This window comes from Danio rerio, chromosome 6 (genome assembly GCF_049306965.1).
Source record: "Danio rerio strain Tuebingen ecotype United States chromosome 6, GRCz12tu, whole genome shotgun sequence".
NCBI lineage: Eukaryota > Metazoa > Chordata > Actinopteri > Cypriniformes > Danionidae > Danio > Danio rerio.
The window spans coordinates 41173413-41317591 of record NC_133181.1 but is presented as its reverse complement, the minus strand read 5'-3'; the positions used below and the strand labels follow the sequence as shown (position 1 = coordinate 41317591).

The 144179-nt window shown below is 35.2% G+C and overlaps 1 protein-coding gene across 1 annotated transcript; it reads right to left on the bottom strand.

The window, feature by feature from the left end:
• Positions 1 to 31595: 31595 nt before the first annotated feature.
• atp10a (ATPase phospholipid transporting 10A) lies at positions 31596 to 138429 on the bottom strand. Its single transcript, XM_690464.8, has 21 exons — positions 137730 to 138429; positions 111624 to 111828; positions 107222 to 107307; positions 95224 to 95330; positions 92803 to 92934; positions 91538 to 91668; positions 89299 to 89551; positions 87467 to 87684; positions 86931 to 87125; positions 84361 to 84922; positions 72815 to 72918; positions 69749 to 69875; positions 67539 to 67723; positions 62828 to 63179; positions 55142 to 55218; positions 48381 to 48506; positions 45821 to 46021; positions 45246 to 45326; positions 43701 to 43805; positions 40581 to 40768; positions 31596 to 38201 (listed from the first exon to the last, which is right to left on the bottom strand). The coding sequence occupies exons 1-21, from the start codon at positions 138155 to 138157 to the stop codon at positions 37490 to 37492; spliced, it is 4575 nt and encodes a 1524-aa protein (XP_695556.3). The 5' UTR covers positions 138158 to 138429; the 3' UTR covers positions 31596 to 37489.
• Between the last annotated feature and the right edge of the window lie 5750 nt (positions 138430 to 144179).

The window sequence follows — 144179 nt, the reverse complement described above, 5'->3', positions numbered from 1 at the left end:
GTAGCAACTGTGTGATGCTATCATGTCAATATGGACCAAAATCTCAGAGGAATATTTCCAGAATCTTGTTGAATCTATGCCACAAAGGATTTAGGCAATTCTAAAGGCAAAAAGGGTCCAACCCAGTGCTAGTAATGTGTACCTAATAAAGTGGCCGTTAAGTGTATGTGTAATTTATCAAAAACAAGTTTTCTTCAAGACCATCTTAGCAAAATTTTTAAAAGACAAGTGACAATAAAGTTATTATGCACATGCATGTAAATATCCCAAGAATAAATAAAGTTTTTAAATATGAATTTATTTGCTGAGCATAAGAGACTTTTTCCAAAACATTTGAACAAAAATAAGATAAAAAAAAATAATTAAATCAAATTTATTTATATTAACACAGCACATTTTCTTAGAGTGCCATATTGAAAACTTTTGAACTGCCTAACTGTGAATATATATTTCTGAAATTTAGTAACTTTATGGCTTTGACTAGACTTGGCCAGGTTCAACAGAGGAGGCAGTTTTTCACTCTCGGCCAGGTTGGCCACATCAAGCCAAAGCCCATGGGAGAAAGATGGAGGCCCAGAAAACTTCAGGCCTTTTGTGAGATTAGAAAAGTGCCAAAGCCTTGGGAGACTCACAACACAACATAAACAAGCTCCCAGTGAAAGAGATGGTCATTATTTGACTCACAAAAATCCATTTCATGTGTTATATAAGGGTCCAGTTCAGCTGAGAGTAAAAATAAAAACACACGCAAGCTTATCACACCTCTGTTCTTGACTGTTTGCACCACAACAGCTCACAGTTTACATCATGGTCTAGGAAAAAAGTTGCGTGAAGTAGAAGTGAGTTAATCATGTTCTAACTTTATTTTATAAGTTACCCAAGCTGTTTTAAGTCAGTTTAACATGATATAAGTTCAATGGACTAATAAGGTTAATTTGATTCAGCTTAAAAATTTAAGGCAATTAGGATTTTTCACAATGTAGTCATGCATTATAAAACATTAGTATTTAATTATTGTTGGTTCAGAGCTAATTACTTGCATAATAAACCAATACAAAACAACAGTTTCACATCTCATTTTTAATGAAACACTGAATGCCATGTTGATGTGTTGATCATAAATCTTTTTTTAAGTAATTAAAACACTGCAGTAAACACTAAAGCAGAGGAAAAGCATAAAAACATTTTCACGTTTGGTCCATATGCATTTTGAATGTTATAAGATTCAATGTTTAAGATCATCAGCTTTCACAACAGCATCACAATCCACATTTAAGAGCACTGTAACATATTTTTCCAACATCAAAATATTTCTAAGTTTGTTAAAATGTACTGAATATGTTTTTTTTTTTTGCCACTTGAAGATTATGAATGACAAATAAGTTTTCATTGCATTTTGTGTGAATGCAACAAACAAAAATTCAGTTTGATCTTAATTTTTTTTTGCTTCAAAATCATGGCTTTAGTAATGCACATATCTTATTCATTCATTCATTTTCTTTTCGGCTCAGTCCCTTTTCCCTCCCTAGGTTCTGCAGGTTGCAATGTCCTGAATTTTGATTGCCAATCTTACGCCAATTGTAATCGATTGTTTTGGTTTGATTTGGAATTTTCCTAACCAGTGCAGAGCCTGGGGGACCAGAGTGAGTGCTCCGACTTGGTCCCCCCTGGTCCGGTTTAGTCCTTTTTTTAATCAGGGGTCGCCACAGTAGAATGAACCGCCAAATTATCCAGCATATGTTTTTATGCAGCGGATGCCCTTACAGCTGCAACCCATCACAGGGAACGACCCATACACTCTAATTCAAACACACACTCATACACTGTGGCCAATTTAACTTATTTAACTCACCTATAGTGCGTGTCTTTGGACTGGCGGGAAAATGGGAGCACCCGGAGGTAACCTACACGAACACAGGGAAGACATGCAAACTCAACACAGAAATGCCAACGGACCCAGCTAATGCTTGAACCAGCGACCTTTTTGCTGTGAGGTGATCATGCTACCCACTGAGCCACGTTGATGCCCATGCACTATACATAAAAAACTAGACTCATAAAGCGCACCATGTACTACTTTACATTTTAATAAGCGCTTTATGAAAAACAATCTCAACAGAATGATTCATCTTCACACTGAAGAGAAAAATAAATAAGTGAAGCACTATCCTTTATCCATTCATTTAATTTTCATTCCTGCAGCCTTTTCAAATACCAGAGGTCTAAAAAATTCATGACTCTCTACGCCTTTCAGAATTAGATTTTTTCAAGCAATTTATAACAGAATGTTGGGGTAAAATTCCGATGATGTGGAGACAAAAACACAAAGAATCCTAAAGGACTCCACACAATGAATGGCTCCATACCTTGAATGATTTCATTTGAAGGCGATAGAGACATTATAGCTCCCACAAACCAATAAACAAGCAGTAAGTGAATTGTCAGTGCGTGCGGGCTGCTCTCCTTTACCTCTCCACGTGTGCAAACAGCATCAATCTTCCGCGCTGTACCCTTGAGCCACACATATAAAACACTGAGAGCAAACTGGATTTGCAGCAAGTGTGATGGCCGAACAAATGGAAGTAAACACTGTGGTAGGAGACGAGGTGTTTTTCTATCGGTGTGTCAATAGATAAGATTTCTTATATCATGAAATGGAAGAGCACATCATTTTTCCACACAATTATGTATGCTGTAAAAAATCTTGCTGCCTTCATTTTTTAATCAAATGAACTTTTTTAGTCATCTCAGCTTACATCAATTAAACTGACTATTAAGTCAAACTTTGTATAAATTATTAAATTATTAGTTAAAGCGGTCACACTTTACAATAAGGTTCATTAGTTAATGTTAAGTAATGCATTTACTAACATGAACAAACAATGAACAATACATTTACCACAGTATTTATTCATGTTAATAAAAGTTAATGAAAATACAGTAGTTCATTGTTAGTTCATGTTAACTCATGGTGCATTAACTAATGTTAACAAGCATGGACTTGAATGTTAATAATGCATTAGTAAAAGTTAAATTATGATTAATAAATGCTGTACATGTGTTGTTCATGATTAGTTCATGTTAGTAAATGCATTAATGAACCTTATTTTAAAGTGTTACCCTTAAAGCAACATGAAAAAAATTGATTGGTTGTCTTGACTTTTTCTCATTAATCTTTTTAGTGTATATTATTTAAAATTATCATTATTATTAGTACTACTATTGTTATTATCAATATAATATAATATAATATAATATAATATAATATAATATAATATAATATAATATAATATAATATAATATAATATAAAAAATAAAATAAAATAAAATAAAATAAAATAAAAATAAAATATAATATAATAACATTAACACATTTCAATAAGATTGCGAGAAACTCAAGTACTCATAACTTAAATATTCTGTCTCATAACTAAATTTTAAAAGTTACTGCAACTCAATTTGTCTACTTCTCATAATCACCAACTTATCCAGCATATGTTTTTACACAGCAGATGCCCTTCCAACTGCAACCCATCACTGGGAAACACTCATACACTCATTTACATACATACACTACGGACAATTTAGCCTACCCAATTTATCCATGGCGCATGTCTTTGGACTTGTGGAGGAAACCTAAGCACATGGGGGAAATCCACGCAAACATGGGGAGAACATGCTAACTCCACAGAAATGCCAACTGACCCAGAGACCTTCTTGCTGTGAGGCGATAGCACTACCCACTTTATGACAAATATTAATAGTATTATTGTGAAAAATTGCAAAGGAAAAAGATGTGTAGACTTATGATATTTCAACTATGCGGCATTATAAAATAACACACTCATATAATCATATATTGCCCAAGCTTCTAATTCGATCAGCTGTGTAGGACAGGATGGCATGTAAGAGGCACAATATTACACTTTTAACGGTGCATTCGAAGTTTCTAACTGGAAAACAGCCCAGTCTCGCTGACCGCTCCAGAAATCTCCCTCAGGACTCAATCTTCCTCCCTTCGCCATCCTAACAATGCATAAAGAATATGTTTTCATTGACCTTTGGAAGAGCAAGAGGGTCTGGTTATATTTGTCATATAGCTGTCCCGTCTGCGCCTCGCTCCCTCTGACCTTTTCAGCAGGCCTGTTTAACAGGGTGATAAACTGCAGCATTACGAGCAATGCTGGACGCGGAAATCATTTTTAAATGATAAAGAGCAGATAGAAAGGGTGCTGGAGAATATTTTCTTTGCTTTCATAAAGACACTGCAGGTGAATGAGGGTAAGATGTTTACTAATTATTTTCACCATATTTCCTGAGTTGATTGATTATACTGCAAACACTTTTGAATCAGAAGTTTTCTAAAATTGTATGTTTAAATATGTAAGTGATCCATTATTTTATAAAAATTCTCATTTGCATACATTTCTATAATAATAATGATTAACAATAATAATAATAATAATAATAATAATAATAATAATAATAATAATAATAATAATAATAGGGTGGCAGCGAGGTGGTGCAGTGGGTAGGGCTGTCGCCTCACAGTAAGAAGGTTACTGGTTTGTGCCTCAGCTAGGTCAGTTGGCATTTCTGTGTGGAGTTTGCATGTTCTCCCCATGTTGGCGTGGGTTTTCTTCGGGTGCTCCGGTTTCCCCCACAGTCCAAAGATATGCTGTACAGGTGAATTGGTAAGCTAAATTGTATGTGAGTGAATGAGAATTAATGAGTTTAAAACAAATGCTGGATAAGTTGGTGATTCATTCCACTGTGGGGACCTCTGACTAACAAAGGGGCTAAGCTGAAAACAAATGAATGAATAACAATAGGGCAGCATGGTTGTTCTGTGGTTAGCACTTTCGCCTCACACCAAGAAGGTTGCTGGTTCGAGACCTGGCTGGGTCAGTTGACGTTTCTGTGTTTGGACTTATCATGTTCTCCCCATATTCACGTAGGTTTCTTCCGGGTGCTTCGGTTTCCCTCACCGTCCAAAGACATGCACTATAGACGAATTACCATATTTGTAATTGTTCAGGATACACACACAGCGAGGTGGCAAAAAAAAGGGAGTTCTAGCATTTACAGCGAGGGAATGACATCCGATGCGGTACAGAGTTTGTTGTTGTCTTAAAAAGGAGTTATATTGATTACATATTATATATATTATTTACATAATGCTTTCAGCGTATTTTAACAGCTTGTCACCCAGTGATAAGCACAGTGATTCAGCAAAATTAACGTGAAAGTGAGTGGCATTTGTCTGACAGGTCCATTTGCGATAGCACCTCCCCCAATGGATATTGGATAAGACGAAATGGCCAAGCATCCAGCGTACACATTACTCGTTTTTGATTGCAGCAATGATTTCAGCAAAAACAGTTAAATATGGTTAATTAAACTGTAGACACTGAATGCTCAGAATGAAACGTAAAAGGGTAAGATCACATACTCAGCCGTACAGGTTTAATTAGCGGTCAGAATGCAGTTGTTTTGCTTGTTGATGATTACCCAGGCCTTGTACAGTTCCCTCTTCTTTCCTTGTCTTTGGCAAGGTAGAATCTCGCACATGACCACAAAGAACAAAACTGTTGGCATCCAAAGACTTGTAGGCCTTTAACGTCTCTCTTGTTAAAACACTTGGAGCTTCAATGAAATTGTACGATTTTTATAAAGGAGGCGTGGCATCTAACCCCACCCCTAAACCCAACCGTCATTGGGGAATGAGCAAATCGTACTAAATTGTACAAATTAGATCAAACAAATTCATACGAATTAGCCACTAAATCAAAGAGTTACAAATTGCTGTGAGATTGTGTTGCAGAAAAAGCACAAAAAATATTTTTTTTTCCCCAAACTTTTTGTAGAATAACATGTAGTAATCAGGAAAAATTTGTATGAACACACCCTTTCTGTAAAAATCTTGAGAATAAAGGGCTGCTGAAGTAGAGAATCAGGTCTCATAAAAAAAACTCATGGCGGCAACTCATGGTTAGCACTGTCGCCTAACAGCAAGAAGGTCGATGGTTCAAGTCCTGGCTGGGTCAGTTGGCATTTCTGTGTTGAGTTTGCAATTCTACTCTAAACTGCAACTCTAAATGTCAAAAGAAGGTGTTTAAAAGTGCCAGAGATTTATTTATTGCCATCCAGCAACTAGAGTAAGCATGCATCAACAGTAAAGACTACTTGTCCCTTTTTGAGAGAGAGCAAACACATCTCTTCAGGTTTACTGTTTTAAATCACCCAATGCTTTTACTATAATTTAAATAGATTTCGTCCTCCACATATTCCTGCTTAGGTTATAAATGCTCCTTTAAAAATGACCAGTGGAAAGCATTCGCTTGAGTGATTGCAGCAAAAAGACATTTTCTCCAGTCTCAGAACAGATAAACTCGTAGGCATAGTCATAATTCATTTGGGGAGATAATAAAATGTGCTTTATGGTGTTCTCAGCATCACTTAATTGATATTAGATACCTGAACATGACAAATTATGCATGAAGACTTAAAGCGACATCTGTCCTCACTTCATCTGTCGAGGCCTCATAACTAAAGCACCGAGAGTTAAGAAAGTTCTGGAAAGGTTGATTCAAAGTTATAAGCAAGAAGGAATGTTAACAGAATGTTTTATGCAATATATATATATATATATATATATATATATATATATATATATATATATATATATATATATATATATATATATATATATATATATATATATATATATATATATATATTTATTTATATATATATTTATTTATATATATTTTTTTTTCTAAAATGATTTTTGGAACATAATCACTTGTTTCAGTAAGTATAAAGAACATTTAAAATTGATGTTTCCATAATGTTTGCAAAATTATATCATACCCTCAGTGTTTACACAATTAAAACATATTCAAATCATATTCAGACAATCTCCAAATGTTCACATTTAAATTACAGTAAATTACATTTACATTTCAACGCAAAAAGCATCACTCACATTTATTTTGCAATTCCAAGTTGATTTCTCTCCATTCTTTTGTCTCAGAATTTACTGAGTTTTATTATTATTATTATTGTTATTATTATCATGATGATGATGATGCAGACAAATATGCAATTTACAGGTGACAAATTAAATACAAAAACAGTCAACAAAACATAGCCTACAATTCAGATAGCCAACAATATTTGTGTATGTGAGTGTGTGTAATTGTAACTGGTTGTGGGAGTGGAAATGATCAATTCAATTCATGTATATTTCTAGAGAACTTTTACGATGTAGATTGTGTCAAAGCAGCTTAACAAAGACATTCTAGTAAATTGAAACTGTCAGTTTTCAGAGATCAATTCAGTGTGGTTTAATTTTCACTGTTGAAAGTCCAAACACCGAAGAGCAAATCCATTAAAGCGCAGCTCCACAACCAAGCAAACTAGTGGTGACAGTAATAAGGAACAATACTTCACCAATTGACGAAAGTGAAAAAAAAAAAAAAAAAAAAACCTTGAGAAAAAACCAGGCTCAGTTGGGGACGACCACTTCTCCTCTGGCCAAACTTCTTGTGTAGAGCTGCAGTCTAGGCGCCAGCGGCTGGAGAACACTGGACGTACATCATGGAGAAGCTGCAGGTGGGAGTAGGTCCGGCTGGGCCTGGGCCATATCTTAGCTCAAACTTTTATTCAGTATTGTGAGTTTATATCTTTTATTTAAAAGTTTATTTCTTCCAAATCTAACTCTTCATCTCAAATTTGTATCTCAAAATCTTGAATCAAACAATTCCGACTCTTCTCATTGATTTTTTTACAAATTCCCTATCTTCTTTGAAATGTATGTTGATATGTTACATTTCAGACATTTTACAGTTTATATCTCAAGGTTTTAATATTTATTATGCCTACATTTAAGTTCAATTCCAATTTTTCTATCTGCACTGTGGGATTATTTCTCACAATTACACTTTTATTTCCTGCAGTTGAAGTTTTTTCATATCTTGCAGTTAGACTTATGAGATACAAATTCACAATTATGAATTTCGATAGTCAGAATTATAAACTCTTCCTTCTTTTAATTTTATTTCGCAGTATGACTTTATACCAAGCAAATCTAAGTTTGTTCTTCAAATGTTTATAATAAAAAAGGCTTTTCATACTCTGCTTTTTTTTATTTTTTTTTTATTTTTTTTATTTTTTATTTTTTTATTTTAGAACATCTTAATATAATGTGATCTCAGGCCACAAAACTCAAAGGATAATAGTTTTTTTTTTTAATGATTGGAGATGAAGATTTGCAGTTGATTTTAACTTTTTTCATCTTACCCCCTTTTGAAATATTATCCACAGTCCAGCTCCCAAAAACAGGACCCTCTTTCTTCCCCACCACACCACACGAAAATCTCAAAATATTAAGCTAATTCTGGGTGTGCCTTAACACGGGGCATCAGCGTCAACGCTTCCCATTCACTTTGAATAGGTGACGTTAGGGGTTGCCGAACTGCATTGTGCATCTGTCGGTGCCGCTTCAGAGGCGTTGCTCGCTGCAAAAGTTGGGACTAGCTTAACTTTTCAAGCGCCGACGGAAGCATCAGCCAATCAGATCGCTGTGTGCAAATACACCAGCTAGATAGTGGCCTATTGCTGACTGAATTTCATTGGCTGACGCTTCTATGATGATCGCTTCAGCCCCAACTTCAGACACGCCTTCAGTCAAGTGTTGACGCTGAAGCCCTGTGTGAATTGGGCCTTACACAGGTGAGTGGACTTGACAAACCACCTGTAGAAACACTCTTTCTCCATTCCCTTGTTTTGTTATTGGAATAGTGTTTCTGGGTCCAAGCCGCTACTCATTTATATTTGAGAAAATATTCGTTTATGACCACTTTATAGTCATATCACACATTAAAATGAATTTTATATAAAATCATGGTGTACAAAACAGTGGAGTTGCTGCCTCACAGACACCAATATTTGAACAATTTATAAAAAATTAATCACTTTCTGGCCATCGGATATTAGACTTGGATATATATAAATATACACACACACACACACACACACACACACACACACACACACACACACATATATATATATATATATATATATATATATATATATATATATATATATATATATATATATATATATATATATATATATATATATATATATATATAAACAATGTTTAACTGTGAATGTACCATAAATCCTGTTTCAGCTCTTGTTTTCAACAACATTAAATACCTTCTTTGCACAATATTGTTATGTCTATGAAAACTTGTATAGAATATCTAACATTGTGTATGGTTAGTATATTACATATACAGTTGAAGTCAGAATTATTAACCCACCTTTTATTTTTTTTATTTTTAAAACATTTCCCAAACAATTTTTAACAGAGAAAGAAAATTTCCCAGAATGTCTGATAATATTTTTTCTTCCAAAAGAAGTCTTATTTGTTTTATTTCGGCTAGAATGAAAACAGTTTTTAATTTTTTAAAACCCATTTTAAGGTCAAAATTATTAGCCCCTTTAAGCTATATATTTTTTGATAGTCTACAGAACAAATCATCGTTATATAATAACTTGCCTAATTACCCTGACTTGCCTAGTTAACCTAATTAACCTAGTTAAGCCTTTTAATGTCACTTTAAGCTGTATAGAAGTGTCTTGAAAAATATCTAGTAAAATAATATTTACTGTCATCACGACAAAGATAAAATAAATCAGTTATTAGAAATGAGTTATTAAAACTATTATGCTTAGAAATGTGTTGAAAAAATCTTCTCTCCATTAAACAGAAATTGGGAAAAAAAATAAACGTGGTTAAAAAATTCAGTGGGGCTAATAATTCTGACTTCAACTGTATATAATAGTGTATAGATGGTTTTCTGTCACTGAATGTTAGATATAGTTTAAAACAACTTTTACGTCTATTGATGTATTCATATAAAATGACTGAAAAAACTACCTTTAATTAGCCTCATTAGTTATGCATAGCTATTATTATTAATGTTCTAATGATTTTTTGACCTAAAACATTGGAGCAAAAGTGCTGTCTGAAATTTTCATAAGAGATTAGCATTTTTTTCAGCCTTTTATGTTTATTATTAAGTTATATCACTTTAAAAACCACAGAAATAACATGAGTCTACACACAGAACCCTGATAGAAATGCTCATTTTAGAAGAAATATTTAGACGGCATTTGGAAGTTTTTGCATCTGAAGTCTTCAATTGATAATTTTGAACCATACAATGTCATGTAGGCTTTTCCTACAAATATGTCCAATACAAGTATAGTTTTGTGGTCCAGGGTTTCACACTCACACAGCTGTAATTTTGGTGTGAATTTAGTAATTTAGTGTCTTAGTAAGTTCATTTCTTCATTCATTCATTCATTCATTCATTCATTCATTCATTCATTCATTCATTCATTCAAACATGGCATCATGGGTCTGAGTGTTCAGTAGGCATACAGTATGAGTGCTCATTGCTGGCTGCTTTCCCTTTCATCAGCTGTAGAATCTGGTTAAACGGCACTGATGAAGAAACGCTCATCAATCAGCCTGAGCCTTTCTGTCTTAACAACTCATTTTAATCTTGGACCGAAGCCATCAAAGTCACTCTCTCAAAGGCCTAATGTGCAAACAACTTTGCTAAGATCAGCACAAGGCAGAATCAGACTCCATGGGAGTTGATTCTTTATGTTTCCCTCGTCTGGGTGAATAAAGAGGAGAATCGGGCAAGAAGAGACACTATTCTAAAGTTGTCCTCTAGGCAAGGAGAAATGAGGTAAAACTAATGCATTTAATTATGTTGCAGGATGCCTGATATCAAATGAAATATGAAGATGTCGCCTATAAAACAAGCCCACGGGGTAAACTGTGCCAAGTGAAGGAGTTGGGAATACACAGAAAAAAGTTATTTTTAGTGTTTTCTGCATATGCTTTTTTCCTTCAATATCTCAACTTTATTTTACTTACAATTTGTTTGTGAGTTTTACTAGCAAACTCTGGGTGAAAATATATGTATATTTTTTTTCTGTGAAGTTGTTTATTACATTAAAATGCATTAATGGACATGAATAATGCTTAAGAAAATACAATTTATTAATATTAGCCATGCTGTGAAAATGTAATTCTTTTTCAAAGTGGTGTTTGGTGGAGATATTTTTTTTCAACACATCTTTAAATATAATAGTTTATGTAATTTTTTTTCCATAATACATGTGTTTCTAGTTATTTTGCAAGATAGTACTAGTATTCTGATGAAAGTGCAATTTGAAGACTTAACTAGGTTAATTAGGCAAGTCATTGGACAACAGTTGTTTGTTTTGTAGCCAATCATAAAATAATTTTGACCCCAGCAGTTTTTACATATTTAGTTTCATTTACTTCCAGCCAAACAAACAGAAACATAAAAAGGATGACAAATATAATAGGACATATTATGAAAAATGTCCTGTTAAACATCACTTGTGATATACACTCACCTATGCACATTTTCACATACAACCATCTCTAAGGTTAACAGAGAATGGTTTAAAAAGTGAGCAGCAGTTCTGTCGGCGCCTTGATGCCAGAGGTCATAGGAGAATGGCCAGACTGGTTCCAGCTGAAAAAAAGGCAACAGTAACTCAAATAACCACTCGTTACAACTGAGGTATGCAAAAGAGCATCTCTGAAGGCACAACATGTTGAACCTTGAGGCAGATGGGCTACAGCAGCAGAAGACCACACATGGTGCCACTTCTGTCAGCTAAGAACTAAAAACTGAGGCTACAATTCACTCAGGCTCACCAAAATTGGACGATAGAAGATCGGGACAACGTTGCCTGGTCTGATGAGTCTCGATTTCTGCTGGTCAAAATTTAGCATCAACAACATGAAAGCATGGATCCAGCCTGCCATGTATCAATGGTGTAATGGTGTGGTGGATATTTTCTTGGCACACTTTGTGCCCATTAGTACCAATTGAGCATTGTGTCAACGTGTGTGCCTACCTGAGTATTGTTGCTGAACAAGTCTATCTCTTTATGACAACAGTACCCATCTTCTGATGGCTCATTCCAGCAGGATAACGTGCCATGTCATAAAGCACAAACATGATAATAAGTTCACTGTACTCAAATAACAGTCACCAGATCTCAATCCAATAGAGCAACTTTGGAATGTGGTGGAACAGGAGATTCACATCATGGATGTGCAACCGACAAATCTGCAGCAACTGCGTGATACTATCATGTCAATATGGCCACCATCTCTGAGGAATATTTTCAGTACTTCGTTGAATCTATGCCATAAAGGATTAAGGCAGCTCTGAAGGCAAGATGTGTCTTATAAAGTGGCCGGTAAGTGTGTTTGATAAAGAATTAAACATTCACAATAATTTTATATATATATATATATATATATATATATATATATATATATATATATATATATATATATATATATATATATATATATATATATATATATATTAAAAAAATTGCAGTTTGGTGATATATATTTTTTAATAGTATATATATATATTTTTTAATAGTTATTGTACTATTTATTGCATTTTACACAACTGCACACTTTACCCCATGAATATGAAATGAATAATAATTTTATTAATTAATGTTTAAGCAAATAATTCACACTGGAGTCATTGTATGTCAACTCAAATTAAATCATAAATTACTCAATCATACATTCTACATATCTGTTTTAACAGAAACAAGTTTATTTGTTCATTGGACATTATTTAAACATTCGCCACATTTGGTTTTCAACCCTTAAAAATTTGTAAAATTCAACATTTTGTAAATGGAATTAAATTGTGGTTCCTATATATCTGGGATTATACTAGAAAAATCCTTTTATCCAAAGTGATTTACAAGCGAGAATAAAAAAGGCTCTTGAAATCATCAGAGGGCAGCAGTATATTAAAGCTTTGACAAGTCTAAATTTGTTTCATTTGTCATTTTTAATTATTAAAAAAAAATTAGAAAAATAAAGCATATTAAAAATAAACACTCAAAAGGATATTTAGATCTTTAATACTTCCAGAGGACATAAATTTTGTGGGGGAAGAAATATTTTAGCCTTTTTAAAGCATGATTTGTTCTTCAAATATTGTTCATTGTTCATCTTCATAGAAAGCTGTATGCAAAGTGACCAACATTCAGAGCCAGACAAGTCAATATATTTGTCATGTTTACGATGATAACTTCAAGAAAATTCTAAATCAATCATTCAATTAATTGATTAGATTGTCAATCAATCAATCAATCAATCAATCAATCAATCAATCAATCAATCAATCAATCAATCAATCAATCAATCAATCAATAAATCAATCAATCAATCAATCAATCAATTAATCAATTAATCAATTAATCAATTAATCAATCAATCAATTAATCAATCAATCAATCAATCAATCAATCAATTAATCAATCATTGATGGTCAGTCAGTCAGTAGATCAATCAATCAGTCTCCATCTCTCAGATGAAAATTGTCATTTTAACGTCACTCATAGGGGCAGCATGGTGGTTAGCACTGTCAGCTGAGCTCACAGCAAGTAGGATGCTGGTTCAAGTCCCAGTTGGCTCAGTTGGCTTTTCTGTGTGGAGTTTGCATGTTCTCCCCATTTTGGCATGGGATTTCCTCTGGGTACTCTGGTTTCACCCACAGTCCAAAGACAAAGGTGAATTAAATTAACTAAATTGGCCAAAGTGTATGAGCGTGTGTAAATGAATGGGTGTTTCCCAGTACTGGGCAGTGGTCAGAAGGGCATCTGTTTCATTTCTAAAACATATTCACTGTGGTGACTCCTGATAAATAAAGCACTAAGCCGAAGGAAAATGAATAAATGAACTTATGTCTAAATAAAGTTAAAATTTACATTTATGACATTTAGGCCTTTATAGTTATTTCCTTCCCCTAAAAAGCAAAAGCAAAGCAAGACAAAATAAAACAATACAAATTTGCAGCAAATTTCTGAAACTTTTGACAGTGACTTATCCATGGCATTTCAAGAAGATTTTTTATTTTTAGAGCTGAATATATTGTGAATGCGCCAACACAAAATTTCACTTTCAAAAACAAAACCTACCCTGACTGACATTCCCTGATATTCATGAGCTGCAATATTTGTGCAGAAATACACCTGCTGTATCCAAACCGTATACCACCAACGCCATAGATAATTCATATTCATTTAATGTGTTATACAATCCGAATTTTGTTTATCATCTAACAACACAAGCACTCCGACGAGGACATAACTGACTTGCATCTGACTCTAAAATAAATTTGATGTATTTATTTATTCGATAACGTATGGTGTCGTCTCACTGATGTACGCAGTTCCCATGTGGCCTTGAGAGTGTCATTATTCTGTAATTGTGTTGAATTGGAAATGGAGGCGTACATTCACTGCGCCGTTTGCTTTCAGACTGCTGTCATTTGTATTTGCGGCCGAAAGACTGTAGACTCTAAATCAAAGGCAGAAATCATAAGATTTGAGTTATATATGGCAGAAGCAGGGAACTGCTGAACCCTGATGCGAGCTTCAGCTCATACACATGCTCAAAGACAGATATCGGCATCAAAAAAGAAGCAGACTAACAGCATGCTGTATTAAATCACACACAGATGAATTATTACTGACCACTGCTGTGATCTATGACCACGGCTGAATTTATAGAGAACAAAATGAATAGATATGGAGCGCTCAGTTGAATGCGGAGTGCTTGAAGAGTGAAGCGATGCCTTTGCATATTTGATCAAACTGCAGATGGCTGGACTTTCTGCTATTACTCGGATGAACACTGGGAGTCTCTGTAAACTCACTGATGCATCGGAAGGCATATATTATTTTACTCGGAGTCCCTTATTGTGTTCCCTGAAAATTACATTTGTTTTCGGAAAAATTCATTTGCGTAATTAAATTTAGCTGTACTTATTTGTTCCGTTCTAGCTTATATATTCTTAGGGGTAAATATTAAGAGCCTACTGCGTCTTTGCATATTGCTAGCATTATGTAGCCTTTATGTATGAATGTGACTGGTAAAGTAAATAAAGATACAGGAATATAATTATTTATCATTAATTAAATGTTAACACTTTAAAAAATTGGTCAATGTTAGTTTGGTTATCTATTCATCTTTGTGTATGGAAACAAATTTGTTCTTTGTAAGTTGTTGTTAAGCTCACGGTGCATTACTAATGCTAACAACAACTTTGGACTTTCTTAACGCATTAGTAAATGTTGAACTATGATTAATGAATGCTGTCAATAATTGTTTATACATAGTTAATGTTAGTAAATATAACTAGACCATCCTTTTAGTGTTACCACTTTATAAATAAAGAACTTGGTAACACTTTAGAATAATGGTCCATTAATGTTACCTAATGTAGGCTATTTATTAACATTAACTAAGTATGAATACATTTTAAAGCATTTAGTTCAACAATAACTAATGCATTATTAAAATCCAAAGTTGGGCTTGTTAATGCATCATGAGTTAATATGAACTAACATGAACTAATGTTTTTATTTATTTATTTATTTTTATCTTAAATAGTTATAGTATTGTTAGTAAATACATTAACTGACATTAACTAATGGACCATTATTTTGGTGTTACCACAAACTTATATAATAATAATAACATTTAATAAAATATAATTTATTAATAAATAAAATAAGCAAAAAATACAATGTATGTATCTAAATACATAAACTATATACAGATGCTTAAAATGAATAAATTCTTGAATTAAAGTGAAAATATTTAAAAATACATAAAATAAATATAGATTTTTTAAAATACACTACCTGAGAAAAATGTTGTCACCTATCCAAGTTTTAGGAACAGCAAACAATAACTTGACTTCTGTTGATCATTTGGTGTCAGAAGTAGCTTACATGAAAGGCAAAGGCCTCTAGATTACGCTTATTTTACTAAAATAAAATATGATCATGTATTGATTTTTAATTATTTAATTAGGACGGTAAGGTCTGACTTTGCTTAGACAAAAGTCTTGTCACTTAACAGAAATAATGTACAGTATAGAATATAAAGTCATGGTGCAGTGGAAAAAAATCAGCATTGTGTATGACTCCCATGAGCTTGGAGGACTGCATCCATACACCTCTGCAATGACTCAAATAACTTATTAATAAAGTCATCTGGAATGGCAAAGAAAGCATTCTTGCAGGACTCATAGAGTTCATCAAGATTTTTTGGATTCATATTCAATGTCTCCTCCTTCATCTTACACCAGACATGCTCAATAATGTTCATGTCTGGTGACTGGGCTGGCCAATACTGGAGCATCTTGACCTTCATTGCTTTCAGGAACTTTGATATGGAGGCTGAGAAGGAGTGCTATCCGGCTGAAAAATGTGCCCTCTCCTTTGGTTTGTAATGTAATGGGCAGAACAAATTTCTTGTTACCTCAGGCTGTTGATTGGGATGCAGTTCAACAGATGATTCATTGGAAAAGTCTACCTTCTAACACTTTTACAAATGATCAACTAGAAGTCAAGTTATTATTTGTTGCTCTAACAAATGGGATCAACGACAAGATTTTTGTCAGATAGTGTAAATAAATAAATAAAGATAAAAAGAAAGAAAGAAAGAAAGAAAGAAAAGAAAAGAAAGAAAGAAAGAAATGATATAATACAGTATTAAATACCATCTAAATTAGACATGAAATATTAACAGTCTGGTCATTTAAGTGAGCCATCTAATATAAAATTAGGGAAAAAATGATGGCATAGTCTGTAAACAGCAAAAAAACTCAAGGGTCTTGAGGTGGGGGAAAAAAAGCAGATACTAACCTGAAGTCAAACTGCCAGCAAATGCACCGGTACATTTTATACACCGTTAGTACATGATCTGTCCTTGAAAACATTGATTCAAACAGCATATTAGGAATGCAGTGTGCAATGAATGTGAAGCATTCTCAGCGCTGTTTTACGAAACAATAAATATTTGATAGATAAAGCATGTACAGGCAGCAGGCTCCAAGTTGAAAATTAAACGTTTTTTTGACAAATGTGACAAAACAGGATACAGTCCATGGTCCAATGGTGAGAAATTTAAGCACACTCTATAACTTTACAGATAAAAACCAGCACCCACATATGCATAGTCCTTATTACAGTTGACAAACAACTTCAGATCAGCACTTCCATGCTCACCAGCCATAAACCTGTTTAATTGTTTGTTTTATTTGTTGTTTATTTTAATCAGTGACATGGACCGTGTCCCCTTGTTGATGGCATCATAAACCATCAATGTCTAGTTTGGTTTTTATAGGAAACAGGATAACACCAAAGACACTTAAATATATTGTGTGTTTTATCACACAGCACAAAGCAGAATTATAGCAACCCTAAAATGTATTTAGTATGATAAAATAGTGCTGCTTCTTCAGTGTGATCACAATTGGAAGAACCAATAGTGGTGGACTGTGACATAATAAAAGCTCTACATCTTTGCTGCTGCATCGGGGTTATTTTGCTTTCGACAGCTTTCAGACTTATACTTTGTTTCATACTAACATAATAATTGCTGTATAACAATCAATAATAATGAAGATGATAACTCCCATGATTCCACACTTAGTCACAGAGTCATCATGCTTTTGTTTGTTGTGAATATGTGCCCTCTTGTGGCAAAACTGACATACTGTGCGCCTTTAAGAGCTTTGGAATTAACTGTTGTCCTTACCAAGGTGTTTTTAACAACTGTCTGACTGAGTCCTGTGCTTGCTTTAGTTGTGGCATCTTGGAGTAAACAAAATGTAAAAATCTTCAAAAGCAAAAGGTGTTGTTTTTTCTTTGGCACAATAAGATATTTGCTTTAAAAATAAGATGTTACTGTATTTATTCTGGCGACGCAGGGGCGCAGTAGGTAATGCTGTCGCCTCACAGCAAGAAAATCGCTGGTTCAAGCCTCGGCTGGGTCAGTTGGTGTTTCTGTGTGGAGTTTGCATGTTCTCCCTGAGTTCGTGAGGGTTTCCTCCGGGTGCTCCGGTTTCCCTCACAGTCCAAAGACATGCGGTACAGGTGAATTGGGTAAGCTAAATTGTCCGTAGTGTATGTGTGTGAATGAGTGTGTATGGATGTTTCCCAGAAATGGGTTGCAGCAAGGGCATCCACTGCGTAAAAAACATACTCTGGATGGGTTGGCGATTCATTCTGTTGTAGCGACCTTAGATTAATAAAGGGACTAATCTTAAAAGAAAATGAATGAATGAATGCATTTATTCTGAGTTTAAGTTGACTCAAGGTACATGTCTTGATCCCTTATTTATTAAGCTGAAATAGATGCTATATTGTGTACATCAGTCGCACATAACGTGCATTTGATTATGGAGCCAGATCAGCCTTAAAAATAATACATTTACAAAATCCAATTAGTAAATTCAAAACACGATTCCAAAATACACAAATCCAATTCAAAAATTCAAAACAGATTTCATAAATATACAAATCCAATTAAAAAAATTAAAAATAGATTCAAGAATAGACAAATTCAATTCGTAAGTATAAAACATGATTCCAAAATACACAAATCCAATTTTTAAATTCAAAACACGATTAAAAAATACACAAATTCCAATTCAAAACTTCAAAACATGATTCTAAAGTAGACAAATCCAACTAGTAAATTCAAAACACAATTTAAATTTACACAAATTAAACTCTAATTCAAAACACGTTTTAAAATTAAGTGAAGTTTATTCATAAACTAATTTCGAGAGGATCACATGCTTATGATTGACACGGCTGGCCCCGAGTCAAGCTAATGAACGAACCACCAATCAGGCTATTCCTAACCCAGTATAAATAACCAAACGCCCTACCTTTAGTCATCTTCGTTTTGAAGAATCCCCCCTTCCACCCCTTCTCCTCCTCTTTTCTACAGGGCAGCACGGCGGCCCAGTGGCTAGCACTGCGGCCTCACAGCAAAAAATGCCTCCAACTTGAGTATCCACCCAACCGGTCAGCATTTTTGTGCAGAGTTCATGTTCTCCCTGTGCTTGTGTGGATTTTCCCCGGGTCCTCCGGTTTCCTCCCACACTCCCCAAAACATGAGACTAAGTAATTTGACTAAACCAAATTAGCACCAAATTCAATTCTGTCTGCAACACATCACCTTAGCAATCCTTACGCAGCAGGAAGGGGGGGGTTCTCGAGATCTACCCGAGTCAAACTCCCCTCTTGCCCTGCAACGGGAGGGAGCTCAGGGCTTGAGGATCTTTTGAGCTCGGGGCTCTCTCCCGGGACAGCATGCCAAGCTAGCTTATTATCAATCATCAGCTAAGTGTGAACTCTTGAAACAAATTAAACTCGAAAATTCAAAATACGATTCAAAAACAGACAAATCCAGTTCTTAAAATCAAAACACAATTCAAAACTACACAAATCCAATTTGTAAATTCAAAACACGATTAAAAAATTCAAAACACAATTAAAAATACACAAATACAGATAATTTGGCAACAATATTTAGGATTTTTATTTCACAAATTGTGTGTTGTATTTAAGGATTGTGCTCAAAAATTTGATTTTGTAAATGTGAACTGTGCTGTGCATGTATGAATTTTATTTTGTAAATGTATTATTTTTGAGACTGATCTGGCTCCAAATTGAACAGCCGCTGGAATTTAGTAATTGACGTTTATAATTTAACAACTTTTCATAAAACATAAGTTAACTCAGCGGTGTGGGTTAGTTTAACAATAAATTCATGTGCTTTTTGGAAACTTTGATATAAAAGTCATCATCCAGCACCATTATCCAGCAGGATAACTAATCTTGAGGGTGTGTAAATTTTCATTTTTGGGTGAACTATTCCTCTTTAAGTGCTTTCATTCAAGCGAGACAGATCTCAATCCAGCAGAGCACCTTTGGGATGTGCTAGAATGGGACATTCGCATCATTGATATGCAGATGACAAATCCACTGCAAATGTGTTATAGTGTAATGTAAAATCATGAACCAGAATCTCTAAAAATGTTTACATCCTCTTGTTGAACCTGTGCCATAGAAAAGGAGTTCATCCCAGGACTAGCCATGGACTAAAACCTGCTCTTTAATCAAAGTTTTGTCTTTAGTGGTAAAATATTGTACACTTAGGTCTGTTACTCATTTATACAATAAGCTGATGTGACAGGTTTTAATGGATGTCTGTACTGGAGACACACACTGATGCATCTTGGCTGATTTAGTGTATGAGGACACACACATAGCACAAACCTTTCAAAATACTGCTTTCATATATTATTTACTGAGAATGTCCAACACCCGTCACACAACCTGACGTTCTGACCGAACACACTCAGAATGCACATTAAACACTAAAAAGCCGACTGCCTCTCATTAATATTCATGAGGCTGCCCATCACGCCCTACCCCCAGTGTTAATAAAGGTTGCTGAACAGGGTGCGGAAATATGAGCAGCACTTCTGATAATCAAGTGAATTACAGAAACGTGCCACAGTAACAGTGACTGCATATGTGTGTGTGTGGGGGGTGAGGAACAAACAGGTAATTAAGTGAGTGTCAGTGTGTGTCATGATCTTATTAAGACCTTGCCTTCCACATACCTGAAGCAGGCTGTCACTCAGCGAGTGTCCGGTCTCGTTTATTTAATTGCCATCTCATTTTAAGCTTAAAAACATAGCCATTGTCACGTTCCAAGAAAGGTCTTTAAGGATATGAACTCTCACACACTGAAGTGACTAGTCTTCAGTAGACAGAACATTAAAGTGCCTTTATTAGGCGATTTTAAAAGATTCAGATGATGTCAGAATATATGTTCACGTGCATTTGAGGTTAGAATACAGGGATTTTCTCATAATATACAGCTGAAGACAAAATTATTAGCATTATTTTTCCAGCTGGCTACAAAACAAACCGCTGTTGTCCATTGACTTCCCTAATTAATCTTGCTTAGCTAACTTAATTAACCTTTAGTTAAGGGTTTAAATTGCACTTTAAGCTGAATACTAGCATCTTGCAAAATAACTAGTAAAATGGCACAGTGCCCTTTAACGTGATGTCACAATATGTTAACATGCATTTAAGATTACACTTTACCTGACAAAAGTCTTGTCGTCGATCCCAGTTTTAAGAGCAACAAATAATAACTTGACTAGTAGTTGATCATTTTGATCATCAAGTGGCAAAAGGTAGATTTTTTAGATGAATCATCTGTGCAACTGCATCCCAATCATCAGAAATAATGCAGAATACCTATTGGAACCTGCATGTAGCCAAGATTCTCACAGAAATAAGTCTAGTTTGGTGAAGGAAAAATCATGGTTTGGGGTTACATTCCATATGGGAGTGTGCGAGAGATCTGCAGAGTGGATGGCAACATCAACAGACTGAGTTATCAAGACATTTGTGCTGCCAATTTTATTACAAACGACTGGAGTAAGCAAATTCTTTAGCAGGATCACGCTCCTTCTTGTACTTCAGCCTCCACTTCAAGGTCCCTGAAAGCAAAGAAGGTCAAGGTGCTCCAGGATTGGCCTTCCTAGTCACAAGACATGAACATTATTGAGCTGGGATATGATGGAGGAGGAGGCATTGAAGATGAATGCAAAGGATCTTGATGAACTCTGGGAGTCCTGCAAGAACGCTTCATTTGCCATTCTAGATGACTTTATTAATACGTTATTTGAGTCATTGCAGAGATGTATGGATGCAGTCCTCCAAGCTCATGGGAGTCATACACAATATTAATTCTGTTTCCACTGCAGCATGACTTTATATTCTATACTCTACATGATTTCTATTAAGTGACAAGACTTTTATCTAAGCAAAGTCAGACCTTACTGCTCTAATTAAATAATTAAATATCAATACATGTTAATATTTTATTTTGGTAAAATAAGCGTAATCTAGAGGCCTTTGCCTTTCATATAAGCCATTTCTGACACCAAATGATCAACTAGAAGTCAAGTTATTATTTGCTGTTCCTAAAACTTGGATAGGCGACAAGATTCACAATTGTTCTCATAATATACTGTTGAGGGGAAAATGATTAGCATTTCTATAAAATTAGTATTTTTCCTTTCTCCTATATGTGCTGTTTAACAGAGTAAATAAATGTTCATGGTATTTCTGGTTATATTATTAGCCCCAATTTTTCCAATTGGCTACATAACAACAATGTGGTCTAATGCCTTGCCAAATTAAGCTGAATGTATATTGCAAAATAACTAAAATAAAATGTACAGCCATCATGGCAAAGACAAACTGAATTAGTTGTTAGAATTTTTTTATTAAAACAATTATGTTTATAAATGTGGTGAAATAAAGTCTCTCATTAAACAGCCCTTAGAAAACATTAGAAAAAGAATTCAGATTTTACAGGGCTAATAATTTAGATTATAATATCTAAAATACATCAACCTACTAATTTTTAAACCTACTTGTCTCTAAGCTTTGAAGGCATTTGTGTATCTGTAAATTCTGACAGTATGCACATTTGTGTGAGATCATACTGAACTATTTAACTGTACAGTTTATCCTGTGCTTGAGACGGTATTGGTCTGTGCTTTGATTCAGCAAAGATAGCAGACTAGCTTTAGTAGGTTTTACTAATTAACTAATAATGACATCAATAAATCTAATCATCATGAAATGCTGAGAAACTTTTCTAGAGTTGTACCTGGTTAATAAAGTGAAACTGTTGCCCCACATGAGCTCTTTCTACAGGCAGCCTGAAGGGAAAGTGTGAAGACAGAGACACACACACACACACACTGCGGCACTGGCTTGTTTTACAGGGCTGCATAAAAAAGTGAAGATTCACACCTGTAAAAGAGATGAAGAATGAATCACACTGCATTCAAATCTCACACTTCATCATTCCAGAACAGAGGAACTTAAACTCTGCTCCTGTTTTCTGACAGACAAAATACATCTAAATTAATATATATATATATATATATATATATATATATATATATATATATATATATATATATATATATATATATAATTGACATTTTGTTTCTGAATGCACATTCATTTATATGTATTTTGTCTGTCAGAAAACAGGAGCAGAGTTTAAGTTCCTTATAAATAATATTCTAAATATTCAGAAGTGAATGGCATAAATAATTTACATTTTAAATACTTAAAAACAAGCTAAAATGATTTATTTAATTAATTATTTGTTTAAATAAATGCACCTTGTTGAATACACTTACTTTAAAAACATTTCAAAAATATTTCCGAACCTCTTATTATGCCCCCCCCATTCTTCTGTTGTAATTTTTACTGAAATTAATATTTCATCTTCATTTAATTATGCCTGTTTGGCAAGTAATGAAATAAAAGCATTATTGTACAGTCAGCCATTCATTACTGCAAAACAAACCCCTAAGAGAGGATAAAAGACACCTGCACTTCACACTGAGACCCTGATCGGCCTGTTGGGGTTTATTTAGCAATAACAACCAGCTGACTGAACATTATGCCATAAAGGCAAGACACTGCTGGTGAATAGAATATAACAAACACCACACTTCCCCAGATGATTGATTAAATTAAGATGCTGAGACTTTTATTTCAGGATATTTTGGTAGTTCCAACTGAAACGGAATATTGAGTAGGGGCGGGGGTTTATTTTCGCACATTAGTCCCTTATTGAAAACTAACGGTAAGAAGGGGGTGATTAATACAGTGGCCAGAGAGAGCTTAACAAGCTGCAGAAAAGAGAAAAACACACACAACTGCAAAAAACGCCAGCAAATTGACATGTTCTGCAAATCCAACACAAAAAGACAGAGCACAATGGAAATGTTTCAAGGAAACCCAAAAACATGATGGATGCCGTTGTACCATGACTATTGCTCAGGGAAGCTGTAGGTGATCTTCGAAAGGTGAATTTTTTGTTTGTTTATTTTTATATCCCATTTCCTGTGTCAGGGCGTCGTGGTGGCGAAGTAGGTTGTGCTGTCACCTAACAGCAAAAAGGTCGCTGGTTCAAGCCTCGGCAGGGTTAGTTGGCATTTCTTTGTGGAGTTTGCATGTTCTCCCTGCGTTCACGTGGGTTTCCTCCGGGTGCTCCGGTTTCCCCTACAGTCCAAAGACATGCGGTACAGGTGAATTGGGTAAGCTAAATTGTCCACAGTGCATGAGTGTGAATGAGTGCGTAAAACGTGCTGGATAAGTTGGCGGTTCTTTCCGCTGTGGTGACCCCAGATTAATAAAGGGACTAAGCCGAAAATGAATGAATGATTCCTTTGTCTTTAGTATTTATTAGCCAAAAACTTAAATGCCAGGTCCGTCACATTTTAGGGTCTCCATGAAACATTTGCATTGTGTTGTGTGAAAATGCAGCACGTTTTTTAAAATTATGCTTTTGTTGTGAAGATTTGCAGCGCATGTGCTGTCAGATTGATTAAGATCTTTTCTTCATTTCTGGTGGTGTTTTCTTAAATTGCAGCAGGTTAGGCTATCTCGGACACTGTAGATTAAGGATGTTGTGGCAGACGTCATCAAGCTGACATCCATATAAGAAGCACCAAATGATGCAAATGCTCAGATTTTGATTGAAGATTCCCAAAACAGAACCTTTTTTTCCTCAGTGGTTTAACTTGCATGGATTCTAAAAAATAACAATGTGTGCTAGCAAAATAAACATTGTATATTTTCATTTCACACAGACTTGAAGTACTGGAAATTATATAACAAGTTTTTTTTAAATGTTTCATTTAAAAATTAAATTTGTTAATTTAAATATGCACATTATTTGTAGTTATTGGTTCAGAAATATTATTCTTTGTTTGCCATTTTTTTTTTTTTTTGCATATTGAAAAATGCTTTTAGGGAGTATCTATTTTTATCTGTTTAACAAATTTAGGAAAACCTGCAAACTATATAAAAAATGTTGAATAAAATGCTGTAAATTAGCTATTTGTGTTTCATTTTTTAAGATTTTATTTCCCGTTTATTTATGCTTTTGATTTGCATTATAGGACCTTGATGTTTCTTACAACAACTTATAACTTTAAAAAGTTTGTAAAAAGTGACTTTTATTAACAAATCCATTCATTCATTTTCTTTTCAGCTTAGTCCCTTTATTAATCTGGGGTCACTACAGTGGAATAAACCAGCTACTTATCCAGCATATGTTTACGCAGTGGATTTCCTTCCAGCTGCAACCCATCTCCGGAAAACATCCATACACACTCATACATCCTCATACACTACGGACAATTTAGCCAACCCAATTCACCTGTACCGCATGTCCTTGGACTGTGGGGGAAACCGAAGCACCCGGAGGAAACCCATGCGAAAGCAGGGAGAACATGCAAACTCCACACAGAAACGCCAACTGACCCAGCTAAGGCTCGAACAAGCGACCTTCTTGCTGTGTGGCGACAGCACTACTTACTGCGCCACTATGTCACCTATTAACAAATTTAATAGTGTAAAGTGATGTATTGCCTGTGATGGTGTTGCACAGTACAAAAGCCTTGTAATAAACTGCCTGTACATTTTCTGTTATTTTAGAGACTTATTTCTCTAAATATTATTTATTTGACATTACATTATTACAAACTACAAAAACGTCAATAAAAGTCACTTTGTGAAACTGCAGGGTTGAATTTTCAACATCAAAAGTCAACAGAGCAGAGATAAAAGTCCCACAATGCAGTTATGGGAGTGTAAATAAATGGAAAACAGTTGAATAAATGGAATCACAAAATGCGGAAACTGTTCATTTACAGATATTTTAACGGTGTGTATAATCAGGGATATTATATATGAATTATAAAAACCAAATACATATATGAAAAAAAGGTGCATGTAAGTGCTGCTGAGATTTATGATGAGGGATTTTTTTTGAGAAACAGCCTGTAAAAATAAGTATTCTACTTCAAATTTAGACCTAATTTGAGAGTTTTCTTTGCGTTATACTAAAAGCCAAAAAGAAACAAACTAAAATACTTTGCAAAACCCTCAAAACTGTAAAACTGACAGGTGCATGACAAAAACATTTTTTTTTTTAGTCTGCAGTGTCTCACCTAATGGTTTAATGGGCATTCAGGACAAACTGTCTGACCCTCTGCTTTCCTCCATCTCACCACAGGTCTCTGAGGGCCAAATAACACTGGTGCAAAGGCAAAACAAACTTCATCACGGCAGACAGACAGTCACAGGAGAGAATGAAGAGAAAAGAAAAACACTGAGGTAAGATCTCCAGTGTGCTGCGCTAAAACCTCAGGAAACAGACAACGCTCGCAACTAAAGGAAGATCATTATCTGCTCATCTGGATGACGGAAGCGGCTTTTGAAAAGTGCAAAGGCTGCGTCCAGGAGCCGCAGGGAAGCTCAGCATCAGCACAAGCTCCTGCTTTAAAGCTAATTCATTCATATCTTCATTCCTGCCTCCTGAAGACAAACCACCCAAAACAGCAGCGCACTTCATCCATCTTCAGATCCACAGGCCTTGCCAACTCCTGCTCAGGAGAAAACTCTACAGCGGAGTGGTTTTCTTCTCTCTCAAGAAAATACATACTTTGTGACATGAGAGAAAAGTCGGTTCAGCAAAAATTCGAGAATATGAAGTTGTTGTTTTGGACCGTTGGGACTTTTGTAAACAGTGGGAAAGTGAAGTCTAATGTTGAAGATGATTTGTATGATTTTATAGTAGAAGAGAAGAAACAGTATGAGGAGAGAATTTATGAAAAGAGAAGAGAAGAGACTAGAAGAGACGAGATGAGAGACAAGACGAGGCAAGAGAAGAAAAGAAGAAGAAATGAGAAGAGATTAAAAAAAAAACAAGAAGAAAAGAAGAAGAGACAGTATAAGAGGGAGAGAGAATACATAAAGGAAAAGACAGTATGAGAAGAGGAGAGAATAAATGAAAAGAGAAGAGACTCGAAGAGATGAGAGAAAAGATGACGCAAGAAAAGAAGAGAAGAAAAGAGACTAGATGAGAAGAAAAGCAAAGAAAAGAGAATAGACTAGAAGAGACGAAAGACTAGATGAAGCAAGAAGAGAGAAGAAAAGAGAAGAGAGAAGAAATGAGAATAGACTAGATGAGAAGAAAAGGAAAAAGAGAATAGACCAGAAGAGACGAGAGACAAGATGAAGCAAGAAGAGAGAAGAAATGAGAATAGACTAGATGAGAAGAAAAGCGAAGAAAAGAGAAGATAAAAAATGCTAAAAGAAGAGAATAAATGAAAAGAGGAGAGAATATATGAGAAGTGAAGAGATGAGAAAAGACAGTATTAGAGGGGGAGAGAATATAGAAGGGAAGGAAAGAGACGAGACAGCATGAGAAGAGAAGAGACTAGAAGAGACGAGGTGAGAGAAAAGATGAGGCAAGAAGAGAGGAAAAGAGAAGAGGGAAGAAAGAAGAAGAAACAAGAGACTAGATGAGAAGAAAAGCAGAGAATATAAAAGAAGCTAAAAGAAGTGAAGAGAAGAGACAGTATGAGAGGAGGAGAAAATATATTAGAAGGGAAGGGAAGAGACGAGACAGTATGAGAAGAAAATAAATGAGATGATAAATGAAATGATAAATGAGAGATGAGACTAGAAGAGACGAGATACAAGATGAGGCAAGAAGAGAAGAAAAGAAAAGAGACTAGATGAGAAGAAAAGCGAAGAAAGGAGAAGATAAAAAAGCCAAAAGAAGAGAAGAGAGAGTATGAGAGGAGGAGAGAACATAGAAGAAGGGAAGGAAAGGGAAAGCAAGAGACGAGACGAGACAGTATGAGAAGAGAATAAATGAAAAGAGAAGAGACTAGAAGAGATGAAAGAAAAGATGAGGCAAGAAAAAAAGAAAAGATAAAAGAAGCTAAAAGAAGAGAAGAGAAAAAATTTGGCAAAAAGAGAAGAGACTGGATGAGAAGAAAAGCAAAGAAAAGAAAAGATAAGAGAAGCCAAAAGAAGAGAAGAGAGTATGAGAGAACATAGGAGAAGGGAAAGAAAGAGACGAGGAGAGACAAGACAGTATGAGAAGAGAATAAATGAAAAGAGAAGAGACTAGATGAGGCAAGAGAGAAAAAAGAAGAAACAAGAAGAGACTAGATGAGAAGAAAAGCAAATAAAATAGAAGCTAAAAGAAGAGAACAGAAGAGACAGGAGAGAATATATGAAAAAGGAAGGGAAAAACAGGGACTTGGTTAAAGCGACTTTTGTAAACAGCGGGAAAGTGAAGTTTAACGTTGAAGCCAATTTTTTTTATGGTTTCTGAGAAGAGAAGAGAAGAGTAGAGAAGAGATGAGAAGAGAGGATATGAAGAGGCGAGAAATGAGAAACGGGGCAAGGTCAAGAAAACAAAACCAGGTAAGAGCAGAGAAAGAAAAAAGAAGAGCTTGATGAACCGAGGCATAAAGAGACGATACGATACGAGATGAGACAAGACTCAATGAAATCAGGAGATGAGATATGGTGAAAGGGCATGTCTTTAAACCACCTCAGCATATTAATACATGGGTCATACCTATGTAATTATAAAAAGTGTGTCCTCTTAAACCACCTTCCCACTCACACACAAACAAAGGTACATCTTGTCTACTGTACAGTTTTACTTAATTATAATAACACTTATTTACAAAATCATAACACATTTGCAAAGTCAATTTGCAATGGCATTCATTTGAAAGAAATATACAATTTTTAACACCAAAATGAGCAAATAAAACATCCCACCCCTAAAAAAAGAAAATCAAAACCTAAAGAAAAAGCAGTACAGCACTTATCACTGGGTATATTTCTGTCTCTCCTCTGAGACGTATTCTAAAAATATCACTTTAAAACACACACACATAAGATATTATTGGGTGTTTTCCGTCAAGTAAATGTCATAACTCAGCCACTGTGTAACACCAGTTAAAGGCCATTAAAAAAAATAAATAAAAAATCACCAAACACCATCGTGCCGCTGGGTGACCTAGCATTTCTTGAGCTGACAGATGTTTCCAGCCACTGCTAGTAGTGTATATCATTCCCAGAGGGAAAAGTGTCCGGCTGCGGCCTGAGGTGAGCACATCCACACAGCAATTACATCGTGCTGAAGACCACTGAGAGAAACAACAGCCGCTGAGGTGTGTGTTAGTACAAGAACAGCTCAAGCACAAATCATCAAACACCTGTCATCATTTACTCACCCGCATGTGCTTGCAAACGTGTATGATGCACTTCAGAGAATGTTGAGGCAACAGAAGAAAATGAGCGAGAAGGACACTGACTATGAAGCCTGCATTGATAATGCATTAAAAAACCTTCTTATTCTGTTATAATGCATGCACAATGCCTCAATAAACTGTTGTAACGTGTCATACCATAGATCACTATTATGACAGTAATAATGCAAACTAAATATACTGTAATATTATACATCTGAATGCTATGCAGAGGTGTGATCTGAATTCTAATTATAGTATACAGGGATGTGAAAAAAGCCAAAAGAATGGCTGAAGAAAAAAAAAAAAAATGAAGATTTTGGTGTGCCTTGTCAAAGTCCTGACCTGACTTCTATTAAGATGCTGTAGCATGACCTTAAAAAGGTGGTTGAAATTAATATTAAATATTATTAACTAATATTTAAATTTGTTTAATTATCTGAGATATTTGTATGACAAAAAAAAGCTGTTTTCTAAATTGTCAACATTGTTTATGCCAACATTGTTCTTTTACAGCTTAAAGTGACCAAATATGTCTTGTAAACATGTTAAACGACATTCTTGTTCTGTTATAATGCATGCATAATACCTTATAAACTGCGTTAAAATGTGTTGTACTATGAATCACTGTAATGAAAATAAGAAAAAGCCAAAAGAATGGCTGAAAAAAATCCTAATGAAAAATTTGGAATGGCCTAGTCAAAGTCCTGACCTGAATCCTATTGAGCTGCTGTATGACCTTAAAGAGTTGGTTCATATTGTGTTGTCTTTGACTAATATTTAAATTTATTTGATGATGATGAGATGTTTATAAAAAAAAAAAAACTGTAATGAGGCAAATACTTTTTTACAACACTGTATACATCACATCATTCACATGTTCTGGTTTTCTAAGTGATTTTTACCTCAACATTTGTTATCCCAATATTGTTATGGTCTTTTACAGCTTAAAGTGACTAAAGATGTCCTGTAAACATGTAAAAAGACATACTTATTCTGTTATAATGCATGTGAAATACCTTATAAACTGATATGTGCCATACTTTGAATCACTGTATTGAATGTAATAATATATACTAAAACTAAAGTTTTATCTATCTGAATCCTATTGAGATGCTGCAGTATGACCTCAAAATGTGGTTTATATTGTGTTACCTTAATATTAAAATTTATATTTTTTATAAATGTATAATTTATAACTATGTCACAGAGATGGGATGTGGCTGGAAGGGCATCTGCTGTGTAAAAACTTGCTGGATAAGTTGGCGGTTCATTCCGCTGTAGCGACCCCAGATTAATAAAGGGACTAAGCCAACAAGAAAATGAATGAATGAATGAATTTATAACTAATATTTAAATTTGTTTGATGATGTGAGATATTGATGTGACAAAAAAAGAGGTTTTCTAAGTTTTTTTTATCTCGTTGCTTTTTCACACGGTTTATATCCCCATTTACATGTTCTAATTTTCTAAGTTAGTTTTTATATCAACATTGTTATGCTTTTACAGCTTAAAGCGACCAAATATGTCTTGTAAACATGTAAAAAACAAAAAAAAACAAAGACATTCTTATTCTGTTATAAAGCATGCATAATGCCTTATTATGTGTTACTATGCATCACTGCAATGAAAGCAATACATCCTAAAAATATAGCTTTATTTATTTGAATTCTAATATTATACAGGGAAGTGAAAAGTCAAATGGCTGAAGTAAAACAAAATGAATAATTTGGAGTGGTCTAGTCAAAGTCCTGATCTAAATCCTATTGAGATGCTGTAGTATGTGTATATATATATAAATATATATATATATATATATATATATATATATATATATATATATATATATATATATATATATATATATGTGTGTGTGTGTGTGTGTGTGTGTGTGTGTGTGTGTATACACACACACACATATATATATGTGTGTGTGTGTATATATATATATATATATCTGTAATGGGGCAAACACTTTCACACCACTCAATACATCACATCATTCACATGTTGGTTTTCTAAGTTTTTTTCTATCTCAACGTTGTTTATCCCAACATTGTTATGGTCTTTTACAGCTTAAAGTGACTGTAAACATGTAAAAGGCATTATAATATGTCCTTAATATGGTAACACTTTATTATGAACAACAATTGTGACCCTAGACAATGAAACTTCCCATCTATGGTGTCCATATTTGTAGCACATGCCAAAATTACAGAGGATTTTTTTTGTCAAGTTAGCATGTGTGAAGATAAGATAATACTCTAATAAAATGCTGTTCTGTAATAAACATGGTCCTAACAGGAATTACCATGGTTGAATTAGATTTTAAAGTTAGTATCTTTCTGTAATATTCCAATTCCTAAAAACTGTTTATTCTAAAAAAAAAAAGAAGAAGAAAAAACCCAAAGTGAATGAGACCAATGGAACCATCTTTAACCGTTTATTTCAGTTTTCTGACACATTATGCTGTTCTTGCCAAGGAACAAACAAAGAATGAGTGAACAGTTGAACAAATACCCCCCAAAAGTCACAGAACCACTTTAAAAAAAAGTGTGTTTTCATGAAGGGCCGGCAATGTAGTGAGTCTATAGTGAGAACATACTGAACTCCTGTATGACTTAAACACCGATTACAGTACAATAAGACAGAGTCACGGCGGTGACAGTAACAAACATCATTCTGAGTGTGAACAATCCACCCAATAGTTAAACATGTGCGATGAGAAACGGTGAAGGACGGCATTCCTGCTGGTGATCTGCCCTAAAGTGAAGGAAAGGCTCTGGAATGCAGCTGTGAATGGATTTTATTACAGCATGTGATGCTTGGCCAAGAACTTGACAGACCTGAAACCTGGGATCCAAGTACTGGCACATTCCAATCCAAAAACAACAAATAAACAGAAAATGTATAGTAAAAACACAGCATAATCTCTTTAAATTCTTAAAAAAAAAATCCAAATTGTTATTTATTAAACATCATTCATTGATAGAACTCGGAATAACTTTACATATACTGCACATATAGAAAATTCACTGTATGTATTGCCGTCTACATAATGTGTTCTCCAGTGTTAAGGCACGTAACATATATTCCACATTGTATAAAACGGTTTTCTTGCATATTCGCACTCATCCACTATCAAATCTACGAAAATAAAATCCAGGATGCCATAAAAAATATTGCTCAAAGCGACAAACGTTGAACCTGAGCTGCGCGGAAGAAAACTGAAGGGGCAAAGTACTTGTGTGCTTCATAATAGCTTCTTTAGTGTTGAAGGATAGTTTGGTGTACACATACAAACACGATCAGTCATTTAATCTCGATTACACCCAGTTTAATACTGTATTAGCCTCTATAAAAACTCTACCATCTTTTCATATCAACCCTCCAGCACAAAAAAGCAAACATGAGGTTCGTGTGTTTATGAACGACACAAAAGTACAATTGAGGAGCTTTGAAAAGTAACACCCCCCAATTTTTTTTTTGGCCCAAGCACATTCCATAACGAACACAACACAACTCCTGGTCGGCTGTTCATAAATCAGCGGTTTTGCCCAAATGAGATCCCGAATGAACAGATTGGTGAGGCCTTGAGGTTATGCGAGCACAGCATGACAAATCATCTCATAAAAACTATTTTAGCATCTCTCTAGGGGACTCCGTAATACACCACACCCCTGACATTTGCTGAATCAGGGAATAATATCTTGCGTAACAAAAGAATAAACACCCCACGTGCTCATCTAAACTGTCTATTATACAGACTAAAGGTTTTAGGTGATGAGAAGGTACACGGTCACAGTCTAGTCTGCTAATTATCTTAGCGTAGACTGATTAAAATGGAATGTTTTCGTGAAGGTTTGCTTGTGTTCCTGAGGGCGAGATTCCTGTATTGGAAAAAAAAAATTGGATACAAGAGTTGAGGGTAGAAAGGCACTTAAATGGAAAGCTCGGCTGAATAATGACAACTCTGTCATCATGTACACACCCTCATGACATTCTGTTGGAAGCAATTAATGTTGATGACAATCAAAAAATTGATAAACAAATACAACAAAACATATTTTTGCATCAAACAGAAAGCCAAAACTGATTTGGAATATCAAGAGTTATCACATGACTCAAAAATGAAGCTTTGCTATTAATTTTCTACTCGGGACAAGGATGTAGGTGATTTTGCTTTTACTGCAGAACAAGAATCATGGCAGGAAATTGGTTTAAAAACGCATGTTAACAGCTAGCTTCACTTTTAGAGTCAAAAAACCAAAGCAAACAGGCAAAACAAATCTGAAACAACTGGTTTGTGTGCAAAAATGTCTATATGAAATAATTTATCTTGCACAAATCAAACATTTCACTCAAGACCTCCACGTATTCTCAGAAGCTACGAGTATTTTATATTTGCTTTGCCTTTGAGTTTCATTTTATAAATGCTTTTAGCTACAAATCTTTTTTGTTGTTGTTGGTCTTTAGATGAAATCCAAAAGCTTTCCGACAATCCATAGATCTCAGCTTTGCATGATAACAGTGCGCAAAACTGAAGTCTGCACTCTCAGAAATGAAGGTACGCAAGCTGTCACTAGTGTGGTACCTTTTCAAAAGACACACTTTTTTACCTAAAAAGACCATATTAATACCTCAAGGGTACATATTAGAACCTAAAAAGTACAAAAGTGTTTCTCTTAAATTTTTTTAGGTACTAATATATACTTTTGAGGTACCAATTTGGACCCTTCAAGTACAAATGTGTAACTTTTGAAAAAGTACCACCCCAGTAACAGCTCGCAAACCTCTATTTCTGAGAGTGTATATGAAACAGTTTATCTTGCACAAATCAATCATTCCTTTTAAGACCTTAATGTACTGTCATAAGCTGTGAGTATTCATATTTGCTTTGCCTTTGAGATTCATATTATAAACGCTTTTAGCTACAAATCTTAAGTTTTTGGTCAAACTAAAGGGTTAGTTCACCCAAGAATGTCATTTCTGTCATTATTCACCCCATTATGCCATTCAGACACTTCAGATGAAATCCATTTACTTTATCCAAGACTTTATTTTGATGGTCCCTATTGCACATTTTGTTGACTAAAAGTTGCCAATTACTTCTCATTTGAGTATTAGTAGACTGTCTGTTTAATATCTGCTGATAGTGCTCCTTTAGCAGACATTTAACTGACTTTAAGAAACTTTGCAAGTACATGTCAACCTACACTAACTTTAACCCTACAATCTATTGAGAATTAGTTGGCATGTAGACGCAATGTCACCTAAATTCCACAAAATGTGTTAAAGAGACCATAAAAATAAAGTAATACCCAATATTTTATTTTCCAGGCTCTAAAAGTCTTTAGATCACTGCTGTATATGGTAGATAAGAGAGCTCTGGGATTTCATCTAAAATTTCGCCATTTGCATTCCAGATGAACGAAGGTCTCAAAATAATAAGCAGAGGAGTAATTATTAACATTTTTAATTTGTGGGTGAACTAACACTTTAAGAAAAAGAATCTGAGATGAAGGTGAGAAAAAAAAAAAAAAAAACTCATCTTGAACCATTTCTGAGCCAATGAAAAGGATCAAGAAATCAGCTCAAGCTAGCGGTTACAGTACAAACGTCTCCAGCAGTCATGTGCTCCAAGCATCTTTGGTCAATGATCTTGTACGAAATAAACAGCAGAAAAACAATCATCGCAAATAACAGTGTGTGTACACATATCAACTGATAAGGCTGTAAAAAAGCTTAAAGCAAACAAAGTATGGCTGCGATATCAGCATGTTCGCATACGCACTGAATCAAATCCCCAAAGGCTATGCCCTAGGACAGTACGTGGTCAATAAACGATAAGTAGCCTGACGCCTCTGCTGCCTAAAGCACTGGATGAATGTAACTATATATAAATCTCCTATCCTGCAGGAACGTGTGTAGAAACAAAAGCAGCAGCATATAGTATAATAACTAAAACAAGACATACAAACAAACACTCAAGCAAGAGCCTGCCACAAGCACCATCTGTATATGCATGAAACACAAGGAAACCTTAACTGTGCTAGAGGACAGAAAGCCATTTTAGGGTCTGGTAGACGTCTAAGAGCTTCAGTAACGGAACGCAATCGAGTAAACGTGTATGTAATAACATAAATTGTAATCTTGATAATTGTAGAGTGCATCTATACACACAAACAACACATTTAAAGACTAACACTTCACAAATAGTGTGTAAAGCAGGAAGTAATCCTTAAATCAACATGAACGGGGAATGTGACGAATCAAGAACGTATTAAGCGAAACGCCATGAGTAAAATGTGGCTACATGACTGCGAAAAATGGCGACTTCTGAACGAGGTTTAATAGTTAAAGGGATGGTTCACTCAAATGTTAAAATTGTCATCATTTACACTTGTAACTGGTTTCAGTACTTTGAGTTTGTTTTTTGTCTGAACACAGAGATATTATTTTGAAGAATGCAGATTTCCATTCATGGCCTCTACTTTCGTTGTTTTACACTATGGAAATCTCGAGGTGACTAGCACAGACATTCATTTGCTTATCCACATTCTTCATAATATTATCTTTCAGGAGAAGATATATTGATTGCATAACAAATAATTCAAGATGACTAAAGCCTATTTCTAAAACTCTACCCTATTTCTAGTACATATGTGTTTAATTGGATTGTAAATGGCATTATTCATGGACATGTTTAAGTTTTCCAATAATTTGAACCCAGAATGTCACATTTTTGTTTTTTGTAAGAGAAATAGATAGAATATATTACTATTTATTTACTAAAGGGATAGTTTACCCCAAAATGTTCTTCTCTTCTATTGAACACAAAGTTTGGAAAGCAGCAGCCATTGACTTCATACTAAGGAAGTTTTTGGTTCCTACTAAGGTTGTTAATGGCTGAAAATCTTTTGAAGGTCTTGTTTTCTTGTTCAACAGAAGAAAGAAATTCACAAATGTGCGAGTAAATGAAGACATTTTTACTTTTGAAGAATGCGGATTCCATTCCTGGCCTTAACTTTCGTTGTTTTATACTGAAATGATTGAAATGATCAGGGACAAGCAGAGACATCGATTTGGTCATCCACATTCTTCACAATATCTATCAGCAGAAGACAAACAACTTGAGGCTGAGTAAATAACAATCTTCTCAGATTGATTGTATAACAATTAATTTAAAGTGACCAAGACTTTTTCTAAAATTCAAAAAACTTGTTTTAATGGGATTGTAAATGAGATCATTCATGGACATGATTAATTACGATTATTAAATTTTCCAATAATTTGAAGCCAGAAATACATAAATGATGTCAGAGTCAAAGTCAGAATAAGGTTTGTCACAGCACATCTTTTTTTTTTTTTTTTGCAACACAAATAGATAAAATATGTGCTAAAATGTAGTTATTAAAGAGATGTTTCAGTCAAAAAAATTTCTTCTCTTCTACTGAACACAAAGAAAAAATGCTGGAAAGTAGCAGCCTTCTGGTATGGTGTGACTTCTATGGTATTTTTGGTTCTTAGTAAGGTTGTCAATGGCTGCTGCAATTTTTCTCAATACCTGGTTTTGTGTTCAACAGAAGAAAGAAATTCAGAAAAATGGCAGCAGCCATTGACAACCTTAGTAGGAACCAAAAATACTATAGAGGTTAATGGCTGCAAATTCACAAATGTAATGAAAACAAATGTAATGAATGCAAATAAAGACATTTTTATATTTGAGTGAACTTTCAAGCAGATTAGTTCTTGATCGGTTTGAAACTTTAATTTAAAAGCAAATATTAGTTCAGGACTCCTCAAGTACACTTTTTGTAAAGGATCTCTGGAATTTGTTTAGCTACTGACTGCGAAGGGTACCGTTATTTTTGTTTTGTTTTTGGTTCTGGGAATGGGAAGTATGAGTGTAGTGCTATCAGCATTGTCTAACGGTAGGAGAGGAAGGCTCTATAAAGTGCGCCAGAACATCCAGGTCCAAATAAACAGATAAAGGAATGTATCTGGACTGCTTCTGCTTGGAGAAACAACCCTCCTCCACTTTTGAGATGGTTTCCAAACAAGAAAAAAAAAAAAGGAAAGAAAAAAAAATCAGTCATAGTAAAGTAAAATAAAAGACCATCCAGTTTGCATATGCTGGCCACACTCACTCACTCAATCTCTCAAAAAACAGAACAACCTTTAATCTAAACTTTATACATCTAAAATATATATCTATATATATGTAGTACCAAACCTATATCTTCATAAAATAATCATGAATATATAATAACATTTCTTAAAGCTATCGTGCAAATTGGATTCAGCATAACAGGTAGAAAGCATCATAGAAATGTAGTTTTGAGTGAATGTTCTGGTAGGCAGCTGTGATCCCTGTCCTGGGACTGTTTTAGTAGGGATTTTTGGTTTGAAAGCTCCTCGTCGTTTAGCTTTTGTCCCAAAAAGCAGCTAGCGGGTGGCGAGGTGAGCTGCATAGTCTCAGTTTGTGAAAGCAGAGGAGTGGAGGAGAGTAGCAGGCCTGTTGGGCTCAGCGGGACCTCCAGTCCTGTGCTTTCTAAAAGTGTCCTGGATGCAGGAGTGTCTTTGGTGTATGGCAGAGTGCCTGTAATGGGACTCGATGGTTCCTTCACATAGCATAAGTTCTCTGGGACTGGCCCGTCTGAGGCCTGTCGGCAGGACTGAGCTTTGTCCTGCTTTCTGAAGTTGAGTTTGATATGGTTGTCTGAGTTCTTTGAGCTTACCGGGGTGTCCCGCATCTCCACGCTCTTTGACGAGATGGGGCTGGCGAGAGATTTTTCCTTTGGTTTGGTGCTGCTCACGTGGCTTTGCTTTGCTTTAGGCCGGTAGTCTTTCTGGAAAGGCCTACAAAGGGGGAAAAATGGGGCGCGAGGGGCGAAGAGCGACCCAAGGGAGCCCAGCTTCATCTGGCTCTGACTCAGGACCAGTCTGCGCATCTCCACTGGCAGTTTGTCCAGTTGTCTTCCCATGTGGACAGGATTTGGGAATAGAGTTCCCTGACAGGCTCTATAACAGTATCTGAGAAATGAAAACAACTGAGAGTCAGCAAAAGTAAATAGAAAAGGAGACAGCACGAACTAAAGCTCCCATAAGGTCTGCAGTTACATGGCCTAAATATGAGAAAGTGCTGGAATCAGATTTCATCCATCAACATTCAACAAATGTTTTCACTAAAAATCTGAATTATTCTGACAAATATTGATTGTATTGTTTTAACACTGGAACGACCTGAATTCCAGAACTACTAGAATTACCATAAGCTCTCATATAAGTTTTTAAATTTTCATGTTAACCTGTGACTATATTACTTATCGCACAACACATGGACATGCCCTCAATTACTTTTGGTGATCCCATACATAAAAAAACAATTCTTGCAACATTTTAGCTGATTGTGAACCTCTCTATCTCTGTTGGAGGTGTCAGTGTCAGCATGGTTAAAACACTACAGTAATTATTATAAATTACTTTAGTAAATCTTCATGTGGGTGTCAGACAATTGAAAATAGATCTGGTAGCAGATATTGCAGCCTCTGGTACTGCAACAACCTTGCACCTGTGTTAACATTAATTATTATTTATTCAAGATATACGTTTTCACATTCTGATTCCAATGCCTAATTATTAAATTGTTAAAATGACTAAAATAAAGTTAAATATTCTTAGGAATAAAACAGTGCGTGTTCTCAGGAAAATTGCACTTGCATTTTGACGATATCATGCCGTCATTCTGGCATTAAAAGGTCTTAAAATGACAATATAATTGTTTAAATCGCTGAATATTTTGGTGCAATATATCGTACAACAAAACATTGGAAAGTATTGCGTTCCCTCTCAAAACTGTTATTCCACAAACACTTCCTGTTCACTTCATTCATGTCAACCCTCTTCGGATTTTCCTGTATTTTACCATTCCATCTGGCTATCATCCTATCATTAAGTATTTTCCCATATTTCTCCCATATTTTTTTTTTTTAATCTTGAAAGCACAATGAAATGAATATAAAAATGTCTGCACTTTCTTTCTATTAAAGCTGTGTTGATCATTGCCCTTCCTATGCAACCTCTGACTCAGTAAATGCATGTAAAACACCCGTTTCACACTACAAGCGCGAGCAGCGATATCGTGACAGGCCTATTTTCATGAAATGTTTACATGCAAAGCTTCTATCTAGATATTAGAATTAAGCTTTGAATGTTCGTTGTCGTGTTTTATGAAGTCATTAGCCTTAAAATATGATCTATTTAATAATACATCATATCGTTTTGTAGTCTATTAGACTGTCATCAAAGATCCATACCCGATTCTATTTTCACTTTCACAAGCAGGGGGAAAGGCTTTTTTGCGGCACTGAATATGCCGTTTTAAGAGACGTATTTGAAGTCATGTTTTTGTTATAAGAAATTATGTTTATGTTAGCAGGAAGTTGCTTGGCAACAGAAGTATGCATATTCAAAGTCACAAGGGAAAAGTAGACATTGAAGTGCAGGAGGTCATATCAAAGTCAGGGTAATATAGATTTGTGGTATTATTTTAAGAAAATTACAATTTTAAAATGTTCAAAATTACCGCCTACTAGCCGTAGTGTTAATTAAATTAATCATCTGAATAATTTAGTTTTTAATAGCCATTGTTTGTTTTAATTAGCTACATTAATGAAGATTTTTATTATTATTATTATTCAATAACATAATTTTATTATTAGCTGTTGATTAACCTGAAAAGCCATACAGCACTCCTATGAAACACAATTTTGGAAAACCCCATTTTAAATGACACATTATTATACCATTTTAATTATAAGAATTAATTCTGTACTTCTTGGCCGAGATAGTGGCTCACAGCAAGAAGGTCACTGGTTCGAGCCTCGGCTAGGTCAGTTGGCATTTCTGTGTGGAGTTTGCATGTTCTCCCCGTGTTGGTGTGGGTTTCCTCCGGGTGCTCCGGTTTCTTTCACAAACCCACAGACATGCGCTATAGGGGAATTGAATAAACTGAATTGGCCGTAGTGTTTGAGTAAGAACGAGAGTGTATGGTTGTTTCCTGAGAACTGGGTTGCAGCTGGAAGGGCATCTGCTGCCTGAAACATATGCTGGATAAGTTGGCGGTTCATTTCGCTGATGAATAATGGGACTAAGCTGAAGGAAAAATTATTGAATGATTTCTGTACTTCTCACAACTATTTAACTGTTAATTGAAAATGAAAACAAAAAAACAATAATAAATTAAATAATAAAAATAAAAACTCCAAACTTTGGAACCCAAAACATCAAAATGCAAAACTAACAGAATTGCTACATGCAGCAATAAAATTCCAGCACACAAAATAAACAATCAGCCCAAATAATTTTAATGAAATCAAATATTTCCATTAAGTTGTAATCAAATTTGTATACCTGGGCAGAAGAGCGGCGACAGGTGTGACGACACACAGTAGGTAGAAGAGCGGATCTCCCAGCAGCCTCTGCATGGTCCAGTAGGTGTTGGAGGGAGAGAAACAGGTCGGGCAGGAGGCGTTATAGCACAGCGCCACAGTAAAGAAGAGGGCCATACTGAAGCCAATCGACACCCAGTTCATCCACGTCTGTCAAACAATTCAAGAGTTAAACAAGAGCTGCAAACAGGATTCAATTTGATATTTTGATATTGTTTGAAAACGACAACAAATGTTTATTTGGGCTTAAACTACAAAAGCAAATTTAAAACAATTTTAGTATTAGTTTTGCTTAGTAAGTTGCACACGAGTTTGATCATGTATGAATATCATTATAAAATTGTATAAATATTATTATAACTATAGGCCTATATCATCCTGACAACCAAAACTGACGCAGTCGGTGTGAAAGGCAAACGCCTGTTTGCTGTTTCTGCTCTCCATAAGCGCTGCGCACGCTCTGCTCACGCTCTGCACGCGCTTGTCGTGTGAAACAGGTGTTTTACATGCATTCGCTTATTCAGAGGTTGCATAGGAAGGGCGATGATCGACACACAGCTTTAATGGAAAGAAAGTGAATGCAGACAATTTTATATTAATTTTGTCGTGCTCTCAAGATTAAAAATATGGAGAAATATGGTAAAATACTCAATGATAGGATGATAGCCAGATAGAAAAGTAAAATACAGGAGAATTCAGGGAGAGTTGACATGTATGAAGTGAACAGGAAGTGTTTGTGGCAAAACAATTTTGAGAGGGAACACAATACTTTGACTTTTTTTCTCCAATCTATTCCCCGCCCCCCCACAACCACCTTATCCCTTTCGCGTCTCCATAGCATAGTGCTCATATATGATCGCAAAATACTGATATCGAGATCCTGTTTTATGTGCGTACAAAAGTATTCTCTGGGCTTTATAATGTTCACAGACAGCACATTATTTGGCACCTTTCTGCACTTGTCTATGGAGGATGAGGGAGCTCTCAGATATCTAAAATATCCTAATTTGTATTGAAGATGACCTAGCGTCTCTGGTTCAAAATGGCAAGAGGGTGAATAATTAATAGAATAACTTTCTGGGTGAACTCTATAAATATCTTTAAAAAATTAAAACATCCACACCTAGATTGTGCACAGATGACCTTTTCACACATACTTGACCTCCACACTGACCTCACCTCGAATGACCCCAAAAAATAGGGTCTTTCACTTGCTCTCTCTGCTACATGTATTCATTTCTCCGGGCAGCACATGGAGCGATGAAACTGCCAGTCCAACTATTGGAAACGTTTACTCTCTACTTGAGCCATTTACTGTGAAGAACGGCCTCTTTCCCACCAGAAGCCGTCATCATGTCCGGAAAGACAGTGAGGCTGCAGAGGACATTTTTCACGCACCGAAACTTGTCAGCAGAAAATTTACAGCACCGGTGTAATGGAAAAAGCTCTAATCCAATCCGCCGTCATAAATCTAAAACAGCGACTCACGAAAAGCGGGAAAAATGGAGGAGAGGCAGGTATGGGCTGCAGTGCACATATATAAATGTGGTTCATGACCCACCACAGGACACGCATGGGCAAGATCAACTATTAGCTCTGGCCACCCGGTGTGTGTCGGCTGTGTTTGGCCGGCGCGGGGAGCAAATGAGACAAGCACAGTGGGCTGAATGAAGGATTCCTGCGCAGCCTGTCAACCTGATGTCTGACCCCTGATGGCGCAGATTCTCCTGGTTTAAACCAATCACGAAGGCTCCCTGCTTAATGATCTTTCGCTACATCGAGGAAAAAAGGAAATGTGTGCTCTCTCTCTCTCTTTTCGTGTATGTGTGTGGGATGAGCTTCTGATTTCAGCTGAAGCACTTCGTTTCTAAATGCTAAAGTTTGTCACATTGATTGTACACAAGACGTATGTAATTGTGCACATGCTGCGACAGCCTAATGAACTGTTTTGCAGCAAGTTTAATTAACAATGATGTATGAAGGCAATGGGTTAGCAACGAAGCTGTTAGAGTAAATAATAAAATGCCACAGGAGTTCAAAATCGGCTTCAAGGTGATTTTTTAGTCAGGTGTAAGAGCTTTTTAAAGAGGTGTACCATTAAAATAAATGCCAATATGTTTAGAACAAAAAAAGTGAATGCAACAATTTTCATATTTATTTTAGCAACAAAAATAATTTAAATCAGTTAAAATAATTCTACATATTTTTACAGTACAAAAAATTGCTAGATAAAAAAACTGCAACCTGAGTAACAGTAGGTTTTCTTTAATATGTACATTTTTTCATCAATTATGTACACTGCTCAGCATATACAAGTACACCCCTCACAAATCTTTTGAATTCACATTTTTACTATGAAGCTATACAATATCCTATATGTGCATATACATTAGATTAGTCAGAACTGAAGCCAAATATGGAGCTTATCAAACAACATAACTTATGATAACAGTCCAAAAACTAGTACAGATCTTTAGGATTATATCAACTAGAAATTCCAAGAGTTCAGTCAAAGCAGGGGGAATTGGCCTACAGCTACTACACCCCCCAATGCTGGAATCAGCTTCAAAAATGATCAGCTGTGCTCCAACATTGAGCACATTTAAATCAAGATTGCAAGCCCATCTGTTTAGCTGTGCCTTTAATGGCCTGAAAGATCTCATTTTTATATCTTTCTTTTCTTTTTCATTCTTTTATAACCTGTTTAACACATTTTAATCTGCTTTAATCATTTTTATTGTTTGTTTTTATTTTCTTGTCTTTTAAATTCCTGCTTATGTATAGCACTTTGAATTACCATTGTGTACGAAATGTGCTATATGAATAAACTTGCCTTGCCTTTAAGCAGCAAATCAAAAGTTCAATTTTAATAAGAGAATTGTTTTTAAGAATGTATTATTTTGCTTTAAAAACAGTCAAACAAGGCTACAATACTTTTTTAAAAATACTATTTTTAAAAAAGTTTTAATATCTTTTTTAGTTTTCATAGACTTGCAGAAGACACCCAGTAAAATGACATTTAGTGTCACAAGTTTCAGTGATCTTAAGAACAAAACTCATTTGATAAGATTAAAAGACTCACCCAGGTTTTGGTTTCGATGCCCAAGTGCAGCAAAATAGTGAAGAGTGCCAAGGTAGTGATGGGAGTACCCCACGTAAACAAGTCCACATCAGAGTCAATATAAGCCTGAAATCAGACGACATTCAGCCATGAATAATTTTACCAACCATGATCGCTTTGTGCATTATTCCAATAAATAGAAAATGGAAGAAATGATTACAATTTGACATTTTCACTGTGAATGCAATTAATACAATCCATGTGGAAAAAACAACATTTTAAAAAGTCTTAATATCTTAATAATTTCCCGTTTTTATATGTTCAATCTATTGAGTCAGTCTAGGGCCATATGCACTTGCAAAATAAAAAAAAGGTTTGCAAACAAAAAATAAGGTATTGAGCAAAAAAATAAAATAAATACATGCAAATCTCCAAAAATTACAAAGCGAAAATAAATAAAAAATAATTTTGCTAACAAAAATTGCATTGCTTTACAAAACCCATCCAGTCAATTGTAACGCTTATTTTGATTTGCTTAGTCAACTGTGAGTTTGCGATGCTGTTTTTACTTTTTGAACGTTTCACTTTGTGTCCCTAATTTGACAGGGGGGTGGAGTCAAGGGAACTTGGGGGTTTATGGCAGGCCCAAACCTAGTGGGTTGTCAGACCACCTCTGTTCCCTTGTCTCTGCCTCCTTGTCAAATCAGGGCCACAAAGGGAAACTTGAATAATTAAATTAAAAATATATATATATTTGCAAATATATATATATATATATATATATATATATATATATATATATATATATATATATATATATATATATATATATATATATATTTTTTTTTTTTCTCTGTTTGACTTTTTTGTTTGCATATTTATATTAATAAATGAATTTATTAATTTATTATTAATATATAAATTTTTATTTCTGAAAACTTCTCTTTGTTTGTTAGCAAAATATTTTTTTTTCTAAAAAATGTATTTTTGCTGTGCGATTATTGGAGATTTGCATTTAATTATTTATTTTTTGCTCAACATTATTTTTTTGCTTGCAAAACTATCTTTTATTTTGTAAGCATATATGGCCCTAGATTGATTCCATATAAATCTACATTTTTTTAGAGGAAAGTGAACACAAGAAAAAAAAAAAAGATTAGAAAGACTCGAGTTTGAGGACAGATTCTTACTAATAACTAGTTGATTATTACCTGTCTATTATTAAGATACTGGCTGTTTATTAGCACTTATAAAAACATATTCTGCATGATCTTATTCTATTTCCCTAATCCTTCCTAAAACCAAATACTACCTTAATAGCAGTAAATAAGCAGCAGATTAGGAGTTTATAAGGGTAAAGGCATCATTAACAGCTTGTTAATAGCAAAAATTGCACCTTAAAAAAGTGTGCCCTAAACAACAAGTAATCTTTATAGCGCATTAGATTTTTAAATGCTCTACTGGAAGATTTTATTGTGATAAGATGACCTTCCTTCTTAATGAAGACATACTCCTCTTTAACAGTCATGGTATGTGAAAAACAAAACAAAAACCAGTCAAACTTACAAAGTAGGGGATAAAAAAACAGATGAGGCTTTGGTAGAAGGCATCAATCATGTTCATCCAAAACATGTAGGGTTTATATTCCTGTAAAACAAATTCAAACATTCAGTATCAAGTACAAAAATATACAATATAATACAATACAATAAACAGACAGTTAATAAATCAAAAATAAAGGAAGACCTCAGCAGAGGCATATTGTTAGCAAAGCAGAGGCAACTGCTGCAGTTTAATTATCCCGGGTTGCACAGTTTCAGCACTCCGAGGATGATTAGTGGTTTTTATAAAATGTTTGCTCTCGCTCGTGCTGTTTTTCCCTCTCGTGGAACTCAACACAGAATAAAAGACCCATTTTGAATCGGGTCAGCAAAAAACAATCAAAGCAATAACTGTGGCAAGCGGCGCACTGTAATATACTTCATCTGCTTACAGAGGAACTGCTGATTTCGCAAAGCACTGGCAACTCATGTGTGAATATGCTGTTTGTAGGCTTTTTATTTACCGTTTGCATTACACTTCCTATAGTTTACTCACTCCCAGTTATAATTGCAATTGCGTTTCTTCCAATCGGCATGTACCTCTGAGTTTTGTCCATTCATGTAGAGCTGCGGCAGCTCCTGAAGCGTTTCTGCTGACACGTCTTTGTCCAGTGTGCCGGTGATGAGCTGAGGGAACGCGGAGAACATCAGATTGAAGAAGATCAGGTACCACTGGTCCACCATGGCTGACCCGGAGAACCCACAGTAGAACTGATACCAGAAGATCAGGGCGACAAACATCTGGGATGGGAAGAACACAGAAAAAAAGGTGAGAGAAAGACAAAGAGGTCTACAATGAGGTCTGCAGCTGCTGCCGTTTAACAAGCCATGCATCTTCATTACATTCCAGACGTTTCTAGGACCTCTCCAAGAATAGATCTTCATTAATCTAAGGGTATATGAAGAACTGACAACAACGTGTTAACAGCTTCCAGCTATAAACTATTTCCATCATGACACTTCAACCTGTTAAATTGCATACATTATTAAACAGCTCTCTAGAATACTCTTCACTGATTGGTCAATCGTGCAGTTAAATACAGGGTCTCTGTATGTTATAAAAATTATATTTAAAGCATTATATTGCCTCAAAATAGCAATTCTGTCATGATTTATTTTAATAAAACATAATCTTTTAGATTTAGCATACAAACGTGTACAATCCTGGATCATAAAATAGTTTAAGCCAAATATCATTAGTAAATTAAGTAAAGATCAGGTTTCAATAATAATTTTTGTAAATTTTCTACCGTAAATATAGAATTTGATTAGTAATGTGGATTGCTAAACACTTCATTTGGACAACTTAAAAGGTAGTTTTCTAAATATTTAGATTGAGACAATTATTATAAGCATACATTATTGGAAGCTTATTTATTCAGCTTTCAGATTATATTTAGGCCATTTCAATGTGATCATGTCATTGGCCCATTAACAATTCCTGCTGGCAATCAAAGAATGTCTGTAAGAAGTGGCAATTCAATCATATTTTATTGTTAAAACAGCTATCATAACATTATTCATCAATATGTGAATCGTTTTGGATTCTCGTAAGCTATAGAAAAAAAAAAAAAAGTAAAACAGGAATTACGTTGGGACCATTGTTTTTGTTTACATCTCTCAAAATTTTCTATATTTTCATAAATCTTTTTAAGCATTGACATTAATGTGTCGTTTCCAATAGAGGTGTGAACCTATACTGGTCTCACGGTTCGGTTACGATTATCATGCCATCGATTCGGTTCAATTCGATATTTCGGTGCATTAACGATGCTTTCCATATAGTGTTATATTTGCTATATATTGATTCTGCTGTAAGGTTCAGTGAAAGACTGTCCAAAAAACACACACACGCAGTGAAATTGTGCACAGTTTCTGCATTTTTAAGTAGTTGGTGCCAGGAGTGTTGTAAATACAGTACCTGCGCTCGCCTCCCTTGCGACAGAGCGCATATGAGATAAATGACGTCAGTACATAATATACGGTTATGATTATTACTGAACCGATACAGAATTGTCTGCGTCTGCATCGTGGTGCACAGAAGAAACAAATAATTTTGACACCCCTAGTTTTCAGTGAGTGGGACGGTTCGGTACGCTTTTATGGACGTTTCCACTGTCAAAAGGTACCTAAAAGCGAACCGTACCATACTACTTTTTGGGTACCCTTTGCAAAGGGTACCTAACATGACAAAAGGGTACCTACTGTAGCAAGACAAAAGGGTACCAAAAGGCAGAGCAAGACGCAACTGAACGCTATTAGTTTACAGAGATACGTCACTTGCTCATGCAACAAGCCAGGAGTATGAAAACAAAGGAACCGCCATTTTTAAAAACACAGCAGGCACATTACAACATAGCAATATAGACATATATAGTATTCATTTTTGAAATAACAAACTTCTTGAGCTGATGATAATAATGTGCTCGTGATTATTGAAGTGCTTCTAACATTCGATCCTTTCAGAAACAGACAAACGTGAGAGTGAAAAGCGAAAAAACTAAGGAGAAGCTGGAAAAAACAAAGGAGTGAATAATTCTTTCAGCCACCTAAAACATGAACAAACAGCCATGCTTACCTATCATCATCACCTTTTGGACTATTATGAACTCGGAATAACGGAATTATTTTTCTATCAAGAGGTTACATGTGCTGGTGAAGATTAAAGATACAGAAGAGAGGTTTGCACCGACCGCGAGTTATATGTTGCTTTGTTTTGTGAGAAGTGCTTCTCATATGATATGTGAACAACCTGTACAACTTTACTTTGACTTTTTCCTCGAGCAAGAATGATGTTGACTGAAACCTTCTGTCATACACCACGCCCACCAAACAAATACAATTGGTACCTTTAAGCAGCGAAAACGCAAGCCTGATAAAGGTGACCTGTACCGTACAGTACCATACTCAGTGGAAACGGGCCATAATTTTGGATCAGTATTTCAGATTTGATTAAAAATATCTTCATTTTTCATATTGTAGTATTGGATTAAGAGCGAGTAAATTCTATTTGATCTCTAACATAAAAAGAAGTCCTTATCCAATGGTTAAAATACAATCTGAATTATAATTTAAAAGTAAGAAAACTTTAGATCCTCACAGCATTTTTGTAGAAGAAGTAAAGGATCATGTTAGCAAGACGAGAGTAACACCAATGGCCATGAACCAAGAGCAGCTTCTGCAGATATCGAAACCGTGGCAGGGCGAAGTCACTGGCCATTACTGCCTATGAAAACAATGAGAACAGAAAAAGTGGAACAAAAGAAATGTTAATAAAATGTTAAACCAAATATCCAAATATCAAAACATAAACATTTCTCAACAAACAAAATGGACCTAAATAAATAAATAAACCAACTTAAAAGACCCTAAAAATAAAATAGATAAAAACATAAAAAATGAAAGACAAAACAAATTACAAACAAACAAATAAACTGTGGCCACTGTTAAAGATACACATATTGGATCAATTTTACGAAACTGTCCTCATGTGATTGACCAGCTGAGTTAAAACGTTCAATCCTATTCATATAAAATGTATTTTGATGACTTTGCCTTGAGCTCCAAGATCCACCATATAAGACACACAAACATGGCGGCACGTCAAACAAAAGATTAACATCAACCAGGTGACAAAACGCTTTTTTGCATAAAAAGAAAATTATGAAAAGCCTTTGTAGCTGCAGATTGTGGTGAAAACGATCCCCGTCCATCACCCATCTCTTCTTTACGATCGCTGCATGCGTCAGGCTGTTAACACGTCATCCATCAGTGGGACACATACTGCCTTGTCGCCTCTAATGGCATTTGGGATTTTAATCAGTTACTACTGGCCTGACAGCACCATCAGCCATGTTCTCCATCCTTGCTGTCATTCGCTCAACATCAAGAAAGCTTTCGTGAAATCATAAAAAAGCATGTGTGATCAGTTAAAGTGCCCCTATAATGATTTCTATAAGGGTCCTTATGTTGTTTTGTCTCATACAACAGCTTGACATGCATTCATTGGTCAAAATTATATGTTACACATTTCAAATGACTTCCTTTTTCAAAAATTCTCAAAAAAACTACTAATTTAAAGATTTCTTTAAAACTAGTGGTGTAACAATACACATTCAGCTGCTCAGTATGAGACTTTTGGTTTGGTACACATTACAAAGAATGACTTGCTGAGGTTATTTGGATAAAAGATATTTGTAAAATAAAAGAGCCAAAGGTTTGTGCAGTATAATGATCTGAGTTCCATATAAAAAGTGTTTTTTCATTATATAACATATTATATAATTTTTTTCATAAGGAGAGGAGGTTTGGGTATTATATCCTGCAAGGACATTTTTGCTCAATAATAACTAGATCATTGTTTACAGCTCACACTTATGATCTTGGTTATAATAAATACAATTTTTAAAAAATTCAAGTAAATTTAATTCTTTTTGCTGTAAAAACGTCCCACATTGTGACACTGCTGCTAATCAAACCAAAAAGTGTGTAGTGTGAACAGTAACAAATTCAACAAACGAACCATCAAAATAAAGTGTGACCGAATAAATTTAAGTTACATTGCACCTACTGTACATGCCAACTAATTATTATTAGATTATAATTAGACTGTTGGGTTGGGGTTAGGGTTGGTGTAAGTTGACATGTACTTGCGATGTTTCTAATAGTCAGTTATATGTCTGTTGAAGGAGAAGTGTCAACAGATATTAAGCAGACAGTCTACTAATACTCAAATGGACCATCAAAATAAATTGTTACCACTTATTCTAAACTCTGCCTTTTGGACAACCTACCCTAATTGCTCAGATGATCCAGTCTATTCTTATTGGTCTATCGCTTTCAGTATGTGTCAGAACAAAAACAGCAATCCCCAAATCTGACAGCATGATTCAGCATCGTAAACAATGTAGACAATTAGGATTTGAGTTGAGTTTACTATACCGATTCAAGTAGTGTCTAATGTTGAAACACTGGAAGAACTAGTTGATAGTTTTACTCCTCCAACAAAAGCGTGACGTGTGTTTGACACATCTACTGGTACATTTCCTACAGGTAAATTGTTCATTATGAGATCTTATGGTTGTACAAGTGGTATAGACAGAATTTCCACAAGACTTGATGTAAGAATCAAAGAATGTATACTTGAGCGCAAGAGTTTCATGAATTGGTGTAAGGGAATATGCTTGTTTGTATATGCATGACTATTTCATAGATGCAAGAGATTTATATGTGCATGTGAACATTTCACAAGTCAGTATGCAGTAATTAGTGTTTCATATACAGTATGTGTGCAAGCAAATGGGTTTGTATTTATGCACGATCAACTTTACATATATAGTGTGCAAAGAAAATAACACAAACAGCTATTAAGTAGTGAACACATCCTGTTTTTCCTGGGAATATATTGGATTCAAGTCGGGTGATTGGCTGGGCCATTCTGCAGCTTGATTTTCTTTCTCTGAAAGCATTTGAGAGTTTCCTTGGCTGTATTTTAGATCTTTGTCTTGCTAAAATGTCCACCCTGGTTTCACCTTTATCATCCTGGAAATGTAAATGTTGGACTGAAGCAGCTAATATTAACTTACAATGACAAAGAGCAAAGGGTTGCTGAAGAACTACTGTAAGATTTCTGCTGCTGTCTGGGCTTTCACTGTGTTTCTACACCTCCCTTTCTTCATGTGTTCAATGATTTTTCGCTGGGTCACTTCATTTTTTTCCACATAACTTAATTTGTAAACTAATTAGATTTATTTTCTGTGCATATATGGTTTTCTTGCATTGTTACCAACATCCAGAAACAGTGACTTGTTCAATACTTATTTTCCTCGCTGTATCAGTCTGCATTTAACATTATTGCATGTAAGCTTTACCTATGTTTGTTTGAGCAATCTGTAGTCCACACTTATATTTGTATACTGAATGTATGCAAATAATTCAAGTATGCATGTGTTAGCCAAGTTTGATGTAAGCCTCATATGGGGTCTCATTGTTGCAAATTATCTAAAAAAATAGCAGTTCAGATCAATTAGATTAATTTCACATCTACAGAGGTTATAACAGGATTTTATTGTGAAAGTTGTGGCAAAAAATAATGTTTGCCTCAACAAAAAAATACAACTAAATCTGACAAACCTGTTCCAGTGTTTGAGGGCGAAGTCAGCCAAAAAGGAACATTATGCAAAAGTGTTACAGATCTACATAGACCAGAAACGAATAACTAAACTGTAATTTACTTATTATAGCATTTTTAGAATTGATTCCTTTAAAAATATCTTTATGATCTTTTGCAGGCATTTTACATTCACAAACAGCTATAATACACACTGCATGGAAGGTAATATTGAAATAAGCATACTATGGACACTTTAATGCTCTACCCGGTTAGGCACATAATGGTGCATGGGACAGATTCTCCATGAACAGATTCTAATTAGGGCTGTTAATACTAAACGCTGACCTCAAGAAGATCTCGGATAAGAAGGGCGCAGTGGGTCGTTACGTCTAGATCTTTGGCTGAATTAATTAATCTGCATGACACATGAGATGAGCTCATGGCTCTCGGGTCTCTGTCTTCAGCTCATCAGGATGTATATTCTGTAGGCTCGGCACTGAGACGAGGCGGAGAGAGGTTGGGTAAGTGACTCGAGGGTAAAATGGAGATTTTTTCTGAGAAACCAGAATGAAATGGGTTGTTCTTAAAGAAAGAAAATTGATGGGAGCTTTATAAATGAACTGCAAATGCAGGCATACATCCCAAATCACTGTACAGTGCATTAAGGTCAATATATCAGAGGAAGAGCCAGTTTAAAGGGATAGTTCAAGCAAAAATGAAAATTTTCATCTTGTACCTACTCTTGTTTCAAACCTTTATGAGTTTCTTTCTTCCATTGAACACGACAGAAGATATTTTGAAAAATAATAAAAACCTATAACAGAAGATTTGCATTGTTTTTTGTTCCTACTATGGATCTCAATTAGGGGTGTAACGGATCACTGTTGATCTGTGTTCTGTACGGATCACAATCCACAACTTGGAACACAAGTGACCTGCAGATTAATGACTTTTTTTAAACTTATAGGTTAATCCAACATTTATAACAATTACAGACAGATCACCTCCCACATCGTTCAATCATGTGTATTAAAGCATTTTGGCTTCCCTGTAAAATATAATGATGACAGAAAAAGTTGTGGTGGGGCCTAAATGCTTTCTTAGGCTATATTTTAAAGGTGTTTTCTGTCACTGTCTGTTTAGTCTGCATTAATCCATTCAGTGTAAAGCTGCACAATTAAACATTAAAAGATTGTGATCTCAATTCAAACCGACGCAACATGAATGATAATGATTTGCATATGTTTATTAATCCTTTGAAGCGCTGCATTCAAATCTGTGTTTGATCGATTTAGTTTTTGCACTTCAGTTTTAGTACTGTGAAAACAGTTTATAGTTTAGATATAAACACTGATGTTTATGGTAAGGATTAAAATCACAGTTTAAAGGAACTTGATGCTGGTGTTATAGCAATTACATTCTGTAACCAATTGGTGGCGACAAACAACCATCAAAATGATGTCACTGAATGGGTTTTCAAAAAGATCCACCTATAATGAAACATGAAGTTTTATGTGTGAATTGTTAAAAAAAATTAATTGAAAATAAATATGATCTGTTGATACTCGAAGATACTCAATTTCTATATTTAGCATTACCAGCAATAGTAGCAAAGATAATTTTTCGTATTGAATATTTTTCTTTTCTTCAGCTGGTTCTTTCTTAATTTTTTTAAAATTAAAAATACAATTTGTGATTGTTAAAACCAAAAAAACAAATGACATTCGTGTCCTCCTTTTTTGGTCCGATCCGTGAGTCAAAAACTGTAGTGTTATCCGAACCATGAGATTTGTGATCCGTTACACCACTAATCTCAATGGGTACAGGTTTTCAGCTTTCTTTAAAATATCTTCTTTTGTGTTCAAGAGAAAAAAAAAACCCTCATAAATTTGTGGAATCACTTGAGGGCGTGTAAATAGGGGGTCAATTTAAATTTTGGGGAAAATTATTCCTTTAATGAGGTGGTTGTACAAACAAGTGGATGTAAACTGGTTCAACTTAAACTGTATTTAACTATTTGTATATTGAATTATTATAACACATAAGCATCAAAATCAAGCACTGAAATTGATGAACGCTGAACATAAGCATACACTTCAAATTAGGGATTATGTGGTAATGAGAATGATAATAACATTTTTATGGGAATTAAATTTTTTAAATTTAAATGTTAATTTGACACTAAAGACTGTAGTTATCATGCTGAAAACAATGCTGAAAATTCCATTAAACAAAACAGGAACTAATTATATTTTAAAATATAATACCAATTGTGTAACAGAGTAAATACAGGTATCAGAGATTGAAATTCCATACCTGTTAAGTAATTTTTAAAGCCTCATTGCAAACATTTTAAAACCTCATCACCTTATTAGGTTTCAACCAGTAAAATTTACAACATTGTAACTTGCAGTATAGTTACTAAACACTGATTGCAAAAAAAAGAATGCTAAAGTAAAACTGTATTGATATACTGATTAAAAATGTTAAATCAACAGGTGGCATCTTAACAACAGCAAGAATAACAGTGTTTCCACGGTTACAGCAGTAAACAAAGCAGCATGATGTAAAATCTAGCAGGATTTGTTTGATTTCATAAACTACAACCAAAGAGCATAGAATCACCAAGAGGCGACACTTTAGTCCGATTTGGGAAACAGCCACTAAATGGCGGGGTGGCCATTTTGGAGGAAAATTCCAATAGAACAACAGCATATTATTAGTCTGTAAAATAAACAATTTAAAGTGCTGATGATTGTGATAATAAGATTTGTATTGTCGTCTATCAAGTTCTATTTCAGCTTTAATGGGCTTTTTAAATAAATAAATAAAAACAAAGCAGCTGCTTGCCATCATGGCAGCAATAAGATCCAAGAGACAGCCGATCGTTTTCGCTCCAAAATGGCGGAATCTGGGGCTGTTCCTGGGTGCTGCTGTTGCAATAGAACGTTCTATTGAGTGTCACCTCGTGGTCATAATAAGCTCTTGGCTACAACCCAATATTCAAAGATATTTAAGCAAACTTTAACATACTGATTTCAAATTTAATGCCTTGTAAAATAGCAATTAAGACTTTTTAACACTTTTTAAGGGCCTTAAATTTCTCTAATTTAATTTAGCAATTTTTAATACTTTAAGACCCCATGGAATGTCCAGTAATATTAATAATTTTTTATATACTTATATATTTTTATTAAATAAATGCAGGCTTGGTGAGCACAAAATGCATCTTTCTTTAAAAACAACCCTAAATCTTAAATTACAATTGACTATTACAGTCTAAAGAACTATATTCAAAACAGCCTGAAATAATCACATTCTTGTGTCAGCAGCACACATTTAACCCACACATTTTAGCCATTACAGCATGTGCATTTTTTATAGAAGGAAAAAACCTTGAAGATATATACCTTTCCTCATAAATATGATTAACTGCTTTTAATTCTTTGCATTTGGGTTTGTTTCGCCCCCTGCTGACCCTCACAGAGGAGATCTGCAAATCACAACTGGGTCGTGAACCACCAGTTGAGAACCACTGGCGTAAGGTACCATTTATCAGCTGTCTGAGTACAGACTGTTTCCATATCTTGGCCAAAACATCTTCATAAAACATGAATTATGTATTTCCAGTGTCTTGGCGCATTAACTCCGCAGTCCTGCATTGCAATGTTCATTTCTCTTGTACTCCACACATAAGGTAAAGGGTAAAAGGTTGCCAAAAAAAATCATTCATCAGCATGACTTCTTACCTGCATGCCCTCCTGTCCAGAGATCCCCACTCCCACATCAGCCACTTGGATCATGCTAACGTCATTGGCTCCGTCACCTAAAACGAAGGAGAAGACAAGACAAAAATAATTCAAGAAAGAAGGCTACAGGAGCGATCAACTGTGTTTCTCTTTGCACAATGTCAGGCTGCATTAATGCAAACATTGCATCAGAGGCAAAGTGCTCTGTCGGCAGAAAAAAACAACATAAATTAAACTCAAAAGAGCCCGGAAACAAGCTGTGGTTTCTGCAGTTACACTGCACATTAATGGGGTGACATGACTTTACATCAATGTCACCTTTCACACACCTATAAAGGCTGAAAAATGCTTACAAAGTCCAGTCACGCAGTAACTCAAGTATTCTGAGGCAAATTTTTCCTTCTATTCAGTTCAAATTTGTTGAATTCTTAGACACTTATATTTGTATATCGATGAAGTAGTTAGGAATCAGTTATAAAGTGTTGCCCATGATGTTTTAAAGAGCACAGCTTTTAATTAAGCACTATTTTAAAAAGGGTACCAGAACACAAACAAGTCCTGTTTGACAGCAAAACAGCTTTATGAACTTTATATTTATATAATATTAAGCAAGATTAAAAGGACAAATGAGTGTTTAATAGCAAGGTGTTTGATTTCAAATAATTTGGGTTTTAAAATAATGAACTAAAATGACACTACAAGGTTATGATAAATTAAAATTCAACAATAAAATGTAATATTTGGATAATAAACTGAGATTGAGGGTATGATGAGCAAATCAAAACACTGTGAAGGACTTAAAAAAATAAAAATGAAATAAAATACAACCTCTGGCAAAAAGTACGGACTCAGCACTGTTAGAAGACGTTCATTCAAATGTTTAATTGTATAGAAAAACAAACAAACAAACAAACAAACAAACAAACATACATACATGCCATAAAACTATTTTCATTCAACAATCTAACCTTCTGGCTGTATGAAATACAAAATAAGAAAAAAAAAAATTTAGTCAATTACAAGTTTTTACTGATTCAACAGAAGAAAAAAATATGGAATCACACAAATATGAGGGAAATTATATGGAATCATCATGTTCTTTTAAAACAAATAACTATCTGATTACAACCACTAATTAGTCTGCAGTTACAAAAAAAAAAAAAAAAAAAAAAGAGTGCTTGCACACCTTACTGAGGTGTTGAACCAAGCTGATTGACATAACTCATGGCTCCAACACGAGGGATGTTATTTGAAACAAAGGAGAGGATTATTAAAAGTCTCAAAGGTAAATCTTCACCGAATGTTGCAAAAGATGTTGGTTGTTTTCAGTCAGCTGTGTCTAAAATCTAGACTAAGTACAAATCAAATAGGAAGGTCGTAGAATTGAAGCATACTGGTAGATCTAGAAAGATGTCAAAGTGTCAAAACAGAAAGCTTAAAGCAAGATGCCTTCAAAACAGAAAATGCACAACAAAGCAAATGAGGAACAAATGGGCAGATAGTGGAGTCAATGTCTGTGACCAGACCGCAAGAAATCATCTAAAGGAAATGGGATTTACATGCAGAAAAGCCAAGCGAAAACCATCATTAACATGTAAACAGAAAAGAACAAGGTTTCAGTGGGCTAAAGAAAAACAATCTTGAACTGTGGATGACTGGATATCAGTGATATTCAGTGATAAATCACGAAACTGCATTGGGCATGGTCATGATGCTGGAACTTTTGTTTGGTGCCGTTTTGTTTGGTGAAGTTTATGACAACAACTACCTGAAGAAAACATGCAAATTTCCACAATCATTAATGAAATGGGGTTGTATGTCAGGTAAAGGTATGGGAGAGATTTTACATACTTTGTACATCCTTTACATCCTTTGTAAACGCACAAGTTTATATTGAGATTTTGGACACTTTAGCTTATTCCATCAATTGAAAGGATGTTTGGCAATGATGACAATTTTTCAGGACGATAACGCATTGTGCCATTGGGCAAAATCTGTGAAAACTTTCCTACAGTAAAGACATAAAATGTCAATGGGATGGCCTGCAAATAGTCCAGAACTCAACCCAAAATCTGTGGTGGAAATGAATGTGGTGTCTGTGGTGTCCCTGCAGTGTTTAGCTCCAACTTGCCTCAACACAACTGCCTGGATGTTTCAAGTATACCTAGCAAGACCTTGATTAGCTTTTTCAGGGGTTAGGGTTGGAACTAAAATGTGCAGGAAAACGGACCTCCAGGAACAAGTTTGGTGACCACTGCCTTAGATCATTCAAGCTGTTCTTAAAAGCCAGCGGTGGTACAACAAAGAACTAGTAGTTTATTTGGTGTTTTTTTTCTCTCAAGTATTTCATGGCATGTTTTGTAGCATGTATGTGATTGTTTTTTTCTACACAATTAAACATTCAAATGAACATCTTTTAAGAGTGGTAATTCCATACCTTTTGCCAGGGGTTGTATAAAGCAAAATAAAATAATTTAAAAATAAATAAAACAAATTTAGAAGTCTGTTTAAAAAAAAAAAAATAATACAGTTATTTTTAAAGTGTTTTAACTGTACCTTCTATAAAAATAAGAATGTGATCTTTTAGAAAAATAAAATAAAACAAAACAAAATAATCAAGTGTGGAGAACTGTTGTAGTTTTGATAAGTTAAATCTAATTCTAAAAATAAGAATTTGATATTTTTGAAATGTAAAAATATTTACTGGACTTCAAACTAAACTGACAACTGAGAAACTTCAGCATTGCGATAGACAGCGTCCACTTCGGTTGTTGAAAGAAGTTTATTTTGGACCATTTCATCTGCCTCGGGTGGTTTTTAAAATCATCTTCTGTTCCCTGAAGTGTAAGGCGTTGTGCTATACTTGACCCCGAGCGATCATCAAAAGCTGACGGCCAAGCTAAAAAGCCACTACGCTTTGAAGTGCGCAGAAAAGTAGCAGCCCGCTGAGACCGCCAGTTGCCTTTGTCCAAACTGAAACAAACAAACAGGGCAGCCAAATTCAACAAGACCACCTTTATTTGAAGTACACCAACAAAGCAAATGCGCTCAGCGTGAGAACCGGTACAATCTGCTGTGAACGTGTCTGTATGCCACAAATGTCCGTTCATTAAAGTAAAGTGGCGAAGAAGACAAGGCTGTAATGAAGTCTGTCCATTTCAAGGCAAAAAGAGTTTATTTACAGCCCTGCTGAGGGTCGTTTGAGCGCCGCCTCTCTCATTCTCAGCTAAAATGACAGTGTTAATGCGTTTAAAAACCTGCTCCTGGCTCTCCGTGAGGCATAAATGAATGAGGAAAATCTTGATTGAGGCGGCTGCATGACCTGAGGTGAACCCGCTCTCTTCCTGCAGGCAGGTGGATCAGTCTTCATGCACCTTGCATCTCCTTTTTTCTCTCTTTCCTTCACTCTCTCCCTAAAGCCATCTGGGTAATTAGCCAGAGTGCTGCGTAGGCTTGTAAATGTGGCATTCTGCGCTGGGGAAAGGACAGACACGTGCTGTCCAGTCACCGCTGAAATGTTTACTTGGCAACACTGGAAACCATTAATCTCAGAATTTGACTTGCCCAGCAAAAAGTATGAAAAACAACAACAACAACAATAAAAAAAGAATAACTGGGCTATTACAGAGGCAGCTTTTCTACTGTTTTGTATGACTTGGCTCACTTTTTTCCACTGCAGTTTAACGCTGCTTTAAGTGGGTGTGATTATAGATGTATCATAATAGCTGCCGTGATACAGCATTTTAATTGTGCTTTAGAAATAAACAGAAACAGATTTCCTCTGTGGTACTTGAGCACGTACGCACAAGCACACTCTTCATACTAATTTTAGGCCTAACAAACTAAAAGACCTACAGTGTACAGTACAAAAAATAATTACATTTTAAATGTAATATTTTAATCAAATTCTCAGTGAATATGGACAATATATTGTGATGCAATTTAACAAAGCAGTTTTATTCAACTGATTTAATCAATACAATTAAGTTTGGTCACACACATTTTCTGGAATAGAAAGATAAAACATTTCAATTCCAATTGCAAAAAATTGAACTAAAGTTAATTTGTATGGTTCTCGTGATTTTTAATAAAGTTGTATTTAATATTTTTATTTAATATTCACTAACATATTCATCGAAGTGTACACATTTTTGCATCACTATCTTAAGTTATTTTGTTAAATTAGTTCCAGTTTTGACTTTGATATTGACTAATCAAATATAAATACGCAAATTTATTATAGCAGCTGATAGAAACTATTATTTTAAAAGAAAGATATGGAAGGGGTGTATTCATTTAAGCTGAGACTATATAATGAAACATGAGCATGTGATCACTGTAATATGGACTGTTCTGCATGTTTTTGCTCAAGCGCTTGGTCTATTTAAAATATATCATGAATTACCAATGCTCAAAAAAAGAAACACTGAATGTTTGATCGTTGTTGGTAACAAAGGATTTTTTTCTGGCAAAAAAATGTCTTATGAGACTTTTTAAAAAGGCATTGATTATGACTCTCCTGAATAAAACATTTTCCAAGTTATATTACAAGCAGTCCAGTCCAGTAAAATATTCTTAATAGTACTTCAGTTTTTATTAAAATTGCACAATTAAGTCCTCAATGAATAATACAATGCCATGTACAGTTAGTTTCAAAAAGTTTGAGGTTGGTAGGATTTTCAAATGCTTTAAGAAGTTTCTTTCTTCCACAGCAAAGATACAGTTTAAAACAGAGTAATGCTTTGAACTGATATTATAACATTAAATCATACACTTACCGGCCATTTTATTAGGTACACCTGCCCAACTACTTGTTAACGCAAATTTCTAATCAGCCAATCATATGGCAGCAACTAAATACATTTAGGCATGTAGACATGGTCTAAACCAGGGGTGTCAAACTCTCCTTAGCTCGGAGGCCACATGGAGGAAAATCTATTCCTAAGTGGACCGGACTGGTCAAATCATGGTGTACTGTGTATATACAGTATAACTTAATAACAACAACTTCAGATAGTTTTCTTTGTTTTAATACGATCAACATAAAACACCATAAGCTGGAGCATGATGACAACACGATCTCATGGCAATTCAAAAAAAAAAAAATGTTTTTCATTTGATCAAAACCTGATTTTGATTTAGTGGCTAATATGAATTTATACAATCTCATTCGTAAAATTTAGTATGATTTGCTTATTCACAAATGACGGTTAGGTTTAAGGGGTGTGGTTGGGTGCCACGCCTCCTTTTTTATATTGTACATTTTCATACAACTGAACCCATACCAATTAGCAACTAAACTGACCAAACGTGAAATAGTTACATTTCCTTGTGAGAACACCTCAGTGTGGTATGGCAGGGCATAGATATGGTCTTTCTGTCTGAGAAGGCTGTCAAACTGATGCTGATTCAGGCTTCTCGACTGGATGAAATTAACAGTTTACAGCAATTTCTTTTACTGAAAAATTGCAAATCATTTTTATACTTTACAGAATCATTCCACGGGCCAGATTAAACTCATTTGCGGGTCTGATTCAGCCCGCGGGCTGTACGTTTGACACCCCTTGTCTAGACGATCTGCTGCATTCCAAACCAAGCATCAGAATGGTGAAGAAAGGTGATTTAAATGACTTTGAACATGGCATGGTTTCAGAAACTACTGATCTACTGGGACTTTAATGCACAACTATTTCAAGGGTTTACAGAGAATGGTGCGAAAATATCCAGTGAGCGGCAGTTCTATAGACACAAATGCCTTGTTGATGCCAGAGGTCAGAGGAGAATGGCCAGACTGGTTCGAGCTGATAGAAAGGCAACAGTAACTCAAATAACCACTCGTTACAACTGAGGTATGCAGAAGAGCATCTCTGAATGCACAACATGTTGAACCTTGAGGTGGATGGACTACAGCAGCAGAAGACCACACCAGGTGCAACTCTTGTCAGCGAATAACTGGACATTGAGGCTACAATTCGCACAGGCTCACTAAAATTGGACAATAGAAGATTGGAAAAACGTTGCCTAGTCTGATGAGTCTTGATTTCTGTTGCGACATCCTGCCTTAAATCAATGGTTCAGGACATGGTAATTAGGGGTGTCAAAATTAATTGTTTCTTCGATGCACCGCGATGCAGACGCGGACAATTCGGTATCGGTTCAGTAATAATCATAACCGGTTATTACTGACGTCATTTACCTTATATGTGCAGCGCAGCGCGAAAGAGCCAATCGCAACCGTTTTTGTTGAGGGTGTAACCAATAAAAGGGGTGTAAGAGAACTAGACAAGGATCAGAAATTGAGCTGGATATTTATATTGTATTTCTTTTTTTTATTTGCTAAATGCTCGTTTTTTTAAAGTTACAGTCTATATATCTGACTGTTTGTATTAAATGACACAATTGTATTACAAATAATACCCTATATAAATATATTCATACATTTTAATACAAGAGCTGCTGCTGTGAAGAAAATATAAATGCATCGTCAATGCACCGTGATGCACCGAAATATCGAGTTGAACCGAATCGATGGCATGATAATCGTAACCGAACCGTGAGACTAGTGTAGGTTCACAGCTCTAATGGTAATAGTGGTGTAATGGTGTGGGGATATTTTTTTGGCACACTTTGGGCTCATTAGTATCCATTGAGCATCGTGTTAACGAGACAGCCTACCCGAGTATTGTTGCTGACAACAGTATATGCATCTTCTGATGGCTACTTCCAGCAGGATAAGGTGCCATGTCATAAAGCACAAATCATCTCAGACTGGTTTCTTAAACATAAAATAAAGCACATTTGGGATGTGGTAGAATGGGAGATTCGTATCATCATATTTACCAAACAAATCTGCAGCAACTGTGGGATGCTATCATGTCAATATAAATCAAAATCTCTGAGGAATATTTCCAGTACCTTGTTGAATCTATGAAACAAAGTATTAAGCCAGTTCTGAAGGCAAAAAGGGGTCCAACCCAGTACTAGTAAAGTGTACCTAATAAAGTGTCTGGTAAGTATAGAAATCCTTCTGTCCAATATAATAAAAAAAAAAAAAAAATTTCATTACTACTAAATGTCAACAACATTTGTGGAATCCTATTTTCTTTTTAGGAGAGAGCGTTTACTAAAGATTTTTTTCCCACATTTTATAAATGTTTTTACTGTCACTTTTGATCGATGTAATGCACCTTTGCTCAATGAAAGCATTCATTTCTTTAAAAAAAATATTTCCATTTATTTTATGATGTCAGTCCTTATAAATAAGCTAATAAACCAGTCCTCTTGCGAAGAAAAATAACATATTTTTCTTCACACAGGCTACTTAAAAGTGCTTTCTGGAGCTTTCAAGGCTTCAGTCTCTGTTTATTTTACATAACAGGATGAAATTGAGCAAAGAAACAATTTCTGGTCTTAGAAAAAACCTGATGGCAAGCAAATAAGGCCATCTTCAATTTTGGGAGAGCTATTCCTTTAGAATCACCAGCATTAGTGAAACTCAATGGGGTTCATTTGTGTGTATAGTCTTAGATTGCAGTTGTGTGATGGTTATGACCACTGAGGGCCCATCAGCTGCAAATTGAACCTTAAAGACTCTGTTCTATTTCATAAAGAAAAAAAAACCACACCATAAAGCTTGAGATTAAACATTTAAAACAAAAACCAGATTCAATCCGATCCTCCACTTACCTATTGCCAGCGTCATGACCTTGAGCTTGTTGCGCACTAGCTTGACCACCATGCTCTTCTGCAAGGGCGTCGAGCGGCAGCACAGGACAGACCTGCAGCTCCGGGCCACAGCCAGAAACTTATCCTCCAAACTCTTGTCCAGTGCATAGGCCAAGGTGCGACCATCGATCACAAGGCCGAGCCGGTGCACCAGGAAGGGGCCGGAGTGGCCGGAGGAGGTCGGAGAACACACAGGAGAAGAGAAATGGATGCCAGCGTAGTCTCCTGCTGCTTGAGGACCTGCTCGAGGGTCGCAGAGAAACTTTGCCTGGATATAGTGCAGACTGTTCTCCAGCAACCTAGCACAGGCCTCCTGGTAAAATCCACATTCAGACACAGAGAAAAAAATAATAATCAGGAAGGTCATGAAAGGACACAATGAATGTTTTATGAGGATTCAATAACAACATCTTTCCAAAAAAAGATGACTCGGCTAAATACTCGGGTAATAAACTAAACAGACCATAATGACATAGTAAATTATGTAAAATATTTGTTGTAACAAATTACTGGATCCTCCAGCCAAAAATGAAAACGTTATCATTTAAGTCCTCCTGATGTCACATTTCTTAAAATATTTTATTTTTGCTTTAAGTTTAGTTTCAAACTTTTGCTTTGAAGGTCTCCCACAAAAAAAATTGACATACACACAAACTAAAAACAAACAAAATTGTGTTTGTTAGTCTTAAGAATATCTATAACAGGGTTTCTGCAGGTCTCATAAAGTCAAATTTAAACTTTTAAAGAACCTTTAAAAACCATTATTAATAAAAGACTGATATGGGGCTCATCACTTATGACTTCGATATTTCTTTATAATGGAAAAGAAAATGTTTTTACCATTTAAATGTTTTTTAAAAACTTCTAATTTAATTATTAATAAAGTGTCAAAACAAGCAAACACTGGTTTTATAGTTGCACTTTAACATATTTCTTAAAAACAAAGTTAAATATAAGCGCAGCTGTCTGTCCAGTTCAGTGTCCTCACCATAAACTAATGGAGAAGTTTTAAACAAATGCTATTGAGTTAGTAAGGACATAAACAGATTATACTGGTAATAAAGTTAAAAATGCAGCTATTTGTTAAAAGTTTTATTAAGATGGATTGCTGGGGATTGGATGATTTCGGCCTGAATAAGTAGCTTTTTATGTGCATAAGAAAAGTAGGATCCGTTTAAAATGATTCAAGACATAAAACATAATATTTTGGCAAATTTAAGCCTAAAATTTTGTTTAAGCAATTTAAGACATTTTAAGACTGCGTACAGCCGGGATAGTCTGCAATGACATAATTTGCAATAAGAAGATATTGAAGAAACATCCAAAGCTTGCAGTTTGTCACTTCCATCTAAACCAGGGATGTCAAACTAAATTCCTGGAGGGCTGCAGCTCTGCACAGTTTAGTTCCAACCCTGCTCCAACACACTTACCTGTAGGTTTCAAACAAGCCTGAGGGACTCAATTAATGTGATAAGGTGTGTTTAATTAGGGTTGGAACTAAACTGTGCAGGCCTGCGGCCCTCCAGGAATTGAGTTTGACATCCCTGACCTAAAGGGACCAATGTTTTTCTTTTGAAATAACATCATATTTCACTCTCCTCAAATCTTCTGACCAATCAAAAGTTCTCTAGTATCAGACATGTCCAGCCCCCTCCAATATGATATTGCTATATGCAGTTGAGCTCAACCACTCTCAACGTCAGAGCTGTGCTAAAAACGAAACTTGAATGGAGGATTGTTTTTACCATATCAGTTTGAGCCAACGTGTGACATACGTGTAAAAAAATAATTTCACCGCTTCATATGCACGAGGGAATTATTATTTTTTTTAGTGGTGGCGATTGAATGAAGAGCAATGGCATTTTAATTGTGGTACACTTTAAGCTCTGAAACTATGCAAACCCTTCAACTTCACAAAGAGCAATATTACACACTGCATGAAAATATCTTGTGTGTTCCACAGAAGAATGAGTGTCATACAGGTTTGTAATGACATGAGACTGAGTAAATGACAATTTTCATTTTTGCTTGAATCATCATTGTAAGCAAGAAAACAGTTATGATTAATCCTGCGAGTCAGTGATTAAAACATTCCTGTATGACAGTTCTTTGCTCGTGTGTTTTTCAAAACAAAACTCATGCGAATGGTTCATGTGTTCTCTGAGGAGACAATGAAACATAACGAGAGCTCATTCAAGTCCGTCCAACTGTTCTGTGAAGGAAACATCTACATTCTAATAAAGGACAACGTCATGCAGGGAATGTGGTTTGGTATATGGGTGTTTTTTCAACTATAGACACTTTTGTATAATAGAATAATTAGTCTGCATAAAATAAAAGGCATGTTTTAACCATCCCTTTTGTAAAGTAAATACAAGTTTGTTAATCTGGAATAAATTGGACTGCTGTCATTTTGTAAATATTACAAAAAAAAAAAAGAATAAATGTGCTTATTTTAAAATCACATGTTTTAATATAGAATTATTGAAAAAAAAGTTTAGATTGTGGCAAACTAAAGATTTTGTAATTCTAAATCTTAAGTTGTAAAAAAACAGAACTAAAAAGGAAGTAAAAACTGCAACCAAAAGTGGACTTGGGAAATTGGGAGTCATGTATTCCTACAGTTTTAATATTATACATTAAAAAGTACTGGTTATAGTCATATAACAGTCCTGCCTTGACATTTATCATCTTAATACAAAAAATATCTCTTAAAAACACATTTTGGCCAATGTTGATCATTAAAAATGGCAAAAATCAGCCTACTGGTAATTTTTAACCAATAAATAAGCTTAAACCAAACATACACACAGAAGAGAAATGGTAATATTAGAAATAAATAAATAAATAAATAAATAAATAAATAAATAAATAAATATGTATGTATGTATGCATGTATATATATATATATATATATATATATATATATATATATATATATATATATATATATATAAATATAAATATATATATATATATATATATATATATATATATATATATATATATATATATATATAAATATATATATAAATATATATAATATATATATATATATATATATATATATATATATATATATATATATATATATATATATAATTAAAATAACTAAATAAATATCCCTCTTGAGACATTACAGTGCCCATACTGGAGAAAACACCCACTGATAAGTGAGGGGGGCTTGGGGTTGGTACAATAGTGGGAGAAATGAAACTACAGTTTGTGTTTCAACTGGCACAAACAGCTCTATGTTAGAAGCAATACCTTCACACATTTTTCTCATTCCTGGTTGCAAAAAGCAAAAACAGAATAATAATCAAATCAGAGAATGAATAATTAAACACACGATCAAACAGAAAGGACTCCTGAGATATGTTGTAATAGAATTATGTAGAAACAGGCTTTTAACTCCTTGTAAAAAGTGATATTTAAAGGTGCAATAGGAGATCTTTGAAAAAGCTGTTAGCCTGATAGCACTGAAAGCCTACATGAAAGTGCAAATCACTATCCAAAGCCACGACTCCTGAACGCATAAACAACATCGCCACAACACATCACATAACATTCACCAAAAGGAAGACTTTACAGTACTGTTAATAATTACAATTTAAAAATTAAAAAAGGTTAGTTTGTTTATGTTTGCCAACCATTCTCTGTCTGAACTGCATCTGTGAACGCAGCGATGACATAACCCTTGATGTGCCATTAGTTATTTTGACAGACAGGTAGGACAGCCCATTGTAATGTTCAGACTGAAAGATTTCAAAGAATTTTTAAATACATATAAATACACTTATATAAATAACAGGATGTGAAAAGACATTTAACCAGCATTACAAAAATTGTTTCTGAAGACAATTCCCTTATTGCACCTTTAACATATTTCAAACCCTCTAGTCCAGGAGTGCCCAAACTTTTTCGTATAAAGGACCAAAAACCAAATATCATTATGAGCCATGGGACGACGGTAAATATACCGAATTATAGTAAAGTTGCCATGGGTCATTTCCTTATTTATTTTTATAATCTTTAAAATATATAATAAAAAACATTACAAATCTAATTAACCAATCCAGTGTAACTTTTTAAAATGAAAACATAACATTGGAGTACAATGCTGAATACACTAGTCAAGCAGAATCTTTGCCTTGATTTGCTCAAAGTCTCTGTATTGTAATCTATCCATAAGGTAATGTCCTAAATCTAATTAATTTAGAATATTTATTTGAAACATTTGCTGTCAATTAGCTTTTAACAGAAAAAAAACAGAAAAAACCTAAAGACAGTTCCTAAAAATATCTCTAAACAGTCCACACCTTACTTCTCTTCTTAGATGAGATGGCAGGCCGAATCAAAAATTACTGTGGGCCTAGTTTGGGCATCTCTGCTCTAATTGTAGGCAGAATTATTAAGAGTAGTCTTGAGTATATAAAGTGCTTTATATATTTACATATTTCTTTTTAAAGAATGCATATATGAAACATTTTCTTTATAGTTTTGGAAATTCTGAGGAATTGCCTAAAAAAATTTACTTTTAAGGACTTTGATTCGGAATCTGACTGAAGGATTAACTACAGAAATAAATCAATCATTTATCAAAACTAATTTGTTCAGCACACAAAGGTAGCAGTGATGTGATAGAGACTGCAGCAGTGCATGCTGGGTATACCTGCGAGTCAGCATTAAGAGTGATGATCTCCTCCTCTGGGTCCAGCAGTTTGCAAGCGTAGGCAATGTTGATGGCAGTCTCTTGTTTATCTCCTGTTAGCACCCAGATCTGAAGACCGGCTTTCCTCAGAGAGGCGATGGTCTCGGGGACCCCATCTTGAAGTCTGTCCTCAATACCAGTTGCTCCTATTGAAAAAGACAGAAAGAAAGATTTACTTGTTACTTTACCTAAAAAAGTGAGTAAATTTGTTGCCTAAAGTTTTTTTTCTTCACTTTTTTCACACAATTCCCACATTTTTCTTAAAAACATAAACACATATTACATAATTCTGACTCTTGAAAAACAAAAACAAATTTATATATATATATATATATATATATATATATATATATATATATATATATATATATATATATATATATATATATAGTGGGGGAAATACGTTTTGAAAACGTCATGTTTTTTTTTGTGGGAACAATACTAATAATACTTACAGATGTAAATTACCTTTATAGCTAACTCTGGTACAACATGTCATGTTGTACATTGTCCCTGTATAAATAAATAAAATAACTGAATACTTCTAAAGAAGCTGCTGGAGTTAAGCTAGATTTTGGTAAAAGCCCAAACAATAAAAACATAAAAATAAAAATAAAAAGTACTGAACCACTGAAATGTATTTAATACTTTAAATAAAAGGCTTTTTTGGTGATGGCAGCTTAAAGACACCTCAGGGGTGTAAAAGAGTGTACAAATTTTGATAATTCTGTGGCTCCTGTCTATCAAATCTGATCTTTACTTTGTATTTTCTATTGGATTCAACTCAGGTAATTGGCTGGGCCATTCTACAGCTTGATTTTCTTTCTCTGAAACTTACTCTCTCTGCTTGAGAGTTTCCTTGGCAGAGTTTCGGATCATTTTCTTACTGTAATGTCCACTCTGGTTTTATCTTCATCATCTTGATAATGTAGATGTTGGACTGAAGCACCTGATATTAATTTACAATGACAAAGGGCAGAAATTTCGGGTTGCTGAATAACTACTGAGAGATTTCGGCTGCAGTCAGGACTTTCACTTATTTTCTACGCCTCTCTTTCTTTATGATCTCATACTTTTCCCTTGGGTAATTTCATTTTAGCACACATAACTTCATTTTTAAACTAACTCGGTTTTTTCTTTGCATATATGTATTTCCTTTGGTTATTCTAAACATTCAGTGAAAATTTCAAATCAATGGCATCTTTAGAAATATGTTTTCTGTGATGTGTTCAATAGTTGGGTCGAGGCAAACAACACACTTTTTTATGCCTCAAAGTTGGAATGAAATCGTAATTTATTCTTCTTATTTTTTATTTGTATATAGTAGTGCTTGCTATAAATGATGTATCTGTTCCCTTTATTATTTTGTAAAAACTCATTGCCCTCAGAATTGCCCTTTAATCAAATATCATAACCTTCTTTCCCCCTTGAAATGACTTTTCTTCACTTCTGGTAACATGGAATGCCTTTGGGAAAGGGCTATCAAGGGCTTTTTCTGCTCTGCCTTCATTCATCAATCTTTCTTCATTTTGTTAGCAACACCCATCTTCCAACAATCTAATCAGTTTGTATAGAACGAAATCAAGTACAGTCCTTTAATTTCTAATTTCAAATGGATGCGTCATGATACAGGAAAGAATGACAATCTTATCCTTCGTTTTATGGCAAATTAAAAATTAGGTGATCAAGAAGTTGATGATCTCTGCCACATTTCTAGTAAAGGGAAATGCATTTACAGCTTTTGCTTCAGCAATGCCTTTTAAAACCAGTTTAAACTCCTAATCCTAATGGTTAATGGTCAGATAACACAAAGCTGTATGTGTGTGAAGAAATGGCATGTGTATCATTATATTAGATCTGTGAAACAATCTCTTTTACATGAAGACACCACGCCATTAACACAACTCAACCCGATCTCGTCCCCTAGGGTGGGAATCACTTAATTTCAGCATAAATTGAAGTGTACATTTACGGAAGAAAACTCAATTGAGGAGTTTAGAAACAGGGCTGGCTGGTACAGAGAACTCGTCCCTATGTAATTCTACAGATATTTTTCATGTTCAAACACATTATCATGCAAAAAAGTATGTTAAAAAGGCATATTATGAGCCCTTTAACAGCAGGTGAAAACAAGTTCTTCAAAAGACGATTGCTTCAGGGACTATTATTACCCAAAAGTTGGAGGTTGGTTTCAAGTCGTAACGCAGACTCAAATAGCAGCTCCTCTCTCCTCTGTATGGCTGTTTCTGCCTCCAGGTGGCGCTGTAACCAACTAGCATATTCCTCCTTACTGAGCACCTGGAGGAAAAAACAACAACAACCATATCACGGGTTAGTAGGGCTACACAATATATCGTTTAAGCTTTGAAATCGCAATGTGTGCATCTGCAACAGTCACATCGCAAACTACACTGAAAAAAAAAAACATTCAGAGATGATTCATTGGATTTACAATTTTTTTAAAGTGGCTATAAACAATTAATTTGGGTTGAATTGAAACAAACTAATTAAGTTAAACTTTACTAAATTTAATGTGTTTGTTTAAATTCAACACATTTTTCACATTGTTTTTCAGTGTATGCAATGTTGAGTCTGGATTATAGTTGATCAAGAGCCACAAAACATAGTAGTCACAGCTCAGTTTAACCATAATAGAGTGATGGTTTATCATTTGCATTTGTTTTTAATGCCTGTGAATGAGCTGTTCAAGAGAGTTTAGATAAAGATTTATTGCATTTAATTATTTATATAAAATGTATATGATTTAAACTGTTAAAAAAATCTAAATAAAAAAAATACAAAACTCTAGTTTCAAGCCCTAATAAATCCAAGAACTTTTAGTTATTTGGATTATAGAAACAAGACAAAGTAAGCATTTTCTGCATTATTATTATTTAATTTCTGTATCTGAATACTTGTCCTGAAAATCATCAAATATTGATTTTCAAAGCATCTTGTGAAATATCAAAATTTTCTAATTTAGTGCAGACCTACTGGTCAATGCTGGGTAACTCAGATTCTGATCGTATAATGTAGATTACGATCTTGTTAGCATATATTATTACATATTTAAATACTTAATCAGATTTCAATTGCTGTACCTAATCAGATAACAGTAAATGTATTGACTACGAGTGTTATTTTAATTAACATTATTTATATTTCTTTTATTTTTCCATGACTGAATTAGTTATCTTTTTTAGCTTACTAACCTTCTACAGTTCCTTCACATCCACCAGTTTTTGTGCCGTTAGTAATTCAATGCTTTGCTTAATCCATTTCAAGTTGTCGATAACAAATGGATTCTCTTTCTAATTGTATTTTATATCAATATGCTACAAAATTAAATCAAATCTTAAATCTTATCCTGCTGCATTTCTTTCATCAAAAATACAGTACAAATTGTAAAATTTTGAATGTTACTGCACTATAAAAAAACTGTTCAAAAGTAGTTTATAATTTAATTTTAGAATTTTCTCCAGTTCCAGTCACATGTTCCTTCAGAAATCCCTCTAAAATTACTTAGAATTATTATTATTATTATTATTATTATTAATGGTAATAGTAATAAAAATAATAATGACAGGAGTAATAATTTTATTTGAAACTACATACAATAAGCATTTATTTAAAATTGTAATAAATATTTAACAGTTTAACTTTTTTTTTAACATTTAATAAATGCGCCTAGAAGAACAGAAAACGTTTAACCGGTAGTGTAAATCAATCAAAAACATCTAAAATGCTTTAGTCAAGATTACGTTACTAGCCACAATTTAGTCATGTAAAAAGGAAATATTCTCAGAAATCTACTTATGACTGAGATGATAACACAGTGGGTGTCATACTGTGGTACTTTTAAGAAGACAAAAAAAAAGAAAATAGCAGAAAGATGTGAAAAAAGCAAAGAAGAGGAAAAACACAAGTTATTCTGGTTGCTGGCTTAAAAAAACAAAAACGGGTGGAGAAAACAAAACTAACACAATAAAAGGCTTGTTAAACTTTAAGGAGCTCCATTTATGCATGAATTCACACTTAATTGTGTGAAAAATAATTGTATCCAAGCTGTTTAAAGCTTTCCTTCTGTTAAGGTGACTTCAGCTACAGAGGCAGTCAAGCGAGCCAAAAACAAGAATAAATAAATAAAAAAACATATATGAAGCATTAGATAAGAGCTAGAATTTATTGAATGATTCAAATAAATAAATAATAAATAAATAATAGTAAGGGCGTCATGGTGGGGCAGTGGGTAGCACAGCAAGAAGGTGGTTTGAGCCCCAGCTGGGTCAGTTGGTATTTCTGTGTGGAGTTTGCATGTTCTCCCTGTGTTGGCGTGGGTTTCCTCCGGGTGCTCCGGTTTCCCTCACAAGTCCAAAGACATGCAGAACAAGTGCATTGAATAAGCTAAATTGGCCGTAGTGTTTGTATGTGAATGCAGAAGTGTATGGGTGTTTCTCAGTGTGGGTTGTGGCTGGAAGAGCTTCCGCTGTGTAAAACATATGCTGGATATGTTGGCGGTTCATTCCGCTGTGGCGACCCCTGATCAATAAAGAAACTAAGTCGAAAAGAAAATGAATAAATGAAATCAAAGTAAACTTTTTTTTTTCTTTTGTGCAAAATCTTATCACATCATATGGCACTCAGACTAACACATGCAGCTCAGAACACGGAGTTATAAAGAGTGAGAGCATATATTACTATCCATAAGATATGGAGAGAGAAGGAGAGATGAGAAAGACGAACAGAGAGTGAGAAAGAAGCTTGTTGATCTGTCACACAGATCAGCACACTGGGAAAAAGCTCACATACTTGTAAACCATCTGTGCAAAAACACTTTTCTCAAGGCAAACACTTTGTTTTTTTGGTGCAGTAAGATAAACCCAAAAGTGGCAATGTGAAAACAAAAATTAGAGCTGGTAAACTACACAAAATTAAGTCATTACTTACTCAGTAACAAACTCTGTTTCCTTAGATTTACCGGATTTAATAGGCACCAATTTGAGTAAAATGACAATATTTGTCGTATTTTCTAAATTACAAATAATATAATATAATAAAATATAATAAAATATAATATAATAAAATATAATATAATAAAATATAATAATATAATATAATATAATATAAAATGCAGCTTTTTATTGTATTTTTTATTTCACAAAAAAAAAAAAAAAAAAAAAAAAACGTGTTATACATTTTTGACCTTACACAAAAATATGCAAATATCTAATTGTTACCTTTTTAGCGATACAGAGTGTCCTCAGACCATCTGCAGCATACAAATTTAAGTAGTTTTGGGTTTTATACAAGATTTTCCTTTGCCGCTTTCCTTTGCAATCATCTGCAATACAAAAACATAAACAAAAAAACATTAGACAATCCATCAAAATCTTTTAAACTAACATTACACACACATAGTGAGACAAACACACAGAGCAAAGCATGAACTAATCACTCTTCCAGGTTGGTTTTCTATGCTGCCGTTGTCATCTTCAACAAGGCCATTAGGTTTAATCAAGACGGTGGAGTGTTTTGACAGGTTGACTGGATAATCTGGCTACGGAGCGATTTGAGGTTTATCGCTCCTGTGTTATTGCTCGCTGCATTGCTTCCTGGCAGGAAAAGCAGAACAAACTGTTTGGGATGATCACTTCCCAACATGGAGGACTATCAGCCAAGACGAGGGGGCGAATGTGCCAAACCTCACATTTTCACTGAATGATTCATCACCACCCCTGCAAATGTGGGACGACTGGACCTGCTTTTCCAAAGACTGATGCACAGTCTCAGGTATTTAATGCTTTTAAAAATCGTGTAGGTTTATTAAATGCCCATATCATGTTCTGACATCACTCTCAAAACAGAAACAATCATCGTTGATCTAGTATTTAGAGGTGAAGTGTGTGATTTTAAACTTCTAGCAATAGAAATGTAGTGGTGAACACAGTGTGGGATGACCCATGAAACTTTTAGTATGTCAATGAGAGCTAAATTAAATTGAAAAAGAACATTTCAGCTCGATTATGATTAATGAACGATTTTTATATTCATTTTAATGCCCTTATAGTTTACTGACAGGTTTTGTACAGTAAATATGCTCACAATATTACAATTGACAAATTTTTCAATAAAGGGTGCACTACTTGATTTTAAAATAACTTAAGGAAACACACACTACTACTATCTATGATTATTCATTGAACATTACCAGTGAAAAACTGAATTTAAATAAAAATAACTAACTTTCGGAAACAAAATAAATTATTTTCAAATTTTTTTTACATTAAAAGTGCAACAACTTTAATCACATGGTAAACACAAAACCAAAGTCTCCATCTGGATCTTCTCCATGGGACTCGGCACTTGTAAACACTCGCTCTATCGGGCTTGTCGCTCTCCAACGGCTCTCAGCACCACCCACAATCATCACAACTACCAATCACACAGCTTGCTCTACGTGTTGTCATGAAGTGTAGTTACATTTTTGGAGTGGTGCGCGTGAATGTGACCGCACGAAGGCTGTGCCACACAGTATGCGTGCACTTGACGCAGAAGTATAAATCAGTCTTAACACAACAGGGTCACATGACTCCACACGTAGGGAAAGTAATGGGAAAAAATTCCTTTAAGTTATGAATGTCGATTTCGATTACTATTTGATTAATCGCTCATCTATAGTTATTGATGACTATGTTTCCTAAATAATCTAACAGACTAATGTTGGATCAAACAGGCAAGTCTTGTCTCAAAACTGAACGCCAAGCAGAACTAAAAATGAAGTGACAAACACAAAGCAACAAAACCTAAAAAAGGAACCCAATAGCTAAGAAACAACCAAACCAACCAACCAAAGCATAACAATACATGAAAAGCAAACCAAAACTAAAAAACAAACTAAATAAATAAAAAACTAAATCAAAACCCAAAAACAAAGTTTTCCAAATTCAAAAAAATGCCTGAAAATAAACACCAACAAAATGGAAATAAGTGGTTGCACTTTAAAATAAGCTTCAGTAAATGTATTTACTAACGTAACCATGAACAACACTTGCACAAAATTTATTAATCATAGATCAATATTTAATAATCATTAAAATAAAATTGTGCTAGTTAACAATTAAGTTAATGCTATGCCAGTTAACGAGAACTAACAACGAATGACTTTCATTACCTAACATTAACATAGATTAATAAATGCTGCAATCAATGTATAGTTCATGTTAGTAAATATATTAACTACAATTATCTACCTTTTTTGTAAAAAAAGAAATAAACCCAAACCAAAAACAAGAAAATAAATAAAACATAAGTAAAACCCCAAAGTATAATTAAATAAACAAACACAATAACAAACCAACTATACAAAAAACAAATGTAAAACAAATGCTGAATGTAATAAATAAAAACAACTCATGCCAACAAATCAAAAACCAATTTAATTCTAAAAAAAAAAAACAACAACAAATCAATTCTAAGCCAAAAGGAAGGCCTACAAACCAACAAAAGTCTAGACATTGCTGTAAAGGTCGATTGTACAACATTAACTCAGCTAAGGTTTAGAAATTTACCCAGAGGTGCGGCTGGTCGGCTACTGACCAAATACAAAAATTACGCACCAGTTTTACATTACTGAAAAACGGAAATGACTGCCATTCCCTCAAGCAAAACACAATGTCCCTTCTAACATTTGGAGCAACCCAAGAACATTTTTGTCCTTCATTTTAACATGTTACATAATGACTGGAAACAAGCAGGTACAGTTTTTCCAGGCCCAAGTCTATTTTTCCAAGTTTGGTCAAGACAGCTTTATGTCAGAGAAACTACAACTTCAATGTTACTACAGTTTATTGGTCAAAGACTGAAAACTGGCTGTTTTGTGCATTGTGCCATTAGACAAGCATGGCAAACGTCCCACATGCTTCTGAAAGAGGCTATTGTACCTTCAGTTGGTCTGCTTTGCTAATTGAAAGCCCACACCCATAGGTGAACAGCGACTCTGGATCCAAAGGTACAGAAATAAACACTGAGCATATGTGTCTGTGTGCACGTAACAGCCTGTAGTCTGTAGCGAAGCACAGCATGGGTGTGTATTTGCAGCATCATGTTAACATCATTGCATAGGCTGAACACCAATAAACCTAGAGTCTCTTTAAATATATTTCCAGACTGCCAAAAAAACATGGAGGAAAGAGGACATTATACAACTAATGGCAATGATGCAAGAAATACTTATGGTCCATAACAGCCAGAACAGCCAAAAAGAAAAAAGAAAAAAAGAAAAAGCCCTTCAAAAGATTAATCTTAATTTAATTCAAGTGTATCGCAAGCCTACGTTTGAGTGAAGGTTTCGGCCGTTAGATCGCCCCCTGGGGGCTGGCTGCAGTACAAGTCATAAAGCCCGCCTCCTCCGTGTTAATGAAGGAGACTTGAGCCCAAATAAAAAAAAATATTACACTTGCAATAAAATGTCCCGAAAGATAGTTCTGGTCGATTAAGGCACTGGTTATTGTGCTGAAATAGGTGCAGATCTTCATTTTTGTAAACAGTTTTTTTTTAGCAGTAATTTAATGCTGGGCGTGTCATCGTGATTGACAGTTTCTCAAAGCGCGGCGTCTGAGCTTCGGCAGGAGACTGAAGTAGACTGAAATGTTATTATTCGATTTCTGTGTTATTTTACCATGACAAAATGAGTTCAGCAGTAAACTATAGTTTCTGACATACATGATCCTGGTGGAAACACTGTTTATTCGCTAAGTTCAGGGCTTTTTTCGGGCTTTATTAGTTTGCTGATACACGCCTAGCCACCCAGATAGCAAAACACAGTTCCGGCTAGATTCTCGCCTGCCGGAGACTTATCTCTTAGAGCTCAGACTGACTAATGTTACCTCTGCTGGACCTACTCCGGATGCCTGGACTCACTACCCAATTCCAGCCCGAGTCAATCGAGCCAGATGCGGCGGCCGAGCGAGCCGGCGCTGCCGCATGCGAGCCGGAATCAGCCCGCGACGCCGCGAGTAAGTTATGCGCTGCGGCCTGGAGCTGGCGCGATTGAATATAAAAACCCCTCATATTTGTTGACGTTATTACATCCATTTGTGTTGATATGACAGCAAACGCATGCTGAGAAGTTCGGGGGGCGTAGTTGATTTTACATAAAGCGTTTGATTGGAAGCTCGACTCTGCTCATTTTCGCGGCTCCTCCTCTGGCTCCATCAGTCAATCCTTCTGCGCATGTCTGGCTCCAATTTCAGCAGTCTTTTGCGACAGTTTGTGCCCGTCAAGCAGGCGTTTTGCCCTCAAGGCGTTCAATGGGAAAAAGGGCTGTCGCGTCATCCATATTTTTTACAGTCATTGATTTAATTCTATAGGGCAGGGTATTAAACAGTGAAAAATCTTATAATGTACCCAAGACATGAAGGGAAAAAAAGTTACAAGTTGTATTGGGAGTAAAGCCTGATTTATACTTCTGCATCAAGTGACCGGCGTAACCCACGGCACATGCAACGCGCGTGGCTGTGCATTTATACTTCTGCGCGCTGTCTCTGTCGGTCTGCATTAACACTTCCGAAATGCTAGTTGGCAGTGAGGTGTAAACGTACCTCTGTGTCGAGTTTCTTCGCTGCTGTTTTGCTTCTACTGAACACTTCCGGGATGTACAAGTGGCTCAAACTCGCTCATTTTGAGGCAGGAACTGGCGGACATGCAACAACTTTAACTATGAGGTAAACACAAAACAAAACTTTCCATCCGGAGCTCCTTCACGGGACTCCACACTTGTAAACAATCGCTCGCGCCATTCGCGCAGCTCTCGGTCCCACCCAGACTCGTCAGCGCTACCAAGCCGACCAATCACAGAGCTAACATTACGCGTCGTTGCGACGTGTAGTTAAATTTTTTGAGAGGTGCACGTCAGTAACTGCGACGGCCACGGCGAAGTGCTAAGCGTCAGCGCCGTAGCATACGCCGGTGTTTGACGCAGAAGTATAAATCAGCCTTAACAGTAAAGATGTCTTACTGTATTGCATACCCATCAACATTTCTGTCTTTCCCGGGATTGTCCTGTATTTTACAATTCTATCCCGCTATCATCCATGAAGGTATTTTCCTGTATTTTTAATCTTTCTGTAAAGGGTGGCAATAAACTATTCGCAAAACATACCCCCGAACCACCCAGTGTCACCCCTTGCTCTTAAATGTGAATCTGTTTTGTGCTTTCATTTTATTTAGGCATCAGAACACCTTGAAAAAAATATAATGACGAATTCCCTTCATTTGCATTTTAGGGGCGGTCACCACTTTTATGCAATCCTCAAAACAGTTCATGTAGCGGTGCGTGACTGTCAGAAGCAGTTTGGTAAGTTTTCTTTTAAAAACACAGCTAATTTAGTCTTAAATGAGCATAAAAAAATTTGCAAAGCAATCGAATGCTTTTATTATAGAGCTGTGAATTTTTAAAGTGACACCGCAGTTATTTTATGTAATTAAATAAAAAAAAAATCTAAATGAGAGTTTCACTGGCTGCTCTTAAATCAGCTCTAGATAAAGATGTTAAGTAATTTTTTTTTAAAGATGTTAAACAGTTTTTAAGCATGTTTATATGATTCGTTTATCTTCAAAACACAAATTAAGATATTTTAGATGAAATCTAAAAGCTCTCTAATCTTATGTAGACAGAAATGGTCCCAATACATCTAGAGTCCAGAAAAGACAACATAAATGCAGTCAAAACAACACTTTTAAAGGAAAAATAAAAAATAATACTGCAAAAACAACTTTAAAAGACGTGAGAATAAAGCAGAGTTTTTCTATCCAATGAGTCAAAGAGAACAAAATAGTGACTTCTTGATTAACTGGCACCAAATATCAACAATAAAGATGGATTTTGCTGCGATATGAGAAGCTGCGGGAAACTTTTCATTATTTAATAGACGACTTGCGCTTCAGAAGACGATGCTGATCCGCAATGAAAATGTGGTGACGCTTGAAGACGTGAGACGCTGAACACAGACGCTCTTGACAGTTTTGGAGGCAATTAATGATATAATAACAGTAATACTGAAATGGTTAAAGCGTTTTACAATGACCAAAACAACATTTCAGATGTTTTACAATGTGCTCAGCCTGCTGGTTTATCATTTCACACACATTTTTATCATCACATGATCTCTTATAACAATAATCACATGACCTTTTTTAACGCACATACTGGAATTTGTTTGGTAAAAGTGTTTCCATCGCAGTTTATGCGCATCTTTTCTTATCAAATAAAAAGGTTTATCCTACTCAGTTATGCACATACAATTTGTATGCGCATTTTCAAAATTTATGCACATCTTGGCATTTCCATAAACTGATTTTTTTTAATGTGCATATCCAAAATGCGCATAAAATAGGAGAATGAATACGTAGCTAGTTTCAGGCTCCTTTTCAGGATTTTAAAAATCTCCTAGGTGAGAGAGCTCCTGGATTTCAAACAACATAAGAGTGAGTAATTAAAGAGAAAAACAAAAATTATATTATCATTTACTTGTTTCAAACCCCTTTGAGTTTTTTCCTTTGTAAACAAAAATAGAAGGTATTTTGAATGAAGCTGGAAACCAAAAGCATTTGTTTTTTCAACTAAGAAAGTCAATGGTTACAGGTTTTCAGCTTTCTTCAAAGTATCTTCTTTTTGTTCAACAGAAGAAAGGAACTCAAACAGGTTTGTAAGCACTTGAAGATGAGTATACAGGGAGTACATTTGCATATTTAAGTAAACAATCGCTTTAATAAATGAATAAATATTTATGAGTGAACTAATCCTTTATTGAATTTAAATTTGGTGAAAAAACCCTGATTTTGGAAAACAAGATGAAAGGTCTGCCAAATATTAGCCAATCCTGAATCCAGAAAACGTTTTCTACACAACGAAGTATGACGCAAAACAAGAACGTTGGCATATTTCTGCTTTTTAAGCATCTGGAACTGCTGTGAGTTATGATAAATCACTGCCGTTTGTAATCAGCATACTAACAATGGAAAAAAAAACAGTTTTCCTCAAAAGAGAAAGTTCAAAAAACCAGTAGCCTCAGTTTCTCTCTCTCTCCCTTTCCCTGTTGACATTTAGATATAAAGTGCAGTGCTGTGTATGTAGCGCTTCTGTTCAGTCATTTAAGTACACAGCATTAGAGAAATCAGCCACTGGAGCTCTTTCTTGTGCCTGGAATACTAACAAGCCAGTCAACCTGGGCCATTAGGATAGTTTATAACCACTAAAACCCTTGAACACATCCAAGAGCCAAAAACAATCTGGAGACCGTCCAGCAGATGTTTGGGTGAAGGGGACATATTGCCCTTGCCATGCTGAGTATGTAAGTATCAAATGTGTATCGGCATAGATCAACAGTGCACATCGAAAACCGGCAACCACTTTAAAGACATTTGCTGAAAAATCACACTTTCTGCTCTGAGTTTAGAGTCACCAGTCAAGGCTATTTTATTAATCAACTACCACGACTGAAATTACAGGTAAATGAAAAACTCAATGATGCTAACAACAGTCACAGAAAACTTTATGATGCATACAACAGCCTGAAAAAAAATAATAAAAAAAAATCAGTCAAGCGCATGTTTCTATAGAACCAATGGTTTGAACATTATTGATAGCAATTATATAGACACTGGCTTCTGCACTGGCAGCACAGTGGCTCTGTCACCTCACAGCAAGAAAGTTGCTGGTTTGAGTCCCAGTTGGGTCAGTTGGCATTTCTGTGTGGAGTTTAAGTGTTCTCCAGATGTTTCCTCAGATGCTCTGGGTTTCCCAACAGTCCAAAGACATGTGCTAAATTGTGAATGTGAGTAATGCGAGTGTAAGTTTTGGTTTCATACATTCATTCACTTGTCGGCTTAGTCCCTTTATTAATATGGGGTCGCCACAGCGGAATGAACCGCCAACTTATCCAGCAAGTTTTTTACGCAGCGGACGCCCTTCCAGCCGAAACCCATCTCTGGGAAACATCCACACACACATTTACAACGGACAATTTAGCCTACCCAATTCACCTGTATCACATGTTTTTGGAGTGTGGGGGAAACCGGAGCAACCGGAGGAAACCCAGGCGAATGAAAGGAGAACATGCAAACTCCACACAAAAATGCCACCTGAGCCGAGCCTCGAACTAGCGACCTTCTTGCTGTGAGGCGACAGCAATTGCAATTAATACTGCGCCACTGCTTCGCCCCAGTTTTGGTTTCAACTGTTTTATTTTTTTTTTACTTTAATTTTATTTTCACTTTAAACATTATGCTTTGGTTTTAACTGGAAGTTAACTCTTCAAAACTATTATTAGGTTTGTGCAATTAATTGAAATCATACTGAAATCACGATTTGAACGTTACAGAATGTTTTTTCTGCAGTATGCTATTTGAATAAATTATAATGCAACAGACCCAAAAAGAATGCGAGAAGAGGAGACTGGGCTTAATGACAAATATCCTGCATAAACAAAGATGATGAGTTCAGCACGGGGAGAGTTGGTGCCCAAATGTACCGCAGAACCAGGTAATATGCAAGATCTGTCAGTAAGTAACTTATGTCTAAAAGCATGTGGAAAGCATGAGGCAATTCGCTTCCTTCAACACGCTTTGCGCTTGTACTCCTTTGTCATTGCTCGGCAACCATCAACCGTTTTCTCAAAGGATGACAAACTAACAAAACATTGCTGCAGCTCTGATACAACTTTTATTTATGGAGAAAATGAAAAAGCACTGCAGATGTTCTGTGTCTGTCTGAGGTAATTTGTCTACTGAAATGTGTATATTCCATACAAAGTATGAGGCTGATCGGTCAGTTATGGTTACGTGACCCCCTCCATTGGAAATAACGGACTTGTTTATGCAAAAGACGTAACATGTCAACGGCCTATTTCACAGCAGTTTCACAAGGTCTATAAAATGTGCATGCAAAAAAAGAATAAATAAGTGAATATACAGAAAAGTACACACAACTAGAAATGTGTTCAAGCAGAAAATTAAAGCATTATGCAGAGTTTAGACTGCATGATTTTAGCCCCGATTTTGACCAACAGGTTTTGAAAAATCGCAGACAAATGCCTGAAATCACATGCATTCATGCGATTTAAAATCACACTGTATAAACTATCAAAGATGCGATCTGAGAGAATCGCAGATGAGTCGTCAACACCCGTCAGATATTCAAATCATGCAGCGTGAAATGTGTTCTGATTAAAAAATACCATCATATATTAGATCCCATTATAGCACTTAAGTTCGGTCTATTTGGACTCAAGAATTGAAGGAAAAAAATATTTAAAAACTCAGCAGGAGCGCCCGTGTGTGTTTGACATGCAATTTGAGCAATATCACAACTGGGTGAAAAAAAAATGGAAAGAAGAAATTGCTACTTCCCATCAAAACCCAGGTGAGCAAAAATAAGTAGTGTGAAACCACCTGTCGCTGATCCATCTTGAAGTAAACAAAGCATCGACCAAACGCTACCCCAGATAGTCATGAAGTGTGAAAACATCTGTGATGCGACTACTTTGAAAATCGTGTAGTCTGATCTTGACATTACTTCAGTTTGACAAACACATTAGTCTATTTATTTGTTTTGCCAAAAGTCTGTTCTACAGAAAATTTGTTACCCCTTTACTAGGTGATTTTTATTTATTTTTTGCCATATGTCTGTTTTAGAGACATATTACAGGTCTTTAATAAAGATCTAACTGCTTTGTTAATGTTTCAGATTCACAGTGTTAAATGTCTGTGTGTGACAAAATTGTGATTAAATCGTGATTATTTATGTTGCCTGTCGCACAGCCCTATAAACTATTATTACTAAAAATAAAACTAAAACTAAATACAACTTAATAGAAATGTGTTCACCTAAATAAAACACACTCAACTGTAAATTATAGCAAATTAAAAAAATAATAGTGAACAAAATAATTAAAAATACAACACTAAATGACTTTGTAGCCATCTGCCTTTCACTGTCTAGGAGATATATAAACATATGTATCCAAAATCAGGTGATTTTTGCCCATTTGGCTGTCAGCCATTATTCATTAACTCTGCTGGAACAGGCAGTCTAACTGGGGCATGGAAAAGAAAACACAGACTTCATTAAAACTTTAGCATGATCAACAAGCGTTCTAAAGCATAATCAACACTGAACATCAAAATAAACCAAGCAGAATATTTGATTCATTTCATTCGGGGGAAGGACTGACAGCATGCCAGACTTCTGTTCATCTGAAGGCCAAAAAGAAGAATAATTCAAATGCTTCGGATGGTCAAAATTACAGCTGGTGAAAAAGTGTTTTAGAGATGGCTCAAAAGTCTACAAGATGGATTGGAGCAAAACTCAGAACAGAGGTTCAATAAGACTGTTTTCTCCCAACGAGATGAATATTTTCTTCTAAGATGTTATGATGCTATTTTATGATGTTTTGATGACCAGACTGACAAAAATATCACATATTCATATTGCATCGCAAATATTAGAGATCTTTAAATAGACAGGCGTTTTTTTAAGATTTGGCAAACTTTTAGCAGCCAAGAACACATAAAACTGACAGTACGAACTTAACATAATTATTCAAATCATCCAAAACTATCCAAAAAAATAAACACATCACATTGACAGTAATGAAGAAACACCACCAATAATAATAATAATAATAATAATAATAATAATAATAATAATAATAATAATACAGTGGCCCCTCGTTATTTGTGCGAGTTGATTTACCCGCAATAGGCCACGAAAGCCACAAAGTAGTCCGCTTTATTAGAGATGTTTTCAGGCTGTTAAACCCATCACTATACAGTTTTCTCAGACAGACATTAACATTTTCACACTTTTCTCTCTTGTTTAAACACTATCAAAGTTAAAAATTTTGTAGAAAACTAAGTCCAGCTTTAACAGAATGAAACTAAAGATCAAAACCTGGGCACAATCCCAATTCTACCTCTTAGCGCTTCCCCTCGTTTTGCGTTTCACGTGAAGCGGTAGGGGTGTCCCAATTCTCTTCAGCTAGGCCTAAGGGGAAGGGGTAGATACCTCTTCAAACTAAGAAAATTTCCCAAAATACACCATTTACAACAGCAGAATGGCTGCACCTGCAAGTCATGAGATGCTCAAATTAGGTTTTTTTGTCATTATTACGAATTTTTACAACAAACAAGCATTTGTTTTAATAAATTCATAATTGCGTTCAGGTTTTACCGTCATGCTTTAAAAAATAAAAACCGCTAAATTTCACTATCTATAATCCCAAATAATAACACCTGTATAGCAGTCCTGCAGCATTCTGTCACTCGATGACACTCGAATATCCTGTCAGAAAAGTATAGAGGCTGGGAATGATTTTTTTACAGTGTCTGGTATAATGTTAACGTTGTTTTCGTGTGATTACATGGATGAATATGGCCACTCTAATCCACCCGTGTGCTTACCCTGAAACAAACCTATGTTTACAATTCAAAAAAAGCATAGCGCTGTGTGGCACGGCGTGGCACAGTGCATCCGATGTGCAACCCCCTTTACTATGGTCGTGCTGCGGACAGTTACAACTCATTTTGGAACTCACACTCCTAGTGATCGAATATTTATGTTAAATTGGCAAGCTTAATGCATTCTGTACTGTACAGGAGACATAGAGGAGAATTATTGACAAAGGTCTACAGCCAATCAGGACGCAGAACACAATGAAGAGGTATCCCAAACTCTAAACTCCACAAATGTATCATGAAGACATTTAAAACATTAATACTAACATACCTGTAGCTGGCCTGATCAAATCCATGATAACCGAATCGGCACCCTTAGTGTAGACTGTGATCTGTTCAGTCAGCGGATGCTTAACCACCACCGACATCCTCTTTCTTGTAGAGTCAAACCCCAAGGTGTGCAGAAGCTCGAAGCTCAACTTTCCCAAATGTGGAAGTTCAACCGTCACCTGATCAGGCAAACGACCAACGAGAGCGCATTTATAAGCCCGAGCTGCATAAACCAGAGCGGCTTCGTCCGGAGACTCAGCTTCAAACCTGAGTTCACATTCATCCTGAGCCAAAGCTTTAGATTTATCGAAGTTTGGCGGGACGGGGCTGAAAGCATGCTGTAGGTCATGTTCCTGCCGCTTCTCCTCATTTAGTTTGGTGAGCGTGTTTTCAGCTGACGGGGAGGACAGCATGCTGCAACCCAGTTTATGTGAGGATGAGCGGTTGGTGGCCAGACTGGAGGAGCTGCTGCTGTTGGAGCCGGAGGTCAAGCGGCTCGGAGTGAAGCGCTTGATGAAGTCCTCGATCGTCTTCACTGGAGACTTCAGCTCGAAGCGACGCACCTGAAAGAGATGCAAGGGTAAGCTGTCAAAACCGAAGTGCTTGAATATGTGTGCTTGATTTATGATTGTGATGATGTGTTGGTTTAGCAGCAGGGTCATTATAGATAGACAAAACTAAAAATTTAAACTTTTACAATGTATAAAAAGAAATGTATTTTAAGAGTGGTTTTATTAGCAGGGTTGATTTAGCTACCTAAAATTAAAGACTAAAAATGTAACATCCATCCATCCATCCGTCCGTCTATCTATCTGTCTGTCTGTCTATAACAGAATTTATTGCTGGCATATAACATTTCTTATAGCTGCAATATTAAATATGTTATATCTGGTTATTCAATGTTTTTATTATAGTGTAGTATAATAAAAAAATCAAAATGGAAATAAAGTGAATAAAACTACAATAAAAGGTCTGACAACATTTCTTCCAAATACAGTTAAAAACAAATCTGAAAATTACAATCAATGAAAACAACACGTTTTCATTTGTTGTCATTTGGAATCAGGGTAATTGCTGATAAAAATATAAGAATAATAATCTAAATACAAATATAAACTCTAAAAACATGGGACTGTTTTATTTTGATGTATTTTTATTTGCCATTTGAAAAAAAAAGTAATCTGTAGTTTCCAGAATGAAATGAAAACAGCATTTTACTCAACTATAAATCTGAGAAATGCAAAGTTCATTGTTATAGCTGTAAAAAGTTCTCCAACACAAAGAACACGAGAAGTATTTAAACAGTGGCCTAGTCAAAATAATGGTATGGCTCATGAAGTCACCCTACTAATTCTCCACATAAACTTCATTCACTCCTACTGAATAAAATCTATTAATTGGGGGAAAAATCTTTTAGAAACGCAATTAGAGAATGGAGAAATTACAGCAGAACTTTCAGTTGGCCTCATTATCACTAAATACACTAAATTATCATCAAATGAAAAGCACTCCATTCAAGCTCTGACTTGTATGATAAGGATGGGGGTTAGTCTTAGATTGCAGCTTCTGCCAAATCCTCCATACACACTTGTAAAAAGTATTCAGGTCATAACCTAATGCTGGAAAGACACCAGACAGAGTGGAATTTGGGGGAAGCTCAAAAAACTAACAGGTCAAGATTACACACTAAAGAACAGGCCACACATCTTCAACAGAAACAGGAAGCTGCTCCTACACAAATAGAAGAAATCGACCACAGGAAACGGCACAGCCCACACACGAGACAAAAAGAATTGTGTGACTAGAGATGCTTAAATCTAATTTTTAAACCATCGTCTATGACTAACAATGCATTACAGCATACAGTAAAAAATAAAAGTTTCTGAAGAAAACTACTCATTATGGTGAGTGGGAGTGTTAGTTATTGCAGACTAAATCTGAAAATTTAGTCCATAATTCTCGCACGTTAAAAAATAAGCTGGACCTCACATTGTGTAAATCATTTTGACACTTCTTCCGAAACCTTCGTTCAACATAAAAAAATAGAATCAGGTTAGTTTTTTCCACTTTCTACATCCAAAAAAGAGCTTTGAAAAGTGTTTTGACAGTTCACAACCACCGTACAAGCATAAGCGAAATATGGAATACCGTCATTTGAGCCACAGATAACTTTATGACAAACACAGTGCATTACAACATCGATGCTATAAAAACAACCTTGTGAAATTCAAAAAAGTCACATTAAGCTTTCACAGGAAGTTTTTCGTTGACTTTAAAACTCTAGCTGTGCACAGAGCTCATTATCGACATAAAATGGTAAACCTCAATTGCAGAAAATGTATGGTGATAGTTCTTCTGCATAGCTTGTACACAGACATCACATTTTTTTTGGATGGACATTATATATAATCTTCTACATATTCATATATAATGTCCGGCCATACACAACTCCCTTACTTTTCTGATTTTGATTGTAATGCAATAATGTGCAACTTCTGTAAAGCTGCTTTGAAACAGTAATTATTGTGAGAAGCGCTATACAAATAAATTGAATTCAAATGGATTGAATACCTTCTGCCGGGGTTGATTTGGTGAAGAAACAACCACAGTGTTGCAGATAGTGAGAGCGATGAAGAAGTCGAAGACGTCACACAGGTCAGGCGGGATCTGATTCAAGGACTGACTGTGAAAACGCATGAACTCCATCTGACTGCTACACTCATTCACCTTATCCATCAGCTGGGGATCCGGAGTAATGTCCTTCTCCTGTCGAAACAGACAAACACAATTTTTTAATTCAATCAAACATACAGTTACTGAGCTTAAAGAGACAGTTCATCAAAAAATTAAATTCTACACTCCATTTAGTGAAGATATATTGAAGTTAGAAAGATATATTGAAGAATGTTGAAAATGGGTAGCCATTGACTTCAATAGTAAAAAAATATATATAATGACAGTCCGTGAATACAGCTCTTCAAAATTCCTCATAATATCTCAAGATTTACTTCAATTGAAGTAAAAAAAAAAACTAAAGCTAAAAAGAGGAGGGTATTTTTTTTTTGGTTAATCTATCCTTTTCTGGTGGACTGGAAGTGTTTGCTGACCATGGGGCTGCTGAAGGCAGTGTGTTTGGATAGAATGCTGGCCCGTTTGGCTTCAGCTCTGCTCCCGGTGCGGCGGTGAGATTTGGTGCTTTGTGATCGCAACACCACTTTTCCGCTCTGGTGGCTGGCAACGCTGTCCCGCCGTGGAAGAGTCCCACCATGAGATGTGCAGTCCTCCTCCTCTGACTCCACCTCCTGGTACATAGCAATTCTTCTTGCTGTGGAAAGACACAATGTTAGCTTCAGTTTCACTTTTGGTCGATAACTGGAAGCTTCTTGAAAGACTTTTGTCCCATTTTCTTTTTACTAGTCCATTTTCTAAGATGTCCATTTGGGGTAGTGTGAATATTCAATAGTATACACATTTAGAATTAAAGCATATATTTATTATTTATAAATGCTGTCAATGTAGTACAGTAATTTAGAAACTAAAGCGATAACATACATGTAAGATCACTTTATAAAGCTGCAATTATTTAAGAAAAAGTAAAAAGAGCAATGTTGCTAAACAATTAAGTTTATAACTATGTTTTATAAAATATAAAAAAACAACAGTATTTGATACAATGATTGAAAGAAAATCAAACAGGTTTTAAAGAAGTGAAGGTGGAGGGAATTTTAATTTTTGAATGAACTAACCGTTTAATGGGCACCTATTTTACCCCTTTTTCAAAATTTTAAGTAAGTCTTGTGTCTCCAGAATGTGTCTTTAAAGTTTCAGCTCAAAACATCCATCAGATTATCTATTATAGCTTTTAGAATATTGGATTTTCTGCTCTGAACAACCATGTAGCTGTTTTTGTTTCCTGTGCATTTAATGCTAGTTCTTCCCACCCACCGTTCCCACTTGTGTGCCTCAATCTCCGCCTTGGCTGCATCAGATAAACAGCACATTGCCAAACATAAAGAAAGCAGATCTCTTGTAACTTTTGTAAGAAACACTACAGTAAGAGTCACACACAATGGTGTTACAAAGTTCACGCATAGACAAACACACACACAGTGCATGCGCCTACCTTTTAACTGTTGTTGCACTGCAAATGTGACAGGATACATGTTAATATCCACTGCTGTATGGATATCCATTACGTTAATGTAAAAAAAAACTGATTTAATGTCCAAAAACTGGGATTGAAGCCTCTTCTTTTATAATTGTACTGACACTATGCAGCTGTGGTGATAAAGTAAAGAAGGTAAAATCGCTGTAATTCATTACAAACAAGCGTTTTCAATTTGTAAAACTCATTCATGATTATATTTGATAATAATTGATGATCACAGCAAGCCAGACAGATCTTTTTTTCGCAGTTGCTTTGGGCACGTCCGGTCTTGTTGATATGATAATATGTGTTACTACAGAGATATGTTAATACGAGGCTGTCAATCAATTCGGTGGGCGGGAAATCCGCATGCCTACATCACGTTGCAGTGGGCATCAAAATGGGAAGGATCTGGATCCTATTTTATAGTCAGGAAATAAAAAAAAAATACTTACTGTCTTTATATCACCCCAATATGAAAGTGGACACTATACCTACACACACATCTGTACAAACAGCTTACAAAACAGCTCATTATAGGTGCCCTTTAAGTGTCATTACTGTCACTTTTATTCAATTCAATTAGTCTGTGCTAAATAAAAACATTACTAGTGTCTCAATGATCTTCATTTGGGGGCATTTTATATATGACATTAATTGTAATCAGTGCAATTAATAACACTAATTGGCTAAATGAATTATAAAACTCTAATTTCACATTGACTGACAGCCCTCATTTACAGAGGACTGCTGTTGTGTGCACAAAATGAAAATGACACTGCAAGCACTAACCATTGGCATCATGCGAGTACTCAACTCCTGCCACAGTACAGCGGCGAAACACCATCTTGTTTTCTGTGAGCGTTCCGGTCTTATCAGAGAAAATGTACTGCATCTGGCCCAGGTCTTCTGTGATATTTAGAGCCCTGCACTGCAGGTGAGAGTCTGTTTCCTCATCGTAAAGCTCCAAGTCCTGATGGATGAAGTACACCTGGCATATCTTCACTATTTCAATGGAAACAAACAGCGAGATTGGGATCAACACCTGCAACAAGGAGAGAAAGAGAAAAAAGAAAGGTTTGGTGTAAAACCATGCAGGGTCATCATTTCTACCAGAAGCTCTACAACAAATGGAAAAAAAAATCAAAAACAAAACTAATTAAAATCTACAACATTTAGATTTATTATGCATTAAATGTGCCATGGAGTGCATTGATTAGATGTGTTAACTTGTTCTCTGATATCTACATATTTTGTGGCTTAGGTAAATGCAAAAAAAAGGGGAAAAAAATGCCAAAGAATTTATAAACACAGGAATTACCCATAAAATAGAAAGCTCAGTTTTGACTATATTTGAAATGGTCATGAATATTATCAGACCCCCTTGTTTTTCTTTTTTTTTTTGTGATTGTTTGCGATAAAAACAACTGTTTTAATAGTGGTAATTCCTCGAAATTTGCAAACAATTTTGCAAGTAAAAATCTATATGCTAAAATATAAAAAAATTCTAAGAAATTATATATATATATATATATATATATATATATATATATATATATATATATATATATATATATTAAACAATATATTATTAGGTAGCCTACTCAGTTAGGTGTGCAATCTGACACAATTAAATAAATCATGAAAATAAAGCATCTTTATTTTGGTATCTTATCAAGACCTAAAAACAAATGTCATGACCTAAAACGGTCATGTCCAGCCGCCGTCATCCGTGAACCAATCTCCAACATTGTAAGCTGCTTCCTTTTCTGTCTGTTCCATTGCTCCGTTTGTTAGATGTTTGCTCACACATTCTTTTTAACTCTGACGTGTGTCAAACACAGGAAATGCCCAATTTGCATAGTGTTATTCACTCGATTTGCGCCACAGGATGTCTCATCCCATCTTTGCACTGACTTCACATGTAAATCTCTGGCACTTCATCAGCATCTGCTTACTGCACAGGCTGCAAATCAATTTTCCCCCACCTCTATGTAATGTAATGATTGTGAGGGCGCAGGTGAGATGTCATTTTTACGTCTATAACGTCTATAAGTCATGTAAAGCAATTATATGCAAACAGAAATAAATCTAATTTGACTTTATGTATTGGAATTGGATGTGTTTTACGAGATTATTTACATTTTTTTGGTGGTTATTTTGCATTTAAATTAAGAATTTAGCAAGAACGCAAAATCGCGAAAAACTAGGGGGTCTAATTAATAAGCTCAGCTCTAGTGCTTCGCAAGCTCATGTCAGTGCCTGATGCGCTCTCTCTCTCACAAGACAACACACACACACACACGCACACACACGCACACGCACACGCGCACACACACACGCACACACACACGCACACACACACGCACACACGCACACACAAAATATAATGTACTCATGTAAACATATAATGTAAACATGCATGTAGAGTATAATGTAAACATGCATGTAGAGTTGTATTTTGAAGCCGAAACATAAAACATAGCTAACGAAGAAAATTTCCCAACATACATGTTAAAATAACAAAAGATAAATGAAGTTAAATGAACCTTATGACTCTTTGGGTTGATACTGAATACATTTTTCTGTTTATCTCGCATTTTGCATCCTGACAATAAGTTGTGATGAGATGAGCTATTCCATGCCTGTCTGTATTAACTGAGAGCTATATAATGCCAGTCTTGTTTTCAAAATAAGAGCCTCACATACATAGTAAGTATAATGCAAGCTTGAATAAACTTAAAAATGATCATTGTTGTAATGTCCTTAGGAAACATAGTGGCCAATGAAAAGCTTCCTGAGGCTATTAGTGTTTCACAGATTTACCAGTTTTTCACTGGGATTTAACACTTACAGGATTTACACGAGAACAAGGAACTGATGTTGTTTGAGGCTCACAGTATATCATTTCATTGTAATGAACTATTATTATTATTCAGCTATGCTTGATTTTCATTCTATGGCACCTTCAAAGAATAAAAGCTATTCATAAGCCCCTTGTACCATCGCCCTCACAACACTTGTTATTCACCTGGAATACTATAATCATGGTGAGGAAGAGATAAATGGCTGAAACCACTGGAGATAATTCTGTTCCTTCTGGGCCCAGGACGTCAAAGACAGGCCTCTTATCTCCATACTGAAACATCCACAGGCCATGTCCTAGAAGGAGGATTCAGAAACACTTTACAGTATTAGGCATGTGAAATGGAATCATGGGTAATGTAATTCAAGACATACTGGAAATGCCCAAGAAATTGCTTACAGAAACCAAAACACTGCTTTCTCTAAATTGCATACTTAAATCAGATACATTTATCAACCACTGCATTTTCCATCATGGTCACAGGCATTAAAATAGAAGGATTTTTTGTAGTTGTAAATGCTATATGTATTAAATAACATTATCCTGTAATGGACATTACTGTATGCCTGCTCAATGTAATCTTGTTTTCTTTATTGGGTTTATTTTCTGATTTGGACACAAAAGATAAATCTAGCAGCGAAACAGCTTCTTGTTATGCAAGACGTTAAGAACTCAAAACAATAATTAATATTAGAAAATGTACATTTTAAAATGTTTTAACACCTTATTTGAAGCATTTGTTTTCAAATCTGCAGCATTTACTTCAAGGCTTCAGCTTGCTCAAACAAATTAGTTGTGCTCAGATCCATGCTAAAACTAAATCAGTTTAATACCACCAGTATAAAGTGATCATGGTCCGACTGAAAATGAACTCTGAAGCGGTTCAGATAAGGTGAGAAAGCAATCTGACCCAAGGGACAAATGAACCAAGCTGTATCATAATTCATACCTGAAAATGTTACATAAAAAGTAGCCGTGTCTGATTCTGTGAGTGTGCACATTAGTTATCACCGTTTAAATAAAAAAATAAGGAGAGGCTCTTTATCTTAAAATGTTGTTTTAATTGCTCTTCGCTGTGCATTCCAAGCATGAAGCCTTGATTGCAGCTCTAACTGTTTCATAAATCGCATCTCTCTTTTGAAATTTAATGAAATGCATAACTTATCAGTTAAAGTGGGAATGCCGGCTACATACTGTGTGTTATGACAGCTACAGATAAGCCTGTGGAGCATAAACAGGTGCATTCTGACCAATGGGAGAACAGTTGTGCTCACATAACATTTTGGAGCGAAGCAAACCAAGATGAAAATGTAACACTGTAATAAACAAAGCCACCATTTTTCAACTAAAAAACGCAAAGTTTATAAACATCTCACTAAACTAACTTGCAATACTCAGCAAGAACTGTATTGATGTAAAGTGTAACATACCAATGGCAGAAAAGAGGCACATGACCAAAAGGATGATGACACACCAGAACACGTCTACGTTCATCTGCCGCTCCAGTTTGCTGCGTTTATAACGAGGGCCGTTGTTGTTCAGCATTGCTTTTGTCTCATGACCTGAAAACCAGTGCAGAGGAAAACACTCACATTTTGTAAAGATAAAAGAAGCTGCACCAGTCATGGAATAAATCTGGTATTATTTACATAGTAAGTAAACATGGTTGTAAGTAAACATGTATAAAAAAGACATACATAATATACAAACTCCTTTTTGAAAAGATTTTTCTATTTGTAAACTTGGTAGCACACATTTCTGAATCGTCATGTATTTTTGCTTCTTTTCAAAAGGAGTAGCATTTTTAAACTACGAAGATAAAACTGTAATATTTATTATTTATAGGGCACCTATTTTACCCCCTTTTCAAGATTCAAGTCTTTTGTGTCTCCAGAGTGCGTTTGTAAAGTTTTAGCTCAAAATACCCATCAGATTATACGTTATAACATTGGAATTTTCAGCGCTGAGCACATTTTAGTTGTTTTTGTTGCCTTTGCCTTTAATACAAATGAGCTAGTTATCCCTGCCCACCGTTCCTACGTGCCTGTCAGAGCCACAGAGATCTCTCACTATGGCTCTGATGCGTGTCTCCATCTCCTGCTGCCGTCAGATAAACAGCAGTGACAGACATGAAGGAAGCAGATCTATTGTAATTTTTGTGAGAAACACAATTGTTGTGGAGTTAATTCAAGCCTTTTTGCAACGAATTGCACTCAGTGTTGTTACAAAGTTCACATGCACACACAGCAAGCACGTTTGACTTTTCACTGTTTTTGCACTGCAAATGTGACAGGATACACATTAGTATCCACTGCTGTATGGATATCCGCTATGTTAATGTGCAAAATAAGCCTGATTTTAAGTCCACAAACCAGGATTGAAGCATCTTATTTTATAATTGTACCGACACTATGCAGCTGAGGTAAATTACACTGATTTTACTGTCTATTATAAACGTATAAAGTTTTTTAAACTTGTAAAACTTATTCTTGATCATATTTGATAATGATTGATAATCACAGAGTGTAGAACAGATCTTTTAATTCCAGTTGCCTTTGGGCACAGCCTGTCTTGTAAATATGAATCCATATGTTACTACGAAGACATGTTAATAGGGGGCTGTCAATGAATTCGGTGGGTGGGAAAACTGCACTCCTACATCACGTTGCAGTCGGCATCAAAATGGGAGGGATTTGGATTTTATTTTAACTTCAGGAAATTTAAAACAAAATAATAAAATTGCTTAAAAAAATACTTATTGTCTTTATATTACTCCAATATGACTGTGGACACACCTACAACCTACACACACTTCTGTCAAAACAGCAAAATATATATATATTTTTTATTTATAAACAAACATTATTTTTTTTCCAAATTACAATTACCCACTAGCTATGACTTTCTTCACAATCAGTAATTTGGATTGAACTTTTTTTTTTTTTTAATAAAGCAATCATTTACCACAATAATATTAGTAAATGGCATGCTTAAAGAAAACCTGTGATGAAATTAAAGAAAAATTTTAATATTTAATGAAACATTTTTTTATTTGATTTAATAAATGAACATTTCATTGAATTTTTTAAACCCTTATCACAGACAACGACTCGATTTAAAACAGTATATTAATATATAGAAAATGTTAAGTATATTTATTACACAGTACTTTGATGTTTATGTCTTGACATTAAAGAAAACTACATAATGCTGCTCTATGAGGATTTCTAACACAACACTGGAGGGAGTGACTAAAACATTATATCTTTTTCTATTCAGACCAATGTTATCAATCTTAATACCAACTCAGTCAGACTGTCAAAACATTTTAATTTAATATTTTTACTTTAATGAGGTTTTAACTTTTTGTATGTTACTTTTGCTAACATTTATGCATGTTCAATTCCTGTTCTTATTTTTAGGGAAACTGAAGCAATGTAAACAACTTCAAATGATTCATTCATTCGTTTTCTTTTCGGCTTAGTCGACACAGCGGAATGAACCACCAACTTATTCAGCATGTTTTACGCAGTGGATGTCCTTCCAGCTGCAACCCATCTCTGGGAAACATCCATACACACTCATACACTACAGAAAATTTAGGCTACCCGATTCACCTGTACCACATGTCTTTGGACTGTGGGGGAAACCGGAGCACCCGGAGGAAACCCACGCAAACACAGGGAGAACATGCAAACTCCACACAGAAACGCCAACTGACCCAGCCGAGGCTCGAACCAGCGACCTACTTACTTTAAATGATCAATTTCCTAGTTCAGCCCTGAAAATGGAGCTAATTAAAAAGCTCTGCACTGTTTAAAAAAGAAAGAAAGAAAGAAAGGCAAGGATACCTGCATAGATGACGATTCCTACAGCCTCCTCTGTGTTGCGAATAGTGCAGCCCCTGAGCAGCAAATTGTCTTTGTACAGGCCGTCTCTCCTCCCACTGCGATGAATTCTGTCATACAAACCACACAAACTCATTCACCACACTTACAAAACAACATATCTGTGTACTACACATAATCCAGCTACATTATGAACTCAATTCAATTCATCTTTGTTCTATAGCAATTTTACAATGTAGATTCTACAACGTAGAAGTTCTAGTAAAATGAAACTGTGTCAGTCCAGTTTTCAGAGTTAAAGTTCAGTTTAGTTTAGTTTGTTGTGGCTTAAATTTCACTGCTGTAAATATAAACACTGAACAGCAAGTCCATCAATGCGCAGCACCACAAGATCCAAACCAAGCAAGGCAGTGGAGAGGAACGAACTTCACCAACTGATGAAAGTGAAGGAAAAAAGCCTTAGTTGAACTCCTCTCTCCTCATTTGCTTGAATTAATAAGAATAAAAGCCAACGTTGGCCTTTACAACCATATGTTGAAGAAACTTCTAAGGGATTTCCGCATAATGCTGTATCCCTTGTCACTGAGCATCAATCCATCACAGTTGACAGTCCACAGGGTTTCCCCTCAGGATCTCTTTTTGTCAGCACAAAATCAATAGAAAAGCCATGACCTCGGTAAAACGGCTCTGTACACAGGTAAAGCCCTCAGGCCAACAGGATCTAGAGTTCAGTCAGTGGCAGCACTTTTTTTTTTGTAAAACCCCAAAGCTGCATTGTAAAAGACATGAGCAGAGTGAAATGATTCTCAAGATAAATGAGATCGAATTAGTGAAATCTTCATTCCAGTGAGACCTCAGTTCCGAAGGTTGCGTGTGATTCCAACACCGGGAAAAAGTTCAAGAGGCCTCAGGGCTAAGCTTCCCAATAAAATGGCGGCAAATGCAAATTAACCCCCACTGAATGAGCGCTGAATGTTAAACACCTGTAGTGGGAACTCAATAAGCTTTAATGCAAGCACTTATCCCAGTGCTAAATTCAGGATTACATCTGTTTGTTAAAAAGCTGCTTGCTGTTGCTGAACTCTTCTTCAGTCAATTATCTGACAAGGCACCTGGCAACATTTGTATTTTTAGCCAATAGCAGTATATTTATCTTTGCCACATCTGTTTGTAATTAAACACAAAGATCAAATTAGCCATCTGTAAGCTTCATGCTGTCACTCACAGTTCTTTTTTAGTTCAGGACCACTGACTGCTTCGCTAGCTTGAAGCAATGGGTCAAATTATGGCTAGTCAAGTACTGTCTAGTCATTATATGTCATGTCATAACGTCTTGTGCCCATAAAAGGATTGTATGTCATTAGCTATGTTTCCATCAACCTATTTTTATGTGCATTTTGAATATGCGCAAAAAAAATAAATAAAACGGTTGATGGAAATGCCAAGATGCACATCCATTTAGAAAATGTGCATAAAAAACATGCACATAACGGAGTAGGATAAACCATTTATTCGATAAGAAAAGATGCACATAAACTACGAAGGAAACCCTTTTACCGAACAAACTTCAGCATGTGCATTACAAAGTCATGTGATTATAAAGAGATTGTTATAAGAGATCATGTGATGATAAAAATGTGTGTGAATGGATAAACCAGCAGGATGAGCACATTGTACAAGATCTGAAATGTTGTTTTGGTCATTCTATAACACCTTAACAGTTTCAGTATTATTGTTATTATATTTTTTTAATTACCTCCAGAACTGTCAAGAGCGTCTGTGCTCCGCATCTCACTCCTTCAAAATGCCACCACGGGTTCATTACATGTCGGGAACATCTTCTGAGGCGCAAGTGAGTTATTAAATAAAGAAAAAATTGACACAGCTTCTCCTAACGCAGCAAAATCTATTTTTACTGTTGATATTTGGCATCAGTTAATCAGGAAGTGACGACTCTCTGTGACTCATTGGATGGAAACGCTGCTTTATTTGCACGTCTTTTATGCAATATTACTGTTTTGCACAGTGGTTCATTAGCATTTTTGAATGGAGACATAGCTATTGATGGTCAATTAAAGTTCAACTTCCAGTAGTGTATGAGTGTGAATGAGTGTGAGTGGATGTTTCCCAGAAATGGGTTGCAGCTGGAAGGGCATCCGCTGTGTAAAAACGTGCTGGATAAGTTGGCGGTTCATTCCGCTGTGGCGACCCCGGATTAATAAAGGGAAGAAGCCGAAAAGAAAATGAATGAATGAATGAATGTTTGTTTAATAAAATAAAGTATACACATGGGGTCTATTCTTCATACCTCGCTTAAATGATCTAAGACGATTTGGTAGATCCTGGATCTTTAAATCTTGATAACTGATCATGCTAATTTGGTTCTTCGTACAAGTTTGCAAATCAGATAAAAATGTCTGGATGAACTGATCTGAGATCGCTGCGCGTGTTGTGAAAGACAGATCTATCGATCCTCGTAATCATGATTAGCAATGTAACGATTGGCTGACGGCACAACAGCATAATGACATCATCTGATTAGTATTCAATTATCCATGTAAGCTAAATTATAAAAAATTTGTAGTAAACGGTTCGTAAAATATGATCCGCAATAACTTTTCACATTTGTTGTGAGCTGCAGGCTTTACACTTTCATGTGTCGAGAGTGTTTAGCCATTTATTAGTTTTACATTTTAGATCAGATTTTCTTTATTATAGTAGCATAGGACTGTTCTTTAAAACTAATTTCAATAAATTTTGCATCAAAAAAGCATTCTGATATCGGTAAAGGTGTCTGCAACTTTTGCAAAGCATCAAATCATCAGCATTAGCTGTCAAAATGTGCATGACTGCTTTAATTATTTTTTCTTTATAAAAAACAAACAAACAAAAAACAGGTGAACATTGTGCGTGTCTTTTATCATATAGAAATTGTACTAAAGCTGGGTCGGTACCTTAAAATTGTATGCATATCTAAAAAGTCCATATTAATAAATGTTCTCTTTGATCCCCTTGGGAAGAACCACCCCACTTTTACTTTTATTTCGGAGTGCAGATTGCTTTATTTATATATATTTTTAAACTTATATGCATATAAACATAAATATTTTGAATTATTTAAAATTATAAATGTATATATAAACTTTTTTTTAAAAAACTGTTTTACTAATTTTCCAAGTGCATATAACCTATAGGTTACTACTGTAGGAAAATATAAGCATCAGGTATAAACCTTCAGTATTACCTTTGCTTGAAAGGACAAAATCTAATCCTGTTTATATGAAATAAGCCTGCTCCTGAGCAGGTTTGAGCTACCAGAACTGTTGCTACATATGCCACACCTGTATGACAACATCTCTCGGATGAGTTTTGAAGAACAAAACGATCTTGGATCGTGTCAAATCGTCAATAACCAAATCCAGCTAACTGAGTAATCCATGTACAAAGAACGGACCCCTGTTCTGTGGGCTAGGAACCTTAAATGACTTCTGTTGTGATCTGGTGCTAGACAATACAACTAAATAACGATGTGCCCCCTAACATAATTCAAGGGGAAATGCTGCATTTTCGCCATCTATCCCTGTCTGTCCATCACAGTATGCCTCTCTCTATTTATCTACCTTTCCGTTCAGTTACCTATAAATCCACCCATCAATCTCTCCATCAATGGATCCATTCATTCACTTCTCCACTATTCACTGTTATCTCTGATTCCACTGACTTTCATTATACAAGCAAACACACTGACACATTCTTCGAAACATCTACCGTGGAAGTCACACTGATTAGCAACAGCATGGTGGTTGAGTCAATGATGCCATTTTAATTTTTAGGTGTGAGTGGCAAGTGTGAAATGTTTAGGTGTTTGCTGCTTTTCACATTGCAGCTCAGGGTAGATGCTAACGGGTATTAGTCAGTCAGTTGTCATGATGTCATGGTTCTGGCCTACCAAAGCTAATATGCTGCTTTCATACCACAGCAAGTGAGCTCATTCTTCAGAACTGGACAGTTGCTATTTTGATATGTCAGCCAAAAAAACAGTATCTGAATTAAAAAGGACAAAAAAAAGACTAAAATCTATGTAATTAAAATAATTGGCTTTTTTTTTTTACATTAAAAAAAATGTAATTTCACGACGACGACTAGTACTATTACTACTACTACGGCTGCTGCTACAACAACTACTACAACAACGACTACTACTACGGCTGCTGCTACATCAACAACGACTGCTGCTACAACGACTAATACGACAATGACTATTATTACTGCTGCTTCTACGACGACAACTACTTCTACTACTAGTACTACTACTACCACTACGGCTGCTGCTACAAGGACTAATACGCCATCGACTACTATGACAATGACTACTACTACTAGTGTTATTACCATGACGACGGCTGCTACAAAAACGTCGACTACTGCTGCTTCTACGACAACTACTACCACTACCATGACTGCTGCTTCTACTACGTTGACGACTACTACTACTACTGCTGCTGCTGCTTCTACTACGATGACGACTGCTACTACTGCTGCTGCTGTTGCTTCTACGACAACTACTACTACTACCATGACTACTGCTGCTACTACATCTACTACTGCTGCTGCTGCTTCTATGACGATGACGACGACTACTACGATGATGACTTGATTGATCTATATAAATATTAGAGTTGTAACATATCATTAATTCCAAAAGATATCCATACAATTGGTCCTGTGTAAATTACAGTTTCAGCAAAAGCATGGTATATACAATAACAGAGTGAAATTCAAAACCGTTTAGAATCTTTTTAAAGACATTTTCCATACATTTTGCTTTTCGCAGGGTTTTCACTCTTATTAGATAGGACAGTAGAGAGAATTGACAGGAAAGAATGTGGAGCAGAGAGAGGGGAAGGATCGGTATAGGACCGCGAGGCAGAATCGAACACGGGCCGCCGTGAACACCAGAGTGCATGTGTCGACGCTTTAACCACTTCACCACTGGCGCCGACTTTTCCATACATTTTAAGACCTCATGGTCACTTTAGGTTTCAACCGCGACATTTTAACTTACGGAATATTTTCTAAATACAGAGTGTAAGAAACTAAGGGCGTACTCACACCATGTACAGTTGCTTCGAACCAAGCCAAAACACGCTTGTCCCCCCTCCCGTCTTGACTCACATTACTTTCGGGCCTGGGCACACTTATGTCATCGATGATGTGCTGTTCAGTAAGCGCTCTCACTCAGCACAGTGGAGATTTCTTAAGTTATATCGTTTAAGTCGTGTGATATGCTGTGACACGCAGTCAAATATTTAGCCGAACAGATCAGCCACTTTTGACGCTCTTAAACAATCATAAAGTCCTCATGTTGCAGGGATTAGGAGGTTTGCTGAAGGTGCAGCTGTCGTGCAGTGAGGGGTTTGCGTCTTTAATAATCTATGACAGTTTGTCTTCATTGAACAGTAAGAATGATTAATTAATCCATATGAAACATTCCCTTAAAAGTTATGTCTCGCTTTCAGTTTTGGGCCTAGGCACATTTTGCACTCAAACACAAGCGTACCGCGCCAAAGCCCAAGTGAACCGCACTCAGGCACACCTCTTCCACATCGCAATAGTCACATTGCAGTATTTGCAATGTTGAGTAGGGATTATTATTATTGATTAAAACCACCAAATTATAACCCTAACAGTAGGGGTGGCAAAATTAATTGTTTCTTGGGATCACCGCGATGTAGATGGGGACAATTTGATATTGGTTTAGTATAGATCCTAACTGTTTATTATGACTGATGACATTCATCTCCTATGTGCAATGTCGCAGTAGAATACTATGGCGAAGGAAGCGAGGGCGAGTAAATAAAACGCTCCCACTAATAATTAGTAGATAATTATGCACAGTTCAGCTGCTTATGAGTTTGCTGGAAAGACTTCGTTGACACTGAAAAAGGCACAGCACACGAGCCACTATTTCACTAGTAGGGAGAGATCCTGTAAAACTCCATCTCTGCCTCTCTCTCTCATACACTTTGGACATTTGACCCGCTGGCCTGTCTGTGAGGTAACTTTTCTTCTCCTCTCGGCTGTTAAAGCAATACTCGTGGATCCAGACAAGAGCGTGCCAGAGTTGCGAGTTTTCTTCACTGTCTATTACGGATTACCTGTGATAACCGTGCATTTTGCACATATAAACTGTAACTGCGCCTGTTTTTCCCGCGTCACTCATCGGTGAACATCGCTTTCATTTCTAAAGCCAAGCGCAGCCCTTTCTGTTGAGCGGGTGAAGACAGCACTAAAAAAGGGAGCGGGATAATATTTACATTAGTTTATTTCCTATAAATGCTCACGTTGTCTTCTGTGCATGTATTGGAGTTTTGTTTCATACATTCAAAAAGAGTGTTTTCTCTGAGCAGGTAAAATTAAAGGTACAGCTCCTATATCTTACTGCTTGCATTAAAGAACAATATTGTATTACAAATAATATATTAATATTAATATATTGATAGATTTTTTAAAAATTATTGTGTTGTGAAGAAAAAATCTAATTGTTTATGGAAAGCATCGTCAATGCACCGTGATATCAAATTGAACCGAATCGATGGCATAATAATCGTAACCAAACCGAACCATGAGACCAGTGTAGGGTTCACACCCCTACCTAACAGAGTGAAAGTTTATCATTGGCATGCATTTTTAAAAGGCATTTCAAGAGCATTCGGGCACAAAAAGTACATTTGTAATTTTAATAAAGAACAATTTGATATATTATTAAAAGGATGAGTACATAGTTTTGTTTTACATTGGACATTTAATTATTCAATTACTGTACCCGAATACTTGTTTATTATTATTTCTTTGATCTATTGTAATTATTTTTGCTCACTATTCATTTATTAATTATTTATACATTATTCAAACCTTTAAAAAAATAAAATAAAATCCCCACACTCAGTCTAAATTAATGATTTATTTCTAAGCGATGCTATTCAAGTCATCTGGTGAAATTGTGTTCATATTGTAATATATAATCGCAAAAAATAAATAAATAAATATCAAAATGCCAGATTTTTCCAATATTGTGCAGCCCTAGTTTTGGAGCACACTAGCTAATAGATATCCTTTAAACTAACATTTGGGAATTTAAAGATTTCCACGTGCAAACACGTCGTTCATTTGCTCTGAATTCATAATCACAGCATTTTCAACTCCACCTAAAGGGCACATTAGTTACATGGCAATTCCCATTAAAGTGACAGGATCAATGAAGTCAACCTGCACACATGCTGCAGCCCTGCAGGTATCGTCTCTTTAGTTTGCACTGCACACATTCACCAGCTGGGATGTTATCTTAATGTAATAATCTGTCGCTCCAACAAGACACGGTCCTTGGCGCCCACGGTGCATTATGTTCCCCCTTTTGCTCCGGTAAGCCACTTTGCGGTAACAGGACAAAAATGCTGGCAGCAAACCAGAAGCATCTGTTCTCCATCATCCAGGGAAATAAATGTCATAATCGTTCTGGTTCCTGTCAGCTGATTCACCGGCCCTGCTGTCCTTACCATACCATGTGCAGCAGGGTTTCATCTAAACACAGCCTGCAAAGCCACGACTGCGATGAAGTTTTGCTTCTGCACAAATATATTATGCATGCTAATCCCAAGACTCTGACCTGTACGGTTTAGACAGCGTTTAAGACTTTAAGACTGCAAGATAAACACAGAATAATCTTTATCCACACTTTGAAAGTCTAAACAGCAGATTAACAGGTCTTTTTAAGAAGTGAACATAGAATGAACACTGGGATTTACTCTATAAAACAGGTGGATTTTAAAGTGATTTAAAGAACATTTTAATAGGATTTTAAACTATCACATAAATAATGTATTTATACAGACAGAATGGTAATAGTAACTCAGTGTGAAAACTTTCAAGGTCAAAAAAGCTATAAGGTTTTAGCTATAAGCTATAAGGTTTTAGAATGTAATAGTAAACATTTCTATAAATATTCACTATGCCATGGCAATTGACCAGCGTCAATGGAAACAGGGTTAATGCAATAAAGTTCATAACATGCAAAAAAATTCTACATACAATTGAAAGAGTGAAATGATCAACTGATCTTTCAGTTTTTGTACATCTTTGAGTTATTATTTGATTTATTGAATGGGCTGCAGGATATTGGAAAAATTGGATATTGCATTACATTTACATTTAGTCATTTAGCAGACGCTTTTATCCAAAGCAACTTACAAATGAGGACAAGGAAGCAATTTTCACAACTAAGAGCAACAATGAATAAGTGCTATAGGCAAGTTTCAGGTCTGTAAAGTCTAAGAAGGGAAGTATTAGTATTTTTTATTTTTTATTTGGTACAGTTAGTGTGATATTCAGAGAGGCAATCGCAGATTAGGAAGTGTAGTGGAGAGTAAATAGTTGAGTTTTTAGTCGTTTCTTGAAAGTAGCGAGTGACTCTGCTGTTCTGATGCAGTTAGGGAGTTCATTCCACCAACTGGGCAGATTGAGCATGAGCGTTCGCGAAAGTGATTTCTTCCCTCTTTGGGATGGAACCACGAGGCGACGTTCATTCACAGAACGCAAGTTTCTGGAGGGCACATAGATCTGCAGAAGCGAGAGCAGATAAGAAGGAGCAAGGCCAGAAGTCACTTTGTAGGCAAACATCAGAGCTTTGAATTTGATGCGAGCAGCAACTGGCAGCCAGTGCAAACGGACTAGCAGTGGAGTGACATGTGCTCGTTTAGGTTCATTGAAGACCACTCGTGCTGCTGCGTTCTGGAGCAGTTGAAGAGGCTTGATAGAGTTAGCTGGAAGCCCTGCTAGTAGAGAGTTGCAGTAATCCAGTTTGGAGAGAACAAGAGCTTGATCAAGGAGTTGAGCTGCATGTTCAGATAAGAAGGGTCGGATCTTTCTGATGTTATAGAGTGCGAATCTGCACGATCGAGCAGTTCTAGAAATGTGGTCAGAGAAGTTAAGTTGGTCATCAATCGTTACTCCAAGGCTTTTTACCATTTTGGATGCAGTAATGGTTGCCCCATCCATCTGGATTGAAAAGTTATGGTGTAGAGTCGAGTTGGCAGAAACTACAAGCATTTCCGTTTTTGCGAGGTTCAGCTGAAGATGATGATCTTTCATCCAGTGTGAAATATCCAACAGGCAGGCAGAGATGCGAGCTGGAACCGAGGGATCATCAGGATGAAAAGAGAGGTATAGCTGGGTATCATCAGCATAGCAGTGGTAGGAGAATCCATGTCTCTGGATGACTGGTCCTAGAGATGATGTGCAGATGGAGAAGAGAAGTGGCCCAAGAACAGAGCCTTGAGGTACCCCAGTGTTTGGATGCTGTAGGTTGGACACCTCTCCCCTCCAAGAAACCCTGAATGACCTGTCAGAGAGGTAAGATCTGAACCATTGTATAACAGTGCCCGCAACGCCCAGTGACTCGAGCGTAGATAGCAGGATCTGGTGGTTGACAGTGTCAAAAGCAGCTGACAAGTCCAGCAAAATGAGGACTGATGATTTAGAGTCTGCTTTAGCCAGTCTGAGATCCTCCACGACCGAGAGCAGGGCAGTCTCAGTTGAGTGGCCTTTCTTAAAGCCGGATTGCTTGTTGTCCATGAGATTGTTTTGAGTAAGAAAGTCCAGGACTTGATTGAACACTACTTTCTCCAGAATCTTGGCCATGAATGGAAGCATTATTTAAGTGTTCTGCGATACAGATTGTAATATAAATACATTTTTGAAAGATATTTTGAATAAGACTATTTGACGGTTTTCTGAGCAGTCTAACAGTTTTCAGGTCCATAAATAGAATGATCACGATGCAAAAAAAAAAAAATGCTTTTCTTATTGGTCTTCTAGCCCAAATATCTAAAAATAATTGTTAGATCAAGTAATATTGTAAATATAGTAAATATTGTTTTGTTTTAAAAGCCAAATGAAATTAGGTTTTTTTCTTATCCTTTCTTACTTATCAGCCAGTGGGGTAAGTTAAATAATTTTAATTTTGCTTTGAAATGTAGATATTTGGACTAGAAATAAAGACAAAAATTCTAAGTAAGAGTTATTTTTGTTGTTGCTGTATAGATTGTTTAAATTCCATATAAACACGGTGATTAATTACAATTTTGTAGCTCATGCTCAACTAAAATCCAGACTTAACATTGCATATCTTTGAGATGTGCCTATTGCAGATGTGCACATTGCGATATCGAAGTTGAAACGATGTATTGTGCAGCCATAGTATAGAAGAATAGTGCCTTATAAAAAGAGAGAGAAAAAAATAACCTGAGACAATAGAAAAGGAGGATAAGACTGTGTAATATGGAAGAAAGATGCAATGAGTGATATATAGGGCCACACAGAATCTGCAGACATTTTTTGCCATTTCTGTGCAGAACTTTGTAAAAAAAAAAAAAAAAAAAAAAAAAAACTTGCGGAAAGATTTTGGGGGGGTATCGAAACTAAAAACTTAATATATAAAGTAAAACAACTATTCTTTTTGAGTTTGAATTGAATTTTAGCAAAATTATCATATTTGGTACACCACCAGCAAAACATGTGAGCCATGAAGAAATGTTTGTACAACAAAACACAGGTGGTATAAAACTGACAATAATCAAATGACCCTGGAATATTTACAAAAATAGAACTTTAGTAAAAAATACAGCACTTATGGACATATATCTTAATGTTTAAATCAGCCACATAATCAAAACGCATGTGTGTTATTCTCGACCGTACACTGAGAGAAACTGAAAGTAACCAATCTGAATGCAGTACTTTAAATGTCCACTATGTGGCGGGTCAAGTGGCTACATGCAACTGCACAACAATGAGAGTGGCTCAAAAGTATATGTTTTGGCAGGCCGAATCGCATTATATTTTTGACATTGGTTGAAGGCCAGAGGGAGGAGCAGGGCAGGCCATAAATGGCCCACAGACCGGCAGTTTGAGACCCCTGCTTTGAATTCTCTTGATATGCTTATATAGTACCATTTTGATAAAAATCTCGAATGACTCATGATCTGAATTATGGCTCCTGGTCAACTATAATCCCAATTCAACATTGCAGATCCTGCGATGTGACTATTGTGGATACACACATTATGAAATTGATGATAAAACGATATATTGTGCAGCCCTAATCAAGACCACTGCGACATTCACATTTGCGATTATTTTAATGTATTGCATATAGGTCTAAATAGAAGTGAGAGGATATTGAAATAACTAAAGAAATTTGTTGTAATATTCGGAAAAATGTCAATAATAGCAATTGGCATCAATTATTGCTACAATCAATAAACAACGATCATTTAAATAATGAGGGTCAAAAACGACACCTATTAAGGTAGAACCATCCTTAGAACATTTTTCTTTTTAAATCTGATATACTATTCACATGCTTTAACAACAGTGTGGCAGTATTATTAACGGACTCCTTCCATCAGCAAACCTAATCTTCGGCTTTAGTAAAGACTTTATGACCAATGCCTCTAATCCTCCAACAGGGAATGCTGATGGTGAATACTGTAGAATAATTAGGTAGAATAACAGGGTTCAAAAAGTCATCAAAATAATGCTGGAGTAAGAGAAACCCACACCGCACACCATTACAACTATATTAAACTAGACTATGTGGGTCACAGACTAACCATTCATCCGGTTATTTGAATCTCGGCAGCTAATGGAATTTTAATAACTGCTGGCAAAACAAAACAGTGGAAAGAACTGCTTTGTGTAGTTGTTTTATAGAACAGAAAATCACTGAATATAATGGACCACAAATTTCCAGATGGGATATCGCATTAGCTATTAGATATTCACGCATTGTTAGGGTCAAACTAATTCATAATTCACAAACGCAAGAACGTGTACATGGATTTGACATTTATATGACATTAAGCCTGAAATGCAACTTCCATTCAAATAAATAAGCTGGGCCATAAATGAAGCAATATTAGCTCTTAAAAAGCATTATACTTACATGTATCCTCGGAATCTGTTGAGGTCATTGTTGGGCTTCTCACATTCAATAACGCTGTTGTATTTTAATGGGTCAAACTCACAGTCCTGAAAATGAAAATATAAAAATAAAAATGAGGAATCTGAAATCTCTCAAGCCAGAATGATAAAACAGTGAAGCAACACGCAAGACTTTTTTCCCCAGAATTCATTTCTTAATTTATTAAATTAAATTGATAGTATGTGAATGGCTTAAACAAGATCTTTGACTTTTTAGCTGATGAACAATTTCGAATGCATTGGAAAGCTTTTATTTCAGTTTTGTGAGCATTTGAGTTTTCTACAATCTCTGTAAGAGGCTATGCAATGGTGCTTGCCTGAATTTTTATATAAAATATACGTATTGTTTTCAGTATTCATAAAATGATTTGCTTGTGTTGAAAAGAAATGAATGGACATTAATATACAGTTAGCATGTCCTAAAACAGGGGTTCTGCACGTTTCATCAAGTCAAATTCAAGACTTTAAGACCCTTTTAAGACCTTCATAAATAAAATTTTGGACTTATAGAGCTAAACACTAAGGTTTTTTTTTTCAAATGGCTCGACTGTTGTTGTTTTTTGCTTGCCACAACAGCAAAAATAATCTAATTTTGTTATTTCTTAGCCATCTATTTTGTTGTGTCAAAACAAGAAAACTCTAGTTGTATATACTTTTATTACAACATAATGTTTCTCTTAATGACAAGTTTAACATTGTTAAAATATATTTCTTTTGGACACAATTGCATGTATTTAACATGATGCTTTTCTGGTATAAAACCTTGCCTATTCCATGTCCATTTATAAATATTATGTCCACTCCCCCTTACTTCTGTAAATATTTGTTTGTATAAATGGATGATCATGTAAAGGGAAATATTGCTTTGTTATTATCATGAGGAACTGTGTTAACTGTTTTTTAGTTTTGTTTCCCTGAAATAAATTTAGAGAATTTGCTGTAAAAAATATCTAATAAAGTTAGCACGGTTTAATAAAAAAAAATTTGTCTGTTTAAATTTATATATATATATATATATATATATATATATATATATATATATATATATATATATATATATATATATATATATATATATATATGTCATAATGTGCTGCGATTCGCGGATTGGCTCCACGTCACACACGTACAAGCATGCACGTTTTGTGTAAACAACCTCATGCTCCCAATCTAAAATAAGATCTGTCAAGTGTCTGTAATGAGTGGAAGTAGGATGCGGCTCCTTTAGGAGAGTGTGTGTGTGTCTGTGTGTGCGCGTGTGTATACTATGAACTATCTGTAACACGAGAAGTGCATGTGCGCGGGAGCAATGTTTATTTTTCTTTTCCTCTCATGCTCTGATTTAGTTATTTTCTGTGGTGACGCTGCTGACAGAATAAAGCACAAGATGTGGTATGAGACCTGCGTGAGCCTTGATTGATTTTTTTTGCTGCCACACACCAGTATAGGGGAGCTCTGCTCTTATTTTTTTTAATCAACGTGTTACACGACGTCTTTCACACATATCCGGAATATGCCTGTGTAGGGTTGCTCAATTTTGGGAAAAATCATAATCACGATTGTTTTGGTCATAATTGTAATCACGATTATTCAAAACCATTATTAGTTGAAGCCAAAATTATTAGCGCTCCAGAGAATTTTTTTTTAAATAAATATTTCCCAAATGATGTTTAACAGAGCAAGGACTTTTAACAGTATTTCCTCTAATATTTTTTCTTTTAGAGAAAGGCTTTTTTATTTTTATTTTGGCTAGAATAAAAACAAGTTTAAATATTTTGAAACCCATTTTAAAGTCTATAATATTAGCCCCCTTAAGAAATATTTTTTTTGATTGTCTGCAGAAGAAACTACTGTTATACAATGACCTGCCTAATTATCCTAATTAAGGCTTTAAATCGCTCTTTGAATCTGAATGCATGTATTATGAAAAATATCTAGTCAAATATTATGTACTGTCAACATGACAAAGATAAAATAAATCAGTTATTAGAAATGAGTTATTAAAACTATTATGTTCAGAAATCTTCTTTCCATTAAACAGACATTGGGGGAAAAGTGTTGCTAATATTTAGGAGGGCTAATAATTCTGGCTTCAACTTTATATATACAGTTATTTTCCACCCTGCATAGGAAAGAGAAATAAATACAATAGAATAAAAATATTAAACAAACTGTGCTTTAAGCATCTTCACTGTAAGAAAAACACTTTAGCTACAAAAGTCCTTCAGTCAAGAGCAGAGAGGCATGTTCTCCATTTGTTGTTTGATTAATAATCATAAAAACAGGCCGCAGAAGGATTATCGCGCGCTGTCTCTTTAATGGTTTCTCTTTCGTGTGTCTTTTGATTCTCAACTCGTTTGTTTATTACAGAAATGAGGGTTAATATGAATAATCACTAAACACCGCGTTTTGACACCTATTTGACCATCAAAGCGCTCACATTAAGATGACTTTAGATGTGTGCGGACTCCTCGTCTCAGTGTGTGAGTGAGACCGAATGCTGACTGCATGCTTTTGTTTTTTGTGAGCACGGCACACAGAATCATGCGGTCTTTCGTGCTTTTAAGAGCAACAAGTGTACAACTGGAAAGGGGGTGGTAAATGTTGCAATAATCGTTTATCTCGATTAATGGTTTTTCATAATCGTTAGAAGCCGAAATCGAAATCGGATTTTCGATTAATTGCACAGCCCTATGCCTTTGTAAGTAACATGAATCGTTTACATATCTTTTGCAACTTTATTATCTGAGATGTAAAACTCATGGAAAAGCTGCCTATATAGAGAGGCTGCACGCGCCTGTGAAGTGTGTTTGTGTGTGTGTGTGTGTTTATAGCAGTTTGACTGATAAATATGGATTTGTAGCTAAATCGTGGCGAACAGCATTTCCCGTTGTTTACATCTTTGCTACAGCATACCCTTAGGGCAAGACACTGTACATGTCATGATCAATTTTAACGAATAAAACACTTGCAGGTCGTGGCTCAGAGTTCACATTGTCTCCTTGTAACTTAGCTGCTCCATCTTTAAGGGGATTTTAGCCGAATCCAGCACTGAACTGGGAGACATTCTGGAAGCTGTTTTGTCAAATCATGCTTGCGATGTATTTTATAATTCTCTGGAACATAATTAATATTGAACTGTAAGCACTTCGGTGTTTGGACCGTGTCATTTGGAAGCCCAAATACAGAAACAGACGAAGCTCTGTGGACATAGCAGGATGGCATTTTCTCCCTCTGCTGTAACGTTACAGTGCCTCTGGCCACAGCCCTTAGCTGCGCAGAGTGTGTGCGCGGTAAACAAACTTTTGTAATCTCACAAAGGCCGGAAGTATTTTTTGTAGTCCCCAAAATTCGTTCATTGTTGGCTTTGCTTAGCTAACTCTGTAAAAATCAAGGTCTCCCTATGCATTGAACTTAGAGCATTTTACATTCAAAGATGTTGTTTATATTTACACAGCTACATTACATATCAACTAAAGTTTAAAATATGATATCATAGTGGACCACCCCTTTAAGACCTACAACACAATATTTCAATGAATTTAAGACTTTTTAAGGCCTAAAACTTTGCTTTAGAAATTTAAGACATTTTAAGACTTTAAGACCTCGCGGACACCCTGTAAAATATTTTCTGTCCAATTTGTTGTGATACTTTCATGAGAAACTCAAAGTGTGATTGCGTTATTAATCTAAATAAAATTATTCAAGTCCTAAATATATCCTAAATATACCTATAAATATTTAATACAAAATTTAAAAGTGTTATAATAGTTCACTTAATTGTGAATATAATAATTCAAGTGTTGCTTGAATTCCAGATTTTTTTTCGTCTGCCCAGAATGTTCTTTTTAATAGATTCTGGTAAACCATGAAAGCATGTTACTGGTAATATTTTTACTAGAAGAAAAAAATCTAAAGGATGTGACTTCTACAACATTTAGAATAAATACCATCTATAATCACAAGGGTTTCTGTATTATACATATAGCCTTATAGTGTTTTAGTGAATAATAGATGGCCCAATCAAAAATAAAGTCATTATTATTCATTATACTGCAAAACTTCCAACGGTTGTTTACACAAATTTGTTATGTTACATGACTGCAGCAACTCTTTGCAACTCCTTTTTGGGTGAACTTTACCATATGGTTTCGGTCATGACTGTTTTCAGACCGCCTTTACTAGAGGGAAATGAATATTTGCCTTTGACTGCTGGTGTGAAATGGCTAATGTAATCTTGGTGGGCAAGTGCTGACCAGCTGAATACACGCAGTAACTGTTCTGGACACCAGGATGCTTCTATTAGGGACTTTACTCTACTTATAGGATTCAAAATCAAACACTCTGCAGTCCTTAGCACTTACCAGGTCGATGAAGCTGCGCACCACCTGCCTCTGCTTGAGGTTAGTTTCTCCGTCCAGCGTGGCTGTCTCAATGTGACATAGACGGTCCGGGTCACTGGTACTGAGCAGAAGAACGTCCGCCGGCAGAATCTCATTGCACCGTAGCCGAATAAAGTCTCCAACCCGCAGCTCCTTCCAGTATTTCTCCACATACCGTTTTTCACTCCTACAAATGGAACAAGGCAGAATTGTAAATGTAATTTGTAGCAATTAAAAAGGTGTTATTACTTCACCTACAGATTCTAGAGGCATAAATGCCTTTCAATATATAATACACTCAAAAAAAATGTGTTGGCTTGATTTCAATTTATTTTAACAGGTTCCTCATAACTGAGCAAGGCTGCATCTAAGTAAAAATGCTTGTTATTTCAGTAAACTTCAGCTAATAAAGTTGATGCAAGTTTGATCGGATGAGTCAATTTAACATTCTTAATTTAGCTTGAATGTATCACGTTAGTAATTTACCACACTTATTTTTGATTTCCTTTTGAACCAACAAGATTATTCACTTTAAATGATCTTGTAAATATTACTTGAACACTGTTTACTTTTCTTCTATCAATCCATCCTTATCCAGGGTTTCTGCGGGTTTTAAAAAGTCGAAAAAATCTAAATTTTAGGCCTTAAAAGTCTTATTCGCTGTTCTAGGTCTTAATTATTTTTGCACATCTTGCAGATCTTATTTTTCCAATGTCTGTGACGCTACATGTAATGCTAATTTAAATTCTTTTTTGTTATGTTGCCTGGTTTTCTTGGTGTTGTAGTTCTTTATTTCACTAGTCCAATTGTAATTTGCGATATTACAACTACAAATAAGACGAACATGCAATAGCCAATCAGCCTTTTGTTATTGAACTCAGTGCCCGCAGCGAATGTGTCCATGTGTTTTCATAGGGAGAACCAGATGACCAATATTTCTTGGCTAGAAATTGCAACAGCCATGGGAAAGGAGGAAAGTTTTTGTAAAAGTTTGAAAAAACGTGAGGGATAAGTTTGTTAAAACAAAAAAGAGGCCATGCAAAAGTGGAGACCCAGATGGTTTTAATATTACAGAATATGTTTTTTCACCCTTCATAGGTTTTACACTCTCACATCTATTACAATTTTTAATTTAAAACAATTTACAAGTTACAAACTAAAATTAGGTAACAAATTATCACCCTTTCAGTTTACAATATACTGATGCCAAATGGTCAGGAATGTTGGATCATTATTTAGCTTTTTAGCTTAAAAGTAGAGGACAGAAACTAGCCAGACAGTAATGTGTGAATTGCTGAGTGGGCAAAATAAAAAGTAGTAAGTATTTTTTAGTGAGTCTACTTTTTATTTTATTTTTTTTAATCTTGCCATAATAAAGAATATAATTGTAGAGCAACTCATGTTCTGTTGCCATTAATATTTATCTTTAATAAGTAGAACTGTTCGAGATATAAACAAAAAGTGAGTGATGCATCAAAGTTTGATTTAAAAAATCTTGAATGATTATAAAAATCTTTATAATCATTACAATAAATTATATATATATATATATATATATATATATATATATATATATATATAGTCTGACACAAACCATTTTTTTTGCAGTCTATTTTGTAGGGGTGTCAAAATGAATTGTTTCTTTGGTGCACCGCAATGCAGACGCGGACAATTCGGTATCGGTTCAGCATTAATCATAACCGGTTATTACTGACGTCATTTACCTCATATGCGCTCTGTCGCGAGGGTCGAGTATTTACACCGCTCTAACTACTTAAAACTCATAAACTGTGCACAATTTCACTGTGTGTGTTTGCTGGATCAGTCTTTCACTGATATTTACAGCAAAAGCCCCTATTTCACTGAGATCGAGAGAGTGAAAGTACTCTATTTCTCTCTCTCTCTCTCTCTATCTCTCTCTCTCTCACACACACGCACACGCACGCACGCACGCACGCACGCACGCACGCACGCACGCACAGGCCCATTTGACCTGCTTGCGTGACTTTTCTCCTCCTCTCGGCTGTTTTACAGCATTACTTCTGGATACAGAAATGAGCCCGTGTCTGCAGAATTTTTTTTCCACCGTGTCTATCATGGATCATCTGTGATCGCCGCCGCTGCCTGCCGCTTGTCAATATCACTCATCTGTGAAGAGCGCAGCGCACAAGAGCCAATCGCAACCGTTTTTGTTGAGGGTGTGACCAATCAAAGGGGTGTAAGAGAACTAGACAAGGATCAGAAAGTGAGCTGGATATTTATATTTGTTTATAATATTTGCTAAATGCTCTTTTTGTTTAAAGGTACAGTTTATATATCTGATTGTTTGTATTAAATGACAAAATTGTATTACAAATAGTGTATAAACATAAATATATTCATACATTTTAATACAAGATCTGCTGCTGTGTAGAAAATATAAAACTGTGTAGGAAAAGCCCTGTCAATGCACCGTGATGCACCAAAATATCGAATTGAACCTAATCGATGGCATGATAATCGTAACCGAACCGTGAGACAAGTGTAGGTTCACAGCTCTACTATTTTGACTAAGCTACCTTTCATTAGGCTAAAAATGTATAATGTTTAAAAGAAATGAAAAATAAGTAAAATAACTAAGCATACATTTTTTTGAAAAAACGCAAAAATAAGCTAAATCAAATAACACAAAATGAAATCAGATTAAAATTAAAATAATGAAATAAAAAATGTAAATAAAGTAAAAATTATACATGCGCAAGACATTTCATTCTTTGGAACTATTGGGATGAAAAAACTGTAAATAAAGAAAAAAAAATGTAAAAAAAAATGTAAATAAAGTAAAAATTATACATGCGCACGACATTTCATTCTTTGGATCTATTGGGATGAAAAAACAAAACCAAATTCTGATCGTATGGTGCCTCAAAACAGACAAACTAAAATTTGAGAATTTAAAGTTTGAAGTTTTCGAAAAAGACTTAGCAAGCATGGCTAACTACCAGCTAACAAAATCTGCTGAAATTCCATAAAGCCTGACATTGAGATAATGACACAAAATAAAGTTTAAAAACTTTGATATTTTATGACTTTATCATGACAAAAACCTTTCTTTGTTTCCCCACATGAGAGCTGTTGATTTTCAAAACAAATATTCACATTAAAAGCAGTGTGTTTAATCATTACAATTTGCTTCATCCACTATAACCTTATTCAGACATTTGTCTCTGATGCGTCTCTTGTTTTCTGCATCAGCAGTGAATGCATCCATAAACACTAAAATCTCCACAAGGGACTGAACAACAAACAAACCACATCTGTTCCCCGTTCAAAACTGGGAAGTTAGTGTTCATGGTGCCAGCCTGACATGATGGGCAACAACGCCTATTTCAAGAGGACAAAAATAATATTACAGGGCTTCAGTAAACATGGCTGCAGGGACTCTGGCTCTTTAAGTGCTGCTACTAAACAAACCTTCTTTCTGTTCCTTTTCCCGCCTTTCCACTCATAAGAGCACTACTCATTACTGCCACACCAGAACGTAAAGTGACCTCTTACACAAACCTGGCTTCAAGAGTTGTGTACCAAGCAGAGGAAAAGCTAATTTTTTTGTGTTTTAAGAGGAAAGAAGGAGTCAATAGATGAGTTGGCAAAAGAGGAAAGGTGAAAAATGGCCGCCAAGAGGCTTACTTAAGCCTTCTGAGGAAGTCGAGTAAATGACACAATAAATACAGCCAAAAATCACTGACATTTTACCTGTTAGTTCTGTTTGCAAGGTCACAAAATGACAAACTTCACATTCAGATCAACTCTGAACTACGTTTAACTGTAGTACTGATTACAGGCCCACAACTTTGAGGGTCAGTAATGTCAGACAACATCCAGCTGCAAGTACATAAACATGAGAGGAAGCAGAAACAGTCTGGGGTGGTCATGAGGATGTTACATTGATAATGCAAGTCATAATCTTGCTTGTTCTGTGACTAATTCTGGTCACTGTAAAGCTTTAGAAGTTAGAATTTAAAAGAGAGATTTGTAAACATTCGTATCTGGGAGAATGAGTCAGAAAGAGAAAACTGAGTTTACACAACTCACCAGTTAGTTTATGGCAACATCTTGGTAACCTGATTTTGTAGGGACAGTTTCACTAAAATGTCATCATTTAACTCAACTTCCACTTGAGTTTCTTTCTTCTATTAAACATAAAAGACGGCATTTTGTATAATGTTGGATAGTCACTGACTTCCATAGATTCCATAGATTTGTTTTTAAACAGGAAAAAAGTTGTAATTTTTTACCCAGACATTTAAAAAGAACTTATTTCAGAGCAGTAACCACAATACTGTGAAACTGTGATATTTTTATCCAAGGTTATCATACCATCAGAATCTTATACCGGCCCGTGCCTAGGCAATTTTCTTTTTTGGGTGAACCATCCTTTTACATTCTTAATTAACTGGCCACAAATGATCACATTTATTACACTTTATTGTTCACATGCTTTCAAATAGCATGCATTAAAACAAGACTTTTATGACCATGTGTTCAGATTTTATAACTCAACACAACTTTTAAAAAAAGAGCTCAATGCGAAGCTTCAGTGCTGAAATGTTAAACTAACTAGATTAAAGACCTATCTTTTTAGTAAAGCATACACTTAATGCATCACATAGTGGTATGATGCATGAATGTACTCCACGCATCTCGTTTATATACACAATGAACAGCAGCTACGCTAATTATTCTCTTTATTTTCTATCTCCACCTGGGGATACTCATCCCGAGGCCCCCCGAGACTATGCAGCGCCACTGATGTGATCCAAGACCAGTGACGAGATGATCCCAAGGTCTCCATAATCCTGGAAATGGTCGTGCCCAACTGAGCCTGGTTTCTCTCTAGGTTTTTCAATTCTTCACTTTCGCCAATTGGTGAATTTTTTTCCTTGCCACTGTCGCCACTGGCTTGCATGGTTCGGGACCTGTAGAGCTGTGCATAGATGAATTTGCTCTTCAGTGTTTGGACTCTAAGTATTGAATATTAAACCACACTAAAAATAAGCTAAACTGAACTCAATTTAAACTCTGAAAACTGAACTGACACTGTTTCAATTTACCTTAATCTTCTATGTGAAGCTGCTTTGACACAATGTACTGTACATTGTAAAAGCGCTATAGAAATAAATGTGAATTGAATTGAATTGAAAATAAAAATGTACAAACCCATGTTGCAAAGGCCAGCAGGAAAGCAAGTGAAGAGGTCATAGTGTTTATGTGTTAGTTAGAAGTGCCAAACTGCAGTCAAAGTCCACAAATTAATAATTTGGCAAATTATTCTATTACTGATGTCCATGTAAACCCAGTCACTGCTTTTCTCCCCTGTGTCTGTGTGTTTGTTTTGCCTCTGTAAAAATCAGCGCGTGCCCAAACGGAAACTCCCAATTTTATGCAAATTTTTACACCTTCTCTCTTTCCCTCCCGACACTTCAACTTAAACAGAGCTGGACACACCGACTTTCCTGACTTTTTCCAAACTAGAGGTGTGAAAACACACAGGGGGGTTTTATGGCCCTTTAACAACTTATTAGTTTTATGCTCAATCCACTTAAATTTGTAAAATAAACACGTAAACAAGTTAACATAATCGCTGTGCAACAGTTAACCCAGCCTTTACAGTCCATTAGAAAGACAGCAAGCAAGCAATATATTGCACATTATTATAATTTTTATAGAACCATTTGATATTTTAATATTTTACGGTTAAAGTAAAAATAATGCAATCAAAAGGTGCACAAGTTTTTTTTTTTTGTGTTACATTTTTTGAAAAAAGTTACCAAGGTTATTACCAAGGTTGCATTTATTTAACCAAAAATACAGTATTTTACAATAAAAGAAGAGTAACTTGAAATATTACTCAAAGTTTCTAAAGCAAAAATTGCGTTTAATATGGTGTTTTTGTTCTTGCATGGGCAGCAGAAATGATTACTTTTTTGGTTCAAAATGGCTCACAAAACAATCAATCATCTCCAACATATACAACCACAGGTATAGACAACATGGAAATGCATCTGCCATAAACAGTGATCAATCAACAGACACCATTTCTAGTAAGCATGGATTATAATAAAATACCTTCTTCGTTCCCCACCTTCCCACTGAAATCAATACGAGGCATCTCAACAATCAATAATGGTCATCTAAATAAACGGTTTCAATAAATATCAATGATCCATAATTTTAAAAACCATCCTGTACTCACAAATTAATCAATAGTAATAATGCAAGTCCATAAAATGTGTTTGTAAATAATTCACCATACAAATGAGGCACAAATGTAATATGCAGACTGGGTGTGTTTCCTTAAGCAGTTTTCTTGGCATAACCTCACTGGAAGATAATCACCAACTGCTCTAAATTTAAATGTCAGGCTCTATGCGGAGTGCAGTCATGTGTCACAACAACAAAACCCCCACCAGGGGCCAGTCATTGTTTTTATTTCACCTTAGAAGGTTGAGCTCATAATCTAAAACGCCTTTATCTAAGATAATAAAAATAACGAAACAAACTAAATTAAACTTGACTGGTCATTGTCTATGTTTTTTTAAATATAATTTTTTTCTAAATATCCAATAATTACAAAAACTGTTTTAAGCAACAATAAGCACTGCAATATGAGAGAGTAGAGCAGCACACAAAGATTATGAAGATTATATAATGACATTAAAAGAACGGTGTAATTTTGGGAACAGACACTTTCAGGCACTGGTCTACAAAGAAAAGGCCACTAGAACTGAACTTTAAGGTCATTTCCTCTAGCAACACAATGTGGAAACTGTCCACCAACAAGACTTCCGAGAGCAAACAAGAAGCTCAGCAGAATAAAGGCTTTTCTGGGTGTATCGGTCAATAGAAAGCAAAGGTTGTTCCCTGAAAGCGAAATCGGGTTGTGGTTGATAGTCAACTATGAAACTCCTGCTGATCTAAACTGTCCTGTAAGGGCCAATAACAGCCATAGCTGAGGATTAAGTATCAAAAGGAAAAAAATAAATCAACAGACCACCCAAATCAAGCCTTCAAACCACTGATGGAAAGCATGCATGGAAAAATTGAGCATGAAAGAGAAAATAAAGGAAAATTGAGATTGCTGAAATGTTACAAACTGTAATATAATAACGATCATCAGACATTGTTCTTTTTTATTCAGTGTGTTTTCATCATAATAACAAACCAAATTAAAGTTTTATATTTCAGGTTTTCATTATCTCATACTTATGGATTTAAGTCCTTGATCAATTGCAAAACTGCAAACATCACAAAGCATCATTTATCCTGCTAGAGCTTAGTCAGCACATACGTGGACAGCACATTTCAGCTCTTAAGTGGCCATTTAAAATACTTTGAATGTTTTATATTTTGTTACAGACATACAGTGTCTGTCATAGAGCAACTGTTTTATGAAATGTCCCACACACTATTTTTAAAAATCGTTTTTACTCTGATAGTCAAAGCATGTTAAAAAAAAAAAATTATATATGTTATATGCGTTATATGCATATATGTTATATGCGCAGTAGGTAGTGCTGTTGCCTCACAGCAAGAAAATCGCTTGTTCAAGCCTTGGCTGGGACAGTTGGCGTTTCTGTGTGGAGTTTACATGTTCTCCATGCATGCTCGCGTGGGTTTCCTCCGGGTGCTCCGGTTTCACCCACAGTCCAAAAACAAACAGTGCTGCTTAATTAACCTCATACTTCAGTTTCTCATCAAATCTTGACCAATCAAATGCTCTCTAGTATCTGACATGCCATGCCCTCTTTAAGACTTCTCATATGATTGCAGAGCTGTGATTTTTTTTTTTTTTAAATTAAAGGGGAGGAGCTACTCAATGTCGCACCCTCTCAAGTTTTTTGTTGAGATTAGTTCAAATGTCAAATAAAAAAATGTTTAAAAGCACTTCACGGGACCATTAATAACCATGAAAGATACAAAATTTTAAACAACAAAGGTCTGCATGAGAGATTTCAAAGTATCTAAAGTGAATCAAAGCCAGAGCAAGAATTACTATCTCCTCCTGCAAAAGCTCAAAATTCCATGAATACCTGCCTCATGTCCTTTCCCAATTCTCGCTGAAGAAAAAACAAACGTTGACATCAAAATCCCCCAGGAAACCATGTCACACTGTAAACAGATTTTCATAAAAACAGTGTGATGTTTTTGTTGTAAGCATTTGAAAAGAGCAGCAAGAAACACAATAGAAAGTCTTTTGATCCCGTTGCTGCCCGTCCAACACAGGAAAGGAGGGGACGCACTCGCTTTCTAGACATTTCTATTGTTTTTCTGATCCCTCTGTCTCTCTTGAAAAATTACTCGCATTATTTTACGAGTTGCACTTGAAAGCGCTCTAAAACACACAATAGGCTTTGTCAAACTACCAGAGAGGCAGGTTATGAAGGTTTTTAGCAATTTTCCTGAATCAAAAGATTTGCTAATTGCTCGTTGCTAGCGAGTAGAAACAAAAATCACTGCATTTTAGATCATGCATGCATGCATGGATGGGCTAATATTTTTTAAAAGCTTGTTCTGATGATGTTTTTCGTTACTTAAACCCCTCTTGCAAGATAACCCATTGCTGATAATTATTTCTAAATGATCAATATGAAAAAGTTAATTTTATATTATCAGATAGGAATTTATTAATAAAGTTTATTATGTTTCAAACTTCATTAAATATAAACAAAAAAATGAATAAAAATCAATAATAGAAATGTGCACATCTGCAAAATTAGCATTGCATAATGTGCGATGTTGAGCTGGAATTATAGTCTGGGTCCAAAAGCCACAGTTTAGTATACACAAAATTTGTGGAATCACTGTACAGTTTAACCAAATGGAGTTAAAGTTTTTTATTTGCATGTTCTAGGAGGGATTAAATCAAGAAATTATAACATTTGTAACTAGAATAAAGATACATTTTAATTAATTGTAAAAACTAGGCAATGTTATTTTAAATTTCATTTAATCTCTGCACTTGAATCCTGTTCGACTTCCCAGAAAACCACACAGCACAGTTTATTTCACTTTTATCTTTGCTCTTTAGTATTTATCTATGTTTATAGTAGTTTATTATATTTAATGCATGATCTACTCCCTTACAAAAACTCCCTAATTAATCTAAAAATACAGCTATTCAAGCCATCTGCTGAAATTCAATAAATATCGTAATTTATAAATCGCAGAAAAACTAAATATTGCAATGGCAGATTTTTCCAATATCCTGCATCCCTAATTCAAGTTAGTTGCTAAATAAAGCTGTTGTTAAAATGAAATATAAACTTTGAAGGAACACAAGTAATACAAAATTCTATTACAAAAGTGATTACAATTACTAAAATTTTAACTAAAATTATTTGGAGAACCATACATGCAAGTAAATTCCAATTATGATCACAAGTTTAAAATTGAGGGCTCAAAAAATAGGGACTACCCGATGGCCCGGGGCCAGCACGCAAGATGGTCAGGACAGTACACTGTAAAAAGTGCTACACTCACAAAGTTGGTTCTATCTACTTTAAATAATTGCAATCTAGTTAATTTTATTTGTTTTATACCAAAAAAATAAAATTTGCTTCCTCTTTACTTAAAATATATCAGTTTTTATATAACTGTATATTTTGAATAAAACTAATGCAATTTATTTGAGTAGATTTTTGTACGTGGTTATTGTGTAGAATAAATGTTATAAAAGTGAGTTGACACAGACAATTTATTAGAGCAGCTGTCGATGTGGGCAGGTGTTCATAAAACGTGATTTTAATAGTTTGGCGTGACTCCTTTTTCATTGCCCGGGATTTAGCAGGCAGACGCAGCTTCTGCAATGGTCGACATTAACTGCTCCCAGCAGCGGATCTGATTAACACGGTAAGTTGCAAATTTAGCCGAATGATAATTGTAAAGTCATGCAAAACTGCTGTCTTCGCTAGGCAGGTGAGGTTTTAGCTTTGTAAATTGTACTGTAGCCTCAGGTATGTTAACAGTTAGACTGCTCTCACATGGAAAGCTAAGTTGGCTAACGCTAACCAACGCTAGTTTATGCTAACGATTAAAAGTGATATTATTGAGAAAAAATAGTGAAAGTAGTTTTAAAAACTTAGTATGTATAACTAACGTTGCAGAACCGATTAACAAGGTCACTGGAGGGCGGTCGGGGTGTGGGGGTTCAGTTTGTTAGCGCTAACTTAGCTAACGTTAAAGTTAGCTCACCTAAGTTATAGCAGCACATTAAGGATGGATATTAAATGCAGAAACGTATGCAACAGTTAAGTAGTTTGTGTTTAACGTAAGAGAAAGTATAACTTAAAGTTTGTGTTTTAGAGATTTAGTCCATAAGTTTTTTTTAATGCTGCATAGTGAATAAATTACAGATTTACAATTTATTTTAACTTAAATTACATTTACTACTGATGTTTACAGAACCATTTAAATTGTATGCACCTCATTCTAAAATGTATGTTCTTGGTCTTTAGATACCAAAGTGCAAAATACAACTACAGCTATAATTATTTGCAGGCAAGTAAAACATTGGTAAAATTGCAAACAATAGTGGGCTCTATAGAATTAACTTACATTTGATATCTGAAGATTTTTTTTATGTGTGCAACAGTAAAAACAGTATAAAAATATCCTAATGCAGTTTCTTATTATCTGTCAGTCTTTCAATAAAGCTAACTGATAACACTGAATCACTTAACTGTCATTTGCCATTGACATTAAATTTGAAGAAAAAGTCAATTAAATGTAGCTTTAGCAAAAATTTAATGTAAACCTTAATGTAATGTGTAAAATGGCAATGTATTTATTTATTTATTTAATAAAATTTGTATTATGACGTGCAAAGTTTGGTGCAAAATGAAGATGACAATTAAATTATAGAATTTGTATTCTATAATTTTCATGTAGCCATTTTCAAACAGTTTTAATATCTAAATTAAATACACATTCTTATGCTTTATAAGTTGCCAAAATAAACAAAAAATGTAATACCTAAATTTTAACAATTCTTTGATTGACAGGAAACCACAATGACATGCACTGTTACACTGAGTAAAATCACAGTTTTCTTTAAAATTTGATAACTAAAAACACCTGGAATAATGTAATTACACAACCTCTATAACCTTTTTTTATTTTTTTAAATAGAAGTTAGGTAATTTTAACTAAGGTAATTTTTAACTGATAAACTAAGGTGTTTCATCCATGCATCATTCTCACTGGACTTTTGTAACTTCACTTGTAGTTATTTTCTATTTAGTATTTAGCTATTTAATGTTGTTTGGTAGCAACCACCTGAACTCCTGTTTCTTTTTGTCTCTACCAATAGAGTTGTGAGGAACCAGAGGTGCATGTGGCTCCCCTTGGGAAAAATTTGCCATCAGCCCAACACAGTTTGGATTATCATAGGACTGTCAGAGGTTTGCCAAACCTGTCAAATGCATGATGGCTCCTGTTTGGACTTACCGATGTCCTCGACTTCAAGTATCCATCAAAACTGTATACATTTGAGATATATTAGAGACTCTTTGTGGGACTGGACATTATGCATCCTAAATCTTCATCAAAATATGCAAATCTCCTCACTGAGTTGCCTTGGATGATTTCTCAATAGGATCTGGTATTATTAATGTTTTTATTTATGTATTGTGTACATACATAGTGTAGTCACTATTAAAAGGAACATCGATTGATATTGAATACATGTTATGGTCTTTAATCCATTTTCCCATTCTTATTTAATTGTTATTGACAGGAAAGTCTGTTTATCTGTTTTTACTAGTGTATATTGTGCTTACAATATAGAAACGAAGATTTATTTTCTGAGGTTACAGCCAGAAGTCAATTAAATTAGTTTTAAATGACATATGCATGGTTAATTTTATTTAGATCATTAAGTTCATAATACTTAATTAAAATAAGTACAGTCAACATATAGCAATGTATAAGTAAGTTAAGTTTAACAAAAAAAGTAAGTTTATCTGATTTGAGTAATTTTAGAAATATTAGTTGGCTCAACTTAATTTTATTGCATTTGTTTTAAGCAATGTTTTAGTGTTTAAAATACTTAAAAAAGGCTGGAAGTTGAATCAACCTAAAACGTCCGATGCAACCACTTGCCTCACTTTTTATAAGTTAGATCTAAGTAACATTTTTTACAGTGTAGACAGGCAAATTAAACTTTGAAGATTAAACGATCCTGTGACCATAGCTGCGTCCCAAATGGCACACTATACACTATGCACTCATGCACTATGTACTTATGCACTTACACACTCAACAGGATAGTATATGTATGTAGTGGTGTCCCAAATGGCACACTAATGTTTTTTTTACTAAGCGGAAATTCAAACCGTTTCCCTAATGACGTTTGATGGTTGCCAAATCAGTGAAATAAACAACAGAATTATCAAATAATACCTGCCGTGAGTATTGCCGCATTCACCATCGGGAGGCGCTATAATCACTCTTGTTGGAGAAATTTGCTTTCACCATCCAAAATAAATAAAGTTATCCAACATGTGCGTCCGATAGCTCCGCCCCTTCCGCTACGTATGCAAACCTGCGGTCGTTGAGTGCGTGAAGTGTCCATCATTACACACTTCATTTTAGCGGCTGAATGAGTGCATTATCCGGGTAATTAAAATGCACTTATGATTTTTAGAGTTTTCAGTGTGAACACACTACTTACACTGTTTATACTACAAAATGGCGTAGAATAGTGCATAAGTATGCGATTTGGGACGCAGCTCAATTGTCAATTGCGTGCAAATACACTTTTAGAATTGATAACAGTTTGTGTTTTTAAACATTTAAATGCCATATTCTCTGTGAAGTCAGAAACCCCATATTGCTTGTTAGTTCCTCTTATCTGATTGGATGTTGTGAGCAGGTTATTTTTTGTTCCGTAACCTGGTAACAACCAGTACAGCGAAGAGACGCTAACATAGCGGCAACATCAAGTTATGAGGCTAAAAGAAAACATCCGTTTCTAATGTTTCGAAGCTGAAATTTATGTGGGCAAAACATAACAAAAACAAATTAAGTGATGTTTTGCACAGTTTGCCGTCATTTTTGCAAGTCAGCCACCTTTGTTTTGCAATAAAATACCTGCACATTTTCCATACAGCTCTTTTTGTTTTGTAAAACACTTTGAATTTTGCTAATTTTATATTAATTAATAATATTTTTAAATATTTAAATTCTAGATTCATATTTGTTATTTTTGACACATTATTTAAAATATGTGGCTGAGAAATAGCTATTCACTTTTTTTGGGCAGGTGAAAATTTTGGCAGGGCAGGTCAGAAGAAAAATTTAGCTTTGAACCCAGTGATTATTTTTTAAGAGTTGTTTTATACATTTCACTTTCTAGATGATACAGCAAACAATATGTCAAGTTATAATTTGTGCTTACATTAAAATAATTATAATGCAAAAAACAAAGAACGATCGTTGACAACAACAGAAAATCCTCAGATAATGTTTTGAAAAAATATGAATTTGAAAAAAAAAATACAGCTTCTTTCATTATATTCATTCATTCATTAACTTCCCTTCAGTTTAGTTTCTTATTTATCAGGGGTCTCCACAGTAGAATGAACCACCAACTATTCCAGCATATGCTTTATGCAGGAAACCACAGGAACGAACATGGAACTACACAAAGAAATTCCAACTGGCCCAGCTGGGACTCAAACCAGCGACTCTCTTGCTGTGAGGTGACAATGCAAACTACAGAGCCACCATAAATTAAAAAAAAATAACTAGTTTATTTATAAACATCTCTTTAACTCAAATTCTAAAGAAAAATCTCTAGCAAATTTCCACTGTGCACCTGAAGCTCTTTACACACCCCAAAATTTAGCTTCTTGAGAAAAGTGTAAACATTACGGTCTGCATACAGTGTGTATGCTGACCTTACAGAACCTTGTTCTCCTGTCGTCAAACATGAGCATCTGCCTTGAATGCGGACACCTCAGAGACTCTGCAACATTAACAAATCATTGATATGTCTCCAAGTTATGTTTACCCTGAAGCTAAACAGGATCTCCATTTGTGTAGGTACCCCCCAAAATAGCCCAGCCAGTTTGAACGGGATGACCCTCAGAAGGAAATACATGTACAGCAGATCAGCAAAAAAGAAAAAAAAGGCTTGGCAGGCAAACCTCTAATTTATATTTAAGATGGTGAAAATATGAACATAAACATGTCAAAAACCCAACAGCAACTCAAAACAAAAAGTCACAGACAGTGCCTGCATCCTCTGCACTTCATAAATATGTCTAAGGGCAGAGGTGGAGGTTTTTGTACACACCCAGACACACTCACACACGATGTTAGACTTACTTATTGTAAAATACAATTCCTAACCAACCACATACATAAAGTTTTTTGCCAACATTGCAAGATTCATTCAGTCCATCTGATTAAATGGCCTTCTGTGTGTCTCATTCTACAGTAAAATGTCAAGGCCTTCAGAGAGAAGAGTTAAAGCCTTGAGTCTGAACTTATTATAATGAGCTATCAGGGATCAAATTCTGTCGAACTTGGCATTCCTTGCGGTATAAAGATGAAACAGCTACACTTTCAGTTTGACTCAAACACCCACACAATCTTATTCCTAAAATGACTGTGATTTGTGATTTGCATTTAAGCCTATTAAACATCTGACAAGAATCATCACAGATATTCTAAAATGCTTTTTTATTGCTGCTAACCCAGTGTCAGTGATTGTCATATACACAAAAAAGATTTTTTTTTGCTGCATGTTCAAATTACTTACTGACAATGAGCCGACAATTCTTGAGTTTTTTTGTTTGTTTGTTTGTTTGTTTGTTTGAGACGACATGTTTTTTATGTTTAATACTTAAATTAGTAAAAACATGCAAGTTAACCTAGAGCTGGGCGATATGGTATAAATATACCTCACGATAATTTTTTTCATATCAGTCGATATCGATATTTATCTCGATAAATGTAAAATCTTTATATCTATCAAATATATAAGATTTTCAGCATGCCAATGGCTTTGTGCAGCTGATTTAACACATTTAGTGGAATGTTTTAGCTGTCTGACAATATAAATAATAAAATAATAAACAAAAGAACAATCTTTATTCAGCATTTACTGTTCAAGTTTTCAACAACCAAAGACATTACCTACAAGTTATTGAATATTAATGCTCAACATAAAAAAAACCCCGATTTGGAACAATGTGAGTTAAAGGTCACATAATTTTCAGTTTTGGATGAACTCTCCTTTTAATGGTGAGTATGGTGAATTTAGGGTGAAATATACTTTAATGTATTTATCTATTGATTGTTGATAACGCTTTTATCTATTAAGCATGGACATGTAAAGGTTAAGTTATGCTTTGCGCTGTGAGACGCATCCACGCATTACATCAAGTGTGTGCAGTTTTTGTGTGCCCATATTGCGGGATGCATATACCACAAGCAAACCATCTATGATATATCACAATATTTGCAAATAAAGAGGGAAGGATGCATCAAAACTTATTCAATATATTTCTTTTTTTAACAGCACATATTTTTTTATAGATTTGAAACAATGTACAAAAGCAGAATTTCAAACAAACTTGAAAAATGAAATGAGCAAAGAGCAAGTTGACTAAAACATCTCAATTTTGTGCACAATAAATTAAACAAAAAAAAAGTCAAAATACTTTCTAGTGTTCTGTAAACTTAAGATTTACCATTTAAAAGGGAAACAATGTTTATTGTAACAAGTTATTTAGTCATTTTAATAATCTAATAATAATATTCATCATTCAAATATTTTTAGCCAAAATTTTCATAGAATACTCTACTACAAGACTTTCCCAATTTGTGTTTTGGCTAAATAAACAAATGGATTTTTTGTCCCACCCCTTGTACACAAGTGGGTGTGGCTAACTCGCATGCAATGAGCATGAGCTTGAGGGAAGCACTGAATGGACAGATTAGGTCAGCGATCAGAGGTGAACTTTTACCTGCGATTTATATGAACTTTTAGATTGCCGATTTGATACTGCAAATGTGAGTACAGAACAGAAAAATGTGAATACAGAGTAGTTGACCATTTTCTGTCGTTTTTTATTCCTGGTAATTTCTCCCTTATAGGCAGCCGAATTGGAAGTTCTAAAATAATCGGAAAAAAACGAGCGCACTTCTGCATTGCAAAAATAGGTCAATATCCCTCAGTAAGTTAAACAGTCAGTTGTGTAGGCTATAGCCTGTGCTGACTAACAGTTTCCACCAGATCCTAATGCCGGTTACTGAACTGATTTATAGGATTAAGAAAATGAAAGTAAAATATACAAATAACATGACATAGACAAGTCATAAAATGCTTAGTCTTGTTAGATATACTAGTCGGAATATATGAAAAAAGACTGACCTATTGACTGTGACACCATTCATTCAAATCCTAATTCAGTCAGTATGTGGTCTAATAATCTTTTTTTTTACAATATCAAACGGAAGCATCTCCCTGCTGAATTTGACCCAGGAGCTGCTGCATTACATTAATAAAAATGTATGAAAGAATATCTAGCAACAAAGCATCAGTTGTTGTCATAAAAATCACAAGTCCGATTTGAATTTATTGAGAGAAGGTACGAGGATCAAAATCTCAAATTCTGTAAATAAACATTTTTAAATAAACACACAAATAGAAAAGATCAGCTCAGCCAAAAGTTAAAAAATATCTGCAAAAATACAATATGCAACCCTACTATTGTGAAAATCACAAGCGATCTAGCCTATGCAGATCACTGGAGAACTACACATCTGCCAGCTCATGAACTACAACTGCCATGATGCTATGCACCAAATCAACACCAGCTACAGCTAATAATCACACACACACCTGAAACTCATACTCAATGACTACCTGGACTATAAAAACACCTCTTATTTTCACACTGTTTGCTGAGTCTTGTAAGCTGTGAGTGAGCAATTCAAAGCCTTCTCCTAGTTTAGCCCTGCTGTGTTTTTGACCCTTGCCTTGCTTGTTGTTTTCTGTCGTTTTGGGTTTTCTGCAGGTTCCTGTTTGACCCTGTTTTGACCATTGCCTGCCAGAAGATTCTGTTTAATAATGCTGCATATGGATCCTCACCTCCATTGTCCCCGACTATTTACAACTAAATTGAACAAGGCCCAAATATAATTAAAAAGTTAAGTCAGATTTATTTCTGTAGTATTTAATTTACATTGACAAACTTTCTTGACTACTTACTTTGGCCCCGTTTAGACTAATGTGTTTTAGTTTGAAAACGCATACGTTTTGCTATGGTTACGCCATCCATCCACACTACGCTGGAGTTTGAGCGCCGAAAACGGAACATTTTGGAAACGCTAGAGAGGTTGTTTTCATTCTAAAACGCTACTGCTCCGTCTCAGTGTGGATGGGGGAAAACTGAGACATCTGAAAACAGAGGCGGGGCTGCCGACATTCACCTCTGTGATTGGGGCTTTTCCTCAATATTAAGTAGGCTACACACAGTTAAGTTCTGCATCCTCTTCTTGTACGTTCAGACTTCGCAGGTTTGATGTGGAAAACAGACAGGCATATATAAGAGGGTCATCTTCACTGTATGTGTATTCATAACAAAACGGAGCCTATAACAATACTGCCTTCTTTTATTTTAATTTAAAATACAAAATATGCTCTGTCTTTTGCTGAATATATAAGGGTTTTAATAATCAATAATGGCCATTATAAAAGTATAACGTACAAAAAGTTTATAAATTATGGGAAATAAAGACAAGCAACAGTTAATATACAGAATGTACGAGGTTACATTAATTATTAACTTATCTTTGCGCTCAGCCAAAAAACGTTACCCGAAAACAAGTCATAGATTCAAAAGACCAAACTCAGGGAATATGTCAATAGATATAGACAACAAGATGAATTAAATCTCACGTTTAGCAAATATAGTTAGATTAGATCCAGCGGGAGATCCTTGATGAACACTCCGACGAGCACAGATCTCATCTGACTAGATAGGCTGCAGTGCATGCCAGAGAGTGTGTGTGTGGTCACGTGATGTGCGTTTTCAGTGTCTTGGTGTAGACAGAGAGTTGTTCAGAAACGCTGGGTGAAACGCTAGTGTGGACGCGGATCGTTTTCATTCTAAAACGCTGTTTAAAAACTAATATGCACTAGTATAAACGGGGCCTTAAATTACTATATTGTGAAAAAGACAGTTGAAATAAAAATACTCATCCTGTGAAAAAGTAGTTTGGTCATACCACCGACCCCTACCACACATCATTGGTATTTCTGTGTTTCCAATATTCTAATCTTTACTGAAGTACTAACGAGAACAAATTATACAAACACTGACATCTACAGTAGTGATCAAAACGAAAAACACAACTTCACAAATAAGGGGGCAACTATTATTGGATTCTTGAATCATAATAGAAACGTGTTTTGTTTCACTCACAACACGTCCCACAACAATCATATGTTAGGTCAGTAAGCGGGAAGTATGTGGTCTTTTTTGTTGCTGTTAAAGTTCAATGAACCACATGAGTGTTTAAGGTACAAAAGCAATCCAATCTAATGTGATCTACATCTGGAAGTGGTAAAAAGCAGACAAAATCAAATCTTTATAATTTTCAGATCCCTGTAATTAGTGCCACCCACTTGTGATCAGACTAAGATTGTCATGATACTGGAATGTGATACCAATTGGTACTGAAGTTTTGAAAACGTTTATTTCCCGCGAACATTTGAGCGCTGTTGAGCGGATTCTTAAACACTGCTGATTTGTCACTTTGTTCATGTGCTCAACAGAAATGACATTGATTGGCTGTAAAGGTCATCAGTTTACCTAACTCACTGCTGTTTACGGAGTGTAACCACAAATAATAAAAAAAAAACTAAAAAAAAACAGATCAACAACTTTTGACGCTCATTAAATCATGAAAGTCATCATGCAGCATTATTTAGGAGGTTTGCTGAATGTGCCAACTGACGTGCAGCGAGGGGTTTGCATCTTTAATAAACTATGACATTACACGTTCATTGAAAAGTAAGAATGATTAATAGAGCCATATAAAGCAGTCCCTTAAAAGTGACGTTGCATCTTCAGTTTCATTTATAGGCATGCTTTGCGCTCAAACGTGTCAAAGCCCAACTGAACCACGCTTTGGCACACCTCTACCAACCAGGCCAAAGCCAGCCAACTAAATCATGCCTAGGCCCAATTCAAAGCACTCACACTTGTCAAACAAACCAGGAAACATGCCCAGGCACGGTTCGTTCGGATAGCCCAGCGGTTTTCAAACTGTGGGTCGCGACATAGCACATAGCAGCAGCTATATTTACATTGCGGTGAATCAAAAACAGTACAATTGACGGCAATAACTCAAAAACCTCACCCTAAAAATATCTAAAGTGTGTTTCCTACAAAAATACAAAGATGGTTATGTTTCACAGCTGTCTTTTTCTTTTTGCGCTCGACATTTGCTCCGTTTGAGCCCTTGCAATCTGCGTTTAGCCGGCAGAGCTCGCACAGAGTGGAGCTCGTCGTAAGGGACTGTCGGAAAAGTGCTTATTTTTTTTAGTTTTTTTTTTTTTTTCGCTCCGTCCTGCGCATTTTATTTTAAACACTTCTAATTTTCTCTTAAATGAGCACAAATGGTTACTAAAGTAGTCGCATGCTTCATTATAGATCTGTGCATTCTTACATTAACACCTCTGTTATCAAACAAAACAATGAGATTCATTTGCTGCTCTTCACTAAATAACTATAGTAACTTTAATCAATATGCAAATACAATCAAAAGCAAAATAGATTTTATAGCTTTATTTAATTTCTGTATAGGCCATTGATTTTAATAGGCTAAACCTTTTATTTTATTGTCAATATTTTCTAATGTTTGCTATGTATTCTAGCATTTGAAGCTATTTGTTGTCCAATTGTTTTTACATCCCAACATTGACAGATTGCTAACCAATAAATAGCTATAGTGCTATCTGTTAGTTTTAACGTCACATAATGTTATGGAAGGGCATAGATGTTATGGAAAATAGTAATGCAAGTACCCCCATCATTCCTTCCTCAAGCAAATGTGTAAATATTAGATCAATTCAGCTATAACGTTAATTGCATTGGCATATTTATCTGACCTTTTCCCGTCTTGTAGTAGTCTATCAAAAAGCGATTTAGTTTCTTATGACTATACACTAGCAGTGGAATTTACTGCGATGTGACGGGGCTTGATCATAATCAAGGGGCTTGATCAAAGGTTGATCATATTCTCTTCTAAAAAAATAGAAGAGTATCTTTTTCAACAAAAAAAAAATGATCACAATTACAGCCAGCATTCCACAAAAAGCACTTTGAGCCTCATTTTGTGCATATCAAATTGCAAAATCCAAAAAGCCACACACCATATATTTTTGACTGCTTTGAATGGATATTTTTTTTACCCATTTTTCCATATTAAAATGTTATGGTGGGTCTTGAGATTGAATTACTTGCCGAGGTGGGTCCCGGAATAAAAAAGTTTGGGAATCCCTTGGATAGCCTAGTGTGAGTGTAACCTTAATCTCTCTTCACTTGTCACAAACCTGACTAATGTCCAATTTTATGCTAACCACAAATAATAAGCTAATTCTTCTCATAAAAGTTTGAAACCACATGAGAGTGAGTAAATTAAAAAATTTTGGTGAACGGTCCCTTTAAGCACCAAATATGCATATTAAAATTATTCTAAAAAATATTTAAAGACACTAAAGACAAAAGTTATAATGCTAAAAAGTCAGTTTACCAACTGACGTAGTAACAAGAAATCAATTCTTTCACATGGTAATGCTTCAACAAAGGGCTGGGCGATAATTCGATATCAAAAATGACCACAATATATCATTTTTCTTTAGTTTTAATATTTGCGCACTATGCGTAATGCTGCACAGGCATTTTGCAGCCTGCCCTTCCGAATGCCACACAGTATAAGTTTACAGCCATACAGTGTTAGTTGCACTAGGAGGAGCGAGAAACAGTAAGATAAAAATGGTCAGAGTCACAGATTAAAAACGTCACTAGACATCAGTCTGGAGCTTCTTAGTTTTTTGCAATCCGACACATAACAGAGCAACGCGTAGCACAAACTGCGCAGACGACTCGGGTTATCAAAAGCAGGCAACACCGCACACCCGTTTCATCTTTTAAAACAAAACCACCCTTATAAAGATGCTAATAAAATTACAGACTCAAACAAGTGTTGGTAAACTAGCACAACTACCCAGCAGAGTTTCATGTCTGTAAATATATATATATATATATATATATATATATATATATATATATATATATATATATATATATATATATATATATATATATATATATATATATATCTCTTTTAAAAGGTATCTTTTTGCAACGAAATTTGTTTTGTATAATGTGTGATTTAATTTTTATGTAATTTGGTTGGTCAGTTATCTACAACAAAAACAAGAAGAACGGATAACATCTGAGGAAGCAACAAGCCCACTGTAGCCTTTGATATGGTTTAGCGCCAAAACAATCCATTAAACTATTTTCACTGTTTCATTTTAATTCATTAATGAAGCGTGGTTTGAGCAGCATTATCTGGACAGTCTTTACAGGCTATTGGCAGCACTTTGTTTCTTATATTACTTCGGAAGAATAAAATCGGTCTGAAGGATGCGAGTTCAGAAGCTCGCTGTATGAATGGAGACATTATAAAATGAGTCTGCATAGGCCCATTTGTGCCAGTCTGTCAGACAAATTTGGTTAAATCATCCGCGGATATAACGGAGATCTGCGCATAACAGGGTTTTATGCATTCTGCAATATGCAATGTCAAGAGGGTGACTCCATAATAAGGTAAACTCCACACACTTGATGATGTAATGTGTGGACGATGTCATTTACCGTTTAAAGCGTTATCGACAATCAATCGATTATCAAGTAATCGTTAGCCTACCTAAATAAAATAAATTGAAGGATATTTCACCCTAAATTCACCATACTCACCGTTAAAAGAAATGTTTATCCAAAACTGAAAATTCCGTCACCATTAATTCACCATTTACTTGTTCCAAACTTGTTTTTTTTTCTGATGTCAATATCCAATAACTTGTAGGTAATGTCTTTGGTTGTTGAAAACTTAAACAATAAATGCTGAATTAAGATTGTCATTTTGCTTATTACTTTATTTATATTGTCAGACATTTAAAACATTTTGCAAAATATGTTAAATCGGCTGCATGAAGAGATTTGCATGCTGAAAATCACATAAAATTGATAGATATAAAGACTTTACATTTATCGTGATAATTTTTTTGCCATAATGCCCAGCTCTACTTCAATATATTACCATTTTAAGATCAAACAAATGGAGCTTTGCTGAATAAGAACAATAATCAAAAAATAATATTACAAACCTCAAACCTCTGAACATACAGCACTTGACAGGCCAAGCACAAAGAACAAGAAATCAACTTAAATTTCAAAGCTTTTTTTTTTTTAAACAACACAAAATAAATGACATGTCTAATTTCTCAGCTGTCTTGAAAGTTATGTGCAATCAAACATCTAATTCATGGATGAGGCAACATGATGAAAGACAGTAGAAATTCTGCAATATCCTCAATCCTTTGTAACTTTACCCACTTTTGGATCATTGTGTAATAATGCAATACAAAATGCAATAATATTTACTAATTACTTTCACACAAATATAAGTGTTCTCTTCTCTCCTATAGCACAAAGTGATTAAATAACATTAGGCAACAACAGCGACAGATGTCTGCAGTTAAGAGAATACTGCCTGGATACCACACACACGAAAAACATCCTGTCATAGCCAGAGTTCTGCCTTCAGGGAAGAGGTAAAAAAAAAAAGGTGAACAAAAAACACTAGAAGTAAATAGAGATGAGTCCTCTACAGTCCATCCAGTGGTTAGTGATTTAAGCATGAGTTTCCATGACAAACTTTGCAATCATAAAGGTCAAATCAAGTTTAGCTGTAATTACATCACCGAGTGAATTCAATCTGCTGTAATTCAGTGTTGCTTTGTTTGCAACAGGAACAGTTTTCAAAACAGAGTCATTTGCTTGAGTAAATTCAATCAAGCTCAGCCTTGAAAGCCACACTGGTACAGCACAAGCTCAGATTGTGGAGTCTGAGAAACACTGTGGCTTTTGACAGAGTTGATACATGGCCTTAAGATGGCTGACAGAGCCGCTTTTCATCAAGAAATACAGTCTCCGGGCTGACTCTCTGACTCCACAAAATAAACAAGTGGAAGCCCTCAAAAGCTAAGATGAGAGACAGACAGATCTCCAAACAAGGCAGATTCTTCACTGACAATGTCCTTCAATTCTGTACAAAGTGAAATTTACTGACAGGTTTTATCTGCTAAAGGACCTGCAGCTCAAGTGAATAGTTTGTTCCAGCAAGTTCACGCTGTAAGAACACTGTGTTCATCAAGGACGAAAAATTGAATTAAAACAGCACTCTCTCTCTGAACATGACTAACTTGATCAAAAACCATACTAATCTACAGGGTTAGATTATCTGACACCCTTCCACAACCAGGGGTAATGTGTTTGCCAAGTAATTTCAGCCACGAGAAAGGAGTTGAACTCCATTTCCTCCAGTTTTAAAAATTTGAAGGGAGATCCTTCCCTAAATTAACTAAACTAACAAATTAATAAGCACTCACAGTTTTGTTCAATTATCATTTAGACATTTGAGTCTGTTTGCTTTTTTGTTTTAAATGAGTTTGCTATTTTAGTACATCAAATTAAACTAAATGATTTTTATACCATTGAAACAGGCTAAAATGCACATTTTAATATATTGAGGTAAAGTTGGTTTAATATATATTTATATTGTATTGTCAGTTAGACTTTCACTTCCAAATATAATTTCATTAAAGTATACTTCGGAAATTCTAAAAAAGAAAATCACATTAGCAGCCAATGATTATTAAAGTACAACATTGTTGACAGTCAATTTTTTTTTTCACCACTGGCTTGCGGGGATTGGGACTTGAAGAGCTGTGCATCAATAGATTTGCTCCTCAGTGTTTGGAATTTCAGCAGTGAAAATTAAACCACACTGGACTGAACTTCAACTCTGAAATTTTTAACAGCACATTTGGATTTTTTTCTGCTGGAGATACTGCTGTCCTAAAAAACTACAAACAAAGAAGCAAATAAAAAAAAAATCGTACACATATCTTGGGAATGGTATAGGAGAAAATTCTGCCGGTTTTAAAACCTTTACTTTTCCAAACCATAGTATACTTTGAAAACGGTTATTGTCCATGCCTAAAAAGCGCTATATAAATAAACATGAATTGAAAAAACTGAATCAATTAAATAGTGCTAATGTTGTTTTGAACTCATATATACGTGTGATTTCAGACCCAATGTTCAAAGTAGCTTGTCACAGGTAAAAATAGAATGAACGTGTAAAACCAACTTCACCACAATTATTAATGGTAATGTTATTCATAGTTTTACATATAACCCTACATACAACGCAGCATTCACAGAAAAGCTGATTAACTACATCACTATGTAATTAATAAAAAGGGCTAAACAGTTATGTTTAATGTAATTCAGAGAGTAAGAGTACTTATGAACAACACTAAAGCCACAAATACATTTCAGCTACTCTGAAGGGACTCAAATTAACCAAGTCTGAATACACAGTTCCTCCATCTTTGCTCAGGTATTTGGATATGACATGAGAGACGCCTCAAAAAGCAACAGGGACCAAACCTTCAATCAAAGGGAGCATAATAATAATAAGAATATTAATATAACCCAATCTGTGAGAGAGGATGTCTCAAATAACCTTTCCAGTGGCAAAACAGACATCTGAAAGACTTTGAATTTAACCTTGAGTAAAAGGTTTGTTTCGCACCAGGCATTCGCACCGATTTCAAGTTATACCGCGGTTTGGTGAAGTGAAGGTTTTAAAACCGCCAACATTTTCTGTTATGCTGTTCCTACAGTATATGGAAGGTTTTTTACGTTTCTTTTTAGCTTTTTAGGACAACAATATCTACAGCAGAAAAGATGTCCAAAAGCCAGTTTTAAATTGCAAAGAAATCAGTGTTGTTGAAACTAATGAAGACACCAGAAGTCAATGATTCATTTGAATTATTTAGCCAGACATGATTACTGCTCCAAAATATACATTTTACCTCAAAATAAAATATATAGTGTTCAAAGGAGAAACAAGTTTGTTTTTTGTTTTTTTTACCCAGACATTTAAAAAGAATACTTTAAAACAGTAATCACAATACCATGAAACCGTGACTTTTTTTATCTAATGTCATCATTATATCGTCAAAATCTGCCCAATACCCATTTTTTGCACTTGTCATTTTGAAACAAATATGAAACCCTTTAATGTTAGGTTCCACAGTATCTTATTTAAATGTCCCACTGAAGAACTTGCCTACATCATGAATAACCTGAGGAGCAATCTTTTGGGTGAAGTTCAGGTCTAAACCACGAATCCATGCTTGTTAGATATTATGAAATATTCATGACTTCTGTGGAAAGTTCCATGTGCTGAGATAAAGCCTAAAGTGAATCGTGCAAACGTCAAATCCGGTAAATGGGGGTTTATAGTACATTTCGGGAAATGTACAACCAGAGGCTATTAATTTGACGACAATTAAATAGATAAACAGCCTATAACATATTGTAATGCTCTGTTTGTCCAGTTAATGTTAGATAAAACTTACTAACAACCTTCTATATGACATCTTAGAGCATGACTACTACCTAAAGATGAAATATATATACAGACCACAAGGTAACTCAGGATTATATTGAGCAGGGGTTAAAACTTTAACATGTGGAAAAACTCAACAGGTGCCTGTACATAATGCTTAAGTCACATCCTGAGACTCAACAGGTATGCAGGCCCACAGCTCCTCAGCAAAAATCATAGCAGCTCAACAGTTGTGTGCATTGTCGGTTATCAAAACTAACTATCACACAGCTTTACTGCTGATTGTACAGAGTAGGTTTTCAAACACGTGCTTACCTGCAGTAAACGAGACAGTCCATATGATTTATTTCTTTATCCGAGCGGTGTCGCCTGTAATCCTCCCATAAATCCTTGATAGCGGTAACGGACAATATAAAAACCACTGGGGCAAGAGCAAGCTCCGGTTGAAAAGCGTTGACCACGGGCACGAAATTCAGCAAGGCTATGAAAACAAAATACACGTTGGCAAACCGGTGGAATTGCTCGAAGAGGTTTTTCGGTAGGAAGGAAAGCAGAGTGTATTTTGTGGTTTTGATCTTATTGTTTGCATAGTGTCTGTTAGGGTTATCCCCTCCTTTGGTATGGTCATACAAAATGTTGGCGTGTACAGTCCTTGTTTTGCTCTCCTTTTTACTTTTCCTTCTTTTGTGCTTTTTCACTTTCCCACTTTTCGTTTCTCCAGACTCTCCAGTCTCTCGCGCCATACTTCGCCCCAAACTTTTGTCTCTTTTCCTTGAACAAATAAAAGATGGTCTCTATGTAATCATGCTGATCCTCCTTGACGATGTAAGGCCGTATGGAAAGTTCCTCACTCTGGTTTATCGTCCTCACCCATCGCGTCAATCCTCTCCCTGTCTCTCGTTAGCACTGAAAAGTTTTACAGCGGCATCTTTTTTCCTCTTAGTAAGTTTGATGAAGATGCGTTAAGGCAGGGCATGTGCAACGCAGCACAAACAAATGGGATAAACCTATCTACAGCGATTGCTATGTTGAGTCCATCCGTATGAGTGCGCTCTCGGCTCATTGCGCAGGCCGTGGTGAAAAAATAAGCCAATCACGGGAGGTTACATGATAACGTCACCTCCGACGCAAACAAAACTCCGCCCTTTAAGTGCCACGCATTACTATCGAAAAAAGTGGTACATATAATACAAATATAATTTTGCTAAGAGATCACCGCAATATTGCTTAGAATGCTTTGAAAAGGTATTGTATATTATATAAATAAGCCTACTTTTAAGTGAAAAATGCACTGATTTAGTCTAAGTTTGCTTAGCCCTTTAACTGCCAACAGCTTTTCTGATTGTATTTCTTAACTCTTAATGTCGATAGTAACACACTCAGTGCATTTTTTTATCAACACATCCCATAATTTCTGAAATATAAAGTTCTACCAAATGGTTGATATGTTGGATACCGGTAAAAGTAGCAGAATTACATACACTTCAAGTCAGAATTTTTAGCCCCCTTTTGATTTTCTTCTTTCTTTTTAAATATTTCCCAAATGATGTTTAACAGAGCAAGGAAATTTTCACAGTATGTCTGATAATATTTTTTCTTCTGGAGAAAGTCTTATTTGGTTTATTTTGGCAAGAATAAAAGCAGTTTTAAATAATAATAATAATAAAAAACATTGTAATGTCAAAATATTAGCCCATTTAATCTAGATATTTTTCCGATAGTGTACAGAACAATCCATCATTATACAATAACTTGCCTAATTACCCTAACCTGCCTAGTTAACCTAATTAACCTAGTTAGGCCTTTAAATGTCACTTTAAGCTGCATAGAAGAAGAGTCTTGAAAAATATCTAGTGAAATATTATTTACTGTCATCATGGCAAAGATAAAATAAATCAGTTATTAGAGATGAGTAATTATAACTGTTTAAAAATGTGTTGAAGAAAAATCTTTTCTTCGTTAAACAGAAATTGGGGAAAAAATAAGCAGGGGTCTAATAATTTAAGGGGGCTAATAATTTAGACTTCGTATATAATAACTGTATATGAAAATCAGAAAATATGAAGTGTAAGATTAATTTATTGAAAAAGAATCCAAATAAAACATCTTTGAATATGAAATCATCTTTATTTTTGAAGCATGCCATAAAATATTTTAGATTCTCATTTTACATGTTTTCTTGTTTGTTTTTTACAGTAAAACCAAAATCAAATGAAGTAGTGCAACAGGATTATGTTTCTTTAATTATTTTTGTAAACCAATATTTTTGCTGTGTGTGTAAACCATCATTTAAAACAGTCACTCTTTAAATGATTTTAACAGTCATCATTTAACAGTCAAAACATAGTCAACCATTTGGTAGAGCAAGCAGTTTTACTCAAACAAACAATTCAATGTTTCTTCAGCCAGACATTTTTGCTGTATCCAATACTGTTTACAAACACTAAAAATGTAGATGTTTTAGTTGACTATACCTTTTAAAATTTTTGATTTGCTTATTTTATCACATACAGTTTTTATGGTGGCTTGAGAAAGCCTGTTATACTTAAACTTGTTCTTCTTCCGCCTTCTTCTTCTTCTCAGACTATTTTAAGAACACATCTCCTTCCTAGACCATTCACACTACAACCAAACCTCCAAACTATTCTGAATTAAGTTATTATATCTTTTCCAACTGATCCAACTTCTGGTTTTCTGAAAACTGTCCCGTGTATATATCTATGGCAACCACCTAGCATAACCTTAGCAACAACTCAGAACACCCTATCAACCACCTAGCAATAATGCCGATCCATACTAGAAACATGCTAACATATTTTATCTATGCCAACTCTTCAAAACTACTTCAATCGTTTAAACTTTAAAACGACTTCAAACTTTCAGACTAGGCTTTCCCACGACACCATAAAGTTTGTCTATGAACTTTACTTTTCTAGTTATATAGTATGATAGTAGCCTAGCATGTCTGTTTTCAGATGCAGCCCTAGTTATTAGCCATCATCTATAAACCAGATTCCAATTGGACATGCACAAAAATCAGATTTGAACTGACAGTCTGACCAAGGTTTTAGTATATACTTTTTTAGGTTTTAGAGTCTCAGCAGAGCTGTCAAACGTCTGCAAGGATTGGCACATATAAGTGTTGTTGAATATGAAACAACAACAGAATGCAAAGTCTAAGCAAACTTGCTATGTACAAACTATGACAGCAACAGAGAGAAAGTTTTGAATGGTATTTCATTCAAGCTAAAAAAAAAGTTCTGCATATTGTTAGGAAACAACCTTCTGTAAATGTCAGAACATTAATAAGGAACATTTTTATATTGATATATGTTTTGCTAGTTGGCAGGACTGTTGACATGGACAAATGTATTGAAAATATTGTTTATTGTTCATAAAACAAACTTGCTTTCTAACACTTACACTTCACACTGCAAAAAGTGAACAGCTTCACCAGGTTGGTTGGTACACCTAAAATTATTCATTATTTAGGCTTTTTTTAATTAAAATGTAAACAAGTTGACAAAATTAATTAATTATTTTAGGTGTTAACAATTTTTCAAAAAAGTGTTATTTTTCAGTCAACACTAAAAATAGCATGAACACCTATTTATGTTTTCTCAACTTTATTACTCAAAACTGTAATAAATTGGGATTTTTAAAATTGAAGCTAAAATGTTGTAATTTTTGTTGAATTCATTTGTTCAATTTTTATTTTATCTACAAATTCCTCTCTAATTTAAGCATCTAATGCTACCAATTTCTATTATATTTTATCTCTTAAATTAAAAGTTAATTTAAATGTTATTAAACTTTACCTAAACTTTAAATTTAATTAATCTTTCTGTTTTATTTTTCATCACACAACAAAATTGCTTTGATCTTCTAATTTTCTATATTCTTTTTACATTTTTCTCTATTTCACAGCACAATTGTCAAAAGTCATCTGCCGAATGATTACATTTCATTTCATTCATTTTTCTTTGGCTTAGTCCCTTAATCAGGGGTCACCACAGCAGAATGACCCACCAATTTATCTAGCATATGTTTTAGGTAATCCAATTCACCTATATCACATGTATTTGGACTGAGGGGAGACTGGAGCACCCGGAGGATATCCACACTAACACTGGGAGAACATGCAAACTCCACATAGAAATCCCAACTGACCCAGCCGGGACTCAAACAGCAACCTTCTTGCTGTGAGGCGACAGTGCTAACCACTAAGCCACCCTTGTCGCCCATCAAATGATTAAATGGAAATGGAAATATACAAAGCAATTGATTTCTTTACAAACTAATGGGACCACACATAGATTTTGTTGAAGTGTCTTCTGTTCATGGTATATCTTTTCATTATTACAAGTAATATTTTGCTATATAAAACATAATACATAAACATTCATTCTCATTCGGCTTAGTCTCTTCATTAATCAGGGGTTGCCACAACGAAATGAACCACCAACCTATCCAGCGAATGCCCTTCCGGCTAGCTCATTCAATTCACCTATATTGCATGTCTTATGACTGTGGGGGAAACTGGAAAACCCCACGCGAGGAAACCCACGTGAACATGGGAAAAACATGCAAACTCCATACAGAAATTCCAAATGACCCATCCGGTACTCGAACCAGTGACCTTCTTGCTGTGGGGCAATCGTGCTACCCACTGCGCCACCGTGACGCCCCTAACACATACACATATAAAATATTTTTTCATACTTTTTAAAGTAATTATATGACAAATCCATATTTTTTTTTGTTATTGTAACTCTAACAAACAAAGTAAATCACTTGAAATAGAGATGTATGTACTGTTTACCACTGAACATTCTTTAGTGTGGTAGTAGTAGTACAGTAAGTTTTATGGTGGTTGCCTCCCCACAAGACTATTAAATCAACCACACCAAAAATGTGGACATTTCAGCGCAATTAAAAATAGCACATAAACCTTTCATGACACAGTGATCACACCAGATCTACGCCCTTGTTTGGTGGAGATTCCTTTAGCCACGAAACTATTAATGTTTTGTTATGTTTACATTACCTCCGCAAACAAGTTCATCAGCTCCGCTGTGACTTAGGAGCCTGCAGAGAGACGAAAGCAATGTGCCGCCTGGTGCAGTTTAATAAATTCTATGATATGTTTATCCCTTGTTATCTTCTGATTAAATAACACCATCTGTCTTAAGAATGCAGAAAAACAACTTAGCATTAACCCTGTATTTTAAGTGATCACCCACTGCTTTACAAACAGTAAACTGAGGATTAAAATAAATACCATTTCATGTGAGTTTAGAGGCTGTCATAAGCAGGTATTTTGTAATTAAAATCATAGATAATAGAAATATTAATTTGACCACCCCTATCACAGATACCATCGTGAATGCTTAATTGCACAAACTTTTCTTGTAAAATAAGTGTTTGTATCTACAAATAGCCTAAAAGTAAAGTATTTTTTATTTTATTTTGTATTTAAATAGACACCTGCTTGCACACAGAAAAATAATAACAAGTGTATCTTTTATTGTCAACCATTTATTGGTGCAAGAATGGTTCAGAAATAGATTTAAATTCAAAAGTTAATGAACAAGGGGTTGAGGGATAGGATTAACAATGGATACAATGGATGTTACTGTTTACCTTTCTCAACGTTTAACCCTTTGGTGTTAATCGCATGGTGTTGCCATATGGCAGCATGATATTTATGTTAATTTCCCTGCCACTGTTTTTTTTTTTTAACTAACAGTTAAATTTTTTTGTTGGAAAGAGAAGATCAATGATTTTAGCCTAGGGTTGTCCAAACTCGGTCCTGTAGGGCCGACATCCTGTAGATTTTAGCTCAAACTTGCCCCAACACACCAGCAAGTGTGTTTTTTAAAGCCTAGTTAGAGCTTCATTAGCTAGGCCAGTTGTGTCTGATTGGGGTTGGAACTAAACTTCGCAGGACACCGGCCCTCGAGGACCGAGTTTGGGCACCCCTGATTTAGCCAATATTTTAGCCAATTATGAGCTTTGTTTAAGTCACATGACGTGCAGTGTTTTTCTGTGGTGCGATTTCTAACAGACTGGCGTTTATTGTGAGTAGTTGCTGAATGCAAAAGAAAATGTCAATAAAAACAAACGATCAACCTATGTCAGATGCACAAAAAAATCTGAAACATCACCTCCAGTAAGTTATAATGACATATTCATAACTCAAAAAAGTTTATGAAAAAGTTTATGTAAAATATTTTTGTTTTGTAAATCGATCAAAAGTATATGTTGCCAGATGGCAACACTGTGCAAAAGTGGAATGTGCAATGTTTCAATAGGTTAGCTAGCTAGCAAGGTTAGCTGTGATCTTTAAAGATGTAACAATAACAACATAAATGCTAGTATAGAATGTTGATTAGTCATATGGTAATGGCATTTGCATTATGGATAAAATTTTAATGGCAATACTTAAATACAGTGAACAGTGTATTAGTGAGGACCACCATGTTCTATGGTAAGTGAAAGAAGAAAAGGACAGAACTGGCTCTTCCTACAGATGAAAGTGAGGATGAGATGGGTTTTAGTGATCATGAGGATGATACAGATAAGACATTTGATAAGAGCAGGGGTGGAGACGGTTCAGGTAAGTTAGCTGAGAGGCAGATAAGACAAGCATAGTATAGTAAACATTGAAAAGCTTACAATATTTCAAAAACAAAATTATTAATAATTATGAGAAAAGTAGTTGGATCAACTGTTGGACGTTATTGCCATACAGCAACATATTAT

What these genes read in the sequence shown, in the direction of transcription:
- atp10a (XM_690464.8), bottom strand. Translation starts at nt 138,157, where the DNA reads ATGGCGCGAGAGACTGGAGAGTCTGGAGAAACGAAAAGTGGGAAAGTG. An exon ending in CAAATCAACCCCGGCAGAAG is followed by an intron (nt 84,923 to 86,930) that starts GTATTCAATCCA and finishes CATCTCTTTCAG; the next exon opens with GTGCGTCGCTTCGAGCTGAA. An exon ending in GTTTTTTTATCCCCTACTTT is followed by an intron (nt 43,806 to 45,245) that starts GTAAGTTTGACT and finishes GTCTGATTTCAG; the next exon opens with GCTTATATTGACTCTGATGT.